Source organism: Lepisma saccharinum, chromosome 8 (assembly GCF_977018435.1).
Source record: "Lepisma saccharinum chromosome 8, izLepSacc3.1, whole genome shotgun sequence".
Classification (NCBI taxonomy): Eukaryota; Metazoa; Arthropoda; class Insecta; order Zygentoma; family Lepismatidae; genus Lepisma; species Lepisma saccharinum.
In genome coordinates this window covers 69299086-69438792 of record NC_139236.1, presented here as the reverse complement: position 1 = coordinate 69438792, position 139707 = coordinate 69299086, and the positions used below count along the sequence as shown (strand labels likewise).

General features: G+C 37.5%; 4 protein-coding genes across 6 annotated transcripts; 1 reads left to right on the top strand and 3 right to left on the bottom strand.

Annotated features, from left to right (window-relative positions):
* The first annotated feature begins 6662 nt into the window (after positions 1-6662).
* LOC145991096 (uncharacterized) lies at positions 6663-27303 on the top strand. Its single transcript, XM_083126833.1, has 3 exons — positions 6663-8202; positions 21212-21299; positions 25414-27303. Exons 1-3 carry the CDS (start codon positions 6977-6979, stop codon positions 25492-25494), a joined length of 1395 nt encoding a protein of 464 aa, XP_082982959.1. The 5' UTR covers positions 6663-6976; the 3' UTR covers positions 25495-27303.
* Positions 27304-32722: 5419 nt separating this feature from the next.
* On the bottom strand, positions 32723-50075 carry LOC145991530 (ADP-ribosylation factor-like protein 3). The gene is made up of 4 exons (XM_083127551.1): positions 49949-50075; positions 38716-38976; positions 35183-35419; positions 32723-34516 (listed from the first exon to the last, which is right to left on the bottom strand). Exons 1-4 carry the CDS (start codon positions 49949-49951, stop codon positions 34475-34477), a joined length of 543 nt encoding a protein of 180 aa, XP_082983677.1. The 5' UTR covers positions 49952-50075; the 3' UTR covers positions 32723-34474.
* Positions 50076-58494: 8419 nt separating this feature from the next.
* LOC145991095 (RCC1 domain-containing protein 1) lies at positions 58495-114058 on the bottom strand. Its single transcript, XM_083126832.1, has 7 exons — positions 113889-114058; positions 72881-73020; positions 69753-69841; positions 68257-68491; positions 67807-67933; positions 66330-66799; positions 58495-58715 (listed from the first exon to the last, which is right to left on the bottom strand). Exons 2-7 carry the CDS (start codon positions 73017-73019, stop codon positions 58540-58542), a joined length of 1236 nt encoding a protein of 411 aa, XP_082982958.1. The 5' UTR covers position 73020; positions 113889-114058; the 3' UTR covers positions 58495-58539.
* On the bottom strand, positions 85148-113641 carry LOC145991094 (short-chain dehydrogenase/reductase family 42E member 1-like). Of its 3 annotated transcripts, none has more exons than XM_083126830.1 (3): positions 110891-111238; positions 95606-95847; positions 85148-87286 (listed from the first exon to the last, which is right to left on the bottom strand). In XM_083126830.1, exons 2-3 carry the CDS (start codon positions 95832-95834, stop codon positions 86367-86369), a joined length of 1149 nt encoding a protein of 382 aa, XP_082982956.1. In that variant the 5' UTR covers positions 95835-95847; positions 110891-111238; the 3' UTR covers positions 85148-86366. The 3 variants fall into 3 exon arrangements, with proteins under 3 accessions (XP_082982956.1, XP_082982957.1, XP_082982955.1); XM_083126831.1 differs by lacking the exon at positions 110891-111238 and adding an exon at positions 100940-101160; XM_083126829.1 differs by lacking the exon at positions 95606-95847 and having other exon boundaries at positions 87167-87286; positions 110891-113641.
* Positions 114059-139707: the final 25649 nt, after the last annotated feature.

The following is a 139707-nucleotide window of genomic DNA, read 5'->3' as shown; positions in this document are numbered from 1 at the left end:
ACGTTGGAAAATATAGATTTCAAGTAGCCCACATAGTGGCCCAGCAGAGATTTTATTAATTGCTTTCACAAAATTTTTGATGACTCCCAATTTGATATGGAATGGAGGTAAATACACTTTTTCAGGATTCTCTAAAGGAGTATTTGACACATTTTTCTGCTCAGGAATGAGAGATTCGCGTCAGGGCTTCAATTTTATAATGTAGTGAGACTTCTTATCCCTGCTGTCCCATTCGCACAAGAAACAGCAACATTTAGATTTTTGTCAGACAAAATTTGCGGAAAAATATAATACAAGAGGTGCAAGCACGAATTTTTGTCTGGGGTAGAGGGGGGGGGCAAGTACCAGGATAAACGTACCAATACTACTAATAATAATAACATTAATAATGGCTTTATTATTATTATTACTACTATTACTGGTAGTAGTAGTATCAAAGACGTTATTATCCTCATAAATTATGCAAAAAGGGGGTAGAAGTCTGTGCTAAAGCATTTGTTTGGAACAAACTATTTGAAATATTTTTTCAACACCGTCATTTTCACATTATATAATAGTGTATTTTTGAAGGAAGAAAATGAATGATAAATGCATTCCGAAGATACATGTGCAACTTTCATGTACAACATATGTTTTACACATATGCAACATGGAGCGACATAAAATAGAAAATACATATGTAACAAGCTAACACTAAATTGTGTACGTATTCAAAGCTTATTCAATACAAATATACAACACATATTAGGTTAAATATATGACATTACAGAAAACAAGTAGAATGCGAGCGAAGCGAGCAAGAACATTTTTAGATCCAATTTTTGCAATTGAAAACAATATTGATTTAATAGGGCGCAAATAATTTCACTGGACGCCATGGCATTCTCTCTTTAACAACCTTTTCTTAGATCATTCGGCGCCCATGGTCGACTTCCGCCGCCCCTAGATGCAGCTCTGAATTTGACGAAAACGAGAAAAGCAGATAATACGAGCGAAGCAAGCAAGACAATTTTACAAAATGTATTTTTATTTGCATAAAATTTGAAATCGAAGGGGTAATTGCTCGTCTGTGCCCCCTGCAGGTGCCCTTGGCCGTCAAATGTTTGTCCCCCTTGCTACCCTAGAATTGATTTCCGTCCAAGGTTGGGGGGGGGGGCAATGAACCTCTGGCCCCCTCTGGTTGCGTCACTGTATAAAACAGACACATTTAAGCAATATATGTTTACTTAGATACTTTAGGCTCACTGCCATTGTTAGTCAACCTTACTCTGCACAGTTTGTCTGCTCGACTAACCTTGTATTAATGCGAATACCACCCCCTCCCCCTCCATCCAAACAGATTCTAAATGCATAAGAGGTGGTGTTTCATTTCAGCTCTATCGCGTCGATCAACCACAGGTAGGTATAAAACCTAAACACAATAGCCAAAACTAAAAATCAATAACAAGCCAATCAAACGATATATTTTTGTGTGAATATATATAGAATTTAGTACAAAATTATGCCCCCCCCAAAAAAATTCCCAGGACGCAGGCGCGTCATGAAACCCCCCTGTGGGCACCCCCTGATTTAGTGTATCCAAGTTGGAAACGAAGAAGTAAGGCAATCACCGTTAAGTCTCCAATTATATTCCAGTTATATTTGCTGTAGTCAAGTTTTTCCAACAGCAATTTCATATTTTCGTGTGTCTCTTTCGAAACAGCTGCATGCGCTACAGGTACTGATGGTAATTCATTGCCATTATGCAACAGCACAGCCTTCAAACTAACTTTGGAAGAATATATGAACAAACTAGTTGAAGAACGCCTAATATATCTTGAAAAGAAACACTACATATAAGTTAAATACAAGTTAAAGCATCCCATGGTGGGCCAAATTTTAAAATGTAACTGTCACAGAAAAACTGTGCCTGATGATAAAATCTAATTACATATTTGAATTTACGACAAAAGAGGGTAAATTTCTTGTATCGGACAAACGGATTTCTTCAAATTTACAGGAGAAATTACTTACCGAATGCAGTTTCTTTATACTTGTGGAAGTTCGGCGAGGTGTTTTCTCGCATCGTTCATTGAATTTTGCCGGTAAATCATCTATTTTTCGATATAAATGTGTGACCGATGCACGAAAGCTCTTGCATCCATTTACTTCCAGGTGGATGTAGCCTGTGTGTGATGACGTAATCCCGGTAAGTGTTTCCAAACACGTGTTTTTGTAACTGAAGAAGGTTCGTTTAGGCAAATGGTTTGTGGGGCTATGTGCCAATGGTTTGTGGGGCTATGTGTCAATGGTTCGTGGGGCTATGTGTCAATGGTTCGTGGGGCTATGCGAGAATGGTGTGTGGGGCTACGCATATTTTTCTCTAAACCAATTTTTAACTATTGTAATCTATACGTGACCCTACCTAACCTAACCTTACCGGAAATGGTTCGTGGGGCTATGTATAAATGGTTCGTGGGGCTATGCGTCAATGGTTTGTGGGGCTACGTAGGTATTTTTGGGTGCAGTGGGGTGGAAACACTGCATGCCGAGTACGGTAGTGAAACTGTGACCGCCATATTGCGTGTTACCGAAGGCAAAAAGAAACGAAGAAAACTTACTCGATATGTCGCAAATAGAGCTTATTTCCGTGAAATAAGCGAAATGCCACCTTAAGTAATGTTTCTCAATGCAGAATACGTAAGTACAAATATTCAAATTAAATGAACTAGCAAATTTCAGCCGTTTGTCCGATACGAGAAATTTACCCAAAAGGGTACACCAGACTTGCCATTTAGTTTTCTCGTGAAAAAAACCACGTTGACCAGTGTTATGAATGTTTTGAGTGGAATTCTATTTCAGTTGCGCCTAGGCTTAATTTTTATTTGTTTGGACTACGGTGTGACTGTACGAAAAAGCAAGCAAAAAACCACTATCGATTTCGAAGTAGTAAAACCATCTACTATTAATTCCTGTTTTCAGCACTGTTCTAGATATAGAACATTAAAATAACACAATGGAATTAACAAATTAAGACATCAATGTGTACTTTACACATACGTGTAATGCGACTAAGGAATGTCAAAAGTTTTGATCCAAATCCAATTTTAGAATAAATTACTTTAGCGTCGGAAAAACTAGCACAAATGAGAAACTATTTCTCGTGTAGCAGAAATAAGAAAATATTCGATCACACAACAAAGATTGCAAAATTATCAAACAGAATAACCATCTGTAAAGCAACTATGTCTAACATAATTAGTGAACCAAAAAAGTTATGTTGGAAGAGTGTTAAATTTGATTTACACCTTGCCTTAGTGTGTACTGAACGGTCAGACATCAAGCGATAACAAGTTAAACAAATGCCATATACATAACCACACTAGGGGTGTGCGGGACAGAATATTTTTGGTCGGGACGGGAATTTTTTTTTTATCCCGACATAAGGGACGGGAAAAATTCGCCATTTCCCGACATATCGGGAAATTTTCGGGACTGGAAATGTTCGAAATTTCCCGAAGCTCTGAAAATCTCGAATTCTACACGTCATTTTCACCTTTAGTGATTCTTTTTGCATTTGTGGTACAAAAACTAACATTTTCCGACAAGTTCCAGAGATATACAATGCAGAAAACGTCGAGAATTAACGACTTTTTAAAATAACCATTCGGTATTTCCCGACTGCTCGGGATCCCGCACACCCCTAAAACGGGCATTAGAGTTGTTGTTTGATATTTTTGTTAACGACACCAGTGACGTGTTATTGGGGGTATATCCACTCATTTGTTTTAATAATAATAAAAAAAAATGAATATGTTGGGAAATACATCGGGTTGAAAGCGATATCCTCCCTTGGCCACTTGTTCCAAACTATTCGGCAAATAAAAGTAATATTGTAAATAATAGACCCGAACATTATCTACAATAATAGAAAAATATGGCTGCATGCTTGTAGATTCCACTTCTACGACAAACCCAGTCTAATTCAGGAACTGAGCAAGCGCTACGTCAAATTCATTTTTATTTATTAATACAATTATTAACCCCCATCGTCGCGGAATAAACGTGTAACGTAACTTTAGCAAAAAAAATGTTGTATTATGCAACCAACAAGATAGTTGTGTATGAGGGGTTGCAGTACGTCACAGGTGATCTTGCTACGGTCTTGAGAAGACTTCGCTCAACTTAACAAGTTTCATCGTTCTAGGTATTGCAGTTATTTAATTGATTTGCTTTATTTTACTTCGCTTTTGTACCACTTTTGGCTCATTTGCGAAGATGGGGATGAGTGATGATATGATGAAATTAATGAATGGACACTCACAAACATCCATGACCAGGCCGGGATTCAAACCCGGGAATTTGGACATATATAAAAATCAGAAAATACAAAAATTGCATGTAAAAGTATTTAAAACAGGAAAGCTGTGAATAGGAAACCGTCTAATGTTTTTATTTCCTTTTCATTTTCATCGAGGTTTGGATGGAGATGCAGTACAATCGAATAAATTAAATATATATCATTACTCGAGAGACTATTTACTTATTTAAAAATATTGCAAATAGAATTCCTAAACAATTTGTATTTGAATACAACAATGGATGGGTGAAATACTCGTACTAGGAGTAAAATAACAAAAATATGGAAAATAAAATTACTCTGAACTGAACTCTGTTTCGGGTGTAAAATAGAAATCTTTGAAAAGCGCGGCGCAGACTGGTTGATCAACGAAGGCGCAAGAAGATGAATGCTTGGAAGTAATTGCAGAACGCGCTAATGACCTTCCAAACAACTTTACAATGAAGACACAAACGTGTGTGAAATTGAAAAGAGAAAAAATGGAAAATCGTTTTCGGGATTAAAAGGCTCGACCCTCGCTTCGACCTTGCGAATTCACTATTCTATTGAAACTTTCGACGTGTGTGACAGACATGAAAATCCAAAATTCATCTTTCTAAATTCTGTAATTTCAAAGAGACAGAGGCGCAATCACGAATTTTTGTCTGGGGGAGGGGCAAGAACCTTGATGAACGTACCAATTATAATAATATAACATTATCATTATTATTATTAGTAGTAATAGTATTACAAAAAAGTTATTATCCTCGTAAATTACGCAACACGTTCAATTTCACATTTATAATGGAAAACAAGCACAGAAACTATTTTTGAAAGACAGAAAATGCTTGATAAATGCATTCCAAATATATATTTTTTTACCTTAACATGCATAACTTTCATGCACGATATATGTTTAATACATATGCAACATGGAGCGACCTAAAATAAGAAAATACATATGCAGCATGCTAACACTAAATTGTGTACGTATGCAAAGTTTATTTAATACATATACATACAACATATATTGTATTATTTAAATACATTACACAATGAATTCATCCATCTCATAATAACCCAAAAGCAAAAATTACATAAATTGTCTCTCAAATGTGCACGCTCCCTTTCCTCAAAACATCAGTTCATGCATTGAAGACAAAATTAATTAAGAGAGGTGTCACTTCTCTCTCTGGCAATTTACAATGCATCGAGGAAGAAAATTCTTAGATCCAATTTTTTGGCAGGCTGAAATCAACATAGATTTAATAGGGTGCAAATAATTTCACGGGGCGCCATGGCATTCTCTCTTTTAAAACATTTTTTCATTTAGATCGTTCGACTTCCATAGTCGACTCCCGCCTCCCCTTAGCTATGGTTCTGAACTTTGTAAGACCAAAAAAAGGAGGAATTGCGAGCGAAGCGAGCAAGAAAATTTTTAGACGGCGCCAGAATGGGACAGGACGGTAGCCGCCCCCCGCCAAAAAAAGAAAAGAAAAATGGTAAATGGGAACGAGAAAACCAAGAGACCAGAAATGCTTTAGTTTAATATGTATAGGTAATAGAAAATACACGCTCTGTTCAAATCAACCTTCATATTTCACCCGATTGTTTGATTGATTAGGTGTTTTAAGTCAACTTTATGCACATTAAGGCTAATCGGGACTGGACCTACAGTTTAAAGTGGGCTCGAAATCACTATGTGCCTCCACCGAGAATCGAACCCGGGACTCCTTGATTTCATCGGGAGGATTATATTTTACTCGATTTGAATTCTCATGCGTCACGGTTTTATTATAATTTTTACTAGTAACAATTGTTAATGGATTAATGAAGGCCACACATTTTTATTTTCTCGATAAAACCAGCAATGTGCACTAAATGCATTACAAAACTAGCTACACGAAATATGAAATAGAGTACGTCTTTTGAGACTTTCAGTAATTTAACTTTTTAACTCTACTGCACAATGAAGCACGAATGACTTGCAGAATTGTCACGAAGACACGTCGCTTATTGTGCAAGTTGAAGCTAATTGAGTGAAGAAACAATGGTTCATGATCAAGTGTTCATTAACCGAAGGTAAGAAAGGTTAATTATTCTTGCTTTTAATTGCCTCGAGCACTGATGGTTTGCTCGACACGGTCGTTCGTAATGCAGAATAGAATTTCACGATGCAAGCTGCTTGTCTTTTGTTTTCATCAGAGCAAACTGCACTATCTTTTGTTCATAACTCTCAAAGTTTCGTAGGAAAAAAATCTTTGTAACGATGTCTGTCTTTTGACATGACCGAAAAATTATTCAGTATAAGTATTGTCTTAGATCCTTTTGTTATTCTCTTTCAGAACGCTCGTGTAAAAATCGGTTGCGCGACTGTTGGACCTTTAGAAAAAAAGACAAAAGCTCTTTTGAAGTTACGAATATTGCAGATACGTGTCTTCTCAACAGTGGTAATGATGTACACAGGTATATGGTTGTTCCACGCATGCGCAGTCAAGCAGGTAGGGTCATTGGCAAGTGAGGGGAGGAGGGGAGTTGTCAGGTTAAGAAGAAGTTCACGTTGGTGACGGGGAGGAGGTTTTTAAAACTCTCGCTTTCCTTGCTGCTCCCCCAGTCTACCTGCTGCGTTCGAAGCGAGAAGACTTGTGCGCGTGTAAAATGAATTCGTGGACTGTAGTGTCTGTTTTCTTGGTGTTGGTACCCTGTGCGTACGCGGGTCAAGAGGAAGAGAATCCGTTTGTGGAGGCCGCCAAGGTGTTGCTGCAGGACACTCTGAAGAATAAGCGCGATGGTGAAGGACTGGTTGGAGTTTTGCAAAGTTTTATGCAATCGGATGGTGGCCGGCAGCTAGGCAACATGCTAACAGGGTCAAAGGAAGGGGGAGGGGCTGCTGATCTGTTGTCGGGATTGGGGAGCCTCTTATCGGCGACCACTGGTCAGGGCGGTGGGGGTGGTTTGGACCCGGACATGATCGGAAATATGGTCGAAATGTTCGCAAGCAGCGCCACGCCAAAGAAGAAGAAGCCGCAAGAAGAGGAAGGGATAGATTGGGATTCGATGCTGAGCCTTGCAGGTTCGTTTCTGGGCAATCAAGGTGGGGGGCACCAACAGAGCACAGGGTTCGAAGGGCTTCTGAACATTTTACCGGTGTTGCTGCAATCTTCCGGTGCCGGACACGAGAATCACGACCACAGCTCGTTCGTGCCACCGATTTTAGAGTTAATCAACGAGTACTGGCAACACTTCACTAAATCGGAGCTGGGTCAAACGTTATGGAAGAATAGTGGATTGGGAAACATAATGCAACTGTTTATGAGGGACGGAAAGTTTGACGTGGACAAGATTTTTGACTCACTGGAAAACAACAGCTTCAGGAGAAAGTGGATTCGTAGCCTTACGTCCTACATCGCGGAATGGATATCCCACGTTACACACCCGGAAACTCAGCAGCAATACATGAACACTGCGTCATACATCGTTAACTCTATCCTAAGACAACAAGGATACAAGAGTTTCGACTCTTCCCGCCCTGCCGAGTCCCTGACGGCCCTCGTCAACACAATCATGAAGAGACAGTTCGGGCTGAAGGTGGAATCCGGCACCTACATCAAACCCGCGTTCGTCTACTTCCAAGACCTGTTCAACCTCGGCAAAAGCAAAGGCTTCAGCTTGTCTCATCTTAGCTCGCGGGACATCGAGAGCAAGTTGGCAGAGGCCCTTAACGGTGAGGTCATCGAACCCGTCCTCAAGGTATGGCGCGCGTACCGTTATGCAAGTCGTGATCCCAGCTGTGCCCGCTACGTCATCTGCTCCGTCAACAACCCTCAGGAGCAAGAACCAAGCAACTCGACCGGACTCAAACCGGGAGTGACGAAATTAGCCAGGTGAGTATTGCAGAAACAATTTTCATTGCAACTTTCCTTGTTGCTGTTATTTGTCCACACCCCGTCCTAAATTTTTCCAAACATTCTCCAATTATTTTTATAAAGCCCAATTTATGGCCATTATGGCATTAGATTTGTCTCTTAAAACTTCCCGAGATGCAAAATTCGGGATATACTACTGCCACATTACAGATAATCTTTCGGTGTATTTTTGTCTGAAAACAGTATATTTGTTGATTGATTGATTTGATTTATGTTACTTCTCTTCTCTATCACTTTTGGCTAATCGCGAAGATGAGGATAAGTGATGATATGACGAAACTGATAAAGGGACAATCACAAAGAGTACTCATGACCAGGCGGGATTCGAAGCCGGGACCCATAGCGTGCTGTGCAAACAACAGTACATTAGTCTTTTATTATTCCTAGTAATAATAATAATAATACCACCAAAATTTGAATATCTTCCCTCTGATGTTCATAAAACAATTTGCATACAAGATATACACATAATAGTGTTTTTTTTGTTTCGCTTGGGACTGTAAATTTGTGTGTGTATGTGCGTGTGGGAGGGTGTGTTGGGGAGGTGTTCATATAGTGAATATATTTAATGTCCATTTTCGAGTGGATAGTGAAAGATGATTTCCGAAACTAATAAACGTTCGACAAAGGTTTCACAAAAAGTTTACATCCGGTAAAATTGAGCGATAAACCAGATAACAGTTGTTTTTTTTTTCAGGAAAATATTTCTTCCATTCCTTGACATAGATATACAAGTTAACAAAGGTAAAGTTATCCCCTGTGAACCGTGCCATGAAGGGGTGTGCAGGTAGGGCCCAAGCATTCACGATCTCCGGCATATTGCGGGTTAATTTCGTACTTTTCAAGATATGCATAACAACCTTATAAATTCCCCAAAACTATTTCGTTCACTCTTTGACTTTGGTGGGGAGCGAAGGAGATAACCATCACCTCCCCCCCCCCCCTTCTTGAGGACGCCCTTGATTCTGACACTGTGACTCAATCACACTAGATAGTAGCACGGAATCCACGTTCTGTGTCGACGTGTTGTGGTTCACAAAAAAAAAATCCTATGCTATTCCCTGCAAGCAGTCATGCGAGAAGATTAAAAGGCAATAAATGGTTCCAGGACATTTCAATGACACGCTCGCTTAAAAAAAGGAACGAGAGATTGTAAAATATAATGTATCTACGTTTAACATCTCGTGCTGCTATTCCAATCTCTACGATCATTCATATAATAAGCTTATTACCTATACGTAGGGGGATAAGGGGAGGATTCGCCCCTATGGTTACTGCATTCTCTCTTTCCAGTTTCAAATATTTATCCCCGGGGGGCCTATTATGGGGGGAAACTGGTGATCGATCAGTTGTCAGTTGCGTGTGAACCCGGATCATCTGTGCTTAAAGTATATAATTAATGCATTTTATTTCTGTACTTCCTTTGTAAACATCAGATCTCCTTTTTATTACACACATTTACCTACCGTCCGGCAATTGAAAATTTCCCCAAATTTTGTAAACCGGTTTCAAAGTTACAAGACCCTGAAATACGTAGTGAAAGCAACACTAGTTCAAATACTTTTTCGTCATACATAATAAATGCATAAATAGATAAGTGGGTATTTAGATTTGTACGTATAAGTATATGGAAATTTTGGGCGTAGCTTAAATCCCCTCAATACCTCTTCCTGGATTTTCTCAATTACTACACAGTGGACCTAAGGGAGCTTCGAAAGAAGGGGGTGCTTTGGTATTCAAACCTCCCTCTGAAGTCATGAAAAATTGATTTCAAAATAGCGACGCACTTTGTTAAGCATCTCCTGCGTGCTTCTTGGAATGGAGATTAGAGACACACTATTCTTTGGCGGCTGTAGGAACGAAGTCCATGTAAGCAATATACGTGGCTTGTGAGCAATCCTATTTGTTATTCCAAATGGAAGTTGTGCAGGAAACTTGCTAAGCTGTATAGCTATAACAATATCCAATATATTCATGGGCAAAATAACACCAGAATTAACACTTTTGAAACACTCTGAAGTCACGTGGTTTTGATTACATTAACTTCATTCTTACAGTGAATGGAGAATAGATCAGGGATCACCAAATTGTCGATACTGGTATCTCGCGAAGATTTCCAACGGACCAGGAACATGTGGGTAACTTGGGGCCTAACTTTGGGGGCAGAATCGAATCTTCTAGAGTCGTTTTCACGTTCAGAAGACACAATGGGCTCTTATGGGCAATGCTTTTCTTATGGGAAATACGAGCGCGCTGTTGTGAAATTTCTGGATTTACAAATTTAGTCTAAGTAAAATCGGTACCTGCAGTTTTGCAGGAAATTTTGTAGAGAATACGATGGTGAACACAAAAAACTGGTAACTTTCTTACATAATTTTAGATAAATTAAAAACACAATTTTTACATTGTTTTCATTCCTAACGTTGAAACATGCCGTAAAATTGATGCATTCATTATTAAAAAAATTGACACTGTTTTTTAATTGTCATAGGTGATGGTGGTACTCAGAATTTATTAATACTTTAAAGAATATTTGCATTAAAAAATATGCAAATAAAGTATGTGGAGATTTTTTATATTCGTGCAGTAGAAAATGTCGTCGCTGGCCATTTCTTGTTCTGTAATTCCAAGTAAAAACTTCCAGCGAAAAGTTGTGGAGAAAATAATGAAATTATTTTTTATAACCACTCAAAGGTTCCCAGAAATATTACTTCCATGCATTTGGAGTTTCTTTTTAACCCGAAACGCGCGCGAAGTAAGGAGACGTTGTCTGGCCATCTTGAGCTGGCTCACCGCAGCATTCCGGCTAATCACCACCAAGTTTTCGAGTTGTTCTTTTATTTCCATTCAGTAAAAATATGAACTTCATGCAGTTTGTTATAATAGAATTGAAATTACTTACATTTAATAATTGACAAGTATTTCCAATGCTGCTGTTGTGAGCAACATTAGTGCTGTTGCAAATACACGTTGTTTTTGTTTACATTACTGTCGACATTAATACTGAAATGAAGATCACCTTTCAGTTTCCAACGTACACATAAATTCATATACACCATATTAACCTTTGAAAGGCTTTCCAACACGTGACAAAATATGGGGCTTCAAGATAGAAATATGACATGCCTTGCTTGAGTCATTCACGTCTTATCAGTTCACGTGGGCCATAACTCATTTGTTTGTTTTGGTTGCAATTTGAATCTAACCCATGTGCCAGGTTCCCCTTACTTGAGTGAGAGATCTGCTTTGGTCTGTTTAGACTTTTTCCCTCTCTCGAAAAAGTGTTTTCAGTTGTGTGAGCGCTCAGTGATTTTTACTTTCTTAAGTGATTTCTGAAGTGTCATATTCGTGCATTACACTCGCGTGTGTAGTGATCGCAATGGACCATAGTAAAAAGGATAACTGTAACGTTCACAGTATAATATTAATAATAATTACATATAATTATCATTATATATACAAAATATGTAACACCTTCATTGTGAAGGAAGGTCATCATTTCCCGGCGACATGAGCTAGCGCTGTATTGGCAACACTGTGCGGTTTCTCCATAAGCGCCGTTGTGTCTTCTGAACGTGAAAACGACTCTAGGACTATTTTGCTAAATAAATATTACATTTGCGAAATCATAAAAAAATTACTATTCATTACTTTGCTCCTCAGGTTTAACGAAAGTATCCTTAACTTGTAAATTTTGAAAAACCTGAAAATTTTGGGGGGCAAGTGCCTCTCCTTGCCTTCGCCTAGGCCCCTGAATTGTTAGTTGCACACTACAGGCACTGGCAGATATCTTGAGGGATACTTTTACAAAGTCGTGTCTTCATGCTGTTTGCATGCACCCAGTGACGTAGCAACATATCGTGAGGCCCTGGGCGAGATTAGAATGCGAGGTTGCCCTCTGATCTTTAAATTTGAAATCTCAATGTGAATCGATACAAAATCTTCAGGGACACGTCAGCAATTTATCATATTTAAATAATGATAATAAACTACTGACGAAAATGATATTTAATAATTTCACTCACCCTAAAAATGGAATTCTGTTTTCCGGGAGCTGTAATCTGAAGCTGTAGGACAGGCCGTACCCAAGGGAGGAGCCATGGGGGCCATGCCCATCTCGAACTAAGAAATATTATATTTGTGAATATATAAAAACCTACGAAAATAACATCGACGATTTTTCAGATTGTGCGAGATCAGTGGCGTGCCCGAAGGGGGATTGGTGGGGGTTATAGCCCCTCCTTTGGCCCAGAATTCATAAAAAAAGAACATCAATGACATAGAAAGATGGCAAAATGGGGCTGACAACTAAAAAAGTACACGTAAACCCCTTCCTTTCGAAAATCGTGGGCACGCCACTGTGCAAGATTCTCGATTTCGTCATTGCATATACGAATGGTATATGCAGTCTGCCTTTTCCATATTTTCTCCTCACTTTTATGTATTACATTTTCTTCTATCAACCTCATTGAACGAAAGGTCTCTGTGGGCGCCCCAGGCGGTCACCCACTTCGCCCACCCCTTGCTACGCCACGCATGCATGCACCCATAGACGGCGAAAACGTCAGGGTGCAAATATTTCGGGAAGAAGTAATAACAATGATCCTCCAATACATTAAAATAATCCCCAGTCTGACGCACAATTAAACCATGACTGGCCTACCAATAACCAGTGATATATCCACACACCCAACACTCCTATAATTTTCCACGCCCCATGTTGGCTCTAAATTTACCCTTCCCCTAAATATATACTTACTCCCCCAGATGGAAAAGTCTGGATAAACCCCTAACAATAACGAATTTTATTGTACTAATCAGTAAAGTTGAAAAAAGTAGCGTTTCTCAGTAACTAACAGATATACAAATATAAAATTTCGTGGACTGATAGACCTGTCAAATGGTAGCTCGATACAACATAAATTAACTCGATCGTCCTGTCTGTTTGGCGACGAGAGACAACAATCAACCTAAAGTGATCTGTCGATATTACCGAAACAAGTAAATGTGAAAACTTAAAAAATTCTACTTAAAGACCATGAAAATACTAGTTCAACACGACATAAATTGACTCGTCTGTCGGTCTATAAAAATAAATAACTTCATCACATCTTTAAAATGTTATGAACCAAAAAAATATAATTACAAAATTGATCCGCAGTCGAAAGTATCACCTCGATATTTATCTATGCTCAAGCATAGACAGTTCAGTGGCTGCGATAATAGAAATAAATTAAAGAATTCTGCACAATTTTCACGGAAGTTAAAAAATATGTATGAACATGTATCCATTTGGTTATAATATTTTTCAAATTATGTAATTACATATTGAGAGCATTTTTTTTCCTGAGCGCGGGAGGCAGCTGAATTTATGGAAGGCTCACGCTCCCAAATTATAATTAGTGCTAAAGAAAAAAAAACTGGAATAGCTTAGATAAAAGGGGGAGTGGAAAATATACCAACATAACACATGCTCCATCTGAACTCGAAACCAGATGTAGAAATTTATAACATCGCAATATTTTGTACAAAGTTAATACTTCTTCAGTTTATTGTAGAATTACACTAAAAATACCTATGTATTAAATACACACTCATACAACCATGTGTATAGTATTGTTGTATTATACACTAGGTTCCCTCCAAATAATTCAAAGGTAACGATGTTAATGTACATATACTTTTCCGAGCGATGTTGGTACACCTGGTAGAAGAAAAACTTTATTTTTAATTCAGACACTAATCGGTCCATAAATACGAACTACGCAAATCTGTTCCAGTCTGGAGGCGAACCGGAGATCCCTTGATTAGGAAGAGATAGTTTGTCCATCTAGAGACATTAACAAAAATATGCATGCATGCAATTTTGGAGTTGCATGAATAATGCTCCGTGACTGGCAACACTGAAGTCGTGCAAATGTTTCCGATCATATCGCACTTTCCATCTTCAACTTGTCTATTCTGACCCCAATTATCTAGAAGATACTAATCATTTCGAACTTAATAACCATGTTTACCGAGTTGTGTAGGGTAGGGTTAACAAACTTGTAGCAATGTAGTAGACTTTTACTTAGAGGTTACTTACATCATGTTCTTACGCATCCGATTTTGCAGTAACATCTATTACAAATGCATTAAAGTTCAACGTTAACTAAAATGATTACATAAAAGATCGTTTTACTTAAACATATCACCTGGTTGAGAATATCTTTCCTTGGACGATATCTGTAAGGTAAAGTTCCCCGTGCACTTTGCACTATGCTACGAGGCATATAGGGGGATGTGGGGGTAGGACCCCACACATTCTTCGTTCTCTGTCATCTTGGAGATGATATGATCAGCAACACGCTTCAGCAGCCTTTACCCTCTCCCCACTCCAGGTACACATTTATTTGAGGGTGGGTGAGCCCCAGAGCCGCTTTATGCGGTGACAAAGCCGGAATAACTCCGTCCTTAGATCAACCATCCCGGGAAGCGCCGACGCCTTACCCACTAGACCACAGCGGCTCTGAACGATATCTGTGGGATGCAGAAATTGACAAATTTCATATTTTGGTTGCTATATCGTGTGGAGTAGGGTTGAACTAACGCCGTTCGTAAAATTTGTTTAATAAACAAACATCCGCACACAAGTATGTATGAAGAAAATTCTCCCTTTGCATTGTCCAACACCTCAAGTGCTAACGTACAATCAGCGTATTGAAAGCTGCAAAATTCGTAACGCCTATGCCGTTTGCGAGTTGATAAGAGCAAAAATTATAATCAATGTGCACTGTTAACCGACGATTACGAGTTATGCATATTTTGCTCGTATATTGCCATTTCAATATTTATATTTATTGATACTTTGACTCAATTAATTAATGGTGCAAGAAACAAAGCAAAACGAGACAGCAGAAACAGTGGCGTGCCCAAGGAGAGGTTGGTGAGGGTTATAATCCCCCCATTTTGGCCCAGTATTCCGAAAAAAGAGAACGCCAAAGGCAGGAAAAGATGGGAAAATGAGGGCTGACTACTAAAAAATATGCGTAAGCCCCTCCTTTCGAAAATCCTGGGCACGCCAGCGGAACGAATCTCGTGACTAGATAATTTATCAGCCTATCGGAAACATCCAGTCCTTTGATATGTATCGATATCGAGGTGTAAAACATACACAGTGTGATCTTGAAAAATTCTTGGGGAGGGATTCCAGTAGCTACTCTGAAAGCAAAGGCATATAAATTATATAGTGTTCCCCCAAGTGCCAAAAATTAGCATCCAGAGGGGTGAATTTCCCCTTTAAATACCACCTTGAACATACTTGGCGTTCGACGACACTCATTACCATAGAATATATTCAACTGCGTATATAACGACTCATTGCCATAGTTATTGTAACTACACGATGTGGTACAATTTTCTATGTAAAAAAAGGAACTACAAAACACATTTCGATCGACCTATATATAATCTTTAATGCTGAAAAAGTAAAAAGATGCAGCACACATAAATCAAATAAAGTGACCAAGAGTTTGAATTTTCAGAAAATAATTTTCAATTCATATTCTGAGGGTGGAGTCAGGACCGTACCCAAGGGGAGGGGCCATGCCCCCCACCCCTCTCGAGCCATGAAATTTTGAAATGTAAACCTACAAAAAGCTACAAGAATAACATCAACGATTTTTCAAACTTGTAACATTTTCAATTTTATCCTTGCATAAATGGATGTGTTTGTTGTGTAAAGAGAGAGGCAGTCTCCAGAAGTCTGCAGTCTGCGATATTGGGTTCTTTTAGTTTTATTGATGCCGTTGACCCCCCCCCCCCCCAAAAAAAAAATATTTCCACTTTTGCTCCTGTACTATGACCTCTTAATGCTAAGCCTTGTCTACCCAGTCCTGGTGGAGGCACATAGTGGTTCGGTTCGAATCCCACGTTAAACTGTAGGTCCAGTCCCAATTAGTGTTTCTGTGCATAAAAGCGGTCTACCAAGAGAAAGTAAATTGTCCCTGCACCCATTTTTGGCACCCAATCACCGCTACTGGCTACCAGGTAAAAGTGTCCGTCTCTATCTCTTTTTTATGGTTAACCATAGCCCGCTACTATCCTTCGTAGCAGGCTATGGGTTAACTCATATTTAGAATTCTTTATTGTAATAATAATTGCTAATGCGTATAATTTAATTTATAAATATATTATTTTCCAAACATGGAATCATCGTGGCTGTTCAATGGTTCTGGCATAAGAAAATAAAAGAAATTTGAAAACATTTTTAATTTGCGAAACTTAGAACTATGCAGATGCTTCTGACCTGTATCGGCGATTGGGTGCAGAAACTGGGGAAGTGGAGGGGGGCGAGGACAGTTATTTTCCCTTGGTAGACGCATTAATTTGCGAAAGTTAGAACTATGCAGATACTTCTGATCAGTATCGGCGATTGGGTGCAGAAACTGGCAAAAGTGACAAATAGGTCGGGGGGCTGTGTATATATAGGCTATACATGAACACGGATCTGGCACCTCCCTCAAAAAAATCCTGGGTACGGGCCTGGGTGGAGTATAATAACCTATATATATTGCGCATAGCTGCATTCTTGCAGTGTTAAATTGTACAGTCCATTTCCTAATCTTACACATGAAGAACTTTGATCCTATTATTTGTTACATTATGATATACATGAATTAATCCAATAGTTCTCTGCTTGACATCAGCTGACCTCCGTGGCGGAGTGGTTAGCACAGAGCGCTACGACCGTCGGCCTAGGCATGAGTGTCCTTTTTTTAGTGTTCCTTCATCAATATCATATCATCAGATATCCTCGTCATCGTGATTAGCCAAAATAGGCGCGAAGTAAAATAAACCAATTCAATCAGTCTATTTGAAATCATAAAAAGAATCCAACGACGATAATTAATCAGAATCAGATTAATTAATAAATCATTAATTAAATTGAAAACTGTTTTTATTGCAGCATTTGTACCTCTCATAAACACGATGCAAACCGAAAGTTGACATTTTCCATAGGAAAATATTATTATATATATTATTATAAAGCCACTATTTGTCCCGTTTTATTAAAGTTTGAAGAGTTATCTTGAAATCGAAGTCTAAATTTGAGATATTTCATGCTAAAAAAGATGTATTGTTTATTTGTGTTCCGTTATTTGTAGAGCAGTAAATAAGCATGCAGTTTTTTCATGGAGTTACAAGAATTTAAATTTCCTGCGTTTTGACACAAACTCAAAAGAAAATCTAGAGTTGTGGGTTAAGGTTCTCATATGTGGGTTAAGGTTCTCGGGGAGATTTATGAATGATTGTTAAGGAATAAAGCTGCTCGCAAGAAGATTAATTCTTCTGCTAAATACTTCTGGCATTACTCAACTTCAGCACAAAGGTTGATCAGAAAGGACGAAACCGCGATTATAATAATTAATACCTTTTGACAATCAGAGATCATATTTCATTTATTGTTTATGATGTATCATTTATGTGATACATACTTGAATAAATAATAACAATACATTATTAATAACAATATTTTTAGGATTAGGCCTAACCGATTTTTCATAAAAAAGGGGGGTAAACTGATCTCCTTGAGATGTCCCGTTTTTTGGGTCAAAATATTATGGCCACCCTAGTCATAACATATTTCTAATGCTCTTCATCGGAATATTTAGGTTAAAACCGTGAAGTCTGGTCACTCTAGATACGTACAACATATTATTTTCATCCGTTCTCTTCTGGAAATGGGAATACGATCTATTCATTTTTAAAAGGTATGGAATAAGATGTCGCTGTTTTACACGATACAGTGTAGTACACGAAAAACAAGACAAAATACAGCGTGTCCATAAATATACTGTCATACTTTAAAGTGGTATTATGTCGCTTTGGATAATCGTATTTAAATGAAATTGGTGACATTTGAAAGAAAAACTCAAATATTTTATTTTACAACTCATAGACATTGAATGTGGCCCCCACGACTGGCCCTGCAGACATCAAGGCGATATTCCCATTCATGCCACACACGCTCCAACATATCCACAGGGATGGACTGGATTGCAGAAGTGATGCGAATTTGCAGTTCTTGCAGGATTTGAGGCAATGGGGGTACATAGACACAATCTTTTATGTAACCCCATAAAAAAAAGTCCCGCATTGACAGATGGTCTCCCTGAATGGCCTTTCCTTTGATGACATATGCAGCCACGATCCACAAAATCCCGGTACCACTTCAAAATTGACGTGTGTGAAGGAGCCTGATTTTGAAACCTTCGCCTATAAGCACGCCGAACCTTCACCAAACTCTGCGTGGAATGAAATTCTAAAACACACCAACTACGTTCTTGTGGGGTCGCCATAACCACTTCAATCCGCACGCTGAACCTTCACCAAACTCTGCGTGGAATGATAAAACACACCAACACGTTCACCAAACTCTGCGTGTAATGATATTCTAAAACACACCAACTACGTTCTTAAATCTTCTGTAATAACAACACAATTTTAAAGGAAAACATTCACATGTAACCTGCCTGTCTGCTAAATATCCAACAATGAACCCGCATCGTCCATTGTTGTCAGGAGTAAATTTATTTCAGTTTCTATGTTTGATCTCGTTCATTGTTGTCCATTGCTGATATTGGTGTCCATTGTTGACATGCACAAAAAGATTTGAGTTTTTCTTTCAAATGTCACCAATTTCATTTAAATACGATTATCCAAAGCGACGTAATACCACTTTAAAGTATGACAGTATATTTATGGACACGCTGTATTTTCAGTCTAAAATGGTCAAAGTAGCAAGAAATGCCATTAACCCAGGCTGGACACGATATTGTAGACACATAAACCTCCTTGCCAATTTCCGAACGGGAAAAACGGGAACGTGAATCATCTTTCTTCAGTGAACAGGAAGATGTTCGTTTCTGTGTGGGTCAAGCGGCAAGGTGAACTGGTTACACAAGCACCGTTAAGACAACGGTGTATCTACAGAATCAACGACTTCCCCATACCCCCAACGCTTCATATGGGAATTGGAACAAAAGATGCGCATTCAGGAAATAATGACTGCACAATGACCTTGAGTCACTCGGGCCACGTAGATAATTTAACGCTGAGGTACTTAACGATGCTCACTCTCCTGTGTTGACGGTCCTAAAACCACAAAAACTAAAAGCCACTGCTCGGGGCAATTGTTTCCTGCAGAATGAAGTTCAAGCGTACTAATCGAATCAGCCACATAACTTCTGAGAAATAGTTCCTATGATTTGATAGTTCGGGTCTTATCTTGTTCAGAAATATGCATTCGCAGCTGTACAGCGCAGGGTTTCACAACTTTAGTATATTATCTAATTTGAGTGGTATGACTTTACCATATGCACTATACGCACAAGATTCCTGCACAGCTGCCATTGGAAAAACTAATAGGATTTCACACCCTCATGTACTTGTTTACATTGACTTCTTTCTTACGCGGACAGCAAATTGTATTTGATTAAATACTCCACCACTAGTGTTTGGAATTGATTGATATATACAGTGCATTCATTTTGGCTCGGGGCCAAGATAGCGCGTGACTGCAAACGGTGAGGTATGGCGCAGATGCCGGCATTTTCGATCTATAACGTCCCGCTTATTTTTACGCACATATCTTGGGAGGCCCCGAAAAATACCACCAGTGTTTATTTTAATTTATGAACAAAACATAGCTCAATAATAATTGCAGAAAGTATTATTCACGTTTATCCTGCTGGATACACATGAGAGAATTTACACGATTTTATGATAAGCCTGATGGTAAAGGGCTTGCAGGACAAATACGAAGGGGGAAGGATAATGTCAAGATGAACCTAACGGAAATGTTAACAAAAATTCATTCATAGAAGGCGTTAAACACTATTATAATTGTGTATTGATGCACTTATATTACATGCATCTTAATGTAACTTATGTTTTATTCACCTTAAATCGTTCTTCTAGTAAGCAATGAATATGAATGTTTATTTTTAAAAAAATATATATACGTACTACGTAGATATGAAGGATGTCACCCTACAATAGCATTAAATTTTCACGTGCCATGGATTTTCAAAAGTTGTTTTGTCTTACATTTTTTACAATCAGTCCCACACATTGCCATCTATCCTAGCACTTGGCATTCGTTCTGTGGGAATGGCAGGCCTATGACTCCTCATAGGATAAACTTGCCACTTTTGAGGACTTGCACAGTTGAAACGATGCAAGATCCAAAGATCAAATTATACCAAGAAAAGTGGTTTATATGAATGCATTCTACATGTTGTGAAAATTTGTCAGCGTTTACGAAGAGATTATGTTCTGAACTACAACCCCATTTCAGTATAAATAGGGACATTGAATTTTCGCGATGCGCGAAATCGCGAAATTTGAAAAAAAAAAAAAAAAAAAGGCAATTTTGAACATTCTGGACGTAACTACACCCCCAATGATGAAATGTGCAGGAGTTTTATTCGCGAAGTAATGCGAAATGTGTGCTTTTCCACGAAATGAACGCTTTTTCGCGAAATAACCGTGAAATATCATCAAATTAAGTAGAAAACACGCAAAAACCGGCAATCGAGGTTGTGCGCTCAAACTGTCGATTTGTAACGAAACGTTTGCCTAAAGTTTCCTACCACTTGCAGCTGAAGAACGTTTTATCTTCGATCACATCAGGAAGACGCTGCAAATTGGGATTTCCCATGCACATAATCTCAGTTCGAAAACTTCGCTCCCTGTCAAGCTGCATTCCTTTCTTCCCCCGAATGTCTACTCAACTTCCAGTTTCATTGAACTTGCTAGCTGTAGAAGCGATAATATTAGTCTGGTTTTTTTTCCCACCGCTGATCTAACATTTTATTTACCGCTCTCCTCAGTTTTTATTTACCATAAATGTGTCTCCCTAAGTATAAAGAATAACAAGAAACCCCAACAGAGCCGATTTTTAATTTGCCTGTTTTGCTTTCAGCTTGGTTGCTGCGTGGTACCTCTCGGGCACTGATGGAGTTCCTTTCTGGAAGTTTTACAACGCGATTGTTGAGCAACATAACTGCCAGGTAAGACGAATTTTTTACTATTACAGAAGATTTTTAGAGTTGAAATTAATGTGTAGAGTATTTTATCTTTGGTTGCTTTACACAGGGCTGGTCCTAGGTAGATGAGGGGCCTGGGGAAAATAATGCACAGTCTATAACTAAAAATGCTCAGACGAATTCGAGAATCTTAGTTTCTCTTTGTCTTTTTCATTTGAGCGAAGGAGAGAGACTGCTGCCTCCACCGGCAAGAGAGGGAGGTTATTTCTTTTTCTCTATCTCTTCTCACTATCCTTCTCATCGACCAATCCCACCATCTTTCAAGAAAAAGTAAGTTAAAACTTAGTTGTCCAAGAGAGGGGGGGGGGGGGGCAGCATTCTATCCTAGTATTTGCATATTGAGATTATCCATTACATATGGATTAGATACTGGATATTTTGAAATCCAAATAAATATCAATCACACGAATTTCATCTCTTTCCCTGACAGAAACAGTACTTTCTGGGGGCAATTATAATAAACCCTTAAATATAATAGAAATACAGTTGAGACTGCTTTATATGTAACTCAGGTCTGTGTAATTCTGTTTTATACGTAAATTACTGTAGGTCCCGGCAAAATATAATTTAAAAACGTGTTAATTAAACTTTATTTGTATGTAATGCATTTATACATAATTCGATGTTATATGTACTAATTTCCATAAAATAAAGTCGATTTGTATGTAACCTAGCTACAACAATGTCACAGAAGTGACAGTTTTCAGTTGCTACTGGTCGGCAATGGAGAACAGAGAGGAAAAGTTACATGCTTGACCAGAAATTAAAATGTATACGGGAAGTGGATGTTAATTGACGTTGCACAGTCATTAGCAAAAATATTGCTATTATAGACAATTTTTTAAAATTGGGTAGTCTACTGTGTATTTCAGTATCAGTGTTCACTAATAAAGTTGCAAATGTGATGTATTTAAGAATTAAACTTTTAGATTCGTTAATTTACCACTTTGTGACAGAAATAACCTGTATTATGTATCTTGTTCCTTAAAATAGATACAATTACAGTATTTTAATAATGATGTGACATGGTATCCAAATCCGATTTGTAAGTAATTCTCAATTATGTGTATTATTTGCTCTTCACCTTGAGATATGTATATCTCAGGTTCAACTGTATATACGAGGGTTGTCATAAGTCATGGCAACTATTTTTTTTTCTCGCAAACAGGGGACAACACGAAAAATCTAAGATGTACATTTGAAAGTGTATGGAATGTACCTTCGATTGAAGCCAGCAGACAAGTCTGGATGCAGGAGAATCTCGTAGGGAAGAGGCAGAACACAAGACATTGGACAACAGTGTTTTATTATGGCATGAACAACAAGTACACAAGACTACACTGTTTAACAACCTTTTAAAGTATTCACCCAGGTTATCCACTTGTGTTTTATTAAGGCATGGCACCTGTCCTCATGTAAACACTGTTCAATTACCATTACCCGTACATCTTTGTCCTTGGACACAGGATGCCCACTGCGAGAGACAGATCGGCAGTCGACACACTGGCCCGTTTGAAGGCCTCCACCCACCTCGCCACTGTTTCATAGGGCATGGCATGCACACCCAGTGCTTCCCGTAGCTCTGTATAGCATTCCCATGCATTTCTGCCGTGGAGAACTGCTATTTTAACGTATGCGTTGCTCCTGCTTCATGACCTCCATTTTCAAACGCTCTCACTCACCGACTGAACTTGTGTGCATGTTTACTACCCCACAGTTGTTCACATACACCATCTGGTGGCTTCTTTTGAAAGTACATTCCATACACTTTCAAACGTATATATTAGATTTTTCATGTTATGCCCTGTTCACGAGAAAAAAAAAATAGATGCCACGACTTATGACTTAACCCACATATATGTTTGGACTAAAAATAATTTAGCCCTATTTATCTGGTCTTTCTGCTTTAGTGGGAGCAGCACTGCACAGTCATCGAAAATAGTGGTTTGGAAGCTAAGGTGATATAGCATTGGCACAGAATGCCAAGGATCTAGGTTTGAACCCTGGCTGAACTTATTATCAGGAAGAAAAGTAGTTATTTATGTCACCACATAGCTTACGCCTTGTGCCACCATAATTTTACTAAATAAGTCATATTCCTCCACTTACTTGTATTGCTGTTTGTGACACATGTTTGGTTTTAAACAAATGAGTGTGATGTTATGATGGTATCAAATTGATGAGACACACATCAGACTTATCATCCTATTTACCATATGCATAGGGGCGCCCACACACAGGTTTGTGGATGCAGGTTCATCTGCCCAACTTTTGGGGGAATAAACAATAAAATTTTGGACAGGAGTTGAACCACATCATCAGTTAAGCACACTACATAAATAGCAATTTCTAGACTTTCAGGGGAATTGTAACAGGTAATAAGTATTTATTTTTGGGAATCTTAGATTGTCAAAGGATTCTTGTAGGGGATCAAACATTAAATTTTTGGGGACAATATTTTTAGCAATCTGGTCATTATTTGAGTGTCATTTTTCTATGCCATTTGAAAGTTGTAAACTGCAAGGGGTTTTCTGCAGATTGTCACCTTTATTTGTTCTCTTTCTTCTAAAACAACCACGTAAAAAGTAGTAAAGTATGTAGTACTGGATACTAAATAAGATGTCAATAGTTGTCCAAAAAGATAGAAAATGGAAAAATTGCTTATTTCAGTTCAGGACATGTAAATGTATGTATTGAGCAGGAACAGCCTGCATTTCATAATCTATGCATACACAATATCTTCATCTGTTTGAAATATGTGAAATATATTCAATGCCTCCTGCAAAATGCACAGATAATCTAAAATGGTGGATCCACTGTACAACTTCACGTGTTTCCATTTTTCTCCTAAATGGTTAGCTGAGGGTAAAAATGTTTACCACAAAATTATGTGAAAGAAGGTATTAAAGGTTTTTCAATATTTTACAATTCATCAGATATTTTATCAACCTTTCATACCATTTTAGGATGATGCACACATTTTCAGCGTCAAATTAGCAAAAAAGACAAAAAGTTGGAAAAACATAAATGTCACAACATCCTGGGAAAGTACTGACACCATATAAATCAATATTCTTGTAAGTTTGCAAATATATCTAAAAATGTTCTTACTCACTTGGCTTGCAATGCACTCTAAAAAGAACAAATACGTGTTTGGCATTTTGATGATGTGATTTAGTAATATTAGTTCTAAAAATATAATCCTTGGTGTTGGTATAATACTATATTTAGTACACGTGCATCCTTTTAACAATGTTGTTCTATTAGAAATCATATCACATTATCAATTCTTATATGTTGTAATAATTGTACTAAGTACACTGCATACTAATGCTTTGTAAATTACCGGAGAAAAGCAAAGAATAAGTAAAAGCCAAACACAACACATTTCTAACTTCTTGTCACTGGAAAGTTTTACTTTTGCAAGTGAATTTTGCCCTTGAGATATAATCCATGTAATTGCTATGTATGACTAGAAGATTAATATTTAGCATAAGCAGAGGGGGCAGTTGGCATCAGAATCTACTTTGGTCCTGGCTTAGAAATCTCTAGCTTTGGCTCTGTATATGAAACTGGAAACAAAAATAATTGAACAGGACACACAAACAAGCCAGTTTTAGTTAACAAGACATGAATATTATTTGGTGCGCAGTTTCAATATTTTATCATTATTAAGCTATAGAATAAATTTTGATAAATATGGGCTTTCTGATATTATTCCCCACCCACAAACACTGCTTAAATGCATAGGCGATAACTAATCAATGTGCTAGATTTGTTTTAAAAAAATGTAAAAATATTAAAATATAAATATCAACCCCTTAAATTCCATTCAATTACCAAATTATCACATATTTATCAAAATAATTTAGAGAGAACTGCATCCATTGTCTTGTGGGGGAAGGGGAGGGGGTGTACCTCTGATCATGTGATGAAGATTGTTCAAAACAACTGGAGGATTCTGTACATAAACAAATTTATGTCAAACAGTATTAATGAAGACATTTGTGAAGTGTATAAATCAAGAAACTGCCACTTAGTGCATTTACATAATTCAAACACATTGTTCTCTTTGCAGGAGAAGTACCCAGCTGACTGCAACGAGTATCACGTAGAAGATCTCAAAGCAACGACTGAATACTACCATAGTGAACTCTGAACCCAAGATGCCTACATTAGAAAACAAAAGACTTTCCTAACAGCACTCAGAAATCCTGAATAGGAACTATGACTGTTCACCAAACCAAGAAGCAGGGATCATTCTAAGATGGGCTCGTCTGTGATGTTTCTTTTTCTAAAACTTTTGCAAAGACTGCAATACAAAAGGTGTTGCAAAGAACTTGTGATAACACTTTACATGTGTAGTGTGTCCTCCAAAGGCTTTGTGCAGTTCAAACTTAGTTAAATGTATAAGTGATACATATGTGTAATAACTGACATATTAGAGCAACTTCAATACAATGGTTAAACATTGTAGATTTTAAATTGCATCATACTCACCACTGTGGTTAACAAATTATCAAAATCTGTGGCATCATTGATCAGCAGTTCTATCTCATACATGCCATTCATAATTTGAAAAATAAAAAAATCTTTTGACATGTCAGTCCTAATATTAAGTAGCTGTAGCAGCTTTTGAATTTTTATTGAGTTTCCCACTTTCAATTGGTAAAATTAAAATACCTTATTGGAAAGGTGCAAAAAAATCCTCCTTTCTTGGGAAAAAAATATTAATTAATGAGGTTTCAAATGTGACTTATGCATCTTAATCATCAAAGTTCAAAACTGTACAGGTACTTTTGGGACACCCTATAGAAGCAAAATAAAATAAAAATGGGTGTAAGGTCATGGATTGGTCAAGAAGGCTTCAACCAATTCGCTGGGGACATTTTCATTTGACTATGACAAAATGGGTTATAAGTGAAGACATGTAGAGGCTTTGAGAATGGTGCAAAAAATTAATCACTGTATGGCTGTAACTAAAGTGTACTATTTATTGAAGAGTTATATTTTGCAATGCATTTGTACTTAGCCGCATCACTGAGTCAATTTATAGAGTAGGATTTTTTACTACCACTCACTGCACTAACATATTTTACTAAAAACTTTTCAAAACAGTCTAAACCTATAAGTATTTCGAAATGTGACGAAACAGAAAATTTACTGATTTCGATGTACTCACATTTTTTTAAAAACCATTGATTCCGAAGTCAATAACTTTGCATGAAACAGTTGCAAAAATTATTTTTTTGTATTTTAAACATCCTTAGGTATTTATTTTCCACTGTTGCAGAATTAGTTTTAACATATTGAGATAGATGAAGTTAGGAAATTTGAAATAATTACAAGGAGCTACATCTGTTGAGTTTTCTCTTCAGGAGAACAGTGCAACTCTGTATTGCTCTGAACTTTCCATGACTATATCAATATGTCCTCTATGATCAAAATTCTGAAAGTAAGGATCAGTTTAAATATCAGAATTTTATCAACTAAAGAGCTGGTTCTAATATGCCATTTTTGGCTCATATTTAGATATTGGAAATCTGATTTTGTCACATCATTAACTGGTGCTAAACATTCTATATACTGAAAATGTATTTGAATACTATGCAATTATTAAATTCATGCAAAGGTTTAGAAAAAAATGCTCAAGTTACTAATCAAGTTTTCACATAATTGTATGAAAGTCCAATGTTATTTATACAACTTATGTATAGTGTACACTCAGTGGACAATACTGAACACATGAAACAAAAGTGAATGTTTGTTTGCTATTACAGCTTGTCCTCTTTACTTTCCCTTTTCATTTATACAAGAATTGGAGGAGGAAAAACAATGGATACACTTCTACCTTCTTTTTCCACTCCAATCTTATGAATGAACATTGTGTATCAAAGTGTTAAAAGATTGAAGTTCATTGTATATGTTCTGAAGAATGTGTGTTCAAATAAATTATATATAATACTAACTTGTGTTGGTCATTTATGACTAATTTTGCAGTATTCTGCAAAGTTTTATTCCTGAAAAATTTTAACTACAGTTTGAACTATAAATTAGAATGAAGAGTCAACTGAAACAAATACTTAGTCTTCAGTTACACTTTTCTTCTTATGAACATATGGCTTGCATTGCTTCTTTTTCATTTAGTTGTTACAAGCAAGTACACACCTTTTTTTTTACGTAATGTTGACGAAACAGGCATGAGATGGCATGAACATGATTCACGGGAGAGACAGATATATATGTGTGTAGAGGCTTTGTTCATTGCAAAAGAATATTGTAAGAAATTAAAAATAATGAAAGTAGCAATGTAGACTCAGTATGAAGTGGGTCTTGCAAGTGGGGAAAGCCACCACCTCTGAAATTTACTCCAATAGAAAAGGCCAAGAAATGTAAACAAGAAAAGGATTTTGAATTGCCTGATGGCATTTAGTTTAACACGATTATCAATTCAGGTACTCAAGTTTTCCGCCAAGCTGTTTTAAGTAATTTTCTATTAATTTCGAATTCCAACGAGGATGGTGGCAGTGACTACCGAAAAAAATTGAAAATTACTTAAAACAGCTTTGCAGGAAATGTGAGTACCTGAATTATCTATTACCGTGTCTCTCATTCTCAGAGTATGAAAGAATATCAAATTGATAACTTTGGACTTTTATAAGAAATAAAAACTGTGCCTCATTCCACTGTTAATATAGTCCTTAGGCTTCAACAATGTAATGATAGCTTATATGTCAAAACATTATTGAAAAGCTTCATTGCATAACTATTTCTCTTTTGTTACAATTGTAACATTATAACAATCATAAATTAAAAAAACAAAACAAAAATCCTAAGAGTTCTAATGCTAATACAATTTTAGGGTTGAATTTCACTTGGATTAATTATGAGATACATTTATCATTACAATAGTCTCTTCTTAAGTTTTGACTCTGGAATTCAATAGTATTACTTATATGAAAGATCTTATGTAACACACAAGACTAAGAAATACGGCCTGGATATTTATGCAACTAATGATTTCCTCATCTTTGGCAAACTAGTGAACTACAATGTACTAGTGTAATTCAAAATGATTGATCCAATTAAAAATTCTGTAATTTTGGTGTTTATGAAGATACGGTGGTTACATGCTCTTAGAATAAAGAAAACAGTCCAGAATTTTGCTTATATACCTTAAAAATGTTCTATATGACTCCCCATGGTTACCTAGATGACACCTAAATGATAGTGGTCAAACATGTCTGTTGTTAAACTGATTACATTTCGTAAGTTCCATAAAAAGTAACATCATGTAGTATAGTGCCTCCCCAAAAGGCAGCCAACGTGAACCACACAAGAAGCATTTTGGCATGTGGACCTGATGATAAGGTATTTTCCAAGTGACCCGCAAGGTCTCTGGACCTAACCCCCTTATGACTTTTTTCTTATCGAGGTATGTTAAGGATATTGTGTGCATGTCACAATTGCCCACAACACTAAATTAATTTAATGTTTGCATTCTTAGTACTCTGCAGTCAGTCACAACAAACATGCTTGATCACGTATGATCGCATGAATTGGAGTATCATTTAGATGTCATCCGTGTGACCTTGGAGAGTCATGGAGAACATTTTTAAGGTATGTTAACAAAATTCTGGAGTTTTCTCCATTTTATGGGTATTTATCGTTGACAAAGACGTAATATTTCACACCGCATGTTGTTCACATATTTACTTATGACAGTCTAGAAGTCACAAACATGTAGCACAGATTCAAAAGAAAACATAATAAGCAGAGAGGATCATCCCAAAAAATCAGTACTATTGCAACATTGCACAACATCTTTATTATCTGTCAACAATGTTCATCCAACCAAGTATAAAACATCAGTTTTTCTTACAATAGAACACAATCATGTTGATCTGCAAAAATGGCACACTACAAAATAAATGCATTCACAACTGGAATAATGCAATCACTCTGATATGACACCTCAATTCAATAGTGATTTCATGTTAACTAAGATCACAGTTGTTCATGATATGGCAATTGGTATGGGTCCCCCCACCCAACCTTATTTGATACAGGTAATGTAGTTTCACATGCTGTTTGCACTAGGGGCATCTCACTAAACAAAACATTTTAACAAGCTTTAACACTAGTTCACTGTGTACTCAGCAATGTAATTTCTTTGCAATGAAGTGCATTTTATGCAATATAATTATATAACTGAGGAATGCCTTTTACCAACGAATCAGAAGCTCAGGCACTATTAGGTAGTAATGCTACTTGATTTGGATTCTCTATTCTGGTGAACATTTTTCAACACTCTCTATTCCTATAGGTGTAACATTACAGTGCTAAATACTTGTACGTTCTAGCGGTGTTACATTTAAAGAGGACATACAAGAATTCCACTACCTTGCTTTCTCTATTATTTATTTATATGTTCTCGTAAGTTATCATCAGTAACTTCTACGCCAATTAAACTTAATAAATTACTAATTATGTGTACGCTATCTATTGTTGAACCAAGAATAATATCTTATTTATTACTGTCGCAATGTAACAAAAACCCAGTGCTTTACATTAACAATTAATGGGCCAAAATGTTAACTTCTTGTAGAGCCTTGGAACAACTAGATTAACACAATTAACAAAACAATTGTTACTGTGGTAATATTTTAGACTTGTAATGTAAAAACTGCTAAATTAAGGTGGGAATTACAAGTAACAGTTGCCTGATTGATGCAAAAAACAATTCCAGAAATTATTAAGTCTGATACAACCAGTTGACCAGATGGGAAAATGGAACGGGAATTTTGGGACAATCACAAGGGAATTTTCAGTCTGATCCAGGAACAGCACTGGAAAGAGGACGGAAAGAGGACAGCAGAAGTGAAAATGAAGGGGTTGCGGGTGGGCTGCAATTCTGAGAATTAAACACATTTCACTCAAATTTCAGAATTCAAAATGTTTGAAAATTCTAGATCAATCATTTCAGAATTGTCTCCCTGTTATTTTTGTGAAACTGCGAATAATTTTTTGAAAATGTGTTACAAATTTCTGAACTACCATTAATCCAATGTGCCAGACGTTTTGGGGAGGAGGGTTGAACCCTAAAAAAAAACCTCTAAATACGGTCATGTCCTTGGTGTCATCCCTGCTAATGGTTTCATTATCAGTGATAGAATTATGAATGGTTTGATAATTAACATTAGTAATTTTTAATGGTACCGAGGAAAGCTCAACACCCTTACTGATGCTGTAAACCAAATGGTAGAACTTCCCTGCTCTGGTAACAGGGAATGCAACTAACAGTTTCTCTTTGATTTAAAGGCACACGTGGAATTCCCAATTATACATTTAAACTTTCTGATTTGAACAGAGTAAGATGTTGCAATTGCGTATTAGAGTCTACATTTGTCCTTGTTTGAATCACACACAAGGCTCCACTGTAAACAGAACTGGACGCACTTGATACTGTCTATTTCTACCATTAGATTAAGTGTGATGGTAATGGCTTCAAAGTTGTAATGCAAAAGACAAGAAAATAGAAGAAAGCAAGTCTTCAGTAAAGGTGTTTTGAATATGTGACTTTACAAATACAAATTCACCACCTTAACCACTCACCTAACTTGGTCTGTACAACCATCTGTTTTTGTTGTTAACAAATCGAAAAAACTTAATCATCAAGCTCACAGGACATAACTTTGACATGAAACTATCAAATACAGAATAGCAAATCAACTAGTGTCAAATTTATAAGCTGGAATCTATATCATCTTACTCTGCAACGCATCCCAAAAGAGGATAAAAGACAGCAAATGATAAGAGAGTCAAATTCCACATGCGGCCTTAGCACCAAATTAAAGGAAGAAAGAGTGGTGTATGGGTAGGCAGTGTTCAATCACCAGGATGACAAAATAACAGATTGTTGTTTCAAATCTCAAATTTTTACATGCACAGACTATTAAGAATTGGAGTTACCGTTTGACGGTAAGTCAAGCCACCAATGTGCCAACACAAATGAACATGAAACCCCAAAGGACTTTATGCAAAGAAACACACATTTTAAGCTTAAATGATTCCCTAAATTTTACTTTCTTTTTCTGGTGAAAAAGTGTCAACACATGAAATAAATTTCCAATCCTTTCACCTTAATAAAACCAGCACAATATATATGTTAATCTTTTAACTAAAACATACATCATTAAATAAAAGTCTGTGGGTACTTTACTACAATAACCCCCCCCCAAAAAAAATACCAATAATTTTAAGCTGTTCACATAAATAATGATTGGGAGATCCCTACACATTAAGAAATAAATAGTATCCTGAAGAATCAAGATATTCTTAGATTTATAAAAGCAGGAAGATTAAGATGGCTTGGGCACTCAAAAGAATGGAAGATCATCCTTTACCAAAAAGGATATGACATATATCCGGCAAAAAAAACAAAGATAGTCTAACATTACAAAAGACTTGAAAACAATGAAAGTACAAGGCAGGAAAAAGAGAGAAGATGTGTAGTAAAGGAATCCAAATTCCACCAAAGTCTGTAGTACTGGATGGTAAGGAATGGATGGTCACCTGAAGCTGTGGATTACCAAATGAACATCAATTCACACAATTGAAGTTAAACTTAAAAGTTACTTATATATATATATATATATATATATATATATATATATATATATATATATATATATATATATATACACACACACACACACAGGAATAGGGTCAGAAATGGTGCCAGAAGGGCGGATAAATACAAATTATGAAGGAGACAGTAACACTTACCACACAAATAGAAATAATTCAATATTTCGCGATCTGAGTCGCATTTTCAAGACGGAAGATGAAAGATCGACGACACTCAGAGTAGAGGCACAGAATACTGACCGTAGCGTCTGGACGATGGCATCATCCACCTTTTACCCCCCCGCTCTGACACATCCTTCCGCAGGCGATGGGAAAGGGCCTATATAGCAGGCATGCACGCCACTATACCCCCCGGACTCAACCTAGCCAACCAGTAACTCTTTCCTCTCCTCCCCAAAACTACCCACCCACCTTACAGTAAACACTGGCTAAAGTATTTCGTGTTTCCTTTCAACTGTTTCTGGCAACACTGACCGTAGAGACGCTACGGTCAGTATTCTGTGCTTCTACTCTAAGTGTCGTCGATCTTTCATCTTCCGTCTTGAAAATGCGACTCAGATCGCGAAATATTGAATTATTTCTATTTGTGTGGTAAGTGTTTACTGTCCCCTTCATAATTTGTGTATATATATATATATATATATATATATATATATATATATATATATATATATATACATATATACATATATATAGATATATATATATATACACACATATATATAGATATATATGTACTAATGGCACAAACAAAATTAGTCATATTCAATGGACAGAGAAAAATATATTTTTTTTGTCAATATCAGATATAAAAATGGACTTCTCCCATAAAACACTTTTTTAAAGGGGATTTATACATTCTTATTTCAACATTATAATTTGAGTCATTTTTAATGTTGGTAACAATCAAATAAAACAGATTGTGGATTCAAAATCACAACTTTGGAAAATTAACAATAAAAATGGATCATTGTAAAAGAAAACATCATTTGCTTTGCCGCAACAAAGCAAACAGCAAATTTTAAAACAATCTGCAATACAAAAAAATAAAGATATACAAAAAATGAGATTTGCTGTGTTGACAATCACATCATAGTATCATTCTGCTACATGTAACAGTATGTGTCTATGGATTGGCAATCTTCTTGTTCTACACTTTATATGATATACAATATCTTAATATGTTTCAGACACTGGTTTCATAATATAACCCTTTGCACCCAACTTCCATTCTCCTAGTATTCTCTATCCATGAAAACTAACGGATGCAGCATATCTAGTGTGTAAGTACCTTAATTTTTATGTCAATTTCAACCTTACACATTATATCCTTCATCGGGGACTCAATCTTACAATTTAAAATTCTAAAGTGAAATCATTTTGTCCTCAAATTCACTCAATATTGAAAAGAGGGATAAAAAATGTGAAAATGAAAGAATTCCATACAAGATATTCTAATTTATTCCTTGAACACTGTCACTGCACATCTAAGAGTCTCCTGCAAATGTTCAATATGAGATTTGAGTTTTTTCTGAAATTTGGGATAAATACAGAGTATAACTGGGGGTTTCCTGCTTTGCTATTGACAAAATCCCACACAAAATTCCAGTTTCTGTGTTGTCGACCATTCTGCTTACCTTCACCCATAAATTTCATCATTCGGACGGACAGATAAGACAAACCAATGCACAGATACCCACATATTGCAACATGTAGCACTTACTGACCTGACTATTTCTCAACTCCATGTAAAAGCTGCTACTTACACTTCTAAGTTGCCTATCTCACAAGAGATTCAGTACCTTACACTAACCAGCATGCTTCATGGCGAAAAAGGCAGAACATAGAAATCAACATTGTCACAAATTTTAAAAAAAAAAAGAACTACAGCCCCACACAAAATGTAATTTTACCTAAAAAAAAAAAAAAATACATGGCACTGTGAGTCTCCATAACTTATATGTGCTGAGAAACTGTGCATAAATTTGTGTCAGAAATTTCTTCAGTACTTACAAATGTACATTTTGGTATACATCATGGCTTCACTTGAGGGAAGGGTGTAAGTAAGTGTGCTTGTCAGTTGCAAATGTCCTAAAAACATTATTTCCACAATTTCTACTGCAAACATAAATAAATAATAAATTAATGAAAATATTTCTCTAAAAAAGAATCACAGGCACAAATTACAGCTCCCTATGCTTTCAACATGGCTAAACCACGCCACATTATTTTTTCTCTTTGGAATAACAATTTCCGAACTACAACGAAAGCTCATTAAATGCAGGCCCGGCTCCAACAATGGACGGATAAGTTAACAATACTAAGAGATGTAACACACCTAATTTGGTGCTTACTTCAAGGATGGACTGTTCGACACCATCTCGATTTCCTTTCCAATGAATGTCCTCTGAAACTATGAAACCAAACGTTCCACGAGCTTACCGACAACTCCCAGTTGCAACAAATTCAAAACTCAGGTACATTTTGCGTTACTTCTTCTTTATGTTCTTGCACACCCATTCCATACCATCCTGGAAATGCAAAAGATGTAGATTTAGCATGGGTGGAAGAATAATTCTGTGTAGAGTGAATATTATTTGCATGGATATTGAAGGACATAAGATATCCCCCAAAAGAGTTGAAGTTCGTTGAAAATAAGAGAATGCTTTAGGTTTCCCATTTTATATTGTTAGATAACCAAGATGAATAGTTGTCATATTCTGTTATTACACACATTGGTAAGAAAAGTGTTTTAAAATTAAGGGACATTTGGTCATGGTGTTTATGTTGTGTGAACTTTTCCATAAACATCCCATCTATTTAAATGCTCCAATTACGGTGTTATACAAACTATTCAAATTTCAAGAAGTCATTTATTCTTTGGAATAAGTGGTACAATATGAAAACACGAAGTTCTGATTTGGCTTTTGTTATCGGTTATTAAAAGTAACATTTCTACTTTGAAATGTGCAGTGTCAATTTCCAAGAGTTCAACCTCCTGCCTGCCATTTCTCGACTAGAGTCCACTGCTAGTTTTTTCAGCTCCCCAATTGTCCTCACAATGTCAAGTCAAGGCTGAAATTTCATTTACACTTAGTTTCACATGTCGGTATACTTTATGTCAGCTCTACTGTAGATGCAACACTTTGGTCATCTATGTTAGAAAGAAGGAAAACGTGGAACAAGTTTTGACTTACCTTAACCCCTTCTCCTGTCGTTGCCGAGCAGGCCTGGATCTGCCATGCCCTGTCCTTGATCGTGTGAAGATTCAGTCCCTCGGCGATCTCTGCTGCCGGAGCTGCATGGAATAAGTCCTGCTTATTTGCATAGACAAGCAGGGGGACGGATGCTAGCTTCTCCTCACCCAACAACTCAGCAAGCTCCTGACCAGTCTCCTCCAATCTTTTACGGTCCGCACTGTCAATGACGTAGATCTGAAAACAGAGAGGTAATTTGTTAAATACTGTATTTTGGCATGTGTAAGCAGTACTGTTTCTGAGACAGTTCCGCTTGGGAAAAAAGCAATAGCATGAAATGATAATTGGACATTATCCATTGTCTAGTGCTTTAAACTATACTTATTTTAACACTACGTTTGCTTTACTCTCGTCTTCAGGTGAAATTTCTTTTGCTGGTGGTGGGAATCGAATCTACAACAGACAATAGTCATCTTGTAATTTTACTCAATGATGAACCAGAAATACTTAAAAATATGGTGATACTGCAAATTCCCACTAGGCGGAACAGAGGTTGAAGTGGTAGTTAATCTGATTACTGATCAAACGTATCACATAACATCGAAGACTCAAGCAAGAGTGACAAGTAGGAATTGTAGTTTTTCTGGCGACATAATTCAATAGGACAAACAAGATGCACCATTCATCAGAAAAGAAATGAACATCAAAACTACATCAGACTGTTCCAACCATAATAGTCAGGAGTAGTAGAACACAGCATTACAAAGCGTCACAGGATTATATTTGGTGATGCCAATCTTAGCGAAACATGCCATACTGGAACAAGAGTAAAGGAAGTCATAGCCACTTCCTGGGAAAGCACAAATCTCAACTAGCTTAGTCACGCATGGAACCCACTTCTCCGCAAAAGCACGGCATCTGCCAATAAAACACTGGATCCAGAGAGAACCAATCACAAGAGAGTCTAAGCTCTACCTCATCATACTCATATACATATTTAACCTTACACCAGTCTCCAATTCTACATTCCCTGTGTATGCACTCAAAACATTGGATGCTAACGCCAATTTAACCTTGGTGGTAACCCATGAACAATTGTTTGAAGAGTCACAAGTCAAGTAACAAATATTAAGTAGACAAATGAAGACATGGCGATTCCACTAGTTTCTACAATATATGTAGTGTGTGTTAACAAAGAATAATTTGGTTTAAAAATGAATATGACTTTTCAATACAACTTTTTGGTAGTTTATACACGCACATGTATGGTAGCTCCCATGACATTATTTCTACTCATTTCCATTACAATTTTTTTTTCAGTCAAGATCATATATTATTACTTGTATGAGATGCACTGCAACTTGTCAAACTATCATTTTCAAAATATGTCTATGTTATGTGAAGCTCAAGAATTAAACATTCATAATATGTATTTCATGACAATAATACGAAAATATCCAATTTTCATTTTGTCTCTATTTTTGGTTATTTAACCCCAGAAAGCGAAGGCTTCATCAAATTGACGATGCGTAATTAAAAAATGGTTTCTTACCACATGATGCGCTTGGCACTCTCAGTACCTTCAATCAGTCTTGAGCTATGGTTGTGTTGAATTGCTGCTCAGCTGATAAATTATTTGATATGTGTAGTCGTTCTGATGAAGCTTAAATTTAAATAAGTAAAACGTTGGCACATTTATGTCTGTTTTGATCAGGAAAATCACTTGTGTCATACAAAAAAACAACAACTCGATCTTGTTGTTTTCAACAACTCATGACACAGTATCCATCAATCCAAGTTCCGGAAAACCTGAGATAATCGAATTTAACAGCTCAACTAAGAGTGCAGTGTAAACACTGAGTCAAATATGTAATCAAATGACTTGCATTAGAAACACAAAAGATGGTAGCTCTTTGTCTATTATGGTATGACTCTAGTGAACAGTTATGTGATTTACACACACACACACACACACATCATGATGCAACATCCACGCCTGATTCCCCCACAGTTCAGGCCTCTTCCTACTCACAAATTCATGGTGCACAACGCCTTTCCAATCAAAAAACACAACCATCATCATCTTGATTTTTGACCGACTCATCCAAGATTTCATTGGTCGAGGAGACTCTTTCCCCACCCATTGCGAAGACTGCCTCTTTGTTTCCACATTGTATCTGTAAACCCATGTCTCATCTCCTGTTACGATGTTCTTGAGAAAGTTTTCATCCGCATTTGCATTTGCAAGCAGTTCCTAACAAATTTGAACTCAATTCTGCTTCTGGTCATCTGTCAACAAACGTGGAACTAATTTTGCACTGACGCGATGCATGCCAAGTTTTCAGTCAGGATTTTATGGCAGAATCCTACTTCAGCAAACCAATCATAGCACTTCGTTTGGCTCATGCAGTCATCCCAGTATGCTTGGTTAAGCATTTGGAATGTTTCCATAAAAGTTTTCCCAAGTTTTACGCAAAATTTCACACACGCGTTAATCCTCCACCTCTTTCATTGTTGCGTTGTCATTAATCCGACGAGCCGCTTGTGCACGACCTCACTCAATCGGCTGCTACTCGACAACTAATGCATAGATCAGAACCCAGTAAAAGGCGATCTCTTACCAAGATATGCCGCTAGGTGTGCATGGTAGCCAGATCACGCCATCTCCAACCGTTGGCGGGCTATTAAAAAAGTTTGGTCTTTTTTTAACAAACCTCGTAGATGACGTGCAACTTACCATGCCTGTTATGGCGCAGGATCCCTATAATGCAGTGGTTCTCAACTTTTCTCAGTCCGGGACCCACATTGAAGGATATTACACTTCATGGGACCCTTAATCATGGGGACTGCATCCAGTTTATAATCATATTTTTGCTAACATGGAGTACCTTAAGAAACCCTCTTTTACGCTTGCTTAAACAAATTACACATACTTCACTCTAGAAAAGTAAATATGTAATTTAAAAGACTAATTTACTCTAGTCTAATATCTAACAAAACACACATGCTGAAATTGGGAGATGTCGATAAAAAGCAATGGTAGACCACGAATAACAGAACTGTAGAGTTTATTCAACACAGGTTGAATTTAAATTGTTAAAACAATACAAGTATGTTAGTAATTTAAATGTAATAGATTTTTAAGACACATTAATTAAATTTCCAAGCCCAACTTCGTGACCCACCAAATGCACCCTCAGGACCCAGCAGTGGGTCGTGCCCCATAGGTTGAGAAACAATGCTATAATGATTACGATTCGAACAACAAAACAGCAGCAAGAGTTATAATATTTTTCTTTTACAGAATTGGTCAGGTTACAGTATAGACCTAATGAAATAACACTATAATTATATGCATACTTAATAAAGAATATACACATATGTAGTAGAGAAATTTAAATATTAAACTATTAGAACACAAGTTCTGTACCGTATATCCATTTTGTATCACTCACGCAACATATCAGTAAACATTTGATATCAATTCATAATCTACCAAGCAGTAAAGAGAAGAGTCTTTTTTTTCTACTCACCAAAACATCGGTGTTTTCAAAATAATTTCTCCAGTACGGCCTAATTTTTCTCTGGCCTCCTATGTCCCACACATTTAATTTAAATCCTTCCGACTGGACAGACTTTATGTTAAATCCCTGGGTGGGAGTTATGTGGGTTATATCTTCAGAGGCTAGTTTCTTTAGCAAGGTAGTTTTCCCTGCATTGTCTAGTCCTAGCAATAGCAGTCGAAGTTCTTTATCTGGTGCAGATTTCAATTTACGAAGGATTGCCAACAAGCCCTGGAAAAAAAGCAATGTATGCAATAATAAATCATCATCACAATGCGATGCTGTAGAATAGCAACAAATTTTCAGTGTATAAGTCATTAAGAAAACTAAACTTTTCATTGAAATTTTTCTTTCTTTTTTTTAAAAAAATAAATGTCTGAGGGGAGCGTATGTTCTCATATAATGTTACATGTTTTTACTTGATTGTAACAAGCATAAATTTTAAAAAAATCTACATACAAAAATACTATTTTACTCGTTTAAAGCCAACTTCCAATACTGGGTCAATCCATAGTGACTAAGGTAACAAACTAAGGTACCCAATCAGTATATTAGGGCATATGTACAGTATGAATGTGAAAAGTACAAACAAGCTTGTGGCAAGTTTTGGACATAGTGCTTGGTGTGAGACATATCATAAGTAAAATAGAATGCTTATTCATTTTGCAAATCCTTAGTTTATTCAATGTGCACTTTTTGCCACCCACAGTGGAACAAAAACTTCCATGCGAGAAAAACAAAGGTGCCTATTCTACAAATTTAATGAATATTTTTCTGCAGTGTACTGAACAATTAAAGAGTAAAATGACAAAATATCAGATTCTAGAAATTTAGAAAATTATTGTAATAAATTTATGCACACATATAACAATGTGATGTTCTTTACATTAGAAATTTGAATAAGCACACTTACATCACACATCAACTGATTAAAACTCTTCATTAAATGAAAAATGTCCTTTGGTATTGACAATTGACTGGAGGACTGATTTTTTTTCACAAGATCAGCTTCCTTACAAAAAATCTGGTCCTTTGGTTGAGGCTGTTTAAAGTATGAGCCACCTCATAAGAGATACTTTTATTTCATTCTAGACTATATCAATGGTGACCATCTCCCTTGGATACCTCTTATCTCATCATGTAACAAATCACTAGACCTCAGATATTAGGTTTTTAACCTTTTCTTCCTTTACAGGTAAATAAGAAATAAGAAGTTACACGTCAGTGTTTGATTAAAAAGCAGAACAACTGATGAAGTTTTGTAGTGCCAAAAATAATCTATTGTTTTAGCACCTAAATCAAACATTATTTTAGGTCTTTATTTATCTATATTTATATATATAGATATATATAGGTTTTACAGGATTTTTATATCACACAGAGGTATTGTTCTGTTTGATGATAAAAAAAAATGCAATGACCACTGACTCTTTCTGTTGAAAAATCATTTTCAGGACATAAGATGACCTACACAGATAAAAAAAAGAAAAAGATTACGTATTGTTCAGGAAATTATACTTCCGTAAAAGCTGAATATAGATAATTCATTTTTCACATCAACAAGTAACTTTTGCTAACAGCACCATTAGTATTAAAGTAATTTGTGGATAATTTTGAAAATTTGGTTAGAAAATTAATATTTGATGGTTACACATACCCATTAAAATTTCTTAAAGCTCTTTTGAAATTTTATTTTCAACAATTGTACTGACTGTATCAGTATTTCTTCAGGGATTGTGAACCATTTTAAGGTTTTGGAACCTACTTCAGGATTTTCTTGGTCTCATTCAATATTTTTAGCACCTATTTCAGGATCTTTGTAGCCTATTTTCGGAACCTAAAAATCCGAAGTTTACACATGACACCAGTCACTGGGAGAAAAAAATACATCAGATTCCTGGTAATGAATGCTCAATTTTGTGGAGAATAAATATGTTTTACAGTTAAATGCAATCTCTGTTTGATGCAAGTTTCATTTTGGGATGACTTTAGAAACAGGAATAAAACAATCTGAAAGTAGGCTAGTGTGTGCCTCATTCAATGACACACCTTATATCTCAGTAAATGTCGGGAATACTTCCATAAAGCTGAATTTTGGTCAAATTACGTCAATACCACTGGCATTGGCAAAAAAGAAAAAAAAAACCTTCTTGATAGCCCATCGAATGAGATTCTTGACAAAAATTGTCTGTGTATGATCATTAATTACGGGAATATTAGGTCAGGAACTCATGGCTTCTTTGGGGGGGGGGGGGGGCACTGGGGAGAGGGACGAGACTTTTAGGATTTTGCACTTCGCGTAGTGTTCTAACAACTGGGCAAAATTAAGCTTTTACGGAATTAATTCCGAAAACTATTCTAACAGTTCTTTGAAAGTTAGTGACAATGGTTCTACATTAACATTGCGTGCTAATATATATTTCTGTTATGTCGTTTCTACTAAAGAATGTGTTAATGCAAGGAGATCACTAAACATAATGACAATTTTCAGAACGACAAAAACTAAATTCCGGATGCAAAATACGTGAAAATGAACACTAGTGCAGTTCTTATCTGCATGCCACAGTGAGTAATGGGTCCATCCTGAAATCCTCCACCCTCGATTTCGTTAGTGAATTGTTTTATTGTAGGAAGATTGTGTGTTGCAAATTGTTAAAAACAAAATTCTGGAGCATGGAAACAAATATTTATGAGTGTACAGCTGTTTAAAGTGGAGATACAGCCATTTAAAGTTGTGAGGTGGAAGTCTACTTGCGGCCATGCTTCGTAGCAGCCACCCGCACCCATACTGCTGGATATATAACAGTCACTTTTTCAGGCGAAAAAAAAAAAAAAAAAATTCCGGGCTCTGCCCCTGGGGTAATTGACCTGCCGTCCCCTACTGTTACCGCAGCCCCGTCTCGTGCTACTCTACGGCTACCAGAGTCCCTTTAAAGGCATGTTAGAACCTTTGCAACACCATTTTTCGACAATTCACTCAAACATAAGGAAATTAAACATTCACAATCCACAAGTCACTCAAAAGAAGAAGAAGAAGAAAATGTGTAGACGTGCGCCTGTAACATGAATCCATGATGGAAGCCCTGAAAAACCGTAATGACGTTACGTAGGTAAGGAATTTTAATATTACAAAAATGTAAGGGTAACAGTATGGTATAGTGAAAACACATTTCTTCAAATTTACAGGAGAAACTACTTACGGAACTGAGTTTCTGTAGACTTCTGGAAGCTCGTGGAAGTGTTTTCTCCCTTCATTCAACTTTTCAGCCGGTAAATCATGTATTTTTCGACAAAAATGTATCTCCGATGCACGATAGCTCTTGCCACCATTACCGTCGACTACGTGAATCAAATGTTCCGTGCGTTCGATTATGTAACCCCCTGTTGGTGTAGCAACCACGCGGTAGTTTTACAAGATGACGTGTGAAGTTGCATTGTGAAATTTTTTTTTCCAATTTAATTTTCTATGTTTGCCTAACCTAACTGAACCTAACCTAACCTTCTGTGAATGGTTTGTGGATCAATTTTCGCTTAAAAACCTTCTGTGAATAGTTTGTGCGGCATTTATTTATTTATTGAAATTTCCATTACAGCAGAAGCCATTTTAAACCAGAAACAACAGTAAAACAATAGACTAAGATTAAAAACACAAAAGAAAGGATAACATAAAATAAACGAAAATAAAACAAGCCAAAAAAGTACCAAGGTAAATAGATCAGTTTCACAAAAGCATTACTTTTGTACAATTTTTTCTATGTTGCTGATCAAAAATGAATATGAAGTGAATATATCTAATTGGTTTGAGATTATATTGAACTGATTCGGTAGCCTATGGAATAGTGAACGTTGTATGAGTGAGAGCCTGGGAGTTGTGGTGTGAAAGGTTTCCTTGCTCCGTGTTTTATGTCTAGGCACTCTGAGTGAGAGTTCGTGGAGTGGCATGCTGCATCTTAAGTTGCCATTTATGATCTTATATAGCAATTTCATATCTGCAATGTATCTACGAGTTTCTGTGTATTAATATGCAGTTTTACAAGCAGATCTATCTTAGGCAGGTGTCTTAGGGCAGGCACTCTATATCGAACAATGGAGAGAAAAAAACTGAGAACACTGTCGATCTTGGAGGTATAAGAATGGGCAGACATGTTCCAGATTGGTGAACAATATTCTTGAATGGGGGACACAAATGTCTTGGAAGTAAATGGAAAGTGTTTCGGGTTATTGATTTCGGTGAATCTTTAAAGTAGGCCTAGCATACGCATTGCCTTTTTTGTGACGGTTGATATGTGATTATCGAAATTTAGTTTTGAATCTATGAGGATACCTAGATCTCGGTGTTGTGCTTCTTTTGCTAGAGGGAGGTGGGTGAGTGTATAATTACCTTCAAGAATGTTTTGTTTCAATGAAATTGTCATGTAAGATCATTTAGAATAGGGTGACCATCCGTACTGATTTTCGCAGTACAGTCCTTTTTTTTGATGGGCTGTCCTGCAGAATGCGAAGCCATGTATAAAATTAAGATATGTCCTTTCTTTCACATATGTCCTGCGAAATGTCCTGATTTCTACTCAGGTCTCCGAAGTCCAAATATTTTAAGGCAAAAGCGATAGTGAAGTTCACTGTGAAAAATGTTCAGGTGAGTTTTCAATTGCAAACAGTGGAAGGTCTGAAATAACATGACATCTGCAAACGGTAAAATACAAATCTGCCGACGCTGCTGCTGCATCTAGTGCTATTCTTTCTACATTTTTTCGAAACAAGAATTTTGGGCCTAAGGAACAAAAATTGTAAGCAGAAGAAGCGTGTTTTGCATTTCATACAGTGCAACATAATCAATCATTTCGTTCTACAGACTGTAGTTCGAAACTTGTTAAGAAGTGCTTCAAACCACAATATGCTTGTGCAAGAACAAAATGTGAAGCGATCGTGACAAATGTGATAAGCCCCTATGCAATTGCAGAGCTTCAGAAAGAGTTGGATCAGGTAAATTACATTACAGTTTACACAGATTCATCGAACCATAAAGCTACGAAATTGTTTCCATTGTTGGTGCGCTACTTCCTTCCTTTGAGCGGAGTGTACGTTAAAGTTCTGGATTTTCAAGATCAGCCTGGTGAAACGTCCGATATTGTGTCTTCGTATATCCTGAAGACATTAAATGAATACAACATTGAAACTAAAGTTGTTGGATTATGTGCTGACAACACCAACTGCAACTTTGGAGGAGCAGCAAGAAAAGGTAAAAAAAAAAAAAATGTTTACAGTATTGTTCAGGAATGTTTAAACAAACCAATTGTAGGTGTAGGTTGTTCTGCACATATAGTGAATAATTGTGTACAAACTGCGATGGACTGTTTACCGATTTGCATAGAAAGTGTGGTGCACAAAATATACTCATATTTTTACATATATACAGTACGTGAACATGCTTTACGTGAATTTTGTGACTTCGTGGAGATAGAGTTCTCAAAGCTTCTTTCTTATAGCAAAACTAGGTGGCTCTCTTTGTTGCCAGCCATAGAGCGCATACTTAAACTCTATCCAGCATTGAAATCATACTTTCTATCACACAGGACAAGTGTCCCACAATCATTCAAATGTTCTTTGAGGACCCACTATCTGAAATATGGCTTTATTTTATCCATTCCAATGCAGCACTTTTTAATGACTTTGTTTACTTTCTAGAGGGTCAATATGTCTATGATAGAAGATTCTGCATTGATTGCAGAACTTAAACAAAAATTTGTTGACAGATATAACTGCCTTTTTTTGCCTCCTATAGTGCAGTCGAAACTGAAAAGTCTGGAGGAAAATGGGTTTGTTTGTATGTCAAGTTTTAAGGAACATGTGCGTTCATTTTATTCAACTTGTATTGAATATATTAAGCAGTGGTCCTCTCCCTTTTCTGAAATGACTGTGTTGGATTGGGTAAAACTTGATTCGATGATCGAATGGGACAGGGTGCAAAATAGCGTACAATGTTTCAACAAAAGGTCAAGAAGGCAACTTAATGATTCTTATCTCTTTGATGAAATTTCAAATGTAAGAGCGTATTATACTCTTGAAAAACTGAAAGCATGGAACACTGCTCAAATGAGAGTAGATTTAAAATGGGTTGAGATATTAAAATATTTTCAGGAAAAATGTATTTCCTTTTATCAGGTATTTGATATTGTAGAGTTCAGTTTGTGCCTTCCAGCCACAAATGCACCCACTGAGAGAGTTTTTTCATTAATGAATAACATGAGGACTGCTGAGAAATCTCAATTGAAAACTGAAACTCTGAAACACCTAATAATAACTAAATATAATTTCAGTTGTACCTGTAATGAAAAACATGATATGGATATGGGAAATACAAAGTTATTACATGCTATTCACTCGAAGCAAAAGTACAGAACCATTAAGGATGATACTTAAATATTGGTACATTTGATTATGAAATATTTGTTAATTTGAAGTTATTGGAATTGTTTTAAAGACTTAAAGTGTATTGACATGTTCTCAACAAAATTTTGCTCACAACTGTAGTTTGTTTAATATGTCAAATTTTAAATACATTTAGTTTTCATTTTTGTTTTATGCCAGTCATATACTTTGGGGATTCATCAAATAAAAGAATAATTATTTTTAAAACTTTTGTCCTTTATGTCTTTCCTTTTTTGAAGAAAGTTTGCCATGGTATGTGTGTACTGTTTTTTACTGGTAAGGATCTGGTCACCCTAATTTAGAAGGGTTTGTGGACAGTTTCCATCGCTCACACCATTCAGAGAATCTGTTAATGTCATTTTGGAGAATTTGCATGTCTCATGGCTGTTTTATTTCTCTCATAATCTTGCAATCATCGGCAAACATTAGAATTGTGCTTGAGATGGGGGACTTAAAAGAGGTCTGTGAGTTCATCCAGATATAACAGGAAGCCAGTTAAGAATGTGTTCCAGGAAGTATAACGTGTTGTTGTCTATTTCTTAGATAGTCTATCCCTAATTATAACGTGTTTCCAGTGATGTTAAATCTGTTAGATAATTTATGCAGTAAATAATGGTGATCCACTGAATCAAAAGCTTTGGACAGATCAAAGTAAACAACATCTAACTGATTACGATTAGTAATTGCGTTTATGGCACAGGATTACATAGAAGACAGATTGGTAAGGCATGAAGAATTTGTAGCATTTTGTAGGTTTGGTGCGTATTACTCACAATTCCAGAATATAAAAAGACTTTTTTTTAAAAAAAAAAAAAAGCCTGGAAGATTGCACCCAATACCGGTTTCCACGTCACTCCGGAAGTTATCCAACCTGCTCGGGAAGAATGTGATTTTACATTGGATTTGTGACGTGATAACGGGAAATGAGAAAATAAAGGGGAGAGGAAAACATTTGTGGAGGAGTGACCTTCATGTAGATTAGGAAGCACAGTTGAGGAGGAATGGCCAAACTGCAAGTTGTATATAGTGATACACGCAGGTTCTTTAGTTTTTTAACATGAGAATAGGTTTATTGTGCAAGTTTTTTAGTGAACGACGAGCTTTTTATATTCCTCTAGGGCGAGGGTATAATATTTTAAATGTATCCACACCAACCCTTGTCCACAATCCTTATATTACATTTCGACGTGGTACTATGCTAAGTACCTAGTTTTTTTTCATACGAACCTTAAGAAGGAGATAGTTACGTTAAGTACAGTTTTTAACGTAAAAAATTAATGTATTTTTATATAATGAAGAATTTGGAAGAAAGCTGTGTTGTGCTGGGTTAATGTAAGGAGATGTGGATTTCAGAAGTCTTTTTTTCAGAATTTTTTCACAGACAATAGCAAGCGTGGAAAGGAGAGAAATGGGCTTATAACATGTAGTATATAGTTAGCACCTCCAGATTTAAAAATAGGAATGATATTTGCTTTCTTCCATTGAGTGGGAAAGCAGCCTTCAGAGAAGCACCTATTGTACAACATTGCAAGAGGAATAGCTAGTGAGGGAGCTGTTTTTTGAAGGAAAATAATAGGAATATTGTCTGGCCCAGATGCTCGGTGAGAAGAAAAGGATGTAAGGAAGTGCAAGACTTCACCTGGTTCTGTAAAGACGGCAGAAAGAGTGTGAGAGCAGATATATTTGATTGGCGGATGATCTAAAACATAATTTGAAACAAAATTATTTTGAAATGTTAGATTGAATAGTTCAGCTCTATCTTTACCAACAGCTGAAATGTTATTGTGTGTTACTTCTAAAGGGATGCGCTTGGCTTGTCTCCGTGAATTTATTAATGCCCAGAATCTCTTTGAATTAGTAAGGACTTCGTTTGTGACTGTGTTGACATATTCGGTGTATTCCTGTTTCATAAGGTCTTTACTATGCTTTCGAAGTGCTTTAAAAGTGTTGTGTGTGTGGGGATTGGGGAAACGTTTCCACAGTTACCATGCTCTCTTTTTGTTATGTAACAGATGCTGCAACTCATTTTCAAACCAAGGGGGGAACTTTTTACTTGTCATCGTTTTATGTGCACATAGTCCTGAATTAGGGCATGAATCACGTCCGTAAACAGTTCAACAGTCTCAGTCACGGTCCCTTCGGAAAGCAGGTTCTAATTGAAATGGTCAATGGCTCGACAGACGGTGTCCCATGGCGTTTTCTTCCACAACGGAGTCTTATGCCTGGGGTGTGCAGAAGGGGAGCTTCATGCTTTCATGAAATAGCACAAAGCGACTCGTGGTCTGACTGAACGAGATTCAACGAGGGTGTGACCTCAAAGTTTTCAAAAGAGGAGAGAATGTAATAAAGGTTTTTGTCTTTCCTGGTGTTGTGCATATTGTGCTGAAGAAGACCTAGTCCATGAATAAAATTGTCTATGAACCAGTCTTCATCTCCAGTGGTTAGTATGCCATTTACAGGATTATTCCACTTTATGCATATTAAAATCCCCACACAAAATAACTTCCTGGATGGATAGAGCTGCCAGAGTAGATTCATAACAACACACTATGAGTTCTTTGGGACTCCGCCGATAGAAACAACCTACAAGCATTTTTCAATGGTGGTTTGTACTTACTTCTACCCAGAGTAATTCGTAGTCTCGTTGTAAAGCCAGTCGTATCTTGCTGGTCCACTTCCTATTCACACACACCATAACACCACCACCCACACGCATTTCACGATCTTTGCGATAAACATTGGGTAAAATTTTCGTATCCGCAAAACGTATTTCTTCAATTTTACAGGAGAAATTACTTACCGAATGCAGTTTATTTATAATTGTGAAAGTTCGGGGAAGTGTTATCTTGCATGGTTCATTGAATTTTGCCAGTAAATCATCTATTTTTCGATATAAATGTGTGCACGAAAGCTCTTACATCCATTTACTTCCAGGTAGATGTAGCCTGTGTGTGATGACGTAATCCCGGTCAATCTCGGTCAGTGTTTCCAAACATGTGTTTTTGTAACTGAAGAAAGTACGTTTCCGCAAATGGTTTGTGGGGCTACGCATATTTTTTTCGAAACCAATTTTTAACTATTGTAACCTATACGTGACCCTACCTAACCTAACCTTACCGGAAATGGTTCGTGGGACTATCCGTGAATGGTTCATGGGGCTATCCATGAATGGTTCGTGGGGCTATCCGTGCATGGTTCATGGGGCTATCCGCGAATGGTTCGTGGGGCTATCTATGCATGGTTCGTGGGGCTATCTATGCATGGTTCGTGGGGTTTTCGAACCTGGAAAAAAATACAAAATCAGTAACACGAAACTAGGCCTTTTTTGATGAAGGAGGTTACAACACTGCATAACCACGAAGCAATTTTACAATACCGGGAATTTCTCCATTTTGTTTGAAATTTGGCATAAATTCACTAAATTAGGGCTCCTAATCACGAATCTGAAGTTAAAATTTGGCGCTCACGTGTCAAACTTGCAAAATAAGAGGGTCAGTCATCGCAACCGACAATGCACAATTGCTCATTATTTATCGCAAGATTTTCCGTTTCGAATACTTAAAGAATGAAATATATATATTCATGATATTACTACGACCCTAAATTTTTTTAACTATGTTTCCTAACCTAACCTAGCCTAACCACGTGCCAATGGTTCGTGGGGCTAGCGCCAATTGTCCGTGGGGCTAGCCATAATTCAGGAATTTCTATACGTGAGCGCCAAATTTTAAGTGCAGATTCGTGATTAGGAGACCCAAATTAGTAAGTATCCGAAATTTCAAACAAATTGGAGAAATTCCCTGTATTGTTAAATTATACGAAAAAAAAATTACTCGATATGTCTAAAATTGAGATCATTTGCGTGGAAAAAACGAAATGCCACCTTCAAGAATCCTTAGGAATGCAGAATATGTAAGTATTAATTTGAAAAATAAGAAAATAAGGGAATTAGATACGTTTGGTGGTTACTGAAATTTTACCCGAAAACTAATTTTTGAGGCACTGCACGTTTTGATAGTAAAGGTGAAATAAGTTTGGAAACACTGCATATTAGCTGATGATAGACAACGTGAGTCAAAATTTGCCCGCCATATTGTGTGTAACGAAAGCGAATTAGCAACGAACAATAAATATTTGTAATAAGAAAAATTACGCTTTTTTCAGTGAAAAAAGCAAAATCCCAAGTTCAAAAATGTTCCGCTATGCATAACAGGTAAGTACAAATGTAAATCATTAGGAAATAAACGAGTGAAATGTTTTTTCACTATACCATACTGTTACCGATGTAAGTTTCGTAGCACGTACATCTCTAAAAACTTCCTTCCGCACTAGTTAAAAACACCCTTTCTTAGAATAAACTTCATTTTGAACGAAAAGATTTGAAATGTGGTAGAAATCGACGGTGGAGGATTGCCGGACGGAGGCCAAGTAATTACGGGCAAGTACAAGTTCCAACTGACAACTCTGGTATAGTAAAGTAGTACCAATTAATGTAATTAATTACATACAGCATGAACAATGTGACATTATGCGGAAATATTAAAACTGTGTATATATTAAATGAAAGCATAAGGAGAAAATTAAAAGATCGAACTGACTATGTCTACGTTACATGACGCAGTCATAGATGCGAAAGTGAATGTAGTTGTTGGTGTATTAATAAGTAAACGCTCTTAGATAACAAAATTCAAGCAACAACCATCATAAAAAGACGAAGATATCTTGGATAAAATATCAATACAGAATATTTGCTCAAATAAAAGTAATCACTTACCATTGTATCAATTAAGTTTAACAGTTTCCAACTTACAAAATGAACCACAATAAAAGTTCTAGCCTTTTTCTTGCGTTTACTATATAATGACAATCAAATAGACAATTTTTCGTGGAATGCAACTTTCTTCTTCTTCTTTATTTGGTATTCTACGAGAGAAAACTTCTCTACTTCTTCTTCTTCTAAACCAGCATCTTCTACGGTCAAATTCAAAGAAATGTGGACGAAACTAAACTATCGATCGCTTCGTCTTTACGAGATAGTTTTGTCCTACGAATGTTAGGAACACTGCCATTTGTATTAATGACGGATTTGTTTCAATTTTCAAATCCACATTACCGAAAAAAATATTGATAATGGCGGAGGCGGTGGACAATTTGAGTAGTTTCTTAAAACTTCACTGTCGTGGGAAAAGCGTCCTTGAGTGCACAATCTTTTTATTCACTCAAATTTGATTATTTTTTTTTTGGCAGTGTCTGCTGCCACGTTCTTTTTCTGCTGGAACCTCAAAAAAGATGCGCGTGGCAGTAGACTCGGTCTTTGTTTCATTGTGATTTCATCATGCTATGTATGCAATTACGTCTATAACACATACTGTGAAGTTGTAGCGATTACTTTCACAAAAATGTTTTAAGATTAGGTCCCTCAGCATTCTTCTAATAATAAACCTAAATGCTCTCGCAGTTAGGTTAAGTTCTGTTAGCATTAAAATAATATCGCTAAATGTTTTCTAAAGATAAAGGTTCTAAATTACCTGTACATTCATTCCCACTAATCATAAACTTGCATTTCTCTCGTCATAATCTGTTCTTAAGATTTGTAACATCATCTTAGCAGACGAATTACGTGGCAGCAGCAAATTTGACGCTTATTCTTACTGCTGACACGTGCGTGACAGCAGACTCGGCCTTTTTTTTAATCTCCGATTTTGAACATTTTCGATATGAAAGTACAATTCAGTGAAGGAAAACCAGAGACGGCGCCAGAGAGGGGGAAGATGGTCCACGTCCACCCAGCCGACCGTTTTCCAGCACAACTGCTCAAGGGCGCCCGCAAAAGGGGGCCATGGGGGCACTTAACCCCGAGATATCCTGAAAGTTTTCACATAATTCCAATTTTGAAGTTGTAGCTTTAAAACAAGGACGATAGGTGCCTTGAAAGACCGCAGATTTAAGTGCCTATGCAAATTATCCTAAGGTGCGTTGCAAAATGATAAGAACAAATCAAAAAGTAAGTGTGACACGTTTACTAAGTTACAGGTACAGGCACACAGCACATTACAATGCTCACCTAATGTACAGAAAGAGAAAACTGTTGACCAGAAGTCATGTGCAGGCAAGGAGAAGGTACAAAGCAACGAACCTTAAAAGTGACCATGTTTACTGTTGCAAAATGATAAGAATGGCATCCCAGACCTGCTTTAATAGCAAATACACGAACCATGGTAGTACATCATTTTGAAGACCCGATTACACATGCTGTCCACCAGTGTTTTCAATAGATTAGCATCAAGGGCATCCCATGCAGCAACGATAGCATTCCTCAGGTGATGAACGTTGTTGTACTGGGTTCCATTGGTGTACACTGAACAGCACAGAAGACCCCACAGGTTTTCCATGGGGTTAATGTCAGGGGAAATCGCAGGCCAATCAATGACATGCACATTCCTGTCAAGAAACCAGGAGATAGTGGCTTCAGCAGTGTGTATAGTGGCGTTGTCTTGCTGAAAACGCAGCTGATCGCCACCAATGCCATTGGCAAATTGCAACAGATTGTCCGTTAGGACGTTTTGGTATCAGAGTGCATTCATACGGCCTGTGGGAAAGGCGAGATTCGTTCTCCCATGATAACCAAACCCACCCCACACCATTACAGACTGTCCTCCTTGTTGTCTCTTGGAGAAGATCTTTTCCCCTTTGAGGAGATCATGCCAATAGTATCTCCAGCCATCCGGACAATCCAAATTGAATTTCTTTTCATCACTGAAAATTACCCGCCGCCATTCCTCCTTCCACGCCATGTGCATCTTGGCCCAGGACACGCGACGCTCCTTGTGTTGTGCTGTGAGTCGTGGCTGTAATTTGGCCTTGTGATATCGGACACGATTGCTGCGTTTCACAGATCGTGATAGTGTTGATTGATACACATGAATATGAGAATCACGAGCCAACTGTCTAAGGGATGTTTCACCAGCAGCCAGCTTCCTCAGGACGTCACGTTCCTGTCGGGGTGTCAATTTCCGCAGCTTTCCCAGTGCTTTCTTCATTCCATACCTGTCTCCAAGATTTAGGAAATAGTTCACTACTGTGACGAATTCGGCGTGCAATCTCATTCGAAGACACTCCCTCTTCCTCAAATGCCAATATCTGCCCCTTTTCACGTTCCGACATATCCTGCTCAACGGCACATCCTGCACCTTCATCAATGCTGTCGTACTCCTCAATAGGGCAGGAATACCTCGCAATCTGCACGCTAGCTGCAACAACGCCCTCTGTAGCCACTGGCAATGGCATCTACTGGGTTAACCGCACTCCAACCCTATCATTTTGAAACACTCTTTTGACTTCGACCTTGCCTGCCGTTACACATACACGTCTCCCTGAACAGTACCATGATTCTCATAACACGCTTTCCTCTATCTGTCAGTTTGCATCACTTTCGTTTCCGGTTTCCTTTTCGTTCCCACAATATGTTTAAATTCCATACCGTTCTTATCATTTTGCAACGTACCTTAGTAGTTGGGATGCTTTGTCAGAAATCTGTTAACTAGGGGAAGCATCACCCCCACCTTAAACACTACTGCGGCCCCCTAAGCATCCTGCTTTGTGATATGAGGAGCAATCACGAGGTCACTTGGGAACACCGGTTGTGTGGTGCTGGTGGACCATAAGTGCAGGTGGGATTCAGTTGAGTAGTGTTGAATAGGAACGATGGCAGAACAACACGATTTAGGGGAATCTAGCGCATGGAGAGCCATTGGGAGGATGGAAGCAGGGCAAACACAACGTGAGGTGGCTGCAGCCCTAGGTGTGTCACGCAGTGTCATTTCCAGGTTGTGGATACAATTTCAACAAACAGGTACAGTACGAAGGAGGCCTGGGCAAGGTCGCCCACGGTCCACAACAGTTAGGGAAGACCGGTACTTAGCATTGTCGGCTCGCAGGAATAGGCAGAAAACTGCAACTGACTTGCAACGCGGCCTTGTTTTGGCAACAGGATGAAGAGTCTCGGGCCAAACTGTACGAAATCGCCTGCGGGAAAGGGGTCTTTATGCAAGAAGACCAATAGAGTGTGTCCCTCTGAATGCCCAACACCGTAGGGCCCGCAGACAGTGGGCTGTGGAACATCGTGAGTGGGGACATGGAGAGTGGAGTTCAGTTCTCTTCTCAGATGAGTCGCGTTTCAGTCTCCAGTCAGATAATCGACGCATTCTCATCTGGAGGGAACGTGGGACTCGCAATTATCCCGCACATGTGCACGAAGTGTCTCAGTATGGTGGCGGTGGCTTAATGGTATGGGCAGGGATCAGTGTTGGTCGACGTACCCCCCTGCACATTATCCGGAACGGTACTTTGACAGCCTTACGGTACCTGGATGAGATCCTCAGGCCTCATGTTGTCCCAATGGTTGCAGATATCGGTGATCGTTTCATTTTTGTGGACGATAATGCCCGACCTCACCGAGCACGTCTGGTTGACGCCATGCTACGGGATGAGGGTATCGAACGAATGGTATGGCCAGTGTCCTCCCCAGACTTGAATCCCATTGAGCATGTTTGGGACACACTCGGAAGACGCATTGCTGCTCGGCCAGCGCCGCCTACAACTCTGCAACAGTTGGACATGGCCCTTCTGGAGGAATGGTTGAATATCCCGCAGGCTGTCGTTGATAACCTTATTGGTTCCATGCAAAACAGATGTGCAGCTGTTATAGCAGTTCATGGCGACCACACGCCTTATTAAAGGTATGGATCTGTTGCGTATCTGTCCATTTCTGTTGTCTTATCACCGTGCTGTTCTCCTGATTTTGTGCAGTATCTTGCAGAAATCACCCCTAGAACTCTGTTGTGCTAATGACTCAATAGACATGTATTGTACTGGTTGAGGACACACTCACCTAATCAAAATACATTGTTACTTTTGACTTACCAACTTTGGTTTTGGGATTTCTTGCTTGCTCCCCTAATTTTTTTAACCAGTGTATATCCAATTACATCTTTCTGACACTGTCACTATGTTACAAGATAATTTCCTTCTTCAGTGACTTCCCAAAGTACTTTCTAAAGGTGGTGGAGTGACTGTAAAGGGGAGCTGTGCCTCCCCTTCCTTCCCCAAGTAAGTGCTATAATTTATCATCTTTTCACATATTCGATTGTCTCTTCACAATTTGAGACTGTCCTATGAGTGACTCAATATCATCTCTCATTGCTCTACGAGGGTCACTATTTATATTATGAGCCTTGGCAACACTAATTGAAGTTAGGCGCGATTTGACGTTTGCACGGAATCGTCTGGCATTATTGACCATAACGTACTTCAAATGTTTTGTCAATAGATTCATTTGTGTTGTTTATGTTGCCTTGGAGATTGCGCGACAACAATAAAATAGAATTAACTCGTGAACATTTTCGTGCGATGATTTTTTACGATTTTCGACGTGGATTATCAAGAAAAGAGTGCATCGATCAACTTACTTCCACATTTGGCGATGAAGCCCCATCCTTTGCCACTGTGAAACGCTGGTATAACGAATTTAATCGTGGCCGCCATTCGCTCACCGACGAGATTCGCGAAGGTTGTCCAAAATCAGTTGTTGTTCAAGAAAACATTGATGCTGTCCAAAACCTAATACTGCAAGATCGTCATATGACATACTGCGAGATTGAGGCAACCATAGGCATTAGTTCCACCAGCATATATAAAATATTACATGATCATTTAGCTGTGAGAAAGGTATGTTCTCGTTGGATCCCACACAATTTGACAAAACTCAAAAAGATGCTCACGTCAATTGGTGCGAACAAATGCTCAATAAATACAATCGTGGTGCTTCAAAAGACGTATATAAGATTGTAACAGGTGACGAATCATGGATATATGCATATGAGCCGGAACGTAAACAGCAGTCGACTGTATGGGTGTTTCAAGATGAACCCAATCCAACAAAAGTTGTTCGCGCTCGAAGCACATCGAAACAAATGGTCGCCTGTTTTTTCGGGAAAACTGGTCATGTGGTAACTGTGCCTTTAGAAGAACGTAGAACGGTCAACTCTGAATGGTACACAACAATTTGTTTGCCAGAGGTCTTCGGTCAAATACGGAAAACAAACAAACGCAGTCGGATCATTCTTCATCAAGACAATGCCAGCTGTCACACATCTCGTCTAACAACCGACTTTATGAACAGTCAAAAAATCAAATTGATGGGTCATCCGCCGTACAGTCCTGATTTGGCACCCAATGACTTCTTCTTGTTCCCGAATGTCAAGAATAAATTGCGTGGACAACGATTTTCGTCGGCGGAAGATGCCGTTGATGTGTTCAAAAACCATATTATGGAGGTGTCTCAAGCGGATTGGAAAAACTGCTTTGACAAATGGTTCGAACGAATGCAAAAGTGTATTGACCATAAAGGAGAATACTTCGAAAAACAATAAAGCAGTTTTCAATGACAAATTCCTGTTTTTTCATTGTTAGGCTCAAAATATAAATAGTGACCCTCGTATATGTGTGTTGTTTGAAAAATCTTCAGACTTGCTTTCGCTGACCTCTGTGTTGAAGTGGTTAGTACACTGAGCTACAATGCCAGGGGTACCAAGTTCGAATCTCAGCCTGGGCATGGGTTTCCTTTGTGTCCCCCTTTATCAATTTCATCATATCATCACTTATCATCATCATAATTAGCCAAAAGCAGCAGAAAAGTTATGCAAAATAACAAATTACTTTTAACTTGCTTTCAACTGAATTTTTCATTACTGAATCGGAGTAATAGCCTCATTTCATTTCCCTTATACAGTATTATTTGTAATGAATACAACAAATGTTTTCTATTGCTAAATCTTTGACTGCATACCATGGAGTTATTTCTCCATCAAAACAACTATACCTTGTGCTGTATCAAAATCAGCAATATTTTATCAGTTTCGTGAAACAAATATTGATTTTTTTTTACGAAATTATGATAAATCATGCAGAAATTAATTCAGATTGGCAAATATGAAATGGAAACTATCAGCAATGTCAATGACGGTCCCATCATTAGTTCCTCTATGAACTTACATTTTAAATTGTTACGCATGCTTCCTATAGCTGAAATATGGAACAGGGATTGTTTTCATCCACTCTGAGAAACACAAAGGAAGATTTATCTATTTGGAAGTAAATTTGCATTTAAATTTATTAAGCAGTAACTAAATCAGAAAAAAAAACAAAGAAACTATCCTCCGAAAATATGTTAGTTCTTCGAAAATGGTGTGTGTACAAATAAAACATTACGTATGGCAGGAAAACTTCAATTCCCTCCCTAGTATATAGGGACACTTTATGTAATTTTTGTTATTTCATACCACATGTTGCTTGTAGTATACATGTAACGTTCGAACTGACAGTAACTGTCCTACTTCTACATGCAAGCACACAGACTTGCTCTTTCAGACAAATCACCTCATGTTGCAGGAATAAAATACTATAACAAACTTCCCACACACATCAAACAAATTACAGAACTCACAAGAAACTGAAAGCAATTAAACAGTATTTAACAGATACCTCTATATAATCTCAGTGAATTTAAATAGTTAAACTGGATTAGAAAATTTAAGCATTTAAATTATTTTGATATTGTATGTCTCCTATCTTTGGATTTTCTCTTTTACAAGTTTAGTATGTGACACTTATAACAGTTTAACCTATATGATTTATTTGTATTTTTGTGTTTGCATTTTGTTCTTTTCATTGTAATCCTACTCCATTTGTAATATTTAGTATTGTATGATGTTTTCCGCACCCATGGATATGGGTCCACGGAAATAAATAATTTATTATTATTATATCTACTAGGCCTATTCAGAAATAAACTTCGGATTGGTTGATACAGATAAGAAAAGTTGTTGTAGCAATATCCACATTTACAGTAGCTACAAATAACTACAAACGTCACTACTTACCAAGCCGCTTTCCATTTTCTTTAGTAGTGCAAGAGTAGGAGGTAAAAAATAAACCTTGTCATTATTGATCTTGCCAGCTGTGATGCACTTCCTGCGTGAAGGAGGAGTCAATGTTGCCAAGGTTAAATATTGAATGTGTCATTTGTATAGCGATAACATGATGAAAGTGCTGTGATGAATTTCTGTAGAAAATTCAGGGTTGGTTGCACAGATGTGCATGACAAGGGGGTGATATTCAATTCTAACTAATGAACTTTCAAATCATGTGTGCAAAGTGTCATTTCATGAGCAACTGCCATCTTTTCACCAAGATGAATATCTAGGTGTGTAAAAACAAATGAAGACCTTACAGAGGGAGTCAATAATTGGCTGAGCATATTCACGGTGTTATTCTTTGAAGAAGGGCTGCAAAACTTTGTTCCACAGTATGACAAATGCCTGAATTTGTAGAAATTGTGGAGAAATAATGCTGGTATGTAGGAAACTTTTCTACGTATTTTTTTTTCTTTTTAATTAACAAATCAGAAGTTAATTTCTGAATAGCCTAGGCCTTGTATTAACATATTCTATAAGTAAGCTTTGAGTGACACTTGGCAGGCTGCTGAAGCCTCTCAGGTTTATCTGTTACATTCCAGTTACTCCAGAAGTAAGAAGTTATGTGAAAGCCTGTTCAGTGACGCCAAGTTCAACCTATTGCATAACGAAAATGCTTTACTACAATGCCGAACACTGTTGCCAACTAAACTAAAATTTTCCTATCTAGAGCAATTTCAGGCTCTGCGAGTATCAGCAGATTATTTTGTGATTATATCAAACCAACCGACCACATATCTACCAATTTGTTTTGAGTCTTCAAGTTGCAAACTGTCCCTGATTTTAACTAGATATTTCACATCAAATTGGTATCACTCTATAACTTGAAAATTCTCAATGTGATAGATGGTGACATATACCAAAAACCTCCAAAGCTTTTTCCACTGTAAATACTCATTTTTGTGCAATCTTATAAACCTCCATATTCTAGTGTTTGGCATAATATTTCCAAATTCACTTTTGTAGTATGTTGTTTTAATTGTCAAAATTGTAATTCCTAGAATTTACACTTCCACCATCATTAGTGATCTTCACCTACTCCCTCTGACTTACGAACCATTTTTTTTCTCCTTCTTCCTGTCTCAGTACATTGAAACTACATGAAGAATTCAAAACATTCCTAGGTATATTTAACCACCAAGGAAGAACTTTATAACAAAATTACAAGAGCTCCAAGCTAAGAAATATAAAATAAATATAAAAGAACATATATAAATTAAAAATTTATGATCATCACACAAGGATTTTTTTTTAAAAAAAGGAATGGTTTAGAGTATGCACAAATTTATTTACATTTCTTTTAATGGATACAGTTTTTGCCTTATGCTACACGTTACTGGAGGCACACAAGAGAACTCCAATCACCACATGCAATGTCAACAATTTTCTTCTTTGTTTCATAATCAGTATGCTCGAATGGTAATCGCATCATTACATCACAACATGGTGTGCCACTTAGTCCCAATTGGGAGTACTTGTTGCTCCCGCAGCCCCACAGTGAGCCATCATCTATAGAAGATAGATATATTATTTCAATACCTAACAAATTTATTGACCCTGCCTATCAAATACATATCACTTATGTACTGGTCAAAAGTAATTGACTTATAGTTCCTTTGTTCAAGAAGTAACACAGTTATAATTACTCATTTAGGATAATTCAGTTACAATACCATTATTTCAAAATGCAATTTCAAGTTACATGCGATGGCGCAGTGGTAGCATCCTCGCCTTGTAATCAAGGGGTCCCGGGTTTGATACCCAGTGGAGGCACATAGTGGTTCGGATCCCACTTTAAACTGTAGGTCCAGTCCCAATTAGACTTTCTGTGCTTAAAGTGGACTTAAAACAACAATTCAATCAATCAATATTTACAGTTACTTTATTTTAGAGACGATATAGAACATTACACACATGAACTGAATGTACACTTATTTTTGTTGAAAAGCATCTAAAATTCAAATTAATTTTCATGAAATTATAATAAACCTCATACATTTAAGTACCATAAAATTGAGGCAAGAAAATATAGAGTAATTTGTGTAGACATCTATAGCATTATAGTACAATAGGTACAGGAAGACAAGTTTTATTATACCCTTGTCATACACTTCTGCTGCAAGTTCATTGTGATATGCAGTTACCGTTTACTGGAACTCTTCATTACCATCAAAGTGCTTTCCTCCCAAAAACCCCTTTTCTTTTTTGTAAAACGATGAAGATCACTCAGGATAAGATCAAGACTGTAGTCGAGGTGTTCTCAAACTGCCTACGAAAACTTCTGAAGCAGCTGTTGTGTTTGTGTGTGGCTGGGCACTCATGATGGATTTTCATACCATCAGACAAGAGTCACACAAATCAACACAGATATGTGCAATTTCCAACCTGACCATCTCCGTTTTTCATGAAATTTGGGGAGTTGAAACTATGCATGGAACTTAATAACTATGAAAATTTTTGGTTTCGTTCGTCTTGTAATTGTTAAATTATTCAAGGTCAAAGTTCGCATAAATTGCCCTTTTTGAGCCCACTTTGCTATACTAAATATGCTGTAACTCCGCCCCTATTTCGCCTAGGAAGCTCAAATAAAGCTTATTTTACAGGGAATTGAACAAGCTTTCCAGTGATATATAAAAAGCCTACCTTTGGATAAAAATATAATTTTGTCACGTGACCTTGACTTTTGACCTTGAATATCTCAAAACACGTCATCACCAAAAATCGTGAAAGAAATATATTTGGTCCCTCTTACCATACTCTAAAACATATCAAAAATCATTCTGGGACTGCAATGGGATCAGAAGATACAAAATAATATGTGTAACTATGTGACTGATAAAAGCCTCATTACATGAATTATGACGAGTCAAAAGTCCTTTAACACCCCCTACAAAATGTGAAGAAGTTGTCCTGGTCATGGAAGAAATATTTTAGGCACAGGAGATCCCTAGCTGTGTGTGCCAAGCGCAGGTCCGGCATATTGTTGACCGCCATATTGAATTCAACGCAAGAATTTCAAAGGAAAGGGGGTGATGTGATGTGCCTAACCTATTTCTTTGATGACCGGGATGGCTCCTTTGCATTTTGTAGGGGGTGTTAATTTTGACTTGAATGTTAAGAAAAAGGGGAAAGAAGGTTTAGTTTGAGTCTAGTGCAATTCAAATGAACTTTCTAGTAAAATAAGTTGTTTCTTACAGTTGTCAGCAATATTAACAACTGAAGTTCACTGTGCTAAAGCTGGTGGTCAGTTTGCAACGAAGATGTCTCACTTGACGCTCTGCCATTATGACCTTGCTTCAACGACCGTCACAGGTATCCCGATGAAGGAGGAACAGAACGCAAGCTCCTCTGCAAATTATGATGTGGAGATATTTCACCCTGCAGCAGCTCATGTTTCCATTTTGAAAGGTAAGTGTGTACAAAATATAAGTATTATATTTATTTATTCGTAGTGCAGAAGCCAAATTATAGCACTTTGTTCAGGGAAAAGTCAAGGAATTTTGTCTTGATAGGTTGTTTTTTTTATGTGATGGAATGAATATGCCACGTGTTTGCTTTGAAAGATATCATTATGAAACATTGCATGGGAAAAGGAAATCTTGTTGCTAAGTCTCGGCATCAACTTTTAGGCACCTTTTATTTACGACACAACAACCAAGGTGCCAGAAACCAGTGGTGGGAGGTGGGAAGAGAGAGAGAGAGAGAGATTTCCGGAGGGGCACTGCTACCCAGATATCTAATCTTATAATCCCTTCATTTATATCTTGCAAAAGCTATAATTGAAATAGTATTTCAAGTACTTGAAGTATTATGTGCATGTGTGCATCAAGGTGCATATGTTCGAGACTGCATTTAAGTATTGGTCTCCCCCCACCCCCTATGAAAATACTATAGGCGGGCACCCAACGAGACTGGCAACGGTGCGCACGAATCGACAACGCTGCTGCCTTTCCCTTCACATGGCAGTTAGATTAACCCCTGCCCTTGACTCAGTATGAGTTTGAACTTGCTACAGTTGCTACGTGATTGTTGAGAGGGTCTGAAGTGAAGGTGTGTTTGTGAGGTGCATTACGAAAATGGACTGGCAAAAAGTTATGGTTATGAAAAGTGAGTAGTAGAAATAGCCAGATCATGTGTGCGCAATAACTTCAGGTACTCCATTTGACACATGGTAGTCGTGCGTTTACCACTCTGCCTTTGGAAGACATTAATGATGGCTGCAAGAATAAATAACCCTGCCTGTTCTCAGCTTACAGATGCTGGGATAGGCATTGTAACAGCCGGCTGCCAGATATTAAAGTGCGGATTTTCAAATTTAATAAAAAAAAAATCTATAGGCGGGCACCCAACGAGACTGGCAACGGTGCGCACGAATCGACAACGCTGCTGCCTTTAGGTGAAGTTGAGTTGAAAATCACAAGTGAGTGGAGAAGGATACATAATTTAGAACTGCATAATTTGTATTCATGTCCAGATATTATTAGAATGATTAAATCAAGAAGACTTAAGTGGGCAGGCCATGTGGCACGAATGGGAGAGGAAAGAAGAGTTTACAGGATTCTTGTTGGGAAACCTGATGGTAAGAGACCAATATTTTCAAGGTGGCTGTTCAATTGGGTGTGCATTTTAGTAACTATTATAATACTGTCTGTGTTTTTTCTTGTGTAGTGGTTGTTATGTGTTTGTGTGTCTTGTGCAGTAGTTGTGCTGTGTAGTGTGTTTGGGTTTGTCTTGTGTAGTAGTTGTGGTGTCTAGTGTGTTTGTGTTTGTCTTGTGTAGTAGTTGTGGTGTGCTTGTATGTGGGTTTGTCTTGTGTAGTAGTTGTGCTGTCTAGTGTGGTTGGGATTGCCTTGTGTAGTAGTTGTGCTGTCTAATGTGTGTGTTTATCTTGTGTAGTAGTTATACTGTCTAATGTGTTTCTGTTTGTCTTGTGTAGTATCGGTGGTGTGTATGTATGTGTCTTGTGTTGTAGTTGTGCTGTCTAGTATGTTTGTGTAGTAGTTGTGCTGTCTAGTATGTTTGTTTTGTCTTGCATAGTAGTTGTGATGTCTAATTTGTTTGTGTGTGTCTTGTGTAGTAGTTGTGGTGTGTAGTTTTTTTGTGTTTATATTATGTAGTAGTAGTGGTGTGTTTGTGTTTATATTGTGTTATAGTTGTGATGTGTCTGTGTGTGTCTTGTGTAGTAGTTGTGCTGTTTAATGTGTTTGTGTTCGTCTTGTGTAGTAATTGTGCTGTCTAATGTGTTTGTGTTTGTCTTGTGTAGTAGTTCCTCCATTCATATTGGGAGTTAGGCGTAGAGCTGACAACTCTGCACTGTAAAAGGCCATGTCAAGAATCAGCAATATAAGGCCATGGATGTTCCCAAGGTAAAATATTCCGGAGGTAAAATAGTCCCCCGTTCGGATCTCCGGGTGGGGACTACTTTGGGAGGTCCCTGGACTAAGGATAAGATCTACGTTAGGAATAAGGATATTAAATTAGGCACCTGGAATGTTCTGAGCCTTTACCGGCCTGGGGCATTTCAATGTACAGTTAATGAGATAGTTAAGTATAAATTAGACGTAGTAGCTGTCCAGGAGAAGGGAATTGTAAAACTAAAAATTATACTTTTTTCTATGGTGGTACTGAAAATCATAATTTTGGAACAGGCTTTTTTATAAATAATAGAATTATCTCGGCTCTTAAAATAGTAGAATTTATTAATGATAGGATATCATATGCAGTTTTACAGGGTAGGTGGTGTAAAATTATTTTAATAAACATACATGCACCAACGGAAGATAAAGATGATAATACTAAAGACGATTTTTATACAGAGTTAGAACAGGTCTTTGATAAATTTTCTCAGTATGATATGAAAATTCTGTTAGGTGACTGTAATGCACAGATTGGCAAAGAAGAGACATTTAAACCCACGATTGGTAAAGAAAGTCTTCATGAATTAAGTAATGATAATGGTATAAGATTGATTACTTTTGCAACCTCAAAGAATCTAATTGTGAAAAGTACCACTTTTAAACATAAAGATATCCATAAATATACCTGGTCTTCTCCAGATGGTAAAACTCATAATCAGATAGATCATATTCTCATTGATAAGAGAAGGCATACTAGTATAATTGATGTTCGTACACATAGAGGTGCTGACTGTGCCAGTGACCATTATTTAGTAATTGCTAAATTAAGAGAAAGGCTCTCAGTGATAAATCATAAGCAACAAAATCTAAAAGTTCTAAAATTTGATACAGGAAAGTTTACTGATGAAAGAATTAAGAAAGATTACCAAATTAAACTGTCAAATAGATTTGATATTTTGCAGGATTTAAATGATGATGAAAATATAAATGAAACGGACGTAAATAAGAATTGGGAGCACATACGTAATGCAATAGAATCAGCAGCTAAAGAAAGTATAGGATACCATAAACCGAGAAAAAGTAAGCCATGGTTTGATAATGAATATCATAATCTAATAGAAATAAGAAATCAGGCTAGACTTAGGTGGTTAAATAACTCTGATGATACAAATCTAAACAATTATAATAGAATAAAGCGAGAAGTAAACCGCACGTTTAGAAGTAAAAAAAGAGATTACTTGAAAAGCAAAATTAACGAAATTGAAACAAACAGCAAAAATAAAAATATCAGAGATTTATATAAAGGTGTAAATGAGTTTAGAAAGGGGTGGCAACCTAAAGTAAACTTGATAAAAGATAAAGACGGTGATTTTCTAGCTGACCCAAGCGATATTCTAAATAGATGGAAGAACTACTTTAATGTCTTTTAAATGTCCATGTAGGAGATAAATCAGAAGTGAATGAAGTACACACAGCAGAACCTTTAGTTCCAGAACCTAACTTGACTGAAGTTAAAGATGCTATTAAAAGGCTTAAGAATAACAAAGCACCTGGCATTGATTTAATACCAGCTGAGTTAATTAAATATGGTGGAAATTCATTAATATGTCAAATTCATAAATTAATTTGTTTAATATGGAATAAAGAAGAAATCCCTCAACAGTGGAAAGAATCTATAATTGTTCCTGTGTTTAAGAAAGGTGATAAAATGAACTGCAATAATTACCGTGGAATTTCTCTACTCTCAACAACATATAAAATATTATCTAACATTATTTTAACAAGACTAACCCCATATGCTAATGAAATTATAGGTGATTATCAATGTGGATTTAAACGTAACCGATCAACTACAGATCAAATTTTTCACATCAGACAGACACTTGAAAAAAAGTGGGAATATAATCAAAATGTCCATCAGCTATTCATTGATTTCAAAAAAGCATATGATTCGGTCAAAAGAGATAAATTATATAATATATTAGTCGAGTTTGGAATACCTAAGAAGCTTGTTAGTATGATAAAAATATGCACCAGTGAAACGGAAAGTAAAATTCGTGTGGGTATTAATATGTCTGACAAATTTACAATTCATGATGGGTTAAAACAAGGAGATGCATTATCTCCATTGCTCTTTAATTTTGCCTTAGAATATGCTGTTAGGAAGGTAAAAGAAACTAAAGAAGGACTAAAATTAAATGGTGTGACTCAGTTGTTAGCATATGCAGATGATGTAGACTTACTGGGGGATGATGTGAATACAATTAAGAATAATGCTAAAATATTTTTCAAAACTGCTAAAGAGATAGGTTTGGAAGTTAACAAAGAGAAAACTAAATATATGCTTACAGGCCGAAACCAAGTGTTAGGTAATAATCAAAATCTAATTATTGATAACAACTCGTTTGAACCAGTTTCCAAATTCAAATACTTAGGAGTAATTTTAACAAATGAAAATTATGTTAAAGAGGAAATAAAAAGTAGGCTTAATTCAGGAAATGCATGTTACTTCTCTCTTCATAAACTTTTGTCTTCTTGTTTAATATCCAAGAAACTAAAAGTTAAAATATACAAAACAGTAATTTTGCCTGTAGTATTATATGGATGTGAAACTTGGTCCCTTACATTGAAAGAGGAACATAAATTGAGAGTATTTGAAAATAAGATCCTTAGGAAAATATTTGGACCTAAAAGAGATGAGGAGACAGGTGAGTGGAGAAGGTTACATAATTTAGAACTACATAATTTGTATTCATGTCCAGATATTATTAGAATAATTAAATCAAGAAGACTTAGGTGGGCAGGCCATGTGGCACGAATGGGAGAGGAAAGAGGAGTATACAGGATTCTTGTTGGGAAACCTGATGGTAAGAGACCTGTAGGAAGGCCAAGACGAAGATGGAGGGACAACGTTGAGATGGACCTAAGGGAAATGTGGCCGCGGTGGCTCAGTCGGTAACGCGTCTGACTACCATGCTCAAGGTCCCGGGTTCGATCCCCGGCCGGTTCAAATCCGGGAACTTTTCTAACGGTGGAAGCGGTCCCGGCACCTACCCAGCGTCGAATAACATGGGTACCTGGGGGAAACCCTGGGGGGTAAAGGCGGTCAGGGGCGTGATGCTGATCACATCACCCCCACTCACGACCGGATCAAGAAAATGTGGGGCGTGACCCCCACACCCCCTATACGCCTTCATGGCGTGGTGCTATGCACAGGGGAACACTTTACCTTTTTACCTTGTTAAAAGAATGTTAGATAATATCTTATATGTTGTTGAGAGTAGAGAAATTCCACGGTAATTATTGCAGTTCATTTTATCACCATTTTTAAACACAGGAACAATTATGGATTCTTTCCAGTGTTGAGGGATTTCTTCTTTATTCCATATTACACCCAAGCCCTTCAATTAACCAAGCATAATGTGAAATGCAACTCATGAAAAAAATATAAAGTACTCACCTGTCAAATTCCATGACTGTCACTAGTCATGTTCTTTTGTGATTTGCATGGAATTATTGTATATTTGTGTAAGAAGTAAATTTTAAATGTGTTTATGCCATGACTTCAATATCTCCAACTTTGCTTTTAGAAAAGCTTATAAATAAATAGACCCTATTTATTTACTTTAAAGTGAGTAACTTAAATATCCTGTTAAGGTGATCACACTAAATCTTCTAATGATCTTACAGAGAAACAACATTTACTTCCTGAGCAATTTTTTTTTTTAAAAAAAAGAGGTAAGCTGTATGTTTGTTTAGAACTCACCTTGCACAACGATGGTGTGTTTAGTCCCACATGCCACCTCAGCCACATTCACAGTCTCATTATTTGGCCAGTCTATAGGTGTTGGTACCAGAAGCATAGAAACAAACTCTCTTCCACCACTTCCAGCCTGTTGACTTTCTGTGGACGATTCTGTCGGTTTTTCAGATGTCGATGTTTTCAGTTTCTTCCTGTGTGGCATATCCGTGAAACTTGAAGCATCTGTATTAGTGGTTACATTAATTTCTGTAGACTCCTTAGTCAAGCAGCTAAGTTCTTTTGCAACATTCTGTGTGCAGAAACCCAACTGACCACAATTGTTCCATCCCCACGAATAAAGGTCACCGGATGCGGTAACGGCAACTGAGTGCCAACCCCCTGCTGCTATCTTACACACGTGCAAGCCAGAAAGTGCAGAAATCTCACGGGGAAATTCTTCCTGTTCCAATTCACCATGTCCTAGTTGACCTCGGCTGCAGATAGAGAAATAGTGAAAATTTTCACTCTTGAAAAGATATTTGTTGACAGTAAGCAAAGTTTCTATAAATGTGGAGGAAAAGTAATGGAAAATCTAATTAAAATGCTAGCAGCAGTACTGACCAGATAATTAATAAGAAAGGGTGAACCAGCCATCTTGAAGTTGATAAATCCATGAAAAATTTAGTTCAAAATCTGATAACCACATGTAGCAAAAGTGCCCACTTGTATAGCAAAAGTCTCACTTAGAGATAACTATCTACCTATCTATCATGTTACATTCCAGGGTAAAAAATCATTGAAGACTGGCAGGGGGAGGAAGATATGTAATACATATTTATTATGTTATTACATATAAAAGTAAAGTACTAATATTTAAAAATATACATTATTAAATATACATAAACAAATTCATTTATTACTTTTACATACATCAGATATTTATAAAGTAGCAAACTAATTCTTTACCAAATGGTTAATATGAGAGAGAGAGGTCACACACACACATTATCCTTCATTTTGCTTTTTAAGGGACGAGGTTGTTGTTGGGGGAGGGGGGGATCCCCCTTGTCCTCCCCAGCATTTGGCACCCTGAAACTTTCAGATGTTCACTTTTTGAAAAAGCTTGCAATGACTGCATGCATTCTTACCCCTTCCCTTATCATACCTTTGGTAACCCTGAGGTTGACTTCACACAGTAGCATTATGCAACACATGTCTCTTTAGAATGAACCTTTCACACGATAGTAGCATAAGCCTGTATTTGCTTGGTTCGTTTCCAAAGCAACGTGCATTGATTTGCCACTTCGATGTGAAATTTGCCAAGGAAGCAAGCAAAGCATAACCAAGATATATGGGGAAACATGAAAAAAAAATACCCTGACAGTGACTATCCTGCTAACATGTCACACACAATCCATTTCTTTTTCACTCCTTGCCTGTAAAGTGAATGGATTTTACATTGCATCAACAAGCCATAGGCATAATTATCATCCATCCTTACCTGCCTACACCCCAAGAATATGCCAAGCCATCTTCTGTTCGTAGCATGCAGTGTTCCCTGCCACACACAATGTCTGTTACCTTTGATCTTGGTCCTGGTAAAAGTGATGGGATAGCATAGACATTACCTGAAGTTCATAAAAAAAAGAAATTTTCAGAAATATTCAGTGGCACAACAGGGGGAAGGGGGAGTTATAGTTTATTTTTTTAGCAGTCAGTGCTGTATTTTATCATCTTTTCAATCATCTGATATTCTCTTTTTCTTCTTCTTTTCTAGCAAAATCTACAGGCAAATTAAAATTAAAACTATTCACAATAGAAAAAAACATCTCTTTCTTCATTGCATCTAATTTATTTGATGCCTCAGCACAATTCACATCAATGGAGGATGTACTTTGCTTAAAAATTTATCAACATGAAATATATTACCAATGCCACTGGGTATACATACCTGCTAAACTTATTGCAACATCTTGTTGAACATTGCAACAGACTTTTATGATTTTTTGTTTCTCAGGTACGGAAAGATTTTGTAGTTCTTGACCTTGTAGTAAGGCTTCCTCTTCATCTATAAGCTGTTCAGTGTTTTCAAAGTGGTTCAGCTTCCTCAGATCTCCTGTTCGCTCAAAACACCAGCATGATCCATCATTATCCACAAGCAGCGCATGCCTTTCACTGCAGGCACTCTGAAAAAGTGAACAATACAATGCATTATCACTTATATCCAGGGCTTGTAAGATGATGAAAAGTCTTTTATTTTCCAGGAACTTCAAGACAAGGTTAATCTGTTTCTCTTCCTTCATGATTGTTTCATCTTTTCAATGATACAGTAGAACGCCGTTTATTCGCACATCAATTATCCACAACGTCAGTTATCTGCACACTCAAAAAAACAAGATCCAACGAATGTTTTCTCATGTCTTTTGTTTTCTTGTACATGTATACGTATGTAGTACTGCGTACTGTACGTAAAAAATAAACCTGTACTGTACATGTTTTTCTTTGTTAAATAAACACATGTTTGAATATCCGCAAAAATCGTTATCCGCATAACCTTCGGTCCCAATTAATGCAGATAAATGACATTCTACTGTATTTGTTTCTACAATGAAAAATCTTGACCTACATTGCCAAAGATAGGAAGGAATAGAAGACTTATTGTGGCAGGCAGATGCAAATATAAACTGGGTTTTCTGCTTAGCCCCAGAAGCTAAAACTACCAAACATCTAGTTCAATGAATCAAGTACTTTTTGTATCACTCCCAATGCATTTCAATATCTACATTATTTATATAGGTGAATATTTTTAAAATTAGGACATCAACTACCAAGCTCAACCTACTATCAGTTTCTTCTGCACATAATGTGGGCAATTTGTTGGGAACGCTATACCACTAAATGACACACAAGGCAGAGAGGGTATAATACATGTGCCATGTACATTCATAGGGGCCTCTCCTGTGGCATGGTGGTAACATTGTTGCCTTGTAATCAGTTTGATACATCGTGGATGGCCAGAGTGGTTCAGATCCCACTTTAAACTGTAGGCCCAGTCTCAATTAGCCTATATGTTCATAAAGTGTGCAATTTCATATATCATAACTCGTACATTGTCACCATGAAGTTGCAATCGATTTATGTCCAAAATGCACCCTTCTGGAGGATAGTGCTAAATTTGAAATAGCAATCATGAAACAATTGTTAAAAACAGTCAAGACTTTTAAAAATTTTCTTCAATGAAATTTTTATATGCGAGTGATAAAATGTAAATCTGAAAATATTGTTTAATTCTCCATCCAATTATTTAAAATATTCTACACAACTGACAACAGCTATCTTTTCTATGAAATTTAGTTTCCTTCTTAGTAATTTCATCTTTTAATCAAGTGTCTTTTTCTACTTGTATGTTAACATAAATTTTAAATGAAAACATGATTGACACAGTACCTGAATGATTGAGCTTCCCTCAGGTATATCTATTTTCTTCTTCTGGTGAGTGTGACCATCTAAAAATCCAGTAACATAACAGCCAGAATCTAAAAATTACAGATGAAATATTCCTGATATTAATTCAGTTTTGCAAAAAATATTTATTTATTTGAAAAATTCTGAATACAGAGAGAATCCATTTTATATCAGGATATCAACAGAGAAAAAAGAAATTAACAAATGAGAAGCATGCACACATACATATGTAACAAAAATAAAACAATAACTAGGGAAAAACAAATATTAATTACTCTTCAGCTGCTTGATGCATGCCTTTCTGAAAGCCTGCTTATATAGATGGAAGCCTGGAGGATCATTAAGTGTATTGTATCTTGTTTGTAGCCTGTAGAGAAGTGACCTTTGTTCTAGGAATAGCCTTGAGGCTTTTGTGTAAAAGAAATTGTTGCATTTGCTGTTGGTACGTGGGATCTGGATGTGAAGAGGTGGCAAGAGTTCCTTAGTGAAAAGTTGTCCATTCAGAATTCTGAAAAGAAATGTTAGATCTGAAACTTCAGGGAAGGGAAAGATCGTGAATTTGAAGAGTGGATAGAATTTCGTGTTTGGAAAAGCAAGATATTTACGTTTCACTATTCTGATGAAGAAATTTACCACCTTGTTTGTTCTCTTTATCTATCACAAGCCATTGACCAAACACAGGAACCATATTCAAGAATAGGTACAATGCACGTTGTAAAGGTTTTGAGGGCAGAAACATGTGTGATATCTGTAAATTATTCCAAGGGTTTTCATGTCTTTAGAAGTTATGTAATCTACATGGTGGCTGAAGGTGAGTTTGCTGTCGAAAATGACTCCCAGATCTTTGTGCTGTTGTACGAATGGGATAATTTGGATCCATAATTGATAGGATGGTGCTGTAAAATCGGATTTGAGAGTAAACCTCTAACAACAGATTTCTCGCGATTTATTTTCAGATTCCAGTCTCGGCACCAGCTTTCAATGAGTTTGAGATTAAGCATTTATGCACAATGTAACAAGCTGGGCAGTGCCATGTGTGTACTTATTAATTGGTTGATTTAGTTTATTTGTTGTCACTCTGCCACTTCCGGCTAATTGGGATGATGCTATTTACTTATTTCATTAAATTATATTAGAGTTCTTCTTCAGAGATCGTGAAAATTACAAAATGCAAGATAAGCCAATATATGCCATTAATAAATGTTCTTCCCTTCAATAGTAGGAAAATACACAAAAAATATATTAAAAAAAACATGGGGAGTTATATCTATTCAATTTTGTTTAACTTATATTCTTTTCTATCTCTCTAGTCAAGTGTAAAACTGTGGATGAATGATTAATTGATTAAATAGGCGAAGGAAGGAACAACACTAGCAAAAAAATTTAACCTCCAATGCCCATATCTGTACTGTGTCATGGTAACTACTACATCTGAGGCCAACATATGGAACAGTGACGTGCACTGAGGAGTAGCTAGTCTAGCAGAGATAGATCAATCAATACCACATTTCGAATTATATTCAAATAACAATATTTATTGTGTTGTTAAAGCCACAGTTCATGTGCAACACTTTATTTTCCACGTGCTTCTCGTTCATCGGTGTGATCCGCGGGCAAAGCTGGCTGGATACCCTAGCTCGCTCTTCTTCCGCCTGACCAGTTTCCAGGTAGAAACTGCAATGGTTGAAAGCCCAGGCTTTCAGGTTCCTCAGTCTATCTCCTATAGGATAGATAGGGGATTGGTTTTTCATAGATTTTTTTTGTAAATCCTCTAAAGAACTCAGGGTAAAATTTTCTGCAGTACTTATGTTCTCTGTATTTACACAACCTTTTACACGTTGTACAATATGTATGTATAATATGGGATGTAGTTTTATTATTTATGAAATGGGAACGTGTTATGGGCAGACAATAATATTATGCTTTCTTTATTTTTTATTTTTTCAAGTATGGAATATATAATGATTAAATTACAAATATGTGCTCGGGCTCTCTCTCACTCTCGTTTTAGTAGTGTTTTATTTAAATATACTACTCTTGGTCTCTAACAGTCATAAATACGGATGCATTTATTTGGGCATATTGTTGTTGGTTTGGTTTATTTTACTTCGCTTTTCTGCCACATTTGGTTATCGCGAAAATGAGGATGTGATGATATGATGAAATTGATGAAGGGACCTTATATGAACAATCCAGGCCAGGATGACCCGTGATGACTGCGCATTCTTGTCCTATGTGTTGTACTCTGCCGAGAATAATGAAATAATTTGATATGAAAAATGTACCTCAGAGCTCAAAAAGCCAAATGAATATTACTGAAGGAACTACAAAAAAGTGTCTTTTGTTACATGTTTTGTTTCTGTGCATAAACTGTACTTAAAACACCAAATCAACCAACCATGGGGGAGTGGTTATCACAACGTGCTACGATACCAGGAGTTCCGAGTTTGAACCCCTACCTGGGCGTGGTTTTCTTTGTGTTTGTCCCTTCATTAATTTTATCTTATCATCTTCGCAGTTAACCAAATGTGACAAAAAAGCGACGCTAAGTAACAAAAATGAAATCAAATCATTGATTGATTCCTTGATTTGCTTTATTTTACTTAGGTTTTCCACCACTTTTGGCTAATCACGAAGATGATACGATAAAATTGATGAAGGGACACACACAAAGAATATCCATGACCAAGCCGAGATTCGAACCCAGGATCTCTGGCATAGTAGTCAAATCAAAACGTTTTTTATTTTCGAATGTGGGTGGGGTTTACGTGTACTTTTTTTTAGTACTCTTTCATCATTTTGCAATCTTTTCCTGTTTTTGACATTATTTTTTTTAGGAATAGGGGTGTGACCCACACCAACCCCAACCCCCTTGAGCACGCCACTGACTGCTACCCCAAGTGTCGATGTCACCACACGTCACTGATATGGAAGCCTGAGTAAAAAAAACAAAAAAAAACTAATATATAAACATGTTGTATCACAAAGAAATAATATATGTGGTCACACCATGCCTGTTATTTCTCACACATATACAGAAAATTATAATATCTAACACAAATAGCCTAACCACCTATACATAGAAATATTTACACAAAACATGATCTAACCAGTTGTGAAGATCATGCGGCTCCAGGCACAACATACAGATGTAATTTGCTCTGGGAATTTCCTAAAGGTATTGATGACCAAATCCTTTGATTCTGGGAACATTCCAAACCCATTGAATCCACAATAATATAACTCCATTCTGAAAATGAAATAATGACTGAACAATAAAAGTAAATTTGGTGTTGTTAAAAATTCAACTACCATCTTATAAATCAAGGGCTCGGATGTAAAACATGGTGACATTTTGGTCACTATTGAGTTTTTTAAGCAGAAAGGTTATTAGAAGCTATTAACACGTGGTGTAACAGCCCATGGGGGTTAGTGCATACATACAAACTGCCAGCCTCACTCCCACAGGTGGGAGATCATCTAACCAGTTACTGGGTGATTTATGGTCAGCATGATGAACCCCAAGTTGTCGTCATAAAATTCAATGACCAGGTTTCGCTACTCATTCGTAGCTCCTCAATTTCCTCATGATGGTGGCCACCTGTACCAACACAGGCCGAAAGCTCAGGAGGAAAGTTGTTACGCTTCCCCTGAGAATCAAACCTACGCGTCCTGTAGCCGGAGCCCAAAGTTTGCACCTTAGACGAGACGGCCACGGTGCGGGACTATTAGAAGCTATACCAGGGTGTCTACCGAAATGACGAATCCAAAATTCTTGACTTATTTTCATCTTTTTCTTAACATTTATTTAATCGCCCCCTACTAAGGTATAGTTGGAAATTAAGAAAATAGATATTTTTATTGAATGTAAAAACCCCTTCCACAAGGCCGGTTAAGATGAACACTGAAGCTGTACTTTAACAAAAGATTTAGACTAACTTTGATTATTAATGCATGTAAAAATTAATGCTTCAGACTTTGTCCTGGATGGGAAATGGCCACATTACTTTACTTAATATTTTTACAAAACTTCACCCTTTCAAGAATGTAATTCTTAAGAAACATATTGAACAAATCTTAAACTACAACTAGGGTTTGAAAAAAAACATTTTTTAAAAAAAAAAAAAAACCAACCCACCTTGGCCCAATCGGATTTTTTCAGGTTTTGCCGAGCTTTTATATCATAATGTATCCATTATTGCACATCTGCTAATATCAATTCAAACATACAAACTTGCTATCCACAGAGGCACAGAGGTAACCAGGAAATCGTAAGAGAATAAAGGATAAAAAATAAACATTACTATGGTTTAGCAGTAATTGGCCCAGGTGGGTATAATTGGGTTTTTTCGGGTTTTGCCAACCTTTTATAAAAAAAATGTGAATACATGTAATATAATTCACATTTGTAATTGCCGCTCAACCTATCCACTGCACTTCGCCACCCGGCACACAAACTAGCAGACCACAACAAACTGCTAAACCATAGTAATTTTTATTTTTTATCCTTTATTCTCTTACGATTTTCTGGTTACCTCTGTGCCTCTGTGGATAGCAAGTTTGTGTGTTTGAATTGATATTAGCAGATGTTGCAATAATGGATACGTTACGATAGAAGATACATTATGATTTTTGTCAGAAGCATCAAGAGATCAATTGCAGGTGTGTACTATTATCTTCAGTCGGAAGCATAATAAAATAGCGATAGCATAGATAGTATACATAGTATTCCCCGATAGTAGATGCGATTTGTTTTTTTTCAAGAAATACGCTGTTACGTAGAACGTAATAGTTGTGTTATTGTAATAATGTAGTAATCATGTAATTCTATGTAATTTGGTACAAACTGCAGTAACGAATGTATTCAATATTGTGCAAACATAAATATGTTGCTGTTCAACATACATATTGGAATCTTTTGTCTAAAGTACATGCAGAATCTACAGCTTAATATAGGCCTATGTAATTTATTAATAAAGATTAAACATTTTTATTGATGTACTGAGCTTTGATATTTCATTCTACTTCATTTCCATATTAGAATGTTGTGCATTTTAGATAGCAAAATTAATCTCGAGTTATAATGACAGTTGTGATCATATTCTAAGAATCTAAAATTCAATCTTCATGTGTATTTAGTTTTTGCCGAAAAAACGAAATGTCAAAACACACATTGTAGCCTTAATTTTTCATGTTTTTGAAAGGTGCGAGATGCATTTTGCTCCCATGTTTTGTCACGAAATAATGCGAAATGAACTGCAAAATGCAAATTAAACTCAAACAAAACATTTAGGGTTTATTTAACGACGCGACACCTTCCGAGGTCTGAATTATCCTGGGAGTTATGCAATTCACGGAAAATTGATTAATTCCACTGTTAATATTGGAGAAGCAAAAATGGGCTCCTTTACACAGAAATAAACCTAATACCCTGATAACTACATAAATGTCCTATTAGAAGTGAAATGTTAATTTTGTGTAAAAAGTGTGGTTTTTAAATCAAATTTAAGATGATATTCACAATTTTAAAATCAAAATGTCTTATTATATACCACTTTTCATCCGATTTTTCGCCACTATAACACCGAAATTTTATTTTATTTGCCACTTTAGAACCTGAAATTGACACTGTTTTTGTACCGAAATTTTGCTTTTTTATTTAACAAAATTTTTGTACCTCTATTCATTAATATACACCTCTATGATGTTCCTTCATTTCAGAAATCATTGAAATACCAAAGTTAATGAAAAACCATTGGGTTTTAAAATGGATTTCTTCAAGTGGGCCCAACCTGATAAAACAATTTCTTGACCTACTTGTTGATATCTTGATTGGTAGACACCCTGTGTAGATAAATTGTTTTGGTGTTGTGTTTACCAATTTCAGAAGTGTTCAATGAGTTCAATGCAAATTGCGTGACATGGCAAATATACGTGAAAATTGAAAGATGGCTCTTCTTACTTTGTAACTCAATAATAACCAAAATTATACCATGTTTTACCCCCGAGCCCTTCAGTTAATAGAATTACTTTTATCTTACATAGGCTGAATAACTTGCAAATTACAAAATAACAGTTTATTTGTGTAATTGCCAATAATTTTATAACTCCCATGTTTGTGTGTGTGTAATACCTGTTCAGCCAAAGATGATAGTTTTCAAATTTTCCATCAGCATGTTAATTAATTTGCTGTGTTTCAGGCAAGGCAAGATTCAAGAATTGAAACAAAACTGTCAAAAATGTAATGTAATGTAAAATGTCATTACTTTAAAATACATACAATATGAGGAAAAACAAGAATGAAAATAACAATGGATAATTCCATCAACTCTGTTACAAAGACTCATTACGTACATATCCATTTTGTAATGATAATTATTATGTGCACAAAATTTAGATATGAGTACACCATAGGTGTGCGCAGACTAATTTATTTTGGGATGCCTTGAGGGGAGATTCAATTACCTATCTGGACAATGGTAGCCCAATTGTCATAACTTCTAGTTCGTTTTTCACACAAATTATTATGTATATGAAAATGAAATTTTAACATAATAGTCTCCGAATATTCATTATAACATTAGCACAGGTTTTCATATCATTGTGATGATATTTATACAATTTAAATAAAGTAAACAACTGAAAACCAATATTGGTACAGAAAAACCAACTCTAACAAATGTAATACAATACAAGGCCATATCTCTTTATCACAGATCATAATAAGAATAGTCTTTTGAAGGAATGTAGACTTTTCTCAAGCACCAGCAATAGCAACAATTGCCGTAAGCAGTCATCTTGTGTGAATGAAGTTTATAAGGGACGTGAGCTAGCACTTACTGAGAGTTTGAAATGAAATTGTAACGTGGTTGGGAATAAATATTTACAGAGCCATGAGAAAACACAAGTGGAGAATAAAGAAGAATGAGAACAATTTTCAAGCAGTAATAATATAGCATAGAAACAAACTGGTGACAGCATTGAATCTTAAAACCAGATGGTGTTTGTAATTTTTACAGTCTGACCACAAAGTATATCTTGAAGCTTTCCTGGTAGCTAATGTTGAGATTCTATTGGATTGGTAAGGTGACCAGACACACATTAAAAAAAAAAGAGGACAGAGCATGTCGAAAAAGGAGGACACAAAGTCATAAAAAAGGGGACACCGCAAAAATTGGCAAACATTTGCCATCACTTACAATTTAATCAACATAAAAATCTTATCAACACTTTGCTCACTTTGATCTTTTTCAATAATTTCCTCTTACCTTTGAACAACAAAAGCAATTTCCCAATCTATTATTTAACACATGACAATCATAACTAAGAACAAGCCATGATGGTCTAGTTGGTAGGACATCTGACAACCATGCTGGAGAACCAGGTTCAATTCCCGGGTAGTGAGCAGCATGAGCAGCTCCGGGGCTCACCCAGCCTCAAATCAATAGGTTCGTGGAGGGTAAAGGCAGCCAGAGCGTGGTGATGACCCATTGCCCAAGATCGAGAATATGTGGTGCACTACCCTCCCCCCTCTAAATGTGCCTTCCATGGGAAACCTTACCTTTTTTAACTTTAACAATCTTTGCCAATCATAACTAAGAATATCTACAATTGGAAGCACAAAATTTTGCCCCTTTTCCAATTCTTGGATATTAGAATGAAATAAAATACATACAGTGATAAGTGAATGCAAATGTAACAAGTACGCTTCGCTTAACTTATTTAAAAAAAAATTATATAAATAAAATTTTAGATAGTTTAGATTGAGACAAGAAATATGATTTTAAAGCCGCTAACATTAGTAGTAGCACTCTTTGAACAGTAGGGAAAAGTAACAGCCACATTACACCTTTACCTAATATTCGTTTCTTCCATCCTCTAAAAGCTGGATACTTTCTTGCGAGATCATTGTTGAATTTACACTTTCGCTTTGCTATTTCATGAAAGTAAATATAACTTAATTATCAAAATTCTCACTAGGTGTTTCTCTATGGTAGGGGTTCCGGGTTTGAACCCAGGCCTGGGTGTTCTTTGGGAGTGTTGCTCATCCTTATCTTTTGGATTAGGCAAAACTGACACAAGAGCGAAGTCTGATTCATACTTCGAGGGCGAAGCAACGAGTTAGAATAATAATACTAATGACTTAACCTTTTGATTACAGAATCCACTTTGCCATGTAAGCCCCCGGGACCGGGCCAATTTTTAGCAAAATGCAGTTTCATTTAGATAACTGTAAATCAGAGGCTAATTGCCTTAGACATACGAATGATATATCGTTCTACACGGAATGAACCATAGATTCGGACTATATACAATTTATGTACATTGAGTATATATATGGAGGGGGAGGGGAGGAACCGGAAAATTCCAATATTTATGAAGAAAAATGCCCCTCCCTCCCATCCTTCCTGCACAACAAAGTACAGGACATTGTCAAAATACACATGGAAATGATCGCAGGCATGTTTGGAACAAGAAAAAAAATTGCACTATTATCATATGAGCAATAGAACACGACTTGAACCCCCCAAACGACATGTCTGTGTGCCACTGAAACTTGTCAATGCACAGCCACACATTACAAGAACTTTTCACTGCACAACCATGATCGTGAGTGACTCAGAACTGCGGAACTTCTTAGAAGTGTGTTATCAGTCTATTTTTGGACGTTGCCCGTCACATTGCAGTCATGTGACGAACACCTGTACTCTAGTGTAAGGATTTCTCTTTCCGCCTGAGCTTTGATCGTTTCCTTTGTTACACCCCCTCCTTCCTCCACCCCTAACTCCCCCATCCCTTTTGCCGAAACTGAAAGTACTTTGCAACCTCCTGCTACCAACCAGCAAACTATTTCCAAATCGAGGTTGAACTGCATTTTTGTAGTGGAACAAAAATTCCGGCCTTTGACGGGCACAATGCTTTTTTCTCTTCAGTAAAAGCTGCCATTTTCCCACCTTCTTTTTTTGGAACACCAAGACATGCAAGAGTCCTTACAGTGCAATATATGTGTTAACAACAATATAAGAGAAAAAATCTAAATTCCAGCGAATAATAGCAACATTATGATGTAATGTAATGTAAGGCAGTCAACCACTGATGAAATTTTGTTTCCCGCAGACTTTGTACTGTACTGTATATTGTATTTATGCCTATACCCTTTAAATATACCATAATAAACGTGTTTTGTTGCTATAAACAGAGTTTTAATGCACTTTCTACTGTTCTTTTAGGTTATTTCAGTTAATCCGGACTTTAGTTAAACCGGTGAACCTATCTCCCCATTAGTTCGGATTAACGAAGTTTTACTGTAGCTACTTACACCTAGATTTCCTCAACAATAGTACCTGCCACCTGTATCTGCGTTAAAATTAACTAGTTACATTGTAGTAGCGTGCAGTGTTGACAAGTGTACATAAGCACGATGGTAGACTGTAATGCATAAATAGAACCAAGGCAAATTGTCCATGATCTTATTTTATTTATGGTTTGCGCAATGAGAGCTTTAAGAATTGTAACAAAATGCCAGAGAAGATGCTGGCAACCTCTGCACTATCACGTAAATTACCCATTCTTTAGAAGCAAGAGAAAAATTAATGCAAAGAATCATAGACAATTTGCCTAGCAATACTCATGTATCCTACTGTACCGAAGGGATTAGAGAATCTCGTTTTCTTTCTTCCTCGTGACCAAAATGAGAGGGGGGAGGGGTGGATGATCCGATTTTATATGGTCCCTAGGGGCTCGTATCGTCTGCCTACTCATGTGGAGTTCCCATTATAAAGATAACAGCGACAACGGAACGGCATCATTGTAAAATATGTGGGCTGCGGGAACTCAAGGAGCAGCTGAGAGCCAAGAACACTCAGAACACTCAGCTGCCAAGTTCTCTTCTGCACCAGAAACTGCAAAACATTCAGGCTAATTAGGTAAAAATAATGAACTGTTGATCTATCCTTTCCTATTGCGTGAATCAATGTCGGTTGTAGGCAAGGTCGACCGCATGATTTTATCTCACAGGGGGCAACATTGCTTAAAGGGGGGAGGGAGGCCCGAACCCAGGATTTTTGTGAGGGAGAGGCCAGATATGAAAATGTCATATACTGTATAAATATATGAGAGAGTGAGAGAGAGAGAGAGAGGGAGAGAGAGAGAGAGAGGGGGGGGGCTACAGTTTAAATGTTTTTATTAAGTGTTTGATTTAATATAATTCTTGCTTTCCATTACTAAGTATAAAAAATCATACTTATCTTAGTCTTACAGTCGTGTTATATATATATATATATATATATATATATATATATATATATATATATATATATATATATATATAGGATAAAAGGAGTAGTTATGCTGTCTAATGTGTTTGTGTTCGTCTTGTGTAGTAATTGTGCTGTCTAATATGTTTGTGTTTGTCTTGTGTAGTAGTTCCTCCATTCATATTGGGGGTTAGGCGTAGAGCTGACAACTCTGCACTGTAAAAAGACATGTCAAGAAACAGCAATATAAGGCCATGGATGTTCCCAAGGTAAAATATTCCGGAGGTAAAATAGTCCCCCGTTCGGATCTCCGGGTGGGGACTACTTTGGGAGGTCCCTGGACTAAGGATAAGATCTACATTAGGAATAAGGATATTAAATTAGGCACCTGGAATGTTCTGAGCCTTTACCGGCCTGGGGCATTTCAGTGTACAGTTAATGAGATAGGGAAGTATAAATTAGACGTAGTAGCTGTCCAGGAGAAGGGAATTGTAAAACTAAAAATTATACTTTTTTCTATGGTGGTACTGAAAATCATAATTTTGGAACAGGCTTTTTCATAAATAATAGAATTATCTCGGCTCTTAAAACAGTAGAATTTATTAATGATAGGATATCATATGCAGTTTTACAGGGTAGGTGGTGTAAAATTATTTTAATAAACATACATGCACCAACGGAAGATAAAGATGATAATACTAAAGATGATTTTTATACAGAGTTAGAACAGGTCTTTGATAAATTTTCTCAGTATGATATGAAAATTCTGTTAGGTGACTGTAATGCACAGATTGGCAAAGAAGAGACATTTAAACCCACGATTGGTAAAGAAAGTCTTCATGAATTAAGTAATGATAATGGTATAAGATTGATTACTTTTGCAACCTCAAAGAATTTAATTGTGAAAAGTACCACTTTTAAACATAAAGATATCCATAAATATACCTGGTCTTCTCCAGATGGTAAAACTCATAATCAGATAGATCATATTCTCATTGATAAGAGAAGGCATACTAGTATAATTGACGTTCGTACACATAGAGGTGGTGACTGTGCCAGTGACCATTATTTAGTAATTGCTAAATTAAGAGAAAGACTCTCAGTGATAAATCATAAGCAACAAAATCTAAAAGTTCTAAAATTTGATACAGGAAAGTTTGCTGATGAAAGAATTAAGAAAGATTACCAAATTAAACTGTCAAATAGATTTGATGTTTTGCAGGATTTAAATGATGATGAAAATATAAATGAAACAGACGTAAACAAGAATTGGGAGCACATACGTAATGCAATAGAATCAGCAGCTAAGGAAAGTATAGGATACCATAAACCGAGAAAAAGTAAGCCATGGTTTGATAATGAATGTCATAATCTAATAGAAATAAGAAATCAGGCTAGACTTAGGTGGTTAAATAACTCTGATGATACAAATCTAAGCAATTATAATAGAATAAAGCGAGAAGTTAACCGCACGTTTAGAAGTAAAAAAAGAGATTACTTGAAAAGCAAAATTAACGAAATTGAAACAAACAGCAAAAATAAAAATATCAGAGATTTATATAAAGGTGTAAATGAATTTAGAAAGGGGTGGCAACCTAAAGTAAACTTGATAAAAGATAAAGACGGTGATTTTCTAGCTGACCCAAGCGATATTCTAAATAGATGGAAGAACTACTTTAATGACCTTTTAAATGTCCATGTAGGAGATAAATCAGAAGTGAATGAAGTACACACAGCAGAACCTTTAGTTCCAGAACCTAACTTGACTGAAGTTAAAGATGCTATTAAAAGGCTTAAGAATAACAAAGCACCTGGCATTGATTTAATACCAGCTGAGTTAATTAAATATGGTGGAAATTCATTAATATGTCAAATTCATAAATTAATTTGTTTAATATGGAATAAAGAAGAAATCCCTCAACAGTGGAAAGAATCCATAATTGTTCCTGTGTTTAAAAAAGGTGATAAAATGAACTGCAATAATTACCGTGGAATTTCTCTACTCTCAACAACATACAAAATATTGTCTAACATTCTTTTAACAAGACTAACCCCATATGCTAATGAAATTATAGGTGATTATCAATGTGGATTTAAACGTAACAGATCAACTACAGATCAAATTTTTCACATCAGACAGACACTTGAAAAAAGTGGGAATATAATCAAAATGTCCATCAGCTATTCATTGATTTCAAAAAAGCATATGATTCGGTCAAAAGAGATAAATTATATAATATATTAGTAGAGTTTGGAATACCTAAGAAGCTTGTTAGTATGATAAAAATATGCACCAGTGAAACAGAAAGTAAAATTCGTGTGGGTAATAATATGTCTGACAAATTTATAATTCATGATGGGTTAAAACAAGGAGATTCATTATCTCCATTGGTCTTTAATTTTGCCTTGGAATATGCTGTTAGGAAGGTAAAAGAAACTAAAGAAGGACTAAAATTAAATGGTGTGACTCAGTTGTTAGCATATGCAGATGATGTAGACTTACTGGGGGATGATGTGAATACAATTAAGAATAATGCTAAAATATTTTTCAAAACTGCTAAAGAGATAGGTTTGGAAGTTAACAAAGAGAAAACTAAATATATGTTTACAGGCCGAAACCAAGTGTTAGGTAATAATCAAAATCTAATTATTGATAACAACTCGTTTGAACCAGTTTCCAAATTCAAATACTTAGGAGTAATATTAACAAGTGAAAATTATATTAAAGAGGAAATAAAAAGTAGGCTTAATTCAGGAAATGCATGTTACTTCTCTCTTCATAAACTTTTGTCTTCTCGTTTAATATCTAAGAAACTAAAAGTTAAAATATACAAAACAGTAATTTTGCCTGTAGTATTATATGGGTGTGAAACGTGGTCCCTTACATTGAAAGAGGAACATAAATTGAGAGTATTTGAAAATAAGATCCTTAGGAAAATATTTGGACCTAAAAGGGATGAGGAGACAGGTGAGTGGAGAAGGTTACATAATTTAGAACTACATAATTTGTACTCATGTCCAGATATTATTAGAATAATTAAATCAAGAAGACTTAGGTGGGCAGGCCATGTGGCACGAATGGGAGAGGAAAGAGGAGTTTACAGGATTCTTGTTGGGAAACCAGATGGTAAGAGACCCGTAGGAAGGCCAAGGCGAAGATGGAGGGACAACGTTGAGATGGACCTAAAGGAAATTGGTAGGGATGGAAAAGAGTATATAGATCTTGCTCAAGATAGGGACAGATGGAAGGCCTGTGTTGCTGCAGCCATGAACCTTCGGGTTTAAGAAGGCTAGAGAGTTAGTTAGTTAGTTATGATGTAAAAACTATGAACATGTCAAAGTATCTTGAACGAGATACCTGGTACCCAAGGGGTTAATCAGGCAAAGTGATCGTGTTCAGCTCCCAGATGCTAAGTGAGCATTGGTCAAATACTTAATGTGCCCCAAGTGATATCATGATCGTTATGTCTGGAAGCATTCTCTATGCAGGACATTTGCTATGGCCGATACTATACTATTTCCAAAAAAGGAGGACATTTACAGATTTCCAAAAAATCTGCCCGGATGCCGAACAGACACCTAAAAAGGAGGACGTCTGGTCACCCTAGATATTGGCTATGTGAAATCTGGATACATTTTTTAAAGTACTTGAAAATGACAGAGTGAGTGATGTTAGTTGTCGAGATGGGAAGGAAATCCAAAACTTACCCAGTCAGTATTGAGGAAATATCTTCATAATCCTGATTTTTAAAATTTTATTTTTGTGATTTTCTGTCACTTTTGGATAATCGCAACGATGAGGATGACTGACATGATGACAATGACGAAGGGACACTCACAAAGAATACCCATGACCCTGGCGTTATAGCACGCTGTGTGCAAAACAATGCTACAGAAATCTTCTCCTTCATAAAGCACATTGTGAATACGCTACATTTTATTTTGGTGAGTTTACATTACATTTAAACGTTTCTCAGTTAATTCTAACAATGAGGAAGAATTGTGAATTGATGCAATTATGGAAGGAAACAATGATTTACTGGTTTTAGAGTAGCTATGCTAACCACGCCATTAAAGAAGCTGGCTAATTTTTTTTATTTTGGTTTTTATTACAGTTGCTCCTTGTATTCTTACCCTTGTACTATTGCTCACAATCATCGACTTCCTTAATATGTATTGCTGGACCAATAGCAGAGCCAGTTTCTTTCTTGGGGAGGGCTTCATGGGGAAAAAAAATATTTGCAGCACAGTCACTTGTAACCTTTGAAATCTAACATGTAATTTGCATCTAACATTGCATCCAAGTAAAACATAATTTAACAGTAAACACATCATGAAAGAAAGGAACAGATCTGTGTTGCCAACTTGATGATAAAGAAAGGTAAAACTATGCTGAATGATGAGTCTGGTAGATATTTTTTAAACTATTTGGCTACATACATACACAGTCAAGTAAAAAAATTACTGCTTTTGAACTCTGTTCAAAGAATAGCAATTGAGAAATTGATTTTTTCACACACACAAAACTCTTAGAATCACAGATCATCAAAATTTACATACAACTTACATCACAATTAGATCATTATGCAATTATTTTAAGAGCTCTTTCAAGAACAGTGGAACAAATTTTGTCAAAATTTCAAATTACAAAATCTCGTAACACAATTTAAAGAGTAATTTTTGTCTTGATAGAAAGAGCTTTCCTCATGTGTGTATTGAGCAGTCATAAACTAACTTGGCACAATTTTCAGAAATATCATTATATAACAGTTCTCGTCAATGTAAAAGTATAGCTTGGTACAAATGTTACTTTCTTTCTGTTCTTGAACATTTTGTTTAATCTCGTCAATGTTCATTTCTTAAGCTCTCTTTCAATACACCAAATATGCAACATCGATTAATCTAATTAGGATCTTTTGTTGCATATCTGATCAATTGGAATCAGATATCTATTTGAATAAACACATTCAGAATCACTACTATCAAATGAATAACCCATCTTTGATATTGTGATGTACAAAGAATAAGTTCTGATAAAGCAATGGTAGGTGGTGGCAAGTTTTAATATGGAAATGGAAACTCTCACATTTTTCTGAATCAAGACAGTTTTCACCTAATATAGTGCTTTATTTTCAGTACATCTTCATACAAAAATAACTGTTAATTCGAATATTACAGTAGAATTCTACTCAAATGCATTTTCATGGCTCTGCCACTAGAAAAAAAAAAAAAGTCAAAATCATGAGAAACAGAAAAAAATATATACACTGTGAAGTAAGTATAATGCACATTTACACAAAGATTTATTACATCAATTTTTACATTTCACACAAAATATAAACAGCCGTATTTACCTAATCCACACTACAACAGCAATTTCTATTTGAAAATATATTGATATTGTGCCATTTCCAAGAACTGTCTAAATGTATATCTATATTTAATAATCTCAGATCCTAGGGGGAAAGTATTACAAATTCATGTAAGACAGTTTTTCCCTGTAGCAACAAAAAATTCTTTAAGTTCCAAAATAAATACAAATCCTCAGGGAAAAAAAGCAAACAATAAAGGCACTTACAAGTTAAGAGGAAAACTGCAGGACCATACTGCACTTGGAAAATGTATCCTTAGTCCTAAAAAAAAAATGTTTCAAAACTGCAAAGATCAGTATAAGCAATTTCTATTTTTAAATCTACTCTAGTTTTCATTTACGTTAAATGCACATTTGGTTTTATCATTCCTTTGAAAATAATATATTCTACTTTAAAAAAAGATCATACCGTTATATCATGTAGGATAATTTAAGCATCATATGATATTTTCAGGGTAAGTATTAATAATTCCACTGGTGACACTATTGAGCCAGGTTTTTATTATTATTATCTTTTAAATACAAAATGGAATCAATGATACTGAAAAGTTATTTACATGTCCTGTTTGTACTATTTGTGCATGTCATGCAAGCCCTATCTATTATCACAGGAGCTTATGAAGCAATTCTTCAGATCACAACAACTCTGATGTATGCATTCCTGCTATCATTTAACTACAGCATTAATACATGAAAATGGCTCCTAGATATCATAACTGACGATGCAAAATTATATCTCCATTCCTTAAGATACTGCACAATGATTGTAAACTTCCTTCCATTATACACTAACATCGATTTCATACTTTTGGTAACAGCACTAGTGCAGTGCATTTATTACAAATAGGAATATGCCAGAATGACTTCAAGACAGACTAGTACTACAAATTTCATTGACACAATACAGTGATGAATAATAATAAAAAAAGATTTTCTTTTTCATGTGCTATTGCTTAAATTCTGTGCTACTTATACTGTTAAATACAACGCTGCAATTAATAACAAAAATAAAATGACAGTTTTAATGTACGAAGATTTTCCTGTACACACATTCTTGCTTGTGTTCTTATAATATTCCACTACACCCGAGAGATCATTTGACTTTATTGGAGAATAATTCAGATGCCGCTTTGCTTTCTCAATACTGAAATAATGAGTAATGCCACTCTTACATAGCTCTGCCTTGCATAGCAAAGGCTGGAAATCAAAGAAGTTCCCTAGAAAGTTATGTAAAAATTCCTCAATGTATACAAAAGTCCACAACAAACACATGGGAAGTTTAAATGTGGGAAAACGATAGCCAAGTCCCTCAATTAATGGTCGAAAGAATTCCATGTTGTTTACAGGCATTCCATCCGATACAAAATAAGATTGCCCACCAATGGTGTTTGCTCCCTCAGGGTTCAATAATCCATATGCAGCCTTCACGTGCGCTTGGACAACATTTTGAATGCTCACAAATTCCACAATGCCGTCATTTTGCCCATAGCTGAACCTTAGGAACCCACGTTGTAGTAAATTTACTATCCGTGGTAAATGACGCCTTTCTTTCACACCCATGACACCAGCGAGGCGCAGCGAACAAGTTCTTAAGTGTTTACCAGATCGTGTCACCTTTCCATCTGCCATGATAAGTAACTGCTCTGCAATTGACTTTGTGCGAGAATAATGGTCAACATGTTTATGTAACGGGAAGTAAGGCAAATTCTCGCTTCCATTACGGATTTCCTGTCCACCAAACACAACATTGAAAGTACTTGTGTACACAAGAGCTTCTACATCATTTGCACAGCATGCTTCTATCACATGTTTTGTTCCATGTATATTCACCTCTTCAACTACATTCCAGTACTTCCGCAGCTGCTGCCAGCTACTCATGCCAAAAGATGCTGAAATAATTAAAAAATAACATCTCAGATCAATATGTTGTAATCTGAATCAAATCACTAAATCAAATATACAATGTATAGGCATTTGAAAATAGACTCTCGAAAAATCAATGAAGACAACAGTTACAACATGCAATTTATTTTGGTACAGCAATATTATACATGTATTTACATTTCATCATGTATAGTTTATAAGTTTTCTAACCTCGAAGAAAGATCAGCAATGATCGAAAAATTTTAATAGCCACTGTAAGACATACTGTGATTACTGTTTTAGTCGACTTTTTACAATACATATACTGAATTTCATACTTGCTTTAATGCTAGCGACAGTGGTTCATTATTGCAAATCCAGTGTGTTAACCAAGTACAACACTGCGGTGGTTGGTCTGTTATAATATTTGAGGAGATTTTCTTGCCCTAATGTTTTATAGAGAATTGAGATTTCATTTCTTTTATACCAAATGTCATACATATTACCAACAGGTTTACTGAAAAGATGTTAACATCATATCATCATACTGAATATGAGTAATGTGGTCATTATAATCCACTCATCTTCTTGAGATGAGGATGTGCTTTCTTCAGCAGTATCCTAATTGAAATCTTCCATTATTTATATTTAGTATGTCCATTCTAAACCCGTGAACAGAAGAAACTGAGGAAGAAAGGATTGGAATAAAGATGCTACTTAATGTACTATATGTAGACCATGATCATAATTCAACTACTACAGCTAAACTAACCATCTAGAAGGAAGGTAAAATCCAAAATCAAGTGCTTCGTCAACATGAGTGTATAGAAATTGTAACGATATTTTTCTGCAGCCAAGGGAACCTTACTACAAATCGTACTGCAGCTGTCCGACAGTAGAAGAAAAAACTGAGGATTTACTTGTGAATCACTTCTTTAATTACATATTTTAGGACATTATGTAGGTACATTCAATGTTCATCTCTTCTGTAATTTCATCTTTACATTTTCAAGATATTAACAATGCTTTTAAGGTAAAAATTGTAACGACCCTGCGTGGTCGCCACATTTAACGACCCTGTATGGTCGCCATATTATATTTTATTAAGAAGATTTGGATAAAGAATGTATGCTAAATGTCCCTGCGAGGCGTACGCTTTTAGTTTAAATGTGTTAACGGATCCACCTCTACGATAATTAGTTTCGCTTATTATTTGACCCTGCGTGGTCGCTGTATTCTGTAAACGTTAACGGATCCACCTCTATGTTTATTAGTTTTGCTTATTATTAGACCCTGCGTGGTTGCTGTATTCAGTAAATGTTATTAATTATTGTCATTTACACTGTTCAACTCGTTGTTTAGAATTGCAGAGTCCTGCGAGGCTCATTATAAATTGTACTGTCTCAATGCACACAGTTTTACTTTATATTAACGCGTGCATCTAGTGATTTTCCCACTAGTGTTTTCTTAATGTCACTTCTTGGATGTTTCTCAGTACGAAGGTTGCTATATGTAAAAAAATGAGTTAGCAACGCGTACTTGTAGTTAAAATTTTCACCACCAATGCGCCGCCCCCGCGAGTATAAAGCCAGCGCAGCGAGGCCCGGAGCTCAGTTGGCTCCCTGATGTCAACAGGCAAACATCCAGGGTTAACTGGCCTCCCAGCCTGAGAACTAGAAGCCATCCCAGAAGGAAGGACGGAGAAAGAAGAAAGAAGAAGAAGAGCCTAGCAGCAACCTACCTACCTGGTCCGCTCGCTTAGGCTGATAGGTGCCCAGGTTCTACCTGCCCGGCTTGTCTGGGAGCACCCGGACCTTCCTTTCTAACCTGCCGTCCCTTCATAGGAGACACCGGTAGGCTTGCCAATTCCCAGCTAACGCCGGGGGTGTCGCGGCATCCTTTAATCCTTTACCCTGCGCCCGTTATTCGGGAGTAGATTGGTTTCGGCCAATTCCCGGCTGTGGTTGGGGTACTACGCACAACCTACTCTCTTTTACAGGGCAACCCGTGACGTCAGCGGCGACCAAGGCCCTTAATAAAATTAGGTCCCCATACTCCCCCTGGCGCCTCACAGCGAGGAATAAATTGGATGTTCCCTGACCCCCCTTATCTCTTCGAGACCAAAGGTGGTACAGGTAAAAGAACGTGCGTGGTACAGGTAAAAGCACGTGTGTGGTACAAGTAAATGCACGCGCGTAGTAAGGGTTTCAGGTAAAGACACGTGTGTAAGTGTGCAAACGGACACCCTTGTGTTGAGACTATAATAAACATATAAAAATATATATATTAAGCTGGTATAGTCTTTCCTTACACCCAGCAAGCCCTGAGATATTTCTGAGTCCATGTTCTACGGCTGACAAAAAGTTAGCGTCTATGGGTAGACTTTACCGTCCTCCTAAGTGAAGTGTTTAGAGTGTGGTAATTGTGTGTAGGTGGGACGTTGCAAAAGTTTTTGGTGCCTTAACGTGGGGCCCGATTGTAAAGACTGAAACCAGCAAGCCAGTGGGGGCCTATTAGCTGCAAGGACTAGAAGGGGCTCATAAGTGTCAGTGTTAGTGTTCGTCCAAAGAATTCACGAAGGAGAAGATATAGTGTTGTGGAAGAAACCATAGACGGTGTGTCAAAATGGAAAGGGACGTGTCAAGTATGAACTTAAGAAGCAGAGGGAGGAAAACATTAGATGAAGAGACTGGGTTCGGATGCTGTGAGGATACCGGAGGAGAGATGGAGTATTTCCAGTGTTGCCAATGTCTCCAGAAGTTCCATTGGAGATGTGAGGGGCAAGAAGAGACCTCAGTGTCCACTGCAGAGTCCAGATGCAAGACTTGCTCATCAGTACCCTTGATGGCTTTCGGGCAAGAACCAAGTGCTCCTAGTACGACCCCATCAGACCATTGGTTATTAGAATGGCTGATTAGAGATAAAGAGGAGAGGAAGAAAGAGAAAGCGGAAGAAGCCGAAAGGAAAACTAGAGAGGAGGAAGAGCGTAGATTTATGGAAGAGAAACAGAGAAAGAAAGATATGGCTCAATTAGAAAGAGTTAGAAAGAAAGAGGTAATGGAGCTAAAACAAGTAGTGGAGTCCATGGAGGAGAGAAGGCTTCATGAAAAAGCAGAAGAAGAAGCTAAAAAGGCACTTGAAAAAGCAGAAGAAGAAGCTAAAAGAAAACTAGAGACACAAGAACTTAGGTCTCTAATAGAGTCTCTAGAAGAGAAAAGAGAAATGGAAAAACGAGAAGCAGAAGAGAAAAGAGAAATGGAAAAACGAGAAGCTGAAGAGAAGAGAGAAAGAGAATTAGAAACTCTCCATGCCTTAGTTCAAGGTCAAGACGAGAGGAGACAGCAAGAAGCTGAAAGAAGCAGAGCAGAATTACAGACTCTTTTCTCCCAACATAAGACAGACCAGTTAGAAAGTCTTAGGGAGGAATTAGATAAAATTAGAATCTCTTGTCAGCAGGAAGTAGTGAGAATAGTAGAGGAACAATTACAACCTTTAGCTGTCTGGCGTGGTGAAATGGAGCAAGAGCAGGAAGAAATGAAGAAAAATTTAGATGTCTGTCTACAATTAGTAGCGCAGTCTACGACGGAAAGTGGAAGTGAAGAACCAGAGAGAGTTAAGCAGATAGAGGCATCGGTAGAAAGCATAAGTTCAGCAGTAAAGACTCTGAGTGAGCAGGCCGTAGTTATGGACAAGGCGGTCCAAGAACACAAAGTAGCTGCAGAAACGATGGCTAAAGTAACCGGCGAAAAGGTGAACTCTCTTCGCGGAGAGACACAGAAACTGGAAGTATCTCTTCGGCAAGAAATTCATGAGCAGACTGGGTCTATAGTGAGAAGAGTAGGCGAACTGCAAGATAAGATTGAACGGTTACAAATACAACCGGGAGTCCATTCTGATGTTCTTCCAGATTCCATTGAACGAGATAGAAATTTGAATCCTGAAGCAGCCTCTTATGAACCTCCTGGAGTGGTGCAGAATCCTTTCTATCTGGGAACCCTTCAATCAGATAAGCGTAAGCGGCCTAGAGAAGCAGATAGTTTCGACGGGACATCTCCTCGGCAAAGAACCGGATTTAAGATGCCTAGAATGGCTGACATCGCTCACATCCCCAAGTTCAAGGGTGATATCGAAGCTCAGTCAGCAGAGAAATATCTTCGTGAGCTCAATGTAAGCTTCGAGCTCATGCAAGTACCTGACAATTACAGACTCGAATTGCTACCTAGAGTATTCACAGGTAAAGCTGAACATTGGCTGGCAGGTAACATAGACAGTTTTGTTAGCTATGCTGATTTCTGCATAAAGTTTAAAGAAGAGTTTGCCTCCGAGAAGGCTAAGCAGACACAATTAACGGCAGTAAGAAATAGAAGATATTCCCGTCCGGTACATGAAAATATGGAGAGCTTCGCTTGGAGCATTTACGCCGCCTATAGGAATTTAAGCGACAACTTCAGCGAGAGTGAGGTGCTGAATTTAATCATAGGTCAGTTACCTTATAGAACTCGAAATCTCTGCCTTGCGCACTCTCCCAGAACAGTCGATGAATTGACCAGCTTCCTCAAGGACTTTGAAATATACGATGACCCCGACTTCTGGAGAAATAAAGAGGACTCCAAAGGTAAAGAACTTCCCAATAAGAATTTCAAAGTGCGAAGCATTGAGACCAAGGGTAGCACTAAACAAGAAAACTCTTGGAGAACTCAAAATAGAGGTGGAGGTAACAGAGGACTGAACCGTAACCCGAATAGTCGATGGGAAACTTATCAACCAAATCCAAGGCGTTCAAGAAGAGACTTTCCCCGGGGCAATTTCCAGAGAGACCAAGACAGAAATTGGAGATCCTCGGTCAGAAGAGAAGGAAGTCCAGTCCAACATAGTTCCAGAAGGTACTTTTCTAGAAACTCAGATCGCAGTAGTGAACCCCCTGATCCTGGAGAAGTGCAGACTGTGGACCCTCTTGGAACAGTACGAGAGTTTCCCGGTAACCAGAGATCTCAATCCTGCCAAACCAACTAGTCACCCTCACAGTGTCTCCCCCATTTTCCATAGCCAAGCAGCCATTCCAGAAGGAAGGAAAAAGGAAGAAAGAAGTAGTAGGGGAAGAAGAGGACCAAGTGACTGAAGCGTAGAAGAGACAGAGACTCTTACCAGTTTGATTTTTAATATTTGCAGAAAAATTTTCCACAAATTGTAAGTTTTAAATTTCTACAAAATTTTTGCCCGAGGAAGGGGCGTATGTAACGACCCTGCGTGGTCGCCACATTTAACGACCCTGTATAGTCGCCATATTATATTTTATTAAGAAGATTTGGATAAAGAATGTATGCTAAATGTCCCTGCGAGGCGTACGCTTTTAGTTTAAATGTGTTAACGGATCCACCTCTACGATAATTAGTTTCGCTTATTATTTGACCCTGCGTGGTCGCTGTATTCTGTAAACGTTAACGGATCCACCTCTATGTTTATTAGTTTTGCTTATTATTAGACCCTGCGTGGTTGCTGTATTCAGTAAATGTTATTAATTATTGTCATTTACACTGTTCAACTCGTTGTTTAGAATTGCAGAGTCCTGCGAGGCTCATTATAAATTGTATTGTCTCAATGCACACAGTTTTACTTTATATTAACGCGTGCATCTAGTGATTTTCCCACTAGTGTTTTCTTAATGTCACTTCTTGGATGTTTCTCAGTACGAAGGTTGCTATATGTAAAAAAATGAGTTAGCAACGCGTACTTGTAGTTAAAATTTTCACCACCAATGCGCCGCCCCCGCGAGTATAAAGCCAGCGCAGCGAGGCCCGGAGCTCAGTTGGCTCCCTGATGTCAACAGGCAAACATCCAGGGTTAACTGGCCTCCCAGCCTGAGAACTAGAAGCCATCCCAGAAGGAAGGACGGAGAAAGAAGAAAGAAGAAGAAGAGCCTAGCAGCAACCTACCTACCTGGTCCGCTCGCTTAGGCTGATAGGTGCCCAGGTTCTAACTGCCCGGTTTGTCTGGGAGCACCCGGACCTTCCTTTCTAACCTGCCGTCCCTTCATAGGAGACACCGGTAGGCTTGCCAATTCCCAGCTAACGCCGGGGGTGTCGCGGCATCCTTTAATCCTTTACCCTGCGCCCGTTATTCGGGAGTACAGATTGGTTTCGGCCAATTCCCGGCTGTGGTTGGGGTACTACGCACAACCTACTCTCTTTTACAGGGCAACCCGTGACGTCAGCGGCGACCAAGGCCCTTAATAAAATTAGGTCCCCATACTCCCCCTGACGCCTCACAGCGAGGAATAAATTGGATGTTCCCTGACCCCCCTTATCTCTTCGAGACCAAAGGTGGTACAGGTAAAAGAACGTGCGTGGTACAGGTAAAAGCACATGTGTGGTACAAGTAAATGCACGCGCGTAGTAAGGGTTTCAGGTAAAGACACGTGTGTAAGTGTGCAAACGGACACCCTTGTGTTGAGACTATAATAAACATATAAAAATATATATATTAAGCTGGTATAGTCTTTCCTTACACCCAGCAAGCCCTGAGATATTTCTGAGTCCATGTTCTACGGCTGACAAAAAGTTAGCGTCTATGGGTAGACTTTGCCGTCCTCCTAAGTGAAGTGTTTAGAGTGTGGTAATTGTGTGTAGGTGGGACGTTGCAAAATTAGTGTTTGTGGTGTTCATTTAGTTTGAGATGAATATTTACAATAAACCTATATTCAAAATTGAGGTAAAGTGATAAGCAGAGTTAGGATTTTTAGGGGAAAAGGTGCTAAAATAAGACCCAAAAAGGGGCAAAAAAAAGGTGCTAATAATTATACTACTTATTAAAACTTTCCCTCCTATTTTATTAGTCTAAGCTATTCACTCGAAGCTGTGTACACATCACACACATAGGTTGTGTTACACTTATTCACCAGAGTCGGGGAAAAACACAAAGCTGTTGTACCTTACAACATTAAGCATTTCTAAATTTTTAAAAGTGAGTTTGTTTCTTTTCGGAGATAAAATATCTTCATATAAGCTGAAGCTTCTCTCTACATCCACAGAAACAAGTGGGGCAAACTTAGTATTCACTCCGAATGGCAACTCTGTGGAAGTGGCCAATTCCACAACATCCGGATTCTTATCAAGACTAGCCTCAAGTTTGTCTCTGGCAAAACCATCTAACTGCAAGTTTGTCTCTGGCAAAACCATCTAACTGCCCCCTCACAGTAGTAAAGATATCCCATTGTTTTTCTTTTCGATGCCTTGTTCTTCTAAGCTTTTGATGGCTGTCGACAGGTACTTGTAGGAACGTACACAAAATAGTTATTTTTGCAAATCATCTATCTAGTCTGGGAGGTGAAGTTGCTGTGCCTTGGAAATTGCACCTGCGTCAGTTGAATCCAGGGAAAGCACAAACTCCTTAATTTTCTCAAAATTTTCACACAGAAATGCAGCACACTCAATCCATGATCTCCAGCGAGTAATGATAGGGAAATGTGGCAGGGGCAGGCAGGTAGTAGTTGTGTATTACAGAACTTCATAAATACAAGAATGTAATTCTTAAACAAAATGAACAAATATTAACCACAACTCAATACAATTTTAGATTTCCAATTATTCAATTTTATCAAATCACAGTACAGGTATTTAACAATGAAAATTCACTATACTGTAAAAAATAGCAAAAATTCTTGACCACAAGCATAATTTCTTGACATTCTTGACTGGTAGACACCCTGTTTTTCCTCCAGAGTGAAATAGCGTAGGATAATATACGAATATTTAATGCAAACTCAATTTATTAAAAATAATTAATTCATTGATTACAATCAATCAGTTTTGTATTGCTACATTTCTTGATGAGCAAAATATTTTATGTAAATCTTGGCCATCATAGGACAGCTGCTAAAAGTGGTCACCTAATTGATTAATAGAATTATTAAAGTAAACATTATGATTGCATGTTGCAAGGTCCTGATATTCAAACAACTTCAAATAATCTGGGTCTTCCCAAATATTGAATTATTACATCATTAAAAATAAGGGGAAATACAAATCATTCAGCTACCTGAGCAGCTCAAAGCGGCATTGTCACCAGAATGAAAATATACAAAATGTAGGGCCTCCCAATCATCGTGTAATGGTAACACTGTCACCTTGCAATCAATGGGTCTCAGGTTTGATCCATGGTGGAGACACATTGTACAGTGGTTCACACTGCACTCTCAGTGTACATATGATTAGCCTATCTGAGCATAAACTTGAAGCAAACTGTGAACTGACTTCACACACAATGTTGATTTTTATAAAAGGTTGAAGAACTGTTCAGATACAGTTCTGTACCCTAGGGAAGATCTTTATCTGAACACAAAACCTCACCTGCATGAACAACACAGTCCTTCCCTTCTGCGGCTTGCTTTAGGGCTTCTCGGTTTCTAACATCCCCCATGTGAAACACAAACCCATCCAAAACATCTGTGTCAGTTCTCCATTCCTCATCTGGCAATGCAAGATCGAACAGGGTGACAGCATGGCCATCGTTCATGAGTTCCAAACCAATATGATATCCAATATATCCACCACCACCAACAATTAGAAAAGTGTGCATGGTTAGAGTCTACCTGTTAAAAGAAATTCATTTACCTTATATTTTGCTTTCTTTTAATATTCAATTGCCTCATTGCGGTGTTTTAAGGGGCGTTTGGTTCTACGTATCATTTTGCCTCTTCCCGAGCTCTTTACTGCTTTCAATTGAAAAACTTAATTTTCTAAAAATTTTAGGAGCTGCAGCACAATCAGCCCCTCCCCCCCTCTCCAAATCCTGTGTACACCAGCAGGGCACACCAAATATTCATACTGCAGCTGTCTTAACCAAAACTGTTTTGTTCGTGTGACCGATTCAATTACTGTTTCATACACAGAGCCATAGACTTGGTACCTACTGCAACAAATGCTCCTCCTTTGCTTAGAGTATTTCATAGTTACGTTATTTATTTTTCTATTTATCGAGTTATTTCCAAAGCGTTACTATGTAGTATATATAGTAATATTGTTACAGTGTAGGGAATAGACAATACAGTAGTATCTCAAATAGAACAACATCGTTAAAATTTTGCACCTGCAGGAAGAAATTGGATGGGCCAAGTCCTGTAAATAGGCTGGATGGGGAATAAATTCAAAGCAAAATCGTGAAATTTTGTTATTGCGATGTTCGATTTGTGGGATTTTCTGTTGAAGAAGCAGTTTTTGGGCTGCTGGGAAAGTGATCTATTCACCTAATGAACTGCGGTATCATATTTGAAAAATTACTTGCGAGCAGGAATTTTTTTATATTTATTTCTTTGCAAACCTACAATAATATTAATTTAATTTGATGTCAATACTTTCACAGTGCACCAAAAATGAAGAGAGTGCATGACTAAGAAATGGGGTGGAAGAGTGGTACAATATCACGTAAATGGTAAGACAATCAAAAACTCTTAAGTTAGTTTTCGAAAGTGAACCAAGAAAATTATCTACCATTATCAGTAAAAAAATAATACAGGTTTTCAGGATGTAACGTTTTTAATATTCAATATTAAAAACTCTACAAAAAGTGAAAATTGACGTAAAATATAGTACAATTTTCGGCCATCAGAGGCCGCTGTCCTCGATTGCTCGACCGGTGCTGCCTCTCGCGGAGCACTCGGTATATTCGGGCTGGACGTAAAACCGCTAAACAGTGCAACAGAGGAGCTGATACTGACTGGAACGGAACTCGACCACTCCCCCTTTGGTCACGAGAAGCCAGCGAGAGACGTACCTAGCCTGAGTCCTGTGAAGACGGAAGCCTTCATTGCTCGCCACTCGTAAAATGGACTGCATCTAAGGGAATAATTACGGTGATTGGAGTGCGGCATTGCAGGACCTTTTGAGGCTGAACTTTTTCTGTGATATAGGTACGTAAACTCTCTGCTGTGCTACAAGACTTTATAATTGTGCCAACGTTCCAGATCGTTCCCCCCCCCCCTTTATCAAAAGTAATGTCTATACTAATCTTTTTTTTTGCATTAGTCCTGCTACATGAATTAAGGATAAGAATTGTTCGCCAAAATTGTCGAAGAGTGAATTGGGTGATTTATTAATTTGAATTTTGATTCACATCATATTCCCGTCGCCCAAAGACTTATTGCGTTCGAAAAATTGAACTTTTAACGTGTGCGCATTTACTTCCTTGAATCGACGAATGTAACAATTGCATTTTAGTCGACGTGGTAATGTAATCGTTCCACCCATTTGTCGTTCCGATTTTACGAACTAAGACTTTGGTTAAATTTTCTTGCAAACGAACAAAAATAAATCTACGTATCCTCTGCAACGTATATCACCTTACGTGGGACGCTTGTTCCTTCCCTCCTTTACACCTTCCTCGGTAGCATTTAAATCGGGAGAATTGAGTTAATGTTAATGAATGGCAAAAATAATGCCGTAAGGTAAATCAGGGTAATAATCTAAATGAAGACTTGCACCGCAATTAACATACAGGGGAAATAATTGGGAAGTATTTGTTGATTGTCTAATGTGGATTGTTTAATTGGATTTAAGTAATAGACGCATATGCATTTTTGTTACGCATGATTAAATGATGCTCGTTAACTGTTGTAAATTAATTGCACACGCAGGACGTGTTTATTTGACGTGCTCTCACATCATTCATGTGAATAGTGTTTTTGGCTTACCCTGATTGTTCTGTTTTGACTCTTTTACGAGCTTTTTGGTGTTCATGAAATACATATAGTAATTGATTAACGTAGTTGTCTTGTTGATGATTCACAAATACAAATTGACCTTTTGCCTTACTTGAAAATGGTAGTAAACAAACGAATGCGTGCATAAAACGCAAGACACGAGTCTAAGAGATGATTGAAATCCAGGTTCTATTTTGACAATTGTAGACACGGTCGGCAAATAGAGTTAGTGTTATAGAAAATTGTGAGGACAAATCAACGCAACGGAGAAAGCACGGTGTGCCATTCGTTGGTGGACCCTTTTGACCTCATACATACGCTTATATATATATATCTATTTTGTGTGTATATTGTATTACAGGGCTTTGTCTCGCGTTTCTCGCCGGCATTGCTCGTAGACTCTTGCACTGTCGATCGAGAAGGGCGACACAAATTGTAACTTGTAATATATAGTGTGAGGCTTCAAATATTGTCAAAAGTGTGATTGCCGTGCAGCCACTTTCCAGTTTAAATATCGCGAGCGATCACACTTAACTCCCACTATATCATTACAAGGAGAAGTCACTTCCAACATCCTGTTCCCATATCCTTCCATTCGTCCTTGTACACTGTGAATGCGAGCTAAGCGAGCAAGAAAATTTTTATGGTTTTTAATTCAAAACTAGCAATAATACTAATACTAGTTAATATTGTCACAAAGGGCCATGAGCTTTACTCCTTTCAAATTTATCTCTTTTTGCTCCTCCAGCACTCACTTTGACTCTTTGGCCTTTCCCTAATCTAGAACTTAACATTGATAGTCAAGAGTTTTATAGTGTTCCCCAAAAAATGTAAGGCTTATTAAGAACTGGGCTCTCTCCCCCTTCCTCCCGCCAAAAAACAATAATTATTCTCCCCACAAGAATTCACCTGACAATTTAAAACTTAATTAAGAACTGGGCAATGCCCCCCCCCCCCCCAAATACTTATTTACCCATCCTGTAGCAGTAGATTAGCAGTATTCAAAGTGATTATTATGTGTTAAGAAAGTTGAACTTTTGTCCAATGCTGAATCACAAAAAAAGCAAATGAAAATCCCCCCAAAAGTTGGGTGGACGCAACCTGCATCCACCAACCTGCCTGTGGGCACCCCTGGCATTGGCATGGATAATGAGTTATACTGCAATGATTTCTTGTTTTCTTCAATCTCAAGGAAGCTGGTAAAATATTTAAGATAAAACTGTGTATTTACTGTTCTTCCCTGTTGGAATATTGTGAAACTGGCTGAAGAAGGCAGCTGTGCAAAGAGTCAAAAATTTCCAACAGAAGTACAAGAAAACATCAAGAATAATTATAAAAATAAAATTTCATATTAATGAAGATCGGAAAAAATGTACACATTTCCATACATTAGCCAGAGCTGGGGAGTAATATAATGCACTTTTCTAGGTTAGGGGGAGAAAATAAAACAAATATTTCTTCATAGAGCTAGATATAAAACACCATACTTTGTCAAACCACTTGAGCACCAAGAGTTAGGAAATAAGAAGAGAGGAAGCTGAGAATGACTTACATAACGAGAACTAGATGAAAACATACTACATAGTCTTACCATAAATACTGTCCCAACGTTTGAGGGTGGCTGTACTTCCACCCGTACAACCGAGAGACGGCAAGAGCTGTAGCGTGAAGCGTGACTCTTTGCTTGTTGAGCTGGTCAAGTGGAAAGGTATCTGTTGTAAGTGTTGAAGATGGAATGGGTTGAGTACGAAAATCGTGTGGCCGTGGTAGCGTTGCACAAGGTAGGCAAATCACCAGGGGAGATTTTCAAAACCCTCCAGAAGCTCAAAATCTCCAAGAAATTTGTCTACCGCACTACCCAGCACTTTGATGAGACTGGTACTGTTAAAGATCGCCCACGGCAAGGAAGACCACGCACAGTACGAACACCAGAACTTGTGAAAGCAGTGGCGGCACAAGTGCGACAAAATCCTGCACGGAAACAGTCAGTGATGGCTCGTGAGCTAAAGATTTAAAAAATGTCGATGTCTCGTACGCTACGCAGTGACCTGAGACTCCATGCCTAGAAACGACGCAAAGGACATATCTTGACAAGTGAACTGAAGCTCCAGAGGCTCCGGAAATCAAAGCGGTTACTTCAGCGTTACGCGGCAAATGGGCACCGTCGAATCCTTTTCACTGATGATAAAATTTTCAGTGTTGAGGAGACTTTCAATGCCCAAAATGACAGGGTGTATGCCACATCCTCTCGGGAAGCTGGTGACAAAGCCCCCAGGATCCAGAGGGGTCACCATCCTGCATCAGTCATGGTGTGGTGGGGTGTGAGCTACGAGGGCACAACGGATCTCCATTTTTGTGAAAAGGGGGTCAAAACTTTAGCCAAAGTGTACCAGCAGACAGTGCTTCAGAAACTATGCAAGAATCTTACCGACACCATCTTCCATGGAGAGAACTGGAGCTTCCAGCAGGACTCAGCCCCAGCACACAAAGCACGCACCACCCAGCAGTGGTTGGAGGCAAGTGTTCCTGACTTCATTTCCATGTCAGATTGGCCCTCTGCCAGTCCAGACTTAAAAGCTTTGGACTACAAATTGTGGTCCAAGCTTCAGGAGATGGTTTGCAAGAAGAGACATCCCAATATTGACAGTTTAAAGCGGTCTCTTCAGAAAGCAGCTGCGGAGTTTCCACTTGATGTGTTGCGTAATTCCATTGATGAGTGGCCAAGAAGACTTCAGAAGTGTGTCAGTGCTAAAGGTGGTCATTTTGAATAATTATTTGTGATTTTGGTTCATAATGCATCCATGCACCTCATGTTATTCTGATATTAAAATATCTCTCACCATTTTGTGTCTATTTACTTACAACTTTGGGACAGTATTTATGGTAAGACTAGGTACAATAGAACTTACAAATAACTACTAATTAAGCCTATTCACAAATGCATTATTGTTCAAGCTACAAAGTAAAGAATGAAATGAAAACGTACCAGTACCAACCACTGCAACAGATATAATGTGAATTTCATTAACGCACAACCTTTGATATTGCCTTCTAAAAGTTCAAGGTCTTGACACTTGCTGATAAATTCAAGATAATACTTATATTATGACCTTGGCTTAATAAACATAACATGCGAGGGAGAAGCAGTTAATAGGTCACAAATGCCTACAACAAATTACCAAAACAGATACAAGCTTTATTTCTCTTGTAGCCTATGGTTGTTACAAGCATAAAAAACAGGTTTTGTTGCGATGCGTAAAAAACTGTGTTTTTTATGCTTGTAACAACCACAGACTACAAGAGAAATAATTCTACAATGCAAGCAATGCATACATACAAGAAAGAAAAGATAGAAGCTTAAAAACATTTATTATTACATTTAGTGGCAGCGGTGGCTCAGTCGGTAACGCGTCTGACTACCATGCTAAAGGTCCCGGGTTCGATCCCTGGCCGGTTTAAATCCGGGAATTTTTCCAAAGTTGGAAGCGACCCCGGTGCCCACCCAGCGACGAATGACATGGGTACCTGAAGGAAACCCTGGGGGGTACAGGCGGTCAGGGGCGTGATGCTGATCTCATCACCCGCACTCACGACTGGATCAAGAAAGTGTGGGGTGTTACCCCCACACCCCCTATACGCCTTCATGGCGTGGTGCTAAGCACAGGGGATAACTTCTCTCTCTCCTTTTTTTTTTTTTTTTTTAACAAAGCACTTTCTCACATAATCCTAATGAATAATTATGCAATTAATCTCTCATCGTAGAAGTTTTCATACATGAAGCATAAACGTATCTGGTCTGTTGCCTCAGATGAAATAATACTCGGACTCAATATATTTGACATCTGTCACCACGCTCTTGGGATTTTTTTTTCAGAAATTCAAATGTTTTACATAATGCTGTAGACTGAACAATGACTTATTATATTTGCTACACCATTTCATTTTACTCGCCTGTCAGCTCCACCACCATCAGCACATTGTCTACTGTCGTGATCCCAACAGGATGTCCATGGACATTTTGCCCAAAAATAATAAGATAAGGATGACTATGAGTGGTACTACGGCAAGAGTGGAAGTAAGCAATGCGGGAATGAAACAAGCGGATGGGTTTTTGGCTGTCTTATTTAATGTGACACTGCATAAAACAATAAATGTAAGTGACCAGAAGGGGACAATATTTGGAAAGTCCAGTCAAATCTGCACATATGCAGATGACATTGCAACATTCATATATCATCACTAGAACAATAAGCCCACTTAAACAAATTGATGGGTAAATGGAAAGGAAGCAATACACAGGCAGGCAATTGCACATATTTTGCAAATAAGCTGTTTAGAAAAAAAAACAACTCATTACAAGAAATACAAAGCTTAAAATTTATAAGACCCTGGTACGACCAGTTGTCACTTGTGGTTCAGAGACTTGGACCTTGAAATTGTCAGATGAAAATACCATAAGAATATTTGAGCGACAGATATTAAGGAAGATATGTTGAGAGAAAAGCTTCACCACACAAGAAGAAAGGTCAGACCAAGACTTTGATGGATAGACGTCACAGCAAACTTGCTGACAATGACAATTAAAGGATGGAGGGGACGAATTGATGACAGACAGGGCTGGAGGCTGATTGTGGAGGAGGCCAAGGCCTACCAAGAGCTATAGAGCCAGAAAGAGAAAAAGAGAATAATGAGGGAACAATCAGAATGAAACGTTCTGGCCTTGCTCATGAGTCCAACTTGGGACCCCAAGCAGCAAAACAACCACTTTGTCATAAAGGCTATTTAATATTCTACTGTTCTGGTTACCATAAAAATGAGTAATGTCATTTTTTTGTTAAAAAAAGCATGGATATTCGTAAAATATAAATTATTTTGATACAAATTGTATAGGTACATTTAGTTTTATCAAAAATTTTGATTTTGAGAGGGAGATGTGTAATGTGTGTTTTGTTGCAAGGTACACATTTGCAACATGTTACATAATTAACTACATACTTCACAATATTTTACAAGTTAATTCGGGGCCCTTGACTGACTGTACCCCTTGAGAATTATGTTCTAATTCATTATTGATAGATTTCGAGGTTTTATATAATATAAAATGTGTTTCAGGGCATGGAAAACACAAATAACAGGGATATCTGACGCAAAAGTACAGCCCGCAGGAGTTCCTGGTAGCAGTTCCGAATGTTTAATGATATTTTCAAAGTTTCACGGAATAAAGACGAGGGATTGCAAAATTGTAGAAATGATTGTTGCAATTAATTTGAACCCAAGAATAAGTAATTAGTGCTGTTTGGAGTTCTGAAAAGTTCCCTTTATAGGCGAAAAGAACATGTAAAAAGAGTCTCATTTATAGGTGAAACGAACATGTAAAAGGTATCTTACACAAATATCCCTGCTTCCCATCAACAAGGTGTTCCACAGACTACTGCCAACCAGAGGCTTAAAGGGGTATCATGGTTGAGACCAGAACTAACATGATGAGATGTTGAAAGCATGTAAGGAAATTATTGTAATACTAATAGCCCTAAACCGGGCCAACCTAACCTAATCACGAAAATATTTGGAGATGTTATTTGAATACTAAGAGCCCTAAACCTGTCATGGCTAACCTAACTACGAAACCTCTTCAGACTACACATGTACCAAGATAGCAGCAGCAGTATATAACCAAGATGATGATAATAATAATAATAATTTACTTCCGTAAACCTGCAATACTTAGGCATGGAAAACATCAAGGATTACATGTGTATTATTGAGAGTTTTTCTACAAATAGTTTAAGACACATGATTGTTAAGAATATGACATATCCTTAAAAAGTTACATAAAAATTATCATACACAAAAGGAGACATTACTGAACAGAATTTCATATAAGAGGCACATATGTTACAATTAGTACAAAATAAAGTGTGTGTGTGTGTGTGTGTGTGTATATATATATACAGGGTGTTGCAAAATACCTGTTACAACGCTTGGGAGGTGATTCGACAAGTAAAAACAAGAAAAAAATGTCATGTGAAAAAATGTCGAAATCGGCACCGTTTGCGAGTGACAGGCGTGCGAAAATCGCCTCACACCATGTGTAAAGCACAATAACTCATGAAGGAAGAAAGATATCAATGTCGGATTAAGAGAATACAAAGAAAGTCGTACCTGACGAATACAATGGTGCAGCAATTGAGGCCCAGTGTAAATTGCGCAAGGGGACTCTCAAAGAAAGTGGGGAATTCCCTGATGGAAAATACAAGAAATTTACTACTATCTTCTACATAATGTTGAGATCAGAATGTAGCCAGTAAAAAATGGCGACGTATGTCCACATGTCCCACTACTGCTGGGACACCGTCCCACACCCGGGAAATAGGAAAATAACTGCAAATCTCCTGTTGTACACAGTTCACATTGCGGTACGAAGAAGAAAAGAAACCAATTTGTCACATGTCTCACTACTGCTGGGACACCATCCCAAATGGAAAAAAATACTGGAAAATCATAAAAAAAACCTTTTCAATCCCTTAATGTTGACACACTACTTTGCAGTACGAAAAACAAAAGTTAAACAGGCTGTACATATACTACAAGAGAGCTCCCCAAAGAAAGTGGGTAATCCTCGAAGGAATGAAGACGGAGAATGGCGAGAAAACGCGCACAATGGCATGTAACATTTCCACTGAGAAGCGCACAACCTCCGCACATGCAGATCGACGGTATGAAGTACAGCGATATCCAGCATCTTCACTCGCACCTTTCACTAAAGGACACTATGCGGTGCTGATAGGGGCTCACAAACACCGGTATACTCCGATACGTTGTTGAAAATGTCCGCCATTGACTTCAAGACAAAGATGGCATCGGCGAAGCACTGATTGTCTGGTACGCGCAAATACCTCTGGCATGTCACCAATTGTCCCAGCAGCTGCACTAACACGAGCAACGAGATTCTCAGCACTTTCCACAGGGGTTTCATACACGAGCCTTTTCATTTCTCCCCACACAAAGAAATCCAGTGGTGTGAGGTCAGGGGAACGAGGTGGCCACGGTAAAGGTCCACCCCTGCCAATCCAACGATCGCCGAAAATATCGTTGAGTATGTCCCTGGCTCCCCGGTCGAAATGTGCGGCGGAGCCGTCGTGTTGAAACCAGATACGTTGTCTACCTGCCAGTGGCACGTTTTCCAAAAGTTCGTACGTCATGTAGAAACACCCGATAATTCCCACCACGCAAAGTAGAGGGCAAAATGTACGGGCTTATCAAGTGGTCACCTACTGCGCCACACCACACATTCACAGCGATCCTATGTTGAGGATGGCGCACAATGATTGCATGCGGATTGTCAATATCCCAGAAGTGGCTGTTGTGGCTATTGAACATGCCGTCCCTGGTGCATATTGCCTCATCGGTCCACAAAACTCTTGTTGGGAAATCTGGAATGGCAAGAGTTTGTTGCACGTACCATTGGCAGAAATCCATGCGTAGGGGAAAGTCCGTGGGCAGTATGTGGTGCACCATATTCAATTTTTATGGTGCAATCCCTCCTCCTGAAGAACGCGGAACACATTGCTATGGTGGGTTTGTTGAGTACGAGCAATGACACGTGTGCTGGTGTCAGGACGGTCTCGTATCGCGTCCAACACGTCCTCTTCAAATTGCACAGTGCGCACAGTGCGGGGTCTTCCACAATCCCATCTACGGGGTAGTAGAGATCCAGTTTCACGCAGTCGAGCATCAAGTCTTTGAAAGAGTGAATGTTCTGGTAACCGCCTATTGGGAAAACGTTCGTGATACGAACGCCGTGCTTCACGGCTGTTTCGTTTTGCCTCTCCATAAACGAGATGCATATTAGCAAGCTCGTGGGTAGAGTACTCCACCATTGTCGTGTTCGAGAACTGCACAGCAACAGGGGCACTTACCCTCCGAGTGACGGATCACAACTACCGTGATTAGCACCCACGTAATGTCACACAGGTGTCCACGCAGTTGTTGCAAACCGAGAAAGAACACGGGAATACGTACTCTACGTACAATATTCCTTGGCGCAATTCAACCATACACACACGCCAGACTAAACTCCACGCTGCGAGACGCAGAACAAGACAGGAAAAACAACAGTCGACTACACTCCCTACTTAGTATCCACCAACACTAATACGTAACAGGTGACCTACGCTCACAGCGCCTCTAGTGGGGCTTTCTGTAGCAATTAGCTGAAATCAATCTGAGCGTAATTTGACGGCATAGCGTAATTTTCGAGTGAATTTCCTATTTCCCGAGTGTGGGACGGTATCCCAGCAGTAGTGGGACATGTGGACATACGTCGTCATTTTTATTGCCTACATTCCGATCTCAACATTATGTAGAAAATAGTAGTAAATTTCCTATATTTTCCATCAGGGGATTCCCCACTTTCTTTGAGAGTCCCCTTGCGCAATTTACACTGGGCCTCAATTGATGTAACATTGTATTCGTCAGGGACGACTTTCTTTGTATTCTTTTAATCCGACATTGATATCTTTCTTCCTTCTTGAGTTATTGTGCTATAAACATGGTGTGAGGCGATATTCGCACGCCTGTCACTCGCAAACGGTGCCGATTTCGACATTTTTTTACATTACATTTTTTCCTTGTTTTTACTTGTCGAATCACCTCCCAAGCGTTGTAACAGGTATTTTGCAACACCCTGTATATATATATATATATATATATATATATATATATATATATATATAAAATGAGTAAATATGGTGTAATTACATATGATAAAATTAGAGGTATCATTAGTTAATTTCTAGACCTGGATTTTCTAAAAATTCAATTAGACTATACAGTGCTTTATTTAGCAAATACTCTTTTATAGCTTTTGTCTGCTTAATTTGGGGTGTGAGTATTTTAATATTGTTTGGAAGATTATTATAGTACCATATTCCAGAATTCAGTGGTGGTTTTTTTTTGATAACTGCAGTCTCTTTTGTTTTAGGTGGTAGTCATTTTTGATTCTAGTGTTATGGTCATGTATTTGGTAATTTTTGGTCACTAGACCAGTATTTAAAACAAATAAGATGACTTTGTATATGTATAGAGAGAAAACAATCATTATTTGTTGCTCTTTAAAAGTTTCTTTGCAGGAAGTTCTATAACCTAATTTAAACATAATTCTCAATGCCCTTTTTTGAAGTCTTAGTATTCTCGAAATTTTTAATATGAGAAGCTCTGACAGTAAACAAAATGGCTGGTTGGAAGAGAAGAATCATATACCAATGAGGTGGTGTCATCGGTGCTTTTTTCACTTGCACTAAGCCTTCAGGCTGTGCTACTTCAAAGTAAGGTGCACTCATCTCCGCAAGTTATAAACATAAAACATACAAGAACAACAAAATGTTCATAAATCAAGCAACATTTTTCACTTTGTAGCAGAGGTACAGAGGTCAAGGGCAGGGTTAGAAAACTACCCAGTCACCATGGTGCATGAAAATTTTCAAATTCAGTTTAAAAAGAAAATATATTTTCTTTATATTTTGAGTTCACTTTTGGAAATTTCCTTACCTTTTTTTTTAAAAACAACAAGAACAGCATGTTTTTCATGCTTGTGTGTTTTCTGTATTACGTGCGTCACTAAATCAGAATAATAAACATGACTGTAAATTTTTGCACTGTTGCTAGCTGAATTTTAACATCTGTAGTGATATGGTAGAGTCAGTCATATAGCTATTAGAATGTATTGCATAGTTATTCAAGCTGTTATACCTGTTGAGCCTTTTTTTTAGAAAGGTCACTCGGGTGCAAGAATTATTTTTAAAAAATCCAATCTTACATTAATAAATTAGATGTTTCACGATTGTAAAACCTTTACCTTAGATTCATGGTTTTCTCAGTCTGTATTTGAAAAACTGGCTCCTGAGAAAATAGGTCTGGCACATGAATTACTTTAGTTTTGTACATCCCCTCAAATTACAAGTTAGCTAGTATTTTTTCTAGAAAGTCTATGATCCATGGAGGCGTTGGTATTTATGTACGACTCGATTTTAATAAGGAGTATCAACCGTTAGATATACATCACTTATGTATTGAAGGAGTATTCGAAGTTACCGGCATTGTATTTAACAGTTTGAAAGTTGTGGTCATATACATATACCGCATTCCTAATTCAGATTTAAATATGTTTTTGTTACAATGGGAAAAACTTACAAGGTCCATTGATAAGTACAAACAATTTGATGTTGTTTACTTGGGAGATATAACATAAATGTTCTAATTGATAATGCTGTAAAGAAATCATTCTGTGATACTCTCAGGTCTTATGATTACTATTATGCTCATGATCAAGTAACTAGAATGAAATCTTACATTGATAATGTGATCACTAATGTTAACAGAAATATGATATCCTGTGGAACTATTGATCCCTGTTTATCAAACCACAGCGGTCTGTGGCTTATTTTACCAATTTTACCAGAATTGCTTGGTCAAACTAACATAAGAAACCTCAGAGATAGCCTTAATGAAATAAATTTCTATGAATTGTTAAGTACCTGTAATAATTTGACTGAAGCATGGAACAAATTTACACATACAATTGTCGATATTTATAATGAGTGCTGTCCAATAAAATATAGAACTATCAGCACTGGTAAGAAGAAAATGAGAACAGATCTAACATGGTTCACTCCTAAATTAGCGAACCTTAGAGCTATTATGCTCAGACTACATGATAATGCCAAAAATGGCGATCAAACTTCTAAATTGAACTATAATGAGATTAAAAAAAAATTTAGAAAGGAAATAAAATTAGCTAAGCTAAAAGCTAATGAAGAGTACATAGCTAAGGCAAGTAATAAATGCAAAGCTGCCTGGTCAATAATCAAAAAGGAAATTAAGATAACGGGCGAAACAAAGTTGCCAAGTATCACACCCAATGAGTTTAATAGTTTCTTTATAAACAATCAAGAACATTTAAACAAAATTCCTGTGAACTATGAAAAAAATGTCAACAATGACCTTAATGGCTATCTTCGCAGGCAAAGTTTCCCACAACTTAATCATATAAATTTTAAGTGGACACAGATTAGTACGGATGAAATTTTAATTATTGTGTCAAAAATTAAAAATTCCTATAGTGAAGATTTTTTTGGTCTATCAACATTTATTATAAAGCATATAATTGACATAATAGCACTTCCAATTACATATCTTATTAATGGGACATTAAATGATGGTATTTTTCCTGATAACCTAAAAATATCTATAACAGTCCATATCCACAAAAGGGATGATAGAGATAACCCTGGTAACTACCGGCCTATATCCCTTTTTCCAGTGTTTTCTAAAATATAAGAGTACTGTGTAAAAAAGCAATTGACCCCTTATTTTGAACAGAATTCACTTATTAATGTAGCCCACTTTGGATTCAGATCGGGGTTATCTACTATTAATGCGGTACAGACGGTCGTAAATGAGATAATTAATGGTTTCGGGTCTGGCTCATATACATGTACTACTTTGATAGATTTAAGTAAGACCTTTGATACAGTTGTGCATGAAATCTTGTTAAAAAAAACCTATAGTATTATGAAATAAAGGGTATCGAACTATCCCTTCTTAATTCTTATCTCAATAATCGGCGACAGATAGTAAAATTTAATAGTAAGAAATCTGATGAGCTAGACGTTTTGTCTGGTGTCCCCCAAGGATCAGTATTAGGTCCATTTTTGTTTTTAGTTTATATCAATCACCTACCTAATTACCTACCGTATAGAACAGCTATCTATGCTGATGACACTACCTTTATTACAAATGATCATAGTATTCTTAACCTTAGTATCAAAAATAAAGAAATGTTAAATGCTTCCTCTTTATGGTTTAAAACAAATAGCTTGGTGTTAAATACGACAAAAACAGAAACTCACTTTTTCTACTTAAATAACCCACCATGCACCTTAAATAATCAGGATTATGTAAAATTGCTTGGCATATATTTATATACAAAATTAAATTGGTCAATTCATACCCAGGAACTATGTAAGAAACTTGCCCGTGTCTTATACAGTATGTATTGCGGAAATTAAAAAGGTCTGTAAGTGAGGAAATGATGATCTCTGTGTACTACGCTCTTTTCCATTCACACTTACTGTATGGAAATTTACTATGGGGAAACTCTACAGGTGCAAAGGAAGTCTTTAAATGGCAAAAGAAGGCTATACGTTGTATTAAAGGAGTACAGGATATGGAGTCATGTAGGGAATTCTTTAAGGAATACTGTATTATGACAGTGCCCTCTATAAATATTTATCATAGTTTAATGTACATAAAGGAAAACCTCCCCAGTTTTAGGTTGTGTTCTAATGTACATGACTATAATACAAGGCACAATCTGAATATAGAAATGCCATATGCTAGACTATGCAAGACTCAACAAAATTTTAAACATAATGGAATGAGATTATTCAATTTGCTACCAGCTTCTATACGTAATTTAGAAAACAAGCAGTTTTCTAAACCCATTAATAATATATTAGTACGATATTGTATATATAGTGTCATGGAATTTGAAGAACACTTCCATCAGGGCCTGTAAAATGTAAATGTCTACTCATAATGCATCACAGAGCTGTAAAATGGGTTTTTGTACATGACTTGTATTGTAATGAAAATAGAGTACTATTTTCCAATTGCTTTCGCTGTAATAAAACATGTAGTTTAATTTGCACACTGTATTGTTGAATGTGTAATATTTTAATATGTATTTTTAATGTTCTTTTCTTTTGTAATTTTTTATATTAGTATTTATATACTTATTATGCCAAAGTCTATTGCAATCATGTTGTCTAATGACTAATAAAGTATTCTATTCTATTCTACCCTTGTCAGGGGTACCATAAATGCTACCTAAAAATTCAGGACTTAATTATTACGTTCAAAAAATAAATACACCTACCTTGTTTTGGAGCAGGTTGGGTAGTTAGTTCACAATACACAATGGCTTCTCAACACAAATTCAGCACAATCTTCATTCAACATATGCTCTGCCACATGGAAAACTAAATTCTTTTCTCAACTTTAAAAGCTGGGAAGCATTATAGTCACTTTTAATGAATGTTCTAAAGTAAAACAAGTATGTTTTCTCATAATCACTGATTATTCTTTAATAAGATACTCCTTCAAGTGGTTTCCAAATTCAATGTCTGTGCATCACTTAGTCGTATTAATTCAATTTCCAGGTTTTTTCTTCTTTTTTATACTTAGTGGGAATTGCACGCACACACACAATATCATAACATTCTACAACAGTAGTTTACAGGATATGATCTCCCAAACCATCTTCCATCTGAAATACTGCATATTCTGCTGGGTGAAATTCATGTTAGCTTCCCTAGTAAGGTACTCTGCAAATGTGCAGGTGAAAACACCACAGTCGGAACCATTCATTTGGCATGGAATGTTTTTTGCAATGGCGAGCTTCCAACCATTTGAATCAAACTCCTGTTTCTTCTTATCAATCATTTCTTGTTTCAAGTATTCAAAGATTAAATTCACAAATTCTTTCTTATTTGTTCCCATACTGTCATAAAAGCATACAGTTTTCTTTCGAAAATCAACTGCACACAAACACCAATGAATCTTATCATGAATTGGAACAATCAACATATCCGAAGCAAAAATGTCAACTTTTTTAGTCCATCTTCGAACACCTTGATACCTTGAAGCCTTCAGTCTTGTAAAGAAGAATGTGTTAAAGGCATAAACTGAAAGATACTCTCTAGATTGTCCTCTTTCCATCAGCAGGTTCATGTAAAAATTAATAATTTGATCATTAAGCCAATTCAAACCTGATAAAGTATGTATATCTTTTCTCCTGATATGAATACTGAAAGCAGATGCTAAAATCTCTTCTTCTGGCTTACGAACTAAGGCCTCGTTTATTTTCCGTAGCATTTTTGCACTTAATTCAGGAAAACCTTTAGGAGTGTTAACATCCTTTCTTATATGAGTTACTTCAACTTCTGTTTCATCATCGCTATCACTTACAGTCAAATATTGAAATAACTGTTCAGTAAAACTGCAGTCAGACTTACTTTTCCTCTTCGATACATTACTCCTACGAGCAGATCTTCTAGTATTTTCATATGCTTTTCCTGGTTGACGTGGGAGAGATTGTATATCTTCACCAGAGTCCTCGTCAGATATATCAATAATATCTATATTTGTTTTACCTTTATCTTTATTTTTTATGCTACTTTCATGAATCAGTATTTCCACATCATCTTTGTATTTTCCTTGTGCTGTATTCTGCTTCTTTCTACTACATGCTGTGGATTTAATACCACTGTTTGTTGCAGACTTGTTGGTTGGAACTGCTGCTTGCCTTTCTTTGCTTGGCTGCTGTATTTCTCTTATACTCTTCGTTTTTGAATGATGTATAATTTCAATATCATCCTCATTAATTTTCACTTGTCCCCTTCCTAGACTCTTCCTTCCTCTGCCATTAATCATGTTCTGCTGCTCTGCTCCACCAATACTTGTTTTTACACCTACACATTGCACTTCCTCCTCCCTTTGAACTGGTATCCACTTTGGACACTGCACATCATCAGCTGTCTTCAAGACATCCACCGTCCCTTTAAAATATTTATTGGGCAGAAAGTTATTGCACTTAGTAGTACTTCTTGTGCAAATAGAACTTTTAACACCTGTATGAATATTATTCTGAGAGGATGTACCCACATCAACATTTCTCCCACAAACACACCTCTTTTGCTTATCTTGTAAAAAAAGTGCCCTTTTCGAATTAGGAATTAAAGAATTACTTCTAGGTCTGACTTGCATTCGAAGTAATTTTTCGTAAGTTTGCTCGTCGTTTACCTGACAGCCTATATCTAGAGCACTCAAAAGCTCATATGAACGAGTCCGATGCCTTGAACAAAAATTATTTTCTGCACATTTCTTATTTTCAGAATAGGACTGGAATTTAGATTTTGACTCAGGCTTGCTGTATTTATTCTTGTCGAGGCAGATTTTACTATCGGTAGACGATTTCTCTTTCACAACACTATGAGTACCACCATTACCATTTGCACGCAACAGAGAACGGCGTGCACACGAATTCTGTTTCTCTTCCATATTATTTGGCAGCAACTTCTTCGAGCACTTTACATAGAACGCGAAATTTGATGTTCGAGTCCCCCAACTGAGGGAAAATGCATTTTCTTCTTCAATGTCAACACTATTCATTACAGCATTATACGAGTACTGTGATCCTTTGCTTGTAGCAGCCACAGCATTCAAACTTCGTACTTCACCTTCTTGTATTGTAGCTTTATCTGAATAACGCATTTTCTTCTGTGGCACAGCATCATCATCATCGTCGCTGACTTCATAATTATACAAGTGTCTTTTTCGTGATTGTTTACCAATAAACCCATAAAAGAAACCTGTCACACGATTAAAAATTGAGGTCAACATCTACGCTCCTCTTCAATAGACACAGGTTTGCAATGAAATGAAGTAGATTAATTTTACTTCAGTATATATGTATGTGTGTAAACGATGCTTATAGGGCTGCAACATATTTAAAACAAAACGCTGGTGCAACTTTGACTCTTGTATGTCTATGCTTATGTTTTCCAGACATCTTCATTTCTTCAATACCGTTTTACAAACTTGCTAGTTTAGTCCATGACTGAAGTACAGAGAGAGGATATTCGCTCGAAGAAATAAATGGCTACAATAAAACAAACTAAACCAATATACGTTGTATCTAATTCTGAAGGAATGATATAATTCACACAAAATAATTTGTACTGATCAGATTTTCGTTATCTCGTTCCCGTTATGGACAAGTATTACGACCATGGACAAATTGGTGAAGGAAATTAGTTAAATTGCCCACAACCGAATCGCGTCGCCTTTTTTTTTTTTTTTTTCATAGGGCTTACCTTTCCGTCCCGCAGTTCTACTTCTGACGTCAAAAAACAAGTTGAAGCTCCAACATGCCCTGGTTTACATTGTTCAAGTAGCTGGAGCGAGTAGGGTAAAGCGAGCTACGTGAAAATAACTGGTGAGAGCACTACTCGCTCCAGTAGTCAGGACAGTCGAGTCGAGTGGCTGTCCATGCTAGTGATGGGCATAATCGAGTAAAATAATCGATTAGTTCGATTATTTCAATAATTCGAGATATTCGATCTTTTTTATCAATCCTCGATTATTCTGAGAACATTTCAAACTGCCGTAGCCGTATTGTAACCTATTAATCGGTTGACCTAATCGGCTTCAGCAACGATACAGCGCCTTGAATAACGTAGTGTGGAAAACGGCACGGTTTTGGCCCCTCTGGCAGGCTCCACTCAGAAAGGATATCGCTAGAGGCGCTGGTGTTGGTCCCGGTGCTTGATATTCGTCTGCTTATAATGGAAGTAAATGGAGTTTTCGCTGCAACGTCTGATTCTTTTACATGAAGCATTTCTATGAATGTGATAATTGCTATGATATTTGATACAGTGGTCGCGAAGATATTAACGAACATTCTAGACAGTCGAAAAAGTCCTGTTATCGTCATACTTTCGTTAATAATACGGGAGAAAAAATACGCGTGGAATGCTCTTGGCAACTAAATTTTTGTGTATGAATTAGGTTCACTATTATTATCATCATCACCATTTCTTGTAAAGATATACACACTGAAACATTTGTATTTTGGATATTTACTGTCTCTTTTCTTCCGCTTTACACTAATCGCGGCGATGATGATGATTGCATGAAACGACAAGGGGAACCCCACAAAACTTTCTTAGTGCCATCGACATGAGTGTAAGGAAACTTTCAAACCAATGGGACAAGCGACACGGGATGTTCACACTGTCACACTAGTGACACACACTTCCAGACTCTAAAATAGCATTCATTGCACATGAGGGCCCAAACAGCAAACGACACGTTCATATGGCGTATTCGCGTGCTACTTGTTACTTCGGTCGGAAAGCTCCTTAAAGGAAGGGTGCTCAAACCGAAGCGACGCGCTACAGGGAGAGTTCCCAACTAAGTGACAAGCGACATGGTGCCTTCAGTCTATTTGCAAGCGTTTGCTGCTAATTGTGCAAACAACAGATAGGCAACACGATAAACCGCACATTACAACAAGAGATCTAGGCGACACGATAAGCCACACGTGTCGCTTTGTCGCTTCTGCGTCGCTCAAACTGGGACATTTCCTCAATACCTTGCAACATGTTGCCGTGGTTTGTTGTTCGCGCATACGCGATGCAATGAGTGTCTTGCTTTAGTGAGATTGCTCACCAAAGCAACAAGCGGCAAGCGACACTTTTCGCTTGAAGATTTTACCAACCGGCCTGTGCTTCCGGTCATACCGCTACGATGTGAAATGTTGCTCCTGATGTGTCGCTTCGGTATGAAAGTTCTGGACCGATGGACCCGTGTCACTTTGGTGTGAAATCCTCGTATCGTTTGTCGCGTGTCGCTTTGGTCTAAAATCTACTTGAGGAAACGGTGCAGTCAGAGCTTGTGTCCCTACGGTTCGAAAGGCTGCATTGATTACGGACTGCTCGCTTCCAAGCGACACTTGTGGTTTGTCGCCTCGGTATGAAATATCTCTCAGGATACTATTTATATTCTAATAACATAGAAAATTAAACTCTAGTACACAACCCAACACCTGACGTCCGGAATCACTTTGCGACGTTTCTTCTTGTGTTACGCATGCTATTTATTTATTAATTTTATTTTACTTTTCTTTCCAAATTAATGCTGTTTCGTGACTGCAAATCACTCCACAAATACAACTGTTTCCATCAATTCACGTACCACATTTCAAGACAAACAAATCTACACAATATATTCCAAAAACTAACTAAGCCGCATTACTTTCATAAGAAAATTAGCACTCGTACTGATCGCACTGCCATCTATGTTTTCCTCCGTCTCGGGAACTAGTTTCTTGGGTCGTTTTCCACACTACGTTATTCAAGGCCCTGTAGCAAAGAAAGAGTATCCGATTCATAGTTGCCGAATCGAGTGATTGGAATGAATGAAATCGTATGGTCCAAATCTATTAGGGGCCCGTTCCGAAAGTCGCACGAGTTTAACGACTTATGGCAACTGGCCGTTCCATAAGTGCTTCCGTGCGTTTCGTGAGGTTCATTATGCTGTCCCAAAAGTCGTATTCCGTTCGTCTCGTGAAAGAACGAGATTCACCAAACACACGAGCCAGGAGGTTGGTTTGTTCAGTGAGAATTGTCTATGGTGAGAATCGTCTGCTACCTGCAGACAACGCGGGTGCATGGTGGCTTCAAACTGCACTAGTTCGGGAATTGTATTATAATTTTAACAGAGAGCGTTATGAAGCAACATGCACAAGATGAGTGTGCCTCAACTGTTCTTACAATGTGATTAAAATGAGTAACAGTATCCGCAGTAGAGTTTATTTCTGTCAGAAGGAAATGCCTTCCGCTGGACGCCAAGCGGAAATTTTTTATAAACAAAGCGCTGCGCCTGCGCTGGCGTCTAGAGCGTCCCATAAGTCTGTAAAATAACTGGTTTCACCAGGTTCACGAGACCAGTTACTTTTGTGCGTTTCGTTATGACTTTCGGAACGCACCCTAGGTACATAAGGTTCATTTTCCATGCAGTTAAGGAGAGAAATGAACCTAATGTCAAAATGTAATAAGGGCCAGAAACAGCGGTTGAATGTTTGTGAACGATTATCTTTCAGTCAGTTAAGGTTCAAATAGAGGTGCGTGTGAGTTGTTACGCGGTGTGCTCTCCTCGGGTTCTTTTGTGCGCCTCGTCGCAATTTACGAGGGAAGGATATCTGTTGTATTTTGTATGCGTGGGTGGGATTGTAGACTACTATTGACATTGCTCCAGTAGCGGCTCGTGCCTAAAATAACAGGTGAAGAAGTAATTTTATAGGCAATGAAAAACAAATAGTAAGTGTCAGTGGGCCCCCCACAATTTAAAACGTCTTTTTTGTCTTCATCCGTCCATCTGGAAAATGATGTCTGCAACAAATTACACACTAAGTCATTTACTGGGTTCATTGTACAAACCACAGCTCAACACATGAACACAACACACGATAGGAAACGCGAAACACACACGCGGAACAAGATCTCGCCAGAACGCAACGATTTTGCCACAACCACTGGATGCAATGTTTTCTGTCGACGAGAGAACTGCTGCACCTAGATGGCGACACCCGTTCAATTCCAACGATAGGTGACGTCACCGTTGCCATGACAACCGGCTAAAGTCTTCCGCAACCTGGCGGCGTCTGCTCTTGGTTTGTTTAAGCTACGACGAACTCTTCAAGTGCGTAGCGCCGAGCGGCGTATTATTTGAGTATTATCGTGTGCGTTCTGCTGGGAAATAGTTTAATTTAACAAGCAAATGAAAGATGTCAATATTAATTTCAAAATTAGGTGAAAACATCTGCACTTGTTGCACTTGGCCAGCCGCCACTGCATTGCTCTGAGATTCTGTAACCTATATTCGGATGGAGTAAGCCGGATTTTTTTCTTTTAACGCTTTTGAACCTAAGAACATCAGTTGGGGGAGGTAGTCGGCTAATAAAACTAAAATAAAAGTTTTTGAGAACTGAATTTGAAAATTCAGGCGCCAGTTGAAAATCCCTACATTACCAATTTCGCCTTCAAATAAGCACTCAGAGAAGCTGTTACCAATTACACAGGAAAGGCAAGGGCAACCTTACTTTCACGAAAAGATTGGAAAGAGTTTTGTGGTGGCTGGCACGCATCGCAACCCCCCCCCCACCCCTAAGCTAACAATGATTCTGGAAAGGAGCCTCTGCCATTAGTAACCGGCTTCGTGGGGTACAAGAGATCTGACCAATAAGGAAGTTTGGAACCACCGTGACTGTCACCGAAGGAGCTCTCCCCCAATTTGTGCTGGAAACGGCAAAAGTAGACCGCCGCGCCATCTGTTGACCACCTACGGAACAGCAATTTCCAAGTGCAGCGAGGTTTAAATAAAGCTTCCCCTTCTATAACCTGACTATTCTATGGTATAACTCGCTAAGGCATACACATGTAGAATCAAGTCCCCAAGCTATGAACGAAGATCCCATTGACACTACCAGAATTCATCGCCAATTCGCCCCTACTCTTTTTTTTTATTTTCTCTTTGTCGCGGTATCACTGTCCTACACGGTCATATGAAAGAGTTGAGACCTATGGGTCTTGTCACTAGCAGTGATTGGGTGTAAACGCTGGAGGAGGGGGGTCAATGACAGTTCACTTTCTCTTGGTGTTCAAGGCTTGAGGGGCAATAGTGCGGAGCGAAAGAGTAGGGGAAACTGCTCTGTTCCTTTAGAGTGGAAATCACTAGATCAAAATCTTCTTGTGATTTTATGCTTTTGACAATTGTTTGGAGCTGTGTCCGGACATTATTTATCTGCTCTTCCAATTGTTGTTTCAATTGCTCAGAGTTGGTAGCCTGGGTCTTAAATTTGGCTTGAAGCGCTGCTACAGCTTCTCCTAAACTTTGAAAATTATCCAATGTGGCCAAATCAGTATATTTCTGAAGCAGCAATTTGAGTTCAGAATCAATTTTAAGAAGAGGGTCCATGCATTGTGATTGTAAATTTGTAATTTCTAATTGAAGACTGGCATTGAGTGTGGTTTGTAAAGCTTGTAAATCACTTCTTAATTTCTTGACTCTGACATCAAGCATCAAAATCTCATCACTGTGATCTTCATGTCTTGTATGGCCAAATATATCATTAGGCATTTTTGTTTTAGCGGTTATTTATTATTGAATATCTAATTCTTAATTCTATAAAAAAAGGTATAAGCTTGTCATAGAATCCTGGGACCTCAATATATAAACAGTCACCAGCAGAAACAGTATATACAGTGCCAGAAATCATGTTTGAGTGCTTTATCCTGTAAATATTTCTCCCTACTGAAATCTTGACATTACCCTCAGGAGTTGTAATAAATTGCAATTGACCACCTACAGGTAATTGGTAATGATTTAAATTATTGTTAAATATGTACAATGTTTTACCTGTTTTATCATCAACATCTGTAAGTATGCTGTTCAGATGAATAATTAACAAAGCACTTAGTTTAGATATTATATCAGAAGAGGGTTGTGGTGTTGGCAGGTCCATAATAACCTGTTTTTTGAACCCAAATAAGTTCATAGGCATGTTTATTTATTTCAAATCATGCTCTGTAATTGGGCATTGATTACCACTTTTCAAATCACAATGACCCCATGGTAGAGTATGTATGCCACATGATAAAATGCATCTCTTATCATCATGTGGGTCCAGAGCTACTTTTCTTACAATATTGCTAGTCAACAAGTGATCCACACTCTGAATTCTGGATTCTGATGTTCTGATTGTGCTACATGATTTGAGGCAATTTTTGTAATCTTCAAATTCAAGCTCTTTGTCTACAGTCACTCTGCCAATGCCCTTGGCTTTTTTTGCAATAGCACCACTACATGTTTCAAAACTGTACATCTTGGCCCTTAACCCAGCAAATGCCGCAATAACATCACCAAGTGTCTCATCTTTTAACTTGCCAGGCACCTTTTTGTTGTGGGGTTGAATTTTTGCATGTTCAGTGGTATCAAAATATTTAAACAATTCAGGCTGTGCTATATCTTGATAAACATCTTCTGTTTGAATATCAAGAACAAAACTATCTGTGTCCATGTACATCAATTTTACACAATCACCATAAAAAGGTTTCAGCACATCATAATACAATTTTAACATGTGTAATTTGGCCAATTCCAATATCACAGCCCCTACATAAATAGGCTTATCAAACTTAATTTTTGTTTTTTTCATATTAAAAAGTGCCATATTCTCATCATAAATTCTTCTGTAATTGAAGTTGGGCTTTGCTATCAATTTTTTGCTCCGGCTGGGGTCAGTAATTATTTTAACATCAGTATATTTTCTGACATTTTCAATTGTTTTGCCATACACTGAATTGACCATCAATTTAAACAAGGTCTTATCAAATTGGCTCATTGCAGATGTTCGAAGCTCTGTGTTTGTATCAATATATGGTTTCAACCATCTTGAGTGCCTGAACCTCAAAACTTTGCCAACTGTGCTCACTTGAACACCATGATGCATCAGGAACTGGAGGTTTTTGTAATATATGACATAATCCTGTTTTGGCTCCAGAGTCATCATCAATTTCTTCTGTTTAGAGCCAGGTGAGCACTCAACCTCAGGAATTGGGGGCAGATCAGAAAATTTGTTGTGTAAATTATCTGGAATTGTCAGATCAACCTCTAAGAAGAGGCCATAGTTACTGTCATCAAAATCCTTAAGATCTTCAATCTTGAAATCTTCAACCCACTCAAGCCCTGCATATGGCAATTTATCCATCATAGCATAACCATAGAGGCTGTTGGCATCTACATACAGTATATAATTTGATGGCAGTGCTGGATCATAATCAGGAATATATTTGTTATTTGCTCTGGCATATCTCTGAGAACATTGCACCATGCCCCCTCTTATACATTGCTCAATAAACAGGTACATATCTTGATCCTGGATCAGATCCAATTGCATTTTAGTGTTCAAAAACATTGCAGACCATGCTAGCCCCGGAGCACTGTAAAAATACATTGGATCCAGCTTATAATTTTTCATGGAAGATTTTCTGAATGCCTGAAGTATATCAGCTAAGAGGGTCACATCAAGTTTTAAATATGCTTTGTGATAATCACCAAATGTCTGGCATTTTAAATTGTTCCACATCAATTGGGCATGGTGATAATCTTCATCAGTGATTCCAGTTCCTCTGATTTTGCTGTAAAACTCTTGTTGCGGTGGCAGAGCACACTCATCAAATGTAGAAAAATCTGTAACATAGTCATATGGATATACACCCTTCCGCCTAATTAATTTCAGGTCCTGATTTGGAAACAAAGCACATGTGATTTTGAATTGATCATCAGATAATTGAGTGGCCAGTGTAGCCAGGCTAGCAGACAGAATTCTGTATGAATCAAGAAATCTTAAGTGAATAGGAACACCATTAACTTTAATTATTTTGCTAATAGCAATATATTTCTCATCATTTTCTGCTAAAATATTTAAATTCTCCTTGTCAAACCCCTCGTACCTGATCAAATGATGAAAATCATAATTGGATGCTCCATGGCAATATATGGGGACAAATTTTGGTCTCTGGATCTTAATATTACAGCTATTACACAGGGCTATTAAGAATTTACCATCTGTATGAGAATGGTGTTTCACCTTGATATTTATATCTGAAAATTCAGAATCACATACCGGGCATTTTTCTGCATTGTTGAAATCTTCAATCTGATCCTCTGTTAAAGGCAACATAGGTTTTGATTTTAATAAGATATTAGATGCTATGTCATGGCACTCATTTTCTATTCTATGTGCAAATTCTTTGATGGCATCTGCTCCTGTGTATAAATCTTCTTTACTAACAACCCCATCCTGTACAACCACATAACAAAAACTGGAGGGTTCATGTAATTGATATGATGTAATTGAAGATTCCTCAGGATCTGGGCTACAGAATGCAAGAGGTTTGAGTTTTGATTCAAAATCACAGACTATATATGCTGGGTGTTCCAACAAGGCTTCAAACTTTTTGAATTTTGCATTTTCACTTGGCATTGACATCACCATATGAACAGGTTTATAGTTGCCACAGTATTTTAAATGTTCAATTAATTTGTTTTTAGCAATTTCTGCATTCACTTCCCGAACCCCATTCACCATTTTTCTACCATCAAATACAGTTAAACATCTTCTGCACAACTTGTATATTCTATTAAATTTGTCTAGTTGTGTTCTGACTAAAGCTTCAAGATTATGTATCAGAGTGTAATGATATGTGTCATCCCCTTCAATTAAGAGCAGATCAATCGGAACAGCAGAATCATCATCAAATGTACTGATTCTGAGAGGTGCTATCAAGCAATTGCCACGGCCAGTAGAACAAATAAATACATTAATAGATAATTGTTTACCATTGATATTCCTGGCCTTTTTTTTTTTCAAATTTATCAATATTCTGAACAGACATTGGATATTCTAAACCCTCTATTGCTTCATAAAAATTATTTTCATGTTGTTTATAATAAGTTATTCTCTCAGGATGGCTTGAAACTGGATACAAAGCAGCTAAAATACACCACAAAAAGCATTTCTCATCATTATTTTTTATATTAACCACGGCTCTTTTGTTTTTAATATTGGCAGGTAATGGCAAATATGTAGATCCTTGTAATGGGCTGAATTCAGAAATATTAACATATAACTTGTGTGGATAACCGCATAGGCTCCATCCAGACTCTTTTCCAGCAAATTCAGAGTGTTTAATATTCAATTGATCTATCAAACTGCTTATTATTTTGTCTAAATTTGCATTTGAATATACAGGTACAGTTTCTGTTATGTGGGGCTGTGTAAATTTTGTGCCATTTGGTTTCTTATATTGTGTAAACAATTTGAGAGACAGCTTATAAGAGCCATTTTCTACTTTTAGAATTGCCTGCACATCAGGATTTATACTGTTCAAAAAATTCTTAATACCACATCTTGGCTCTGATACAAACGGGTAATCCCTTAATTGGCCATTAAAAGTGCTATGGATAGGTGGTGCATAGCGTGGCTGCTTTGCCGGTCCAGCATTAACAGGTGCTTCATGCTTCCTTTTCAGACCAGATGTAGATGGTTGTGAGGGCAATATTGATGACTGTACATAAGAATTACACTTATGCATTTTGTAATATGCCTTGCTTAATATTTTATGGCATCTTGGACACATTTTTGTGGCCTTTCTCCATTTCTTAGGGTTAAAAATATGGCAATGCCTAGACCAATTAGAACTAGATATATTTTTATTGCATTGATTGCAATATTTTTGATTTGGCATTTTTTGTTGTTTGTTTTTATAAAATTTCTTGGTCCAAAAAACAGAACTATGGACAATATGCCAAAACAATTATAACAGCAGTTAGTGGCTGAGCTGGTGCTTTTATACCCAGACAACAGCAGAAACTATGCTCTGGTGATCCCGAATATAAAATAATTTTTTCCTTTTATGCTGTTGTATAACACACTTTACCAGGTTTCAAACCTCAGCTGTATATCAGCTAGCAGTAAATATTCTCAAAATCTCACATGTGGGGATATTATTCTGACACATGTATTTCAATCTTACACATTTTACCAGGGTTCAAACCCAGAGCCTCTTGATTACAAAGCAATAATACCAACACTTTGCCATCAGGGGAGGCACACACACTCTACCAGGTTTCAGACCTGGGGGCCTCTTGTTTACAAAGCAACAAGACTAGCACTTCTCCATAGAGAGGTATTAAACCCAGAGGCCTTTGATTATAAAGCATATAAGCCATGGGAATATGTCCACATGCAATACACATTGAGCATCAGAACCCAGAAGTTATGAGCTTTATATCAGCTAAATACAATTCAAAGTTGGACTTTGAACTGTGCAATGAATATTCTGTAAGTCTCTCTCGGGTACATATTAACAAAAGAAGGCAAAGCCTGAATTGGATTCATGCAACATGCAAGAGGTCAATATTCTTTTTACTAAGAATTTCCCTTGGAGTTAATGACATGATGGCATGATGGATGGAATTTTCCCTGAATGGGCGCAGTGTAGATTTTATCTCATGCATGCAAGCAAATAAGACATGCATGATTTATTGCTGGCCGGGACATGAAACAAGATTAGAAAGCAGCCTGACCTTGTATTGTATTGATTTGTAAGTTGAAGAGCATGAGAATAAAAGCATTTTTGCCCTAGTTTCTAAGTGTAACAAAAACAATATCAAGAAGAGCATATTTTTGACAAGTTTACAGACAACAAACTGAGAGGTTCAGCCTTTGCACACATGGCCGAATCAATCTGAGGTGGCTCATCTTTTGTACACTAGGATTCAACATTCTTTAGATTTAAATATGTACACACATGGCCGATTGGGCTATATGCCCCCTCTTAACATAGTTTTAAGTGTGGGCAAATCGGGCTGTTAGGGTTCTTCTTTTCTACACTAGGATTCAAAATTCTTGGGGATTAAGAGCATATCACACTTGAGGAATTGGGGAATAAGAGGATCTTGCCATAGTTTTAAGTGTGGGCAAATCGGGCTGTTAGGGTTCTTCTTTTCTACACTAGGATTCAAAATTCTTGGGGATTAAGAGCATATCACACTTGAGGAATTGGGGAATAAGAGGATCTTGCCATAGTTTTAAGTGTGGGCAAATCGGGCTGTTTAATCAAATGACCTCTTCTTTTCTACACTTATAAGTGGTCCTGGTTATATCACCAATACTACTACTCAGAAATGCAAAAATAATCTCTTAAGGTGAAAATGACGTGTAGTATTCGAGATTTCAAGAGCTTAGGGAAATTTCGAACATTTCCCGTCCCGAAAATTTCCCGACTTTGTGGGAAATTTTTTCCGTCCCGAATGTCGGGATTTAAAAAATTTCTCGTCCTAACCCAAAAAATTCTCTCCCGCACACCCCTAGCTTTCTAGATTGTAGAAGAAACAAAATAGTTGTACGTACTATCAATGTAAAATGACATCATTTTTTTAAAGAAAAAGTATTACCATATGCATTTTCTGCGTTATTACTAACGAAAATCCTATCATACCATTTTGTTAAAAATTTAACTGGTGTTTAATATTGAAAGCTTACATAATAATGTGAATTTGCTATTTAGAGTTATCAAAGAAAAATGATATGTAGGTAATCAGTATCCTATGTTTCTCTGAAGTTGACTAAGAAAAATAGAAGGAAAGCCAAAGTGGGAGACCAAAGTGTCAGACACAGGGGCCACACAAAATTTCGTCTATTTCAAATACATTTTTACATAACACATGCCACAAACAATATTTTATACAGTAGTGCAACGCGTATAAAGGGTATTGTGTTCCTCCTTGATTCTAATCGTAACTACTCTTGCACTCCAAATAATAGTTCAAACAGTGGCATAGCTGCCACCCCCGCAACCCCCACAATGAGGGGGAGCCCCGAGGTGAAGGGGCCTCGCAATGTGCTCCTGAAATTTTATATAATAGCAGAAATTTCACAGCCAGTGTTGCTTACAAAAAAAAATCTATTTGCGAAACAGAAATCTGGTTCCCAGTAACATCATGTAACGACATCTGCGAAAATAAGCAGTGGAGTATTGTCTCAGCCAGAGGAGCCCGAGTAACTTGTCATATGGATCCCCTCCGAAATGCAGAATTAACTTATTTGCTCCGCAGATCGATAGGAAAATATACCTCATCTCATACCGTTATAGCTATGCAGTTTGTCGTAAACGTAGTGTATTGTGTCAATTGTCTACGGTTACGAATCCTGTAGAAAGATTCAGTTGCTCAACCAGTTGATTCCTTATTGCTACACAATAAACATCAAAGTTGGTAATTCATGACCTTTTACCCCTAATATTAGTGTTACACGTGATATTTAAAATTTAACTTCACATTAAATATTTTCAAGGGGGCCCCATGCCTTTTCATATTGAAATAGGAGTTGAAATTAATTTCCCACATTGTCTACACTTGTTACGTTTTACGTCAAAGGGACCCAAAAACCCAGTAGGAGTTGGGGCCCAGGGGCAATTACCACCTTGCCCTGACCTGAGGGCCATTATCCCTTCCTCTGTCATTCAGGGTATATACAGCGTATGAATTAAATGTGTCCATTATTTTGTGTAATTTTGTGAAGTTCATTTTTCTTACACATCGAAATTATGTGGACATTTTTGTCGAACCAGTTTTTATTTTCCAATGTGTTACGAATTTCTGATCTGCAGTGTTCGAAGTGAAAATTCCTGTCTGCGAATTTCCTTCTTCGGAGTTTGGGGATGGGGTATAAGGGGTGCCCTTCCACGTAGTACACCCAAATGTCAACCTCACTTCCACGTTAGTACACCCAGGACTGAAGACTAACGAGGCTCTGGCGACTGGCCCCATGGCCAGTATAATTTTGTTTGTGTTGTCCTGTTGTCCTTATGTGTGCTGAGTGCCCGTTTACAGCCTCAGCTTTTAACAGAAGTCAGAACATTTTAAGATTTTTAATTATGCAACGTTAGAGTTGTTCTTTGTAATGACAGGGTGGCTACAAACAAGCAGAAATAAAATTCCCTGACTTTTCCAGGTTTTCCAGGACAAAATTTACATTTTCCCCTGACAATTACAAACTAAACTAAATCGATGTTTTTCCAAATGGAAATAAGAAACTCATACAGATCCACGTATGGTTTTGCTAAGTACCAATATCATCTTCTATTAAATTGACTTAATTTCTCTATTCTCTATGATTTGAATTCAAACTGCAAAATAGTGAATTTGGAAAATTATTACAATTCACAAGCTAAGGAAGGATTATGGAATCTTGTCATACGCTGTAAGTTTAAAATAAAATACTTGATTATTTTTAAAGTTACGACTAAATGAGATAAGAGTGAAGAGTGAATGATTAAGAAATACAATTTGTAATTTATCAGTCTCCTTATACATTCTCGGTATTATATGTTGATATTTCCACTGAGGTTTGGAACCCTCTGCTTGCAAAAACTATGAGTGCGGACTCATTTTTCAATGCATAAAGTTACTTCTCTCTTCTCTGTAAAGCAAACAACTTAACTCTTGCATATAAGTGAAACAACTGAATAGAACAAAAGAAAGTGTCATATTTCCTTACATTATCGATGGATTTCTGCTTCAGTACAGTATATCCAAGTGAAGTGCTGTGAAACTGACAACATGCAGTTATACCAGTAATGCTGACGAAAAGGATATGTAAGTATTAGAAATTTAACGCAAGGAATTTATAGAATTGCATTGTATAGGTACCTGATTTAGCTAACCAACACATTAAAACAGGAACACTCTAATAATAAAAGCTTCTGAAAGTTCATATACGAGGGGCATCCTGAAAAAAGCTCCAATGCAGCACTAGTGGTCCGTGAGCAACACACACATGCAGGCAGGAAGAAGTGGCATGTAGCTGTAATCTGGTACAGTTGCAATGCAGCCGGTTTAGGACAGTTCTAGGTTAAAGATTACAGCTCTCATACAGTCTTCCACCAACTGCGATGTAGCCTACATTGCACGCTCAGAATTTGGCACAGAGCCACCAGCAATCGTGTGAGTTGTGCAGACCGGACGTCGTGAGTGATAGTATGGTCAGACGATGGTGCAGACAATTCACGGAAGGCCAATCGAATGTGCACAACCCCATACAGCTGAGTACACACGGGCCCTTTGCATCACTTCAGGTGAGAGATCTTAGACCACTCCCTGTACAGCCCTGGCCTTGAATGTACAGACTTTCATCTCTTTGTTTAACTGAAGAGGTTTCTGGCAGGGCAAGGATTTGACAGCTACATTGCGGTAGAGATAGTTCCAGCCTTTGATGTCAGACACACATATACTCTATGTGATCAGAAGTATCCGGACACCCACCTGAAAATAAAGTACAAGTTTGGGCAACCCTCCATCAGGAACACTGGCAGTCAGTACAGTGTTGGCCCACCCTTAGCCTTGATGACAGCGTTCACTCACAGGCATACTTTCAATCAGGTTCTGGAAGGTTTTCTGAGGAATGGCAGCCCATTCCTCGCAGAGCGCCAAAATGAGAAGAGGTATTGATGTGGATCGGTGTGGTCTAGCACGAAGTCGGCATTCCGAAACATCCCAGAGATGTTCTATGGGATTCAAATCAGGACTCTGCGCAGGCCAGTCCATTAGTGGGACGTTGTTGTCGTCAAACCACTCCCCCACAAGCCCTGCAGTATGGATGGGTGCTCGGTCGTGTTGAAAGACACAGTGGTCATCCCCGAACTGGTCTTTGACGGTAGGCAGCATGAAAACTGTTAAAATGTCAACGTAAGTTTGTGCCGTGACATTGCCATGTAAAGCAACAAGGGAGCCAAGCCCCCTCCAGGAGAAACATGACCACACTGTAACTCCGCAACCTCCGAATTTCACTGTCGGCACTATACAGGCTGGTAGATGTTGTTCACCAGGCATTCGCCACACCCACACCCTACCATCGGATCGCCACATTGTGTACTGTGATTCCTCACTCCACACAACGGTTTTCCACTGTTCTATGGCCCAGTTTCGACGCTCCTTGCACCACACGAGGCGGCGTTTGGCATTTGTCTGTGTGATGCTTGACTTATGGGCAGCTGCTCGGCCATGGAAACCAAGTTGCCACACCTTGCGCCCAACAGTAATGGTGCTTGGAGTAGATCCTGATGCAGTTCGGAATTCCTGTGTGATGGCGATGGATGATTGACGATAATGCTGTACGACCCTCTTCAACACTCGATGGTCTCTGGAGGTCAACATGGGAGGTCGGCCTGCACGCTTTTGGGTTGTACACATCCCTTCACTATAACATCAGAAACAGTGGACAGAGGGATGTTTAGGAGGGTGGAAATCTCACACACAGACTTCCTACACAAGTGGCATCCAACCAACTGACCACGTTGAAAGTCTGTGAGTTCCTCAAACCATCCCATACTGCTGTCTCACACTGTCTGCAGACTACTGAGTTCGCTGACTATGTGTTCCACGCGGTAGATGGCAGTACTGTATCACCCTATCACACACATTTCGCGGTGTGTCCGGATACCTTTGATCACATAGAGTACCATGGGCATACAAAATTTAGTTCCATGCTACGACACATGCCAGAACAACGGTGGTGATTATGCCGAAAATTAGGTTAGGACTCACTGTTACTAATGCAATAAATTACAACTGATATTCTTGTTTTATTTATGCCTAATCGGTAGGGACCTTGATATATTTTTTTTCAAATTGGTGTATTTTCTTATTTTTTATTTTTTAATTTTTCCCAAAATTCACATTTTCATTTTAGCGCATTTTCTGGAAAATATCTGAAATTATACCTTCATGGTGTTTTTAAACTACTGTTTCAAATTGTAAGTCACATGGCTTACGCCTCTTCGCGAGAGTTTGATATCTTGAAAGTTATTTCGGGAAAGTTATTTTCCATACCCCTTTATGAATTTTAAGGTAAGGATTTTAGATAATGGAAGTTTGGTGTGGAGTTAGGGCCCCACACTTTCTTGATCACGGCTGAAGGTGGGGGCGATATGATCAGCACCACACTCCTGGCTACCTTTATCCCTCAAAGTTTCCTCAAGGTACCAGCTTCATATGATGCAGGGCGGGTGCCGGAGCAGTTTGAATAGGTGGAAAATATCCCGGTTCTCCCCCGTAGGGGATCGACCCCGGGTCTTTCGCATAGTAGTCAGATGCCATAACGACTGAGCTCTATTATTACTCGCTCGACAAACGCCGATGATGAGCACTTAGCTTGGTATTTCAAAACTATCTCGTGCGACAAATACGAAGATGTGGCTCCCGTGTGATGGTAGATACGCACTCGATCTCCTGTTAGAACCCTGCCACTTTGCTCTGTGATGCAAATGGTTTTGATAGAAGTTGAAAAAATCGTGGGAAATACATGATTTAATGTGGCTGTCAGAATTATTCCATGTACGTATAACTATAGTTTATTCTTGAGTAAAATGTTGGAAAACTTGCATGTTCTATGTACACAAACATGGCCTAGAAAAGACAATGATGTTGGATTTCATGGAATATTTCGTTGTTTTAGGACATTTCTTTCAAAAAAATCGCTAAAAACGCCAACAATTCGCATTTTTTGCCAAATTCGCATTATTTCGATATTTCGAACGGGCGAGAAATGTGTCCAGACATCACTGCACATTCCTAAACATAATTTCGCAGCAATTACCATTTTATTTTTCACGGTTTTGGCGTTTGCTAAAAATCAATGTACCTACTAATTGGATATTACTTTCTGGCCACCCCTCGTATAAATCAGTAGATGGAAAGTGAAAATTTAGCAAGGCTGGCAGAAAAAAGTCAATTCTTGAAGGAAGTGATTTGCTGTTATGATTGAATGATTCGAGTAAATATGATATTAAAATATTTACGTATTTATTATTAGTATTTTATTTCATAATATTGGACATTAACTTCACTCAGTGAGAGATTAAAGACCATCTCTCACGGGATTAAACAGACAGGACAAAACATAATAAACAAAACATAATAAAGGGGGAACCCCTGAATGTTACCAAACCTCCACCCGTATGCATTCGAGGGCATACGCTTTGTCCCAGTGCCTCTGTGAATAAACTGGGACGTCTTTTGCTCGAATTACGGTTCCCCCTTTATTGTTTTGCTCTACCACCTAATTAAATTTCCCATTACAATATTTGACAGGACAGAGAGAGGCGTTAATTTCATTGCAATATTAGTGTTGCAGTAAATTTGAGGTTGGGAGCAAGCACTTGCCAATTTTTATAACGTTCGCCAATGCAGATTTGTGTTTCACTTTTTCGTGATAGTATTCAATATATATCCCGTTTGGTTGGATTCTTCTTGATATCTAAGAATATTGCAATGTCATTGTAAACGTATGTTAACTTGTGCGAAACCAGTAATGATGAAAGAAAGCCTCCGTAAGCACTGCTACATTCAATAAGGTGAAGTGAGCCAGAAGAGTAATAAAATTCCAGCAGCATATTTGCAGTCTAAAGCTCTTCTTGTTTATGCATGCGATTTTTGTTCGATGTTGCAGTCCATGCAATTTCTGTCGCATGTTGTAGTGAGATACTTTGTCAGGTGGCGATATTAGACAAAAATCGTATGTATCAATGGAACCTATTTGTTTCCATGTTCCTTCAGTTTGCCCAACAAAGTGCCTTACTACGACGTCTGACAACTGTTGGACGGCGCCACCCGCTCTTATCCCCTCCATCGGTTGACAAGTCCCCTTACTACTCCCATACGGACAACAAAAAATGATAATTCATTGCATTTTCCACGTAATATTTAGAGGCTTAACCTTTACTCCTCCGATGATACCAACCATATGGTATCATCAAAGTAAGGTCGTACTGGTCCGATGATACCATAATGGTATTATGGTGGTGATTACGAAATGAATGTGCTTTTTGGACCTTCATACTCTTATGTTTGGGTGGAAACTCTGACACAGGTCTGGAGCAAGCCTGGGAAATTCATATTGATGACCAACCTCCCCCCCCCCCTCTCCGCAACATATCAATGCCACATTTCCGAACAGAGTTTCACATTTTGGCTCATTATTCAACTTGTATGGCACCCAGGAACATGAAACATGTTTCAATCTCTTTGGAAACGTCCATTCTTTGAAGAGAATACTAAGGTTTGCACCTTCTCCCCAAAATAGCGGGAGAAGAGGAGGTATTTTACACGGTTGCATACTCTGATGGTTTAGCTGCAAAACAAGACTGATCCGAAGTAGATTGCTCCCATAGTACCCGAGTTATAACAATTTTCCTCCAAACATGCAAATTACCTATTTTTCGTAAAAACAAAATCACATTTTGGCATATTATTCAACTTGTATGGCACAAAAGAACATGAAACATGTTTCATTCTCTTGAGGAATGTCCATTCTTTGAAAAGAATACTAAAGTTGGTGTCTTCTTCCCAAATAGCGGGAGAAGAGGGGGTAAACTCCAGATTTTTATGTTTCTTTTCATTGAAATTCGGTAGTCGCTCCCCCCAAACCCCCTTTCCTCGGTTCGGCATTCTGAATTGTACACGGTTGCATGCTCTGATGCTCTAGCTGCAAAACAAAACTTATACGAAGTAGATTGCTCGCATAGTGCCCAAGTTATAACAATTTTCCTCCAAAAATGCAAATTACCTATTTTTCGTAAAATAAACCAGTTTCATATTTTAGCTTATTATTCAACTTGTATGGCACCCAAGAACATGAAACATGTTTCATTCTCTTGAGAAATGTCCATTCTTTGAAAAGAATGTAGCAAACTCCACATTTTTTTTCCATTGAAATTCGGGGGTCACACCCCCCCCCCCAAACCCTCCTTCCTCGGTTCGGCGTTCTGAATTGTACACGGTTGTATGCTATGATGTTTTATCTGCAAAACAAAACATATCCGAAGTAGATTGCTCCCTTAGTGCCCGAGTTATAACAATTTTCCTCCAAAAAAGCAAATTACCTATTTTTCGTACAAAAAAAATCACATTTTGGCTTATTATTCAACTTGTATGGCACCCAAGAACATGAAACATGTTTCATTCTCTTGAGAAATGTCCATTCTTTGAAAAGAATACTAAATTTTGCGCCTTCTCCCCAAAATAGCGGGAGAAGATGGGGCAAACTCCAGATTTTTTTCCCATTGAAATTCGGGGGACGTGCCCCCCCAAACCCCCCTTCCTCGGTCCGATGTTCTAAATTGTACACCGTTGCATGCGCTGACGTTTTAGCTGCAAAACAAAACTTATCCGAAGTAGATTGCTCCCATAGTGCCTGAGTTATAACAATTTTCGTCAAAAGAGTGTTCGAAGTCAATGAAGACGAAATTCCCTGACATTTCCCTGACTTTTTTTGACACCTCAAATTCCCTGACTTTTCCCGGTTTTCCAGGTTTTCCAGGTCTGTCGCCACCCTGAATGATAAGGGGCTGCCCCCGTATAATGTGACGGGAGCAAAATAGCCTAAGTGCTGACGCTTTCACAATTTTAAAATCAAATTCAAATTCAAGTTTGGGGATAGAAGGAAGGATCCTTGCATAGATCAACTTGAAGACAATGCAGTATACAGGGTGTTTCGTAAGTTCGTTTACAACGCTTGGGAGGTGATTGTACGAGTGAAAATAAGGTGGAAAGTTAATGTAACGAAATTCCGGAAACGGCTCTTTGTTGCCGAGTTATTGACGTTTGAAAACGTGGGAAAATGACTTTCCGAAGTGAATAATGGCAAAACGGATGGAGAGAAGTCGTCGGTGTTGGGCGGTCCACTGAGAAATTGGGTACGCTCTTGTCAAAAAATCACGCGGCAATGTTGTGCAATGTCGGCGCCAGGGATTCCCCAAAGGACGCGAACGAAGATGTTGACGGGAGGGGGTGGGTGTGCGTTCTGCGTGAGCTGGTATCGACGAAAATTGGCATGTGTTGAATGGCACCAAAAAACAAAGAAAATTTCCTGAGCGAAGGGCACCATGACGTAAAAACGAAAAAAATGAACTGTCATAGGTTGCATACCCTGAAGGGCACACAGTATGCTTAATGGAGATGTGAAGGGAACCTCATCACAGACGGGTTTCAAAGTGTCCACCATGTACTTCCAAGCAGAGGCGACAACGGCTTCGATTACGCTTACTACTCCGCTACGTATGTCACTTGAAATATTTCTTTTCTTTAAAAACTGAGCGCCTAAAGTGCAGCCGAATCCAGGCCTGGCCCCTTCACCAATTTCATCATATCATCATTCATTCTCATCTTCGCGATTAGCCAAAAAGTGGCAGAAAAGCAAAGTAAACCAAATCAGTCAACCAATCAATCCAAAGAGCAGCCTTTTTTCATCTTCTTGGGATCACTCTTCACCTTTCAGGCTCTGTCCGAAAGGTACAAAGTACAGACTTCAAGTATGATCTTTGCGGAAGTGACATCACCTAGTACAGTTCGAAAGCGTCAAGAACAGAAGTACGAAAGTGCACAGCTCGCAGTGCAGATGGTTGGTGACTAGGTCACGTGGTTTCCGCACTCGTTGTTCATTTGTTTAAAATCATGGAGGTAGATAGCTAGCGACACAGGTACGAATAGATAGATATACGTTATTGGCGTAAGTTGTAATGGCGTCTGCGTGAGATGTAAACAATGTATCACTTCACATTTTTAAAAGCCGATAACTATTCAACCGAGAAGATTAACGTTTCGTATAAAACGTTATTAGGTACAAAACAATGGTGCTGCTTAAATACATACTTTACAACGTTTGCTGTACACGTATGGAAGAATATTTTAGTTGTTTCAAATGTAAACACCGTGCACTCAGCATAGATGGTGTAACTCAACGCGCCTTTCATGCTGTATACGTTATACATTGCTGGAGTAACACTCGGAAACCACAAACAAAAGCGCTCCTTTGCACACTCACAGATTATCTTCACATGGCGAAACTTTGCTCTGATTGGCTGTTCCACAGAATCCAGTCGAGGAAAGCAAGTAGCAATTAGAACATGTCCTATTCCTCCAAACTAGTCAAGCAGTCAGCCAGGCGGCCATGATTGCTACCTAGAAAGTTAGTTCAGCGCCAAGTAGGGCATTCCTACTAGAAATCCAGTTCCGTGTGATAGGGGCATAAGCCAACGGAAGCTACCAAGGGCGGTCGCAGGGAGGGGTCTGCGAGGATACTTGCCCACCTGAGATTTCTGGAAAGAGTTAGTACGTAATTCGAATGGTGAAATTGTAGCAATAGCAAAAAAATGTTGTTTTCTGTGACTTGCAGGTCGTAAGTTACAGTAACTATTATTATTATCATCATCATTATTATTATTTGAAGTATAGTTGCATTTAAGCTTACAGTCTATTTTACATTGATTATCTAACTATAAAAAACAGATTTTTGTCAGTATACAATTAAGTAGTAGTAGTAGTAACAAAAATAATAACAATAAAAGCAGTAATAATATCAATAATAATAATAATTAAAAATGTTTCTATGGCCCGGCCCCCTTCCCCCTGAGAAAAATCCTGCGGGCGCCCTTGGAAGCTACCATGGACTAATGAAATCCATGACCGGTGCTCACATATGGTACTGAAACCAGGATCGCCACAAAGCAGGATTGGGTACGGTTGTTTTGAGAGGCGAGATCTGTGTCTGTTGTACCAAGTCGATGACGTTATGGGTCTCGATGGCAACGATCCAACCAGGAAAATGCTTCTATCAGAACCGAGAGGTGAATCGAAGTTTGATTCTAAAATGTAATGTACGTAAAAGCACATGGCAGTTGATATTCAAGTAACAAGGGGTTTATGCTACTTTCACTGGACAGCCAGGGTGATATTAGACGCGGGTGAGGGTGTGAATCCCCCCTGGTTAATGCTGCGTAGAACATTATAATATGCAGTGTTTATAAAGATAAACAAGTAGTCAACACTATTTTAATGTCACAATTTTCAAAATTCTTGCTTTGCAAAGAGTTTCGAACAGTCATCAAGAGTCGAAACTGAATAACAGTGCACTGACAACGATGCTCATATCTGTCAGCCTATCCGGTTCGCGTATTTCACATATGCACATTGAAATAGAGATTGAGGGGGTGGTTTGTAATGGAGAAGTTTCTGGTTGGCTGGTTTATTTATTTTTTCTTTATTGAGTACTTCTATGGCGTGCCTTACAATTGATTAGAGGCTTGAACTTGTTGAATGATTTAAACTTTACACTTATATTTTCCTTTCCCATCTATTAGCTACTTTTTATACATTGCTTTGATCTTTTCTACATTTTTCTGTTACAGTTTACTTTCACTAAATCGATACTTATCCTCCAGCGACTTATTTATATTCTTTCACCTTGTGCTGCCATCTACTTTTCTTTTTTGAAACTCATCTCTTTTCATCTGTGTTGTTTCCAGTATGTAATATCTGGTTTGTAACAACTTTTTACAAAACAAATAGTCGCGCGCTTAAGGTTTTGGCGCAACTAAAGGTTTTGACAGATTTTTAAAGTAAGAATTAAAAATGCTCCTTGTTTGCATCTGACGAAAAGCTGAAAATGACCCAATATATTAAATAATTGTATAAGAATTTTCATCCAACGCAACATTTTAAAAATTATTGCCGCTTTTATTTCCAATAAGAAAGTCTATTCGCTTTTCGAGTATTGATTACTATTCGATTGCGTTGCATTTTTCCCACTAGATGGTTCTGCTTGTAGTGTGTGGTTTACAGAAAGTGTTCGTCAATGAAATAAATGCCAGTGTCCAATCCTATATCATTGAGGCAGTGTGCTAACCAATAGGGAGCATTCATACACAAACCACGCCCCCAATCTCTATTTCAATGTGCACATGTGAAATACGCATCCGGTTCCCTAAGAATGTTTCTGTTCCCTTCGTCGTGGATAAGGATCTCTCCACACATATGCTTCAGCAGTCAAGTCATAAGAGAACTGAGATATATGACATGACTCCATGACAAAAATAAAAGGAAAGCTTCTGGAACATTCGGATCGCGAAATAAATCAAATGCACTGTCGAACTGTTTCGTTCTCAACAAATCAAAACTATAGTCTCCCAATATGATATATTCACTGAAATCATTTCGGAAACATTTGTATTTATTAGCTCAGCAAAAGTTTTCATCACTTTGTTATCTACATTTCTAAAACACAGCCCTTGTTGAACACGAAATCAGAAATATCAATAAATGGTATTTTTTTCCCTTCTTAAATTAGTTAAATTATTTCGCACTTGAGGTGCCAAAAGCCTCATTATCTCAGAGAAAACGAAAAATCCCGGGCGGGCTCGAGCCACCTGAGCCCCTTTGATACGTGCCTGCTGTGTGCTGTGCACATTCATGAATTTACGAACTGGCAACAGTGTGATTTATCCACAAGGAGATACTAGCCCTGTTCGGCGAGCCAGACAACTGCAAGATGCATCTGAGAGGAAACACGTGACTACCAACTTCCGGCTTAAGATCATCTTAGCTGAATCGCCGGACGACAAGAAAAGCCACAGGCGGTCTGTGAATGATACTAGTCAATGCAAAACTAGCATACAAGCTGCAAAGGGGAAAATTACGGAGAATAAATGTATTTAGGAAAAAATGAAAAAAGTAGCTACTATTCTCGAAAAGGGAGGTAAATATGGTATATCATCTTTGGTCATACGATTAATTGTACGAGTATTTAAGTAATTAAAATCAATTTTGAGTTCATTTTCATATTCAGCTTCATAATATTCCGAGTTAAATCAAAATATTTGTTCTGAATAGAAAAAAAATGTTACCACGTTAGGTCTCATTATGGATATATACTTAGCATTCATTAAGGTAGATTGTATTGTTCCAATCTTGTGTCGAAGTCACGCTCTTCGTTCTTTGAAGCAGACGAGATATTCAGTGAAAATGGTCTCATATAAAACAATGAACTACTCTCACTTCAAACCAATATCTCAACATTTTCAAAGTATCATTTATTTATCTTGAGTACAAAGAATGTTGTCAGACATCGCGAAGTATAACTATAGCCATCCCCGCAATAACATTATCCCAAGTGCAAGATCTTCAAGCCTACTTGAGGTTGTCTGGCCCGCCGAACAGGGCTACTTATTTGGACATCCCTGGTTCATGCCGCGCAAGACGTCTGCTAGCAGATAAATATATCTATATCATTATTAAAATGTTCATCGGATGAAATTCAAGAATGTTTGATGCTATTAATTGAATAATATTTTATGCTTTGAACTTCACGTGTTCAATGTGAAAAGTTTACATGTTAAGAGTCAAGGTTATTCATTCAAAGGTACAGTTTAGAAACGACATTATTGGGATAGCTGTAAAGTCAAGTACGGCTGTCATTCCGACCTTCACTCCCCCCCCTTTCTCTCTCTCTCTCTCTCTCTTTGCTTGTTTTCCAGCGTTCTCTGTCCAATTCCAACTCTTTTTCTTTAACTTCTCTCTATTTTTTCCTTCGTCCTTTTCTCTGATTCCTCACTTCCTAACTTCCAATCTTTCTTTTCTCTGTTGTTCTCCATTCCTTTTATTCTCTCTCTCTCTCTCTCTCTCTCTTCTATTGAATTCGTTCCCAGCTTATTCCTGTTTGACTTTTCTTTGTTATTCGACCACTCATTACTAAATTTCGGCTTGTTTCTTTATTCAATTTTCCGGTGATTATTGTCGCCAGCGGCGTATACTCTGACTAGTGTAGGTAATCGGAGATGACCCGGATTAAATACTGAAGATGAAGATAATTAAATTAAATAAAATTTAAACTAGAAATTCAAGAAATTACACCGACCTCCGTGGCGGAGTGGTTAGCACGGCTTCCTACGACACCAGAGGTCCTGGGTTCGAATACCGGTCTGGGCATTGGCGTTCTTTGTAAATGTCCCTTCATCAAATTCATCATATCATTACTCATCGCGATTAGCCAAAAGTGACAGAAAAGCGACGTAAAATAACCTAACTCGATCAATCCAACAACATGGATTATTTCACTAGCACATTCCTTTCATATTGTATGTTACAGGTTGTTTTTTATAGGTTCATTATACTTTCTTGTTTTATTATTTGATTAACTGCAATCACAACAATTAATTGATAGGTGGCAACAATAAGGTAAAATTTTCCAGACATGTATTCATAAATTCTGTATGGATGCTGAGGAAAATTTGTAGGGAGACTTCAGGAGTGGGTGGATGAATCAAGGCCCAAGGGTTGTAACCAACATATGCTCTTAACTCTTGATTTTTTTTTTCGTTAATCGAATTCGAATGTGTTCGTATTGAACAATTCTGGTATGGAATTTTCGTTTACTGTTTCACGCGAAGACATCGTTCTCTGTTCATTTTGCGGTTGTTAACCTTAATTCGTCTATTCTTGTATTGATTATTGGTTTAACATAGGCCAGAAATTTTTGTAGAAGGGGGATCATGCCATTGATAAAACTTGATTAGTAGAAATAATAATAATAATTATTATTACCACGGTTATAATTGTTATTTTACAATAAAAACTATTATAAACTTAAAAAGTTAACCAGATTTATTATTATTATTATTATTATTAGTAGTAGTAGTAGTAGTTTATGTTGTAGTGCCACTCGATACACCAGATGACAGAATATCAAGCTCCATTATTCTTTTCAATATTTCATGCAGTTAGTACTGAAATTCTTAATTACTGTATTTCGTTATTAACATGTAGACACTTCGATCAATAAATGGCTTTAGTGAGAAATTTTATTCATAAAGTTTATTTTGTGTGACATATCACATAAAACTATAATTTTTGGAATTGTACGAGTTTCTCGTAGAAATATTCTTTGCCGGGTATTCTCTACCCCTCTCAAGACAAAATTCTAGATATGCCTATGACCAATATCACAATACTCCCCTATCCTTGTTCCATTAATAGTCTTACGTAGCCACGAAACTATTGCAAATATAGCCGGCCCAAGGTGGGTGCGAGGCATGAGGGCATACGATATACGCTGGGTCTATACCAATTTTTTTTTCGGAGGTCTAAAAAAATCAATCTGACGTACAGGTATCCTATATAATTACAATATAAACATTATTACAACTAATTCACATGGTATTATTATTTAAGAATAATAAGGACGCGCTGAAGGTTGAAAACCAACAATTATGGGAGGTTGATAAAAGTTTCTAAATTATTGTTGTTTTTCATTTCATTTCCCTTCATTCGTTCATTTTACTTCGCTTTTCTGCCATTTTTGGCCAATCGCGAAGATGAAGATGAGTGATAATATGATGAAACTGATGAAAGGACACTCATAAAGAACCTCCATACCCAGGCCGGGATTCGAACCCGGTACCTCTGGCGTCGTAGCGCGGTGTTATAACAACTCCGCCACGCAGGTCGGCATTCTTTTCTGCTGTATCATTGGTAATTGTGTTTGTATAATATCAAGCTATTATTTTACCTATCATAATAACATGATTGATTTGCTTTATTTTACTTCACTTTTTGTGCCACTTTTTACTAATTTGCGAAGATGGGGATGTGTGATGATGGGATGATGTGGAGAAATTGATGAGTGGACACTCAGAAACATCCATGCCCGTTCCGGGATTCGAACCCGGGACCCCTGGC

Excerpts from the sequence above, each read along its gene's own strand:
- LOC145991096 (XM_083126833.1), top strand. The coding sequence starts at position 6,977 with ATGAATTCGTGGACTGTAGTGTCTGTTTTCTTGGTGTTGGTACCCTGT. Across the intron at positions 8,203-21,211 it reads GGAGTGACGAAATTAGCCAG|CTTGGTTGCTGCGTGGTACC; the intron begins GTGAGTATTGCA and ends TTTTGCTTTCAG. Across the intron at positions 21,300-25,413 it reads TTGAGCAACATAACTGCCAG|GAGAAGTACCCAGCTGACTG; the intron begins GTAAGACGAATT and ends TTCTCTTTGCAG.
- LOC145991530 (XM_083127551.1), bottom strand. Across the intron at positions 35,420-38,715 it reads TTGAAAACACCGATGTTTTG|ATCTACGTCATTGACAGTGC; the intron begins GTGAGTAGAAAA and ends CTCTGTTTTCAG. Across the intron at positions 34,517-35,182 it reads CGACAGGAGAAGGGGTTAAG|GATGGTATGGAATGGGTGTG; the intron begins GTAAGTCAAAAC and ends TTGCATTTCCAG.
- LOC145991095 (XM_083126832.1), bottom strand. The coding sequence starts at position 73,019 with ATGGAGTTATATTATTGTGGATTCAATGGGTTTGGAATGTTCCCAGAA. Across the intron at positions 67,934-68,256 it reads TGTTGCAATAAGTTTAGCAG|GTAATGTCTATGCTATCCCA; the intron begins GTATGTATACCC and ends TATGAACTTCAG. Across the intron at positions 66,800-67,806 it reads TATTCTTGGGGTGTAGGCAG|CCGAGGTCAACTAGGACATG; the intron begins GTAAGGATGGAT and ends CTCTATCTGCAG.
- LOC145991094 (XM_083126829.1), bottom strand. The coding sequence starts at position 113,415 with ATGTTGACCTCAATTTTTAATCGTGTGACAGGTTTCTTTTATGGGTTT.